This window comes from Ambystoma mexicanum, chromosome 1q, assembly GCF_040938575.1.
Source record: "Ambystoma mexicanum isolate Mex_15411 chromosome 1q, UKY_AmexF1_1, whole genome shotgun sequence".
NCBI classification, from domain to species: domain Eukaryota; kingdom Metazoa; phylum Chordata; class Amphibia; order Caudata; family Ambystomatidae; genus Ambystoma; species Ambystoma mexicanum.
In genome coordinates this window covers 1,531,861,754-1,532,005,932 of record NC_090922.1, presented here as the reverse complement: position 1 = coordinate 1,532,005,932, position 144,179 = coordinate 1,531,861,754, and the positions used below count along the sequence as shown (strand labels likewise).

At 48.2% G+C, this 144,179-nt stretch overlaps 1 protein-coding gene across 1 annotated transcript; it reads right to left on the bottom strand.

Moving 5' to 3' along the window:
* Positions 1 to 61,974: 61,974 nt before the first annotated feature.
* On the bottom strand, positions 61,975 to 133,154 carry PIF1 (PIF1 5'-to-3' DNA helicase). The gene is made up of 13 exons (XM_069642461.1): positions 132,961 to 133,154; positions 122,778 to 123,346; positions 120,956 to 121,085; positions 120,741 to 120,866; positions 118,962 to 119,115; positions 96,642 to 96,756; positions 96,034 to 96,140; positions 94,845 to 94,984; positions 85,790 to 85,896; positions 75,809 to 75,896; positions 66,578 to 66,723; positions 65,470 to 65,661; positions 61,975 to 62,147 (listed from the first exon to the last, which is right to left on the bottom strand). Exons 2-13 carry the CDS (start codon positions 123,327 to 123,329, stop codon positions 62,097 to 62,099), a joined length of 1,908 nt encoding a protein of 635 aa, XP_069498562.1. The 5' UTR covers positions 123,330 to 123,346; positions 132,961 to 133,154; the 3' UTR covers positions 61,975 to 62,096.
* Positions 133,155 to 144,179: the final 11,025 nt, after the last annotated feature.

The following is a 144,179-nucleotide window of genomic DNA, read 5'->3' as shown; positions in this document are numbered from 1 at the left end:
CTCTGTGACAACCTGGGCATCACGAATCAGGCCCTAGCATGGTAGACCTCCCTTCTCTCCAATCGACCTTCCCAGGTCCAACTTGAGTCCTTTCTGTCTCCCACCTTTCTCTCTACATGTGGTGTTCAAAGGGTTCTATCCTCTCACCATGGCTCTTGAACCACTACTTGGTTCCTCTGGCCTACCTCATCTCTACCTTCTGTTATAACTTTCAGTATTATGCAGATAACACTCTGCTCTCCTTCAGGATAACCTCACCCTCCTCTGATCTCTCGCTTATTCCTGACCATCTATAATCGATTTAGGAATGGTGTGCCTCCAACAGTCTCTGCCTTAATGCCAGACTGAGATCCTTCTCATTGGGACCCCTGTTCCTGCTTTCCCTCTTTCACTATGGTTGCCCACCCTGGGCCCTCTACCCGCACCTTCCTGTGAGGAGAAGAACCTTGGTGTCCTCTTCTACTCCCCCCTCTCCTCCTCTCCTCACATCTCTGACATCTCTAAGAAGTCACACTACCAGCTACACCTCCTCAGGGGTATTCATCCTTTTCTCACTTCCCCCAGAAGCTCACTGTCTCCAGAGCACTGGTTCTCTGTAGGCTACTCTTCGCCCCTTTGCAACTAATCCAGAACAGGACTGCGAGACTTGTCCTTGGCCTCAAGCCCAAGAATCATATCTCTCTAGCCCTGAAATCTCTCCACTGGCTCTCAGTGGCTGCAAGGATTAATCTCAAGACCCTTTGCATCGTCCACAAGGCTTTCTGGGGCCAGGGACCACCCTACATCCAACTCTCTCTCCCTAAGCATCTTCCTTCTTGGGCCCTCCGCTCATCTACCTACAACTCTCTGAGGATCAGCCGCTTCTCCAGGCAGAGAGTGGGGGCTAGATATCTGTCCTCGGCTAGGGCTTCCCTCTGGAACAGCCTCCCTGCCACTCTCAAACTTGAGCAGGACCACCTAAAGTTCCGGAAGCAACTCAAGACCTTCCTTTTCGCTTCTGCTGAACCTCACAGTCACCATGCTCTGGTACGACCAGTAGCCCATTGCACTGCCTCCGGGCCTCCTACCCACTTAGGGAATGTATCTGCAACCCTACAGTCCCCTGCCTCCCTGCACTTACTTGAGCCACCACCCTGGCAGCACTTACCGCATCTTGCCATTGTAATCCCCCCCATGGCACTTCTCATCTTCCCTCCCCCTCGCACTTGCGCATTCTGAATGACACAAGGCCTAGTAAGATAGTTTGTTTTGTCCTCTGTCTACCCTACCTTGTCTTGTCTCGCCTAGAAATGATTTATATCATATCATACTAAGCCAGCAGTGATCCCAATCATAAAGGTGAAACTGGCACTGCCCAAAAAGGTATCTACCCTTTTCTTCATTTGGTAGTGCAGGCCGAAGGCAGGCTATATATCTTATGGAGGGGGTGAGCTGATAACAGTAACAAGCCAAACCACTTTAGTAAAATGGTTCCAAAATATAAAAAATGCCCAATTAAGGTTCTATACAAATATAGGGACATTTATAAACACAACCAATGCAACAAACTAACCAAAACAAGAACCAGAGAATTCAGGACTTTCTATGCCAGGGTACTCTGGGTTGATAAACGGGTGTTCAGGCAATAGGCTTGACAAGAATGTCAATAGTTGTATTGTATTCATTATTTATATAGCACCCTTTCCCCGTTGTATGGCCTCAATGTGCATTGTGGTTGGAACGCCCTCTGTGACCGCAGTCCATGGGCATCATTGCGAGGTCGGCGGTATCCCGGCGGTGCTACCTGCGGGTTGCTGCCGACCCCGAACCTCTGTTTCCGGCGCATGACTTCACGGTGCCACTGGGGCATTACAAGTCCTGGCGGTGCAGGAATTCAGGCGTCAGATTTGGTAAGTCCCCATTCCCGTGGAGTTCATAGGACTCCACAGGAAAGGGGACTCGGAAGCACCGGCACCGTTGCCAACAGTGCCGGTCGTTCCGTGGCAACTCTGCCTTCAGGGGCCATTGCACTCGGCAGAGGCGCAAGGGCCCCTGAAGGCAGACTTGTAGTGTGGAGGTTTGGATCCAAGAGTGCTGGTAAGCTTACCAGCACCCTTGTTTCCAAACTGCCACACTCGTAATGAGGCCCCGTGTGTGAGAGGTTCTAGGAGTTTAAATTAGAAAATGCTTTTGTGCATTTTGGTATCTGCAGAAATGATCACCAATAACATTTTGAATGGAGAAATAACCACATTTCTTGCCAGGATAGGGCTTAGGTGGGCTGGCAAGAGGCCCGGAGGTCAGTCACGTGGGTGGGCGCTGTTGGTAATTTAGGATAGAGTGCTGTTGCTTAAAATCCGATGTTTGCCCAGCTAGACCGAATTTTGTTTTTCGTTGGTTGTCGCTGTATACTAGTGACAGAGGTTTTGAGGTACGTCAGGAGTTTCAGTGTGGACGGCTATGTGTGCTGCTAAACAGGAATGGCATAGCCATAGCTGCATTCTATGGTGCATGGATGGGTGGCCATGTCTGTGGCCTGTGTCCACAGAACGTTGTGGGAGGTATACGTACTGTATGGTTGGATGGAATTCAGCTACAGTGTTCGTTTTCTTGGTCCAATGTGGTTGGCTAGTCTCGCTATTCGTGGTCTCCCTGGAATTAAGTTTTGAGCAGTGGGAGAGGGGCCTGGAGGGAGGAGGGAGTGGGGGAGGAGAGCAGGATGATAGGGGATGACCAGAGGACGATAGGGGAGAATGATAATTTATCACTGTGTGCCTCTGCGAACGCTGCCGGAATCCCTGGGGTATTGATAGGTAGGAGTGTTGTTGTGTATGGGGAAGATGATAGTTTGTAACGGTGTGCCTCTGCGAACGCTGCCGGCCTTCGTGCTGTATTGGTGGATTGGAATGTTGTTTTTGGGTCAGCAATAGAGTTTAGATAGGGGGAGGGTTTCAAGAGGACGGAGGGAAGAGTCAGGTTTTGAGGGCCTTTTTGAATGCCAGGTGATTGTCAATATTGTAAATGTGTAGGGGTAGGGAATTCCAGATGATCGGTGCTCGGACGGAGAAAGCGGGACCACTAGGAGAGATGATGTTCTAGGTCTGAGACTCCTTGATGGGTGGTAGCAAGTGATTTTGTCCGGTGTTGTGGATGGCCCGGAGGGTGATGCAAATGGCTTTAAAGGTAGTGCATAAAACAATAGGGAGCTAATGGAGGACTCTTACTATAGTGCTGATGTGTTCTCTGGGAGGTAGGTTAATGAGCAGACGGGCTGCAGCGTTTTGGATTCTTTGCCGTTCCCTTAGTTGAAACGCTGGTGCACCAAGGTAAAGGCAGTTTGTGCAGTTCAAGCGGCAGAGGATGATGGAGTTGATGGTGGAGAAACGGTGAGGGTAGGGTAGGTGAGGTAAGAGAAGATACATCTGAGGATCCGTAGATGGAAAAAACAGTCTTGGATACAGAATTGATGTGTTGGGAGAGGGATAAGTCTGTGTCCAGTGTGCATCCAAGATTTTTTTTTACAGAGGTGGATGTTGCCGGTATGGGGGTAGGGCAAGGGACTTCGGCCATGAAATTGGTTGGGATAGGAGCGCTGTTTTCCCAAAGACTAGGTTTTCGGTTTTCCTAGGATTGAGGATGAGGTGGTTGGTCGTCATCCAGTAGTCAATATCTAAGAGGCATGATGACCGATCTGGTTGGTTGGAGCCAGGTGATTTGGGGATGCTATGGATGTTCTGTGTGTCGTCTGCATAGTTGTAGCGGGTAAGATTGTGGGAGCGGATGAGTGCGGGCAGAGGGTTTAGATAGATGTTGTAGATCACAGGGGACAGGGATGCTCCTTGTCGGACCCCTTTTGTTACTGGTCGTGAGGTGGAGGTGAACGGGTGAAGGAGCTTGATTTGTGATCGATTAGAGATGAAAGAGGAGATCAAAGAGAGGGCATTGTCTTTGATTCCTAGTGTTTGTAGCCTGTCCAGTAGGATGGTGTGATCAATAGTATCGGAGGTGACAGAGAGCTCAAGGAGAATAAGTACACACCAATGAGTACAGCACAGCCTTCTGCATCAGCTGTTCTTTTTAGGTCATCCAGACAGACACTAGGGCGGATTCTGTTCCTCTGAGTGGTCTGAAGCCAGATTGTGCAGGTGTCATGATGACTACCCCTGGGCATCTGGACCCAGCCCAGCAGCCTCGGGAGCAGGCATCCAGACATTTATTGAGACCCCAGCAGCCCCGGCTGGGGGCTATCTGGGTTCAGTCCTGGCGCCTTAGGCGCCAGGCTCATATTAGACATCAGTCCTGGCGCCATAGGCGTCAGGCTCATAGACTTTACTCACCTCATGCAGACCATGCTGCAAATGAATCCAAGCCAACGTGAGGCCTGGATGGGACTATTTTATTACAGGGACTATTTTTTACTCGGGTGTGGTTCTGGGGAACATCTTACCTGGGACAACTTTGCAGGCTATTTAAACCACGCCCGAACAGCAGCCCATGCTTCGCGTTATTCTGCACTTCAGCAGCGTGACGCTCACCGTGCCTGCAGCATCCAGTCCTCAGCCACGCCCGCCTCGAACCTGGACACCAACCTAGAAGAAAGAGAAATAAGAACAAGGACTTACCTTTTAATCTTCATCTGTTCCCGAATTCGCCGCACTTCAGAATTGGAAAAGACAAGTCGGAAATAAAAGCATTGCATCGCTAGCAGGTGCGCCGCGCCATACTTACCAGTCTGCATCTCCCCAGTTCAGCGCTGCAGCCATCACTTCATCACGGCATCCGTGGAACCTGGAAAGGACAAAGAGAACAAGGTGAGCCGGGTGCCAACAAAGACAATCAAAGCAACCATATTATACTCACCAGAGTTACCGCTCCCCTAGGCATCTTTCATCGGCGTTCCACCTCTTTAACGCCGCACCTGTGGGAGGAAGGAACACTTATTAAAGACATTTATTTCGCTTTCACCAGACAACGCTGGGTAATACAGACTCTTACCCACGCGCAACCTGTACTACTTCAGGTAAACTCTTCTCGGATTAAGCTGCAATAGAAAAGGGATAAAAACGATTGAATAACAGACAATTGAACTATATAGACATTATACTTACGGCTCCTTGCCATTTACCACGGAGTCCAACACGTCTGGACCTCGCCCAAACTCTTCAAACCAGTGAAGCAACTGGGATTTTACGCGCCCCTGCGCTCGATGCAGGATGGAGAGCTCATCATTACAAACAATAAGGTGAGACAGCAAAAGGGGAATATCGGGGTGCTTAGAGGAAACGAATTAAACAAGTGTTTCCTTGCATCCACTGGGTGGCTAATTCCCCTCCTCCTGCTTTTAGGAAACTACTTTTACGAGTCAAGCAGACGAAGCTAGGAAGGCCGGTCCAGTCAGCCGTCTCTGCACTACGAATAACGCTGGTGGAGACCTTAGCAGTACAGTTCCGATCGACGCCCCCGTGGGAATCAGGTGAGCGTTACAGCAGGTTTCAGGAGGTTGTTGGCTTCAGTGAAAAGGCCAAGCTGTTTGTAAACTGCGTGGTCCATGAGATGGGCCATGAAGCGTGTGTTAGAGATTGGCCGGTAGTTCTGGGGGAGGAGTGGGTCCTGTGTAGGTTTTTTGAGGAGGGGTTTGATGTAGGATGTTTTTAGGGCTTCCGGGAAGGTTCCTGATGTTGAGGATTGAGCGTGCGGTACTGCCTGCATAGGTTGATGCTTGGATGTTTTTGAGGAGGTTGGGTGGGCAGGGATCCTCAGGAGAGCCTCAGGGGCAGCTTTGTGCTAGGAGCGAGAGGAACTCCAGATGTGTGATGGGAGAGAAAGAAATTAATGTTTGTATTGAAGGGGGGCTTTGATGTGGGTCGGGCTGTGGGTAGCTATGGGGCGGGGCATGTGTTTCAATTTAGAGATGATGGCGGAGTGTCTGGCAATAGCAACATTGTGGAAGTGTACAGATAAGGTGTCACATAGGGATTGGGTGATGGGTGGGGGGCTAGAGCAGGCTGGGGAGTTGAATTCAGAGATTAATCTATGCAGTTCCTTGCTCAGGTTGCTAGCATTAAAGATTATGTTCCCATAGAATGCTTTCCTGTTATTCCTGATTTCCAGTCTGTATGCTCTGGTTAGTCTTGCTAGGGCCGTTTTGTTCTGGGCCGTAGGGGTGCTTCTCCAGGTCCATTCTGCTTGAGGGTTTTTAGTGATTTGAGGTTGGCGGTGAACCACCTGGGTGTGGGTCCTGGTCCCTGAGAAGCCCGTTTTGTTGGAGTGAGGGGTGTAAGGGTGTTTCAGAGCCAGAGGTCCAAGATTTTGAAATGGGGTGGTCCTTCCTGGAGGGAAAGTGTAGGGAGAGAGGAGAGCTGGGAGTTGGCTAGATCTGGAGTGATAACGACTTTATTCCATAATGGAGTGAGAGGTGTTGGAGTTAGTGGTGATCATGCGTGTCCTTGGGCCGCTATGGTCAGTAGTGCAGAGAAGAAAATTGCTGAGTGTTCAGTCCATGGTAAGGGGTTGGGGGAAGTGTTGATATGTTTGTAGTGCTGAAGATCGCATCGAGTGTGTGACCTCCCCTGTGAGTGGGTGTAGAGATTTGTTGTGTCAGGTGGAGTGCTTCTAGGTTGTCTGTGAGAGATCAGGTCATAGGGTTTGAGGGTGAGTCAAACTAGATTTTGAAATCCCTTGTGATGGTTAGTGTTGGATGGAGGGTGAGGTTGGTTGTCAGAGGTTCACAGAGCGTGTCTGAAATTTTTGTTGTAGCCAGGGGGTCTGTAGATGAGTAGGAAGCTGTGCCAGGTGGAGGGTGAGAGTTGGAGTTTTACCAGAAGGGATTTGTTGCCTGTGGTGTTGGTTGAGGTGTCCTTAATTATTAGTGGGAATTGGTGCTTGTGTAGTATTGTACGTCGTCCATCCCTTTGCGATCTGTTCTGGGTACTAAGGTTGTAACCGGGTGGGAAGGCCTTGTGTGCAATGGGCTCGTAATCGTCAGCAAACCAGGTCTCTGTGATGAAAAGGATGTCTAGATTTTCTTCTGTGATGAGGTCAAAGTTATTCTTGGAGACTGACCTGGCATTGATAAAGGTGCAAGAGAGATGGTGGGATATCATTGCAAGAGCTAGACGGGTGGCGTTGGGAGTGGTAGGAGGAGCTGGAGTGAAGGGGGTGGCCGGCGGTTAGTGAAGGGTGTGACCAGGAGGGAGTATTAGGGGAGAGGGGATGATTGCAGTGCGTAGGGGCAAAGGGGTTGGTGGTGGACGGTGAGGGGAGGAGGAATAGTGGTGTGGGTGTGGGCCAACAAGGATGGGAGAAGACTGGTTAGGGCTAGCACCGGATTTGGTGCTTGTGAGGAGGTTTGGGCTCCATAGCGTGGTGGCATGGTTTGGGATCTGGGCTGGAGAACGGTGATGCTAGGAGGGCCTTGAGTTGGCCTTGGTCTGGTCCTTTCCTTGACTTTCTGGCAGCCCATGGAGTGCGGGAGAGAGTGAAGGGGGCTGTTGAATTTGGGGTTTTGCCCAAGCTGCTCTTGCTGCGCTGACAGATGGGAAGCAGGAGTTGGGGGTGCTATATTGTTTGAGGGAAGTATAGAGGCTGTAGGTGAGTAGTTAGCGACAGGGTGAGGTGGATGTGTTGTTTTACCTGGGTTGTCGAGTGGTCCGTTATGTTCCAGGGGACAATGTTTTCTGCTACTCCTTTCCATTATGTGGCTGTTGATTGAGCGGAACAAGATCTACGCGGACGGCGTAGCAGGTCGGGGAGAAGAGGGTTCGACCAGCAAGGAGGGCCTAGGGGAGATGTGTGTGTTAAGGGGAGTAGTAAGGGGCCGCGAGACAAGGAGGAGTGTTGGGATGATGGGCTGTGCGTTGGTGGTTGCTGGGTTAGGGTGCGGTGAGTCTCATCAGGCCTACCGGTGTACCAGCATGCGGCTCTGGTTTGGCCAGTGCGTTACATGGTGTCTAACCTGTTGGAAGGGTACATCAGATTTTGTGTCTGAGTAGGGGGGGGCATGTTCAACTGGGGTACAACACTCAGTGTGGACTTAACTGACCTTGGGCACCTGGTCAGGGGAGTAGGGGCGCGTTTAAGGACAGCTGGATAGAGGGGGGTGCCTAACGGGGTACTACATTGGAAATTAACACATAGTAGCACCTAGATTTTGGGACGTCGAGGGAGACTCCTAAATGGGGACACAACAGAGGACAGTAAAATAAAGTGGCACCTAGAATTGAGACACCTGGACAGCTGGACCAACGCTCAAATGGGTATACATCAGTAAACAGTTGAATACAGTAGTACCTGGATTTGGGCTACCTGAATAGTGGGAGAAAGGCCTAAATGGGGGTTGCAACATTAGGCAGTTAAATAAGTACCACCTAGATTTGTAGATTGAAAAAAAGAGTGGCACCTAGATTTGGGACACCTGGATAGTGCGAAAAAAGCCTAACTCGGCGTCTCACAGAAGACAGGTGCCTCTGGACCTTCTAAAGGCCCGTGGGTATCTCTGGCACCCTCAGCTCTCTTGGCCTTTCTGGGTTACCAGCCTCTCAGATCTCGCAGGCCTCCTAGCACTCAAAGCCCTTGAGCTTTCTCTGGCCTCTCCGTTCTCGCAGGCCTCCTGGCACTGAAAGCCCTTGAGCTTTCTCTGTCCTCTTAGTTCTCACAGGCCTCCTAGCAGTGGCCTCTCAGTTCTCGCAGGCCTCCTGGCACTGAAAGCCCTTGAGCTTTCTCTGATCTCTTAGTTCTCACAGGCCTCCTAGCACTGCCCTCTCAGTTCATGCAGACCTGCTAGCACTCAATGCTCTTGAACTGTCCTTGGCCTCACGGTTCCTTCGTATTTTCAGCTCTCTAAGTAGCTCCTCTCTCCCCCCCCCTGCTCTAGCTCCTCCTGCATCCCTCCTCCCTGAATGCCCCCTTTGTAGGGCCTGCCACAGATCCAGAGACCTGATTGGCTGGGGCAGTAAGGTGCTCCTTTATGTTAATTCTATAGTCACTGTGTTTGTAGTTCTAGTTTGGGGAAGAAAGTCTTTTAAAGGGCTGGTGGTTAATTTTTGAGACCATATATAGAGCAACAAGGTAGAATTATCCACAACAGCGCTTCCAAACAGTCACTTTACTACCACATTAATGTACCACCACTCCAACACGAGCACTTCCATGTCAAAAACGCACTTGTGGGCGCTTTTTGGAAAGATGTTCTTAGATGAAATCATAAAGTTCAAGTGACTAATTGAGAAATCCTCTTGAGGAAAGTTTGAGACGAAAGATAGACTACTGAAACATGTTGAGGCATAATACTAGTAATGTGATATACTAGACACGCATTGAGATCTTTATTGATTACACTTCATCTCTACAAGTCAAATAAATCATAAAGGTGAAGTAAACTGATGCCATTATTACATCAGGAATGAACTGCTGCTATTAAAGTGCTAGCTTTATTTCTATGTCACTAGCACTTTGATTTTATAAATGTTTGATTTTTACTGTGTTTCCTATGGATTATGAATGCAATCTATATGTTTTGTAATTATTAAGTGACTGTTTGGAAGCGCTGTTGTGGATAATTCTAAATTGTTGCTCTATATATGGTCTCTTCAACGACCCCAAATCAAAAGGTAGACAAATTACTACTCATACGGTAGTTTTTTGGGGTTTCCCCCTTTCTATATTTGTGGTACATTTTTGAGCCACATCATGTGCTGTTAGAGTTTTTGTTTGTGGTCAACCCGTTGTTCCCTGGTTTTCCGCTTTTTTGCAATGTAAGAGTCAGTGCTGGGTGTATTCGGATTGCTGGGGTCTCATTTCTTTCCAGTCCCTGTGAATTTCATGTTTTGTCCCATGGATGGTTGGATTTTCTGGATAAGTTTGTTGTGTGTAGGATCTGCTACTGGATGGGATGGTCATGTTTTCCAAATGTGGTTTCCTGCTGAGGGATGAGGAGGTACTTTAAGTGAATGAGGAGTCAGTAGAGATGTAGCTCTCCTGGTGGTTCCTAGGGTGTCTTCCCTTTTGTCACCAGTAAACAGGGAATTGGGTTGTATTGATGTTAATGGTGTTTGCCCCTACTGGGTGGGAAAGTTGCATAGATGAGTTTCTCCTTGCAGTCTGACTTGGTGTTGGGAGGTCCTCACCGGGATGTCTTGACTCTTGACCCCAGGTAACGGAGAGGGTAGCCCATTAAAATGAATGGAGTTTTTAGGGTCTTCTAACTTTAAACCTTCTCTAAGCCCCATGTTCTCATAATGAGAGGGTAACACGTGCCACAGCACAGGGTTAGACTGCTGACTGGCACACAGTATGCTAGTTTTGCTACAATCACCTGCCAGCACTTTCAGTAGAATACTAAATCAAGTAGCGGTTCAGCCAAAGCCGAGGAGATATGAGGCAAAGTGGAGGCAGTGTTGAGTGACCCGAGAGATTGGCAGAAGAAGGGTTCTGCCTCATTCTGTCAGCCTCAAAAGCAGATGCGTGTGTGTTAGTGCAGAGTGGGGCTGCCCTTCCGTAGACACATTCACTTTTCGACTGTTCAATAACATATAATAACACCTGCAACATCTGCTTCTTTCAACAGAAAATAGAAATGTTACAAAAACCAAGAGTCTGGAAGGAAACACAAGAGGATTGGATGCACAGAGGAAGAAGAGAAACCCTGCAGAACATGGGCAGCACCATCCACTGACCCTATAAAGAAATGGATATTTACTCAGGAAATCAGATGCACATCTATTGGAATACATGAAAATAATAAAACATTTGGCTGTCGTGTTTGTGGAATTTGCTTTACTAACAGTTCCAATGTAATCATGCATAAGAGATCCCCCCAGAGTGAGGGACCCAGAAAGTGTTCTGAGTGTGAGAAAAGCTTCAGTTTATCCTCGCACCTCAAAATGCATCTTAGGATTCATACTGGGGAGAGGCCCTATAGGTGCTCAGAGTGCAGGAAAACCTTCAGTGAGTCCTCACATCTGAGAAGGCATCAGAGGATCCATACTGGCGAGAAGCCCTACAAGTGCACAGAGTGTGGGAAAAGCTTCAGTCTGTCCTCATCACTGAAAGGTCATCAGCTGATCCATACTGGGAGGAAACCCTATAAGTGTTCTGAGTGTGAGAAAAGCTTCAGTTTATCCTCAAATCTAAAAAGACATCAGATGATCCATACTGGCGAGAGGCCATATAAGTGCACAGAGTGCAAGAAAAGCTTCATTCAGTCCTCCGCACTGAAAGGTCATTGGAGGATCCACACTGGCGAGAGGCCCTACAAGTGCACAGAGTGCGGCAAAAGCTTCAGTTGGTCTTCACTTCTGAGAAACCATCAGAGGATCCATACTCGAGGGGAGCCCTACAACTGCACAGAGTGTGGGAAAAGCTTCAGTTGGTCCTCTCTTCTGAGAAGCCATGAGAGGGTCCATACTGGGGAGAGACCATACAAGTGCACAGTGTGTACAAAAAGCTACACTCAACGTTCATGTCTGATAAACCATCAGCGGATCCATACTGGGGTGAGGCCCTATGAGTGCACAGAGTGCAAGAAAAGCTTCAGTGATTCCTCACAACTAAAAAGGCATCAGAAGATCCATACTGGAGAGAGGCCCTACAAGTGCACAGAGTGCTGTGAAAGCTTCACTGAATGCGCACTTCTGATAAACCACCAGCGGATCCATACTGGGGTAGTTGCCCATAAGTGCACAGAGTGCAAGAAAATATTTAGTTGCTCCTCATCACTTAGATGCCATAAGAAAATTCACACCGGGGTGAAGCCCTATGAGTGCACTGAGTGCAAGAAAAGTTTCAGTCAGTCTCATGATCTGACACACCACCAAAGGGTCCATACTGGGGAGAAGCCCTATGAGTGCACCGAGTGCAAGACATGTTTCAGTACGTCCTCAGCTCTGAGAAGGCATCAGAGGATCCATACTGGTGAGAGGCCCTACAAGTGCACAGAGTGCAAGAAGAGCTTCAGCCTCTCCTCACATCTCAGAAGTCACCAGAGGATCCATACTGGTGAGAAGCCCTACAATTGTAGAGAGTGCGGGAAAAGCTTCCGTGTGTCCTCATATCTGCGAAGCCATCAGAGGATCCATACTGGGACGAAACGCTACAAGTGTACAGGAAAAGATTCAGTGGGTCCTAAAATCTGAGATGGCATCAGGTGTGCTATACTGAGCAAAGGTCCTATAAGTGTATAGAGTGCAAGAAAAGCTTCAATTATTACTGCGTGCTGAGGAGATATCAGAGGATCCATGGTGGGGGAAAGCCCTATAGATGTACAGAGTGCAAAGAGTGCAAGGAAAGGTTCAGTCAATCGTCACTTATGAGAACGCATTGTATGATCCATATTGAAGAGAATTCCTACCAGTCGTAGTTAGCAAGTGAATTTGGATATCAACATTAGGTTCAGCGATTGCTTAGTTCGAGAAGCCATGGGAGGTCCGACACTGTAGAGGAGCCTTATAAGCGCATAGACTGCCATCTTTAATGTCTACTCAACATTTAAGTGCAATCAGAATATCTGTACTGGGGAGAAAACCTACAAGTGCACGGATTGAATGAAAAGCTTCAGTCAATCTACACATCTGCAAAACAATCAATGGATCCACAGTGTAGAAAAAGAATTTTAATGCGCAAAGTGCAAGAAAAGCTTCAGCTCTGACAATCCATTTGACGATCCATAATGGTGAGAAGCGCTATAAGAGTTTGTAGTGCAAGAAAAGCTTCATCGATTCCTCAGCACCGAGAAGCCATCACAGGATCAATGCTGGAGAGGAGCCCTATAAGTGCACAGAATCCAAGCAAAGCTTCAGTCTCATGTATGAGAAGACATCTCATGGGCTATACTGGGGAGAATTCCTTTCAGCAGTAGTGAACACGTGAAATTAGATTTATACATTAACCTAAACATTTCCATTGTATACATGTCACTTAAAAATAATCATAAAGTAAGCTTTAACGACACATTAAATGTCATTCAGCAATTACTTTAGCAATCTAAATTGGATCATTGAAAAAAGCTGATTTGAGAGCAGATGGTTCAATCCATCATTTGTGACATACTCATGTGTATTATAATGGCCCTGCTGATTATTCACCTGTGGCAGAATACTGGGAGGAGACTTTAGGCTGGAATTCTGTGAGTACTCTCCAGGCTTCACACACGTATTGATATTGTGCGACAAGATGATTATCGAGTGAAAAATCTGCTTGTTTATACCTCCATCCGCATAACACGGAGCATGGACATGCAGGTTTGTGTACGCCCAGCAACTGTGTCATTCTGACACACACTGATCTTAGACTCGTCGCCAGAGCTATTGGCCCTGATGGACTCATTGGGCCTCATGCATTGGCATTTGTAGCTGTTTCTGGCAGAAGCTGCTCCTTGTAGTATTGTAAATTTTTGGAATTAATACAACTGGTGTTTTTCAAAAAACTATGAGTGTTTGGCGTATTAATTGGAGTTCAAATTTAAGCACAAAAGAATAAAAGCAAGAGGTTAGAATACCTGGAAGCTAATGTTTATCTAGGCTCTGAACTAGATTAAGGGAGTGCAAACCCGCACCAAAGATTTGTTGGCCTTGGTCCACATTGCTACTCCCCAAGCTTCATCACACAGCACACATATGGCATTCACACAGTACCAAACATTAGGAGAGAAGGAATTGCTCTACTATCTGTGAAGGATGGGATGTCCAGGGCACATCAGGAAGATGTGAAGCAAGTCCTCATATCCCCCTGGATCACTAACAGGAACTTTTAGTGTTCCATCAGGAAGAAGTGAAGCAAGTCCTCATATCCCCCTGGATCACTAACAGGAACTTTTAGTGTTCCACCACGAAGAAGTGATGCAAGTCCTCATATCCCCCTGGATCACTAACAGGAACTTTTAGTGTTCCACCACAAAGAAGTGATGCAAGTCCTCATATCCCCTTGGATCACTAACAGGAACTTTTAGTGTTCCACCACGAAGAAGTGATGCAAGTCCTCATATCCCCCTGGATCACTAACAGGAACTTTTAGTGTTCCATCAGGAAGAAGTGAAGCAAGTCCTCATATCCCCCGGGATCACTAACAGGAACTTTTAGTGTTCCATCAGGAAGAAGTGAAGCAAGTCCTCATATCCCCCGGGATCACTAACAGGAACTTTTAGTGTTCCATCAGGAAGAAGTGAAGCAAGTCCTCATATCCCCCTGGATCACTCACAGGAACTTTTAGTGTTCCATCAGGAAGAAGTGAGGCAAGTCCTCATATCCCCCTGGATCACTAACAGGAACTTTTAGTGTTCCAATCAGTAGCCCTGTCTTTGTTGTCGGTTATCTAGTGATCTCTTTCGGTATCGAGAAGACTTTGGTCTCTAGTGTTTTTTAACCGTTATCTAACAGCGCAGCAAAGGTGACTCTCTCTGCTAATCTGTGTTCTTTTGCATATACCATGTTTTGTACTAATTACTTTTCTATGTTTTCATGTTGGTTGTGGCTTTTTGTTCTACTAGAACTCGACTTTGTTTTTTTCATATGCATAAGTATGTGGGTGTAGGTCATAGGTGGTGGCGCGTAGTGTTGGGGAGTGGGGTATGGAGGCAGGTATAGGGGGCAACCACTCTAAATAAAAAATAATACTAGTCGATTTCTGGTCAAACAAAAGTCCACGACCAAATGGTAAACTGTGTATCAGCTGCCTGATTAAACCCTGAATGATTTACTTTCAAGAGGTCCTAGGATTTCCTCACAATATTATCAATGTTTCAGTTTGTGCCCTGATGCCTTTCCAAGTAATAAAGTGTCAGACTATTCTGCACCCATGAAACTAACCACGTGTAGTTCTAGCCAAAGAGCGCAGCATGGGGGGGGGCATCTTGTACCCCGAAGGTTCTCATGACCCTATTGGCAAGAGGGTCTTTGATAGCTATATTGGCATGTCCCGAAATGTTAATACTACACCCCAATACAGATGTCATCTTTGTATGAAACACTTTCAGGCACTGTTTTATCATACATGCTCCGTATCTGGAGGAGAATTGGCCCAACCCACTTATACCCAAAAACAGAAAAACATTCTCTATGGTAGCTGCCCAGACACTATTTTCATATGAGTTTTCACTTCAAATACATATACATGTAAACCTAGAAAATGGTAAAATTCATTAAAAAGTAGTATCCACTACTCACCTGGGTTAGCGTGTGCTGAAATTGAGTTGGAACTGCATTGGACAGTAGTTTTTCAAAGTACTATGGGGTGACGCGTTTTGGTATACTGTGATTGCTCGTACATATCTTCATAGAAGTGCATACTGCATACGCAGAATCGATTGCCTCTTATGTCATCCAAGACATCCTTGGCTCTGCTTTCAATTTCAGACACTGGAAATCCACATTTCGAGAGCCAATTTCTTATTAAATTTAAATCCTTCCGAAAAACATGAAGGAATATACTAACACTTTTAGCATGGCTGGTATTACTGCCCTTATGATCTGTTAAAGAAATAACCAAAATTATTAGTATTAAAAAAAGTATCAGTGCACAAACCAAATTTCTCATCCCTCTGATCATAAAATAAATTGACTGTACAGAAAATGGCATTGAAAGCACATTCAAAACATGCATTACTAAAAATTACATGTAAAAACAATACTCTGTAATGTTATGTCCTAATTACAGAGGTAAAAATGAGTATACCGGTTGATAATGGTGTAGACCTTTTAAATAAAACAAAGTGAGGGTATACATTGCAGTATAGAGCAATAGAAAGTGTCCGAGTGGAGATCGTTGACAATACAGAAAACAACACTAAAAGTTGACTAACCTTTGCTTGGAACAACAGATGAGCCGCTCCCGCGAGCAAGGTAAGAAGTGGGAGATGCCAATATCCGTTGTGGATTTCACAGATGTTCTCTTGGTAACTTGTAAAGTGTTTATAAAGGCTTACAAAAGTGGGTGTGTATGTATGTGAATGTCTGACGTGTTCGTTCACACCCATCAGACCTCTATGAAAATGTTTGACCTCCTGAATCCTGCCAGTGCAAACCCCTTGAGAGCGCATGCCCACAGGTGCGAACTGTCATTGATAGCAGAAGGGGGATGGATGTGGATAGGGCGAGCGCAGGAGGCCCGGAACAATGCTCAAAGGACACAGGGATATGTTAATTACAGGGGCATGGTCTTTAAATGGGAGTCTGCAGACAGCAGGTTCGGGGTGGCTATGTGGACAATGGTTGCAGTGCGGAAGATGCCTTTGCGGTGTACATGGTGTTTGGCACATTGAGCCTTCCCATTCTCCCAGCCCACTTGCGAGCGCACGGTCACAGGTGCGAACTACCATTAATACTGGAGGTGGGGGTGGATGAGGCAAGCGCGATAGGCCAATACATGTGTTACGGCACTCCAATATCTTAAGATACTCATATGTTTGGACATGTAGTGGACTTAAAAAACATTATTCACAACTGTTCTGCATGAATTATTTTTTACTTTTTTATTTTGTTTGGTAAAGTTATGTCTTGTACCTGCACACATGTTTGTATATATTACTGTATATATTTCTTTTTGCCTATGTGTTCGTTATACTCATGCCAAATATTGTAATAAGCTTAAGATTTCTTGTACACTGCTGGGGTTTGGTGCGCATTACCAAATAAATAAACAAACAAACAAAGTCGATGTCAATGTCAATACAAATTATACTGCTGCGGTCGAGGTACTAGGTGCATAGACCCACGATACTCTCTGCTGCCACTGGGGAATTCATCATGAAAGGCTTGAACCACATAGGCACATATTACTCTTCTGATGCGAAATCCCAGTCTTCCATGTAAACGTGCAATATGCCACAAGCCTGTACCACCTGTGTGAGAGATATAGACAGTTTACTGGAATTAACCCAATAATTACATTTTTTTTATTTGCACTACCTTGTAAAATGTACTGTTTTGCTTTATTAAGTACCTTTTCATACAACGTATTGACAGTACTTGTGATTTAAAGTATGGATCAGTTACAAATGTGAATGCACATTACAGAAAGAAAAGTTTGGGAAATATTTAAAACTAAAAAATAGTAATTGTTTGGAGGATTAAACTACAGTGGAACACTATGGCTTAATTTCAAAATGAGTAAATTATTCAATTTACAGAAATATTCTTGCGTCAGTGATCCATCTAAACTTATATTGATCTAGGGGAACAACATATTATGTTATCCTTCTCTATTATGAAACAGATAAGATATATAGGGCCTCATTACGAGTCCGGCGGTAACCGTGCCGGAAATTCCGGCAGGTTACCGCCGGACTCGTATTACCATTCCACCTCCTTGATTGCTGGAATCACCGGGGCATTACAACCCCGGTGACCCGGTAATTCCAAGGCAGAATTATGTTAATCCCCATTCCCATGGAGTCCCATAGGAGCTCCATGGGAATGGGGAAGTGGAAACACCGGCACCATGCTGTAATGGTGCCGGTGTTTCCATATACACCTGCAGTGGGGTGGTGTTAAAGCCACCAGATCAGACCTGGCGGAAGTGACACCTCCCGCCTGCAGAACTCGAGATCAGCCGGTCCGGAAAGAACGTGGTGGCGCATTTACCACCACCGTTCTTTCCAGACAGGCTGACTCGTAATGAGGCCCATAGAGTGAACTTACTCATTACTTGAATTATGAGGGCGAACTGTAGCTCGAAGTTCATGCATAAGGACCATTATCATTCATGGCACGGATCTTGTAAGGCAGATGGCCGTGAAGTCATGCAGATCGGTAACACATAGTTGTGTTGTGTCTTTTTCGGCAATGTAGGGCAAGCAGCCAGAGCTTTCTCTGCAGCAGCAGTTCTCCACCGGAGTAGGCAAAATCTCTCAATGAAAGCAGGTTCACCAGGTGGAAACGTCTACCATGTGACTGGGTTCAGGCTTCAAGGATCTCCTCTTCTGACTATTCGTGCTTGTACATGTGGGGCTGAATTGTTCCCAACATTGAATGGTAAAAAAAGACAAGCAATGAAACAGCAAATGTCAAAAAAACACCGTAAAAAAGTAAGATTAGTAGTCTCAAACTGTAAACATTCCCATGGACATTCCCATGGACACATTTTTTATATATCGTTTGGAACAGACCGCTGAACAGAATACAAGATATGAAAATCAACTACTTGGTTAGTTGATTTTAGGACGTATAAGTGCCTGTTCTCAGTGTGTCCTTGGCAGAGAACTGAACAGAGCAGAAATAAGTCTGGGAGGCTCGAAATGAAAAACTAGCACAAAGGAAAAAGAAACTCCAACGATGTGTGATCACATTGGCTTTGTTTATACTTGTCAAGGAACGAGACGTCCTGCCATTTCCATGGAGACACGTCAATAGATTGCGCACAGAGGACGTAAGAATAGCACAAGATGGTGGTACCCGAGCCGTCGTTTTTGCATATGTTAAAGTGGGAAAAAATTGGATAAGTTGCATTGGAAATTTATTGAAGCATGATCGATGTATGCTATGAAATACATTCCTGATTCATTAGGCCAATAACATTTCTGACGGAACTACCCATTCAACCATTATTTTTAGGTATCAAACTTAGATAGAGGCATGAAGCACTGATTGGTGGGCTGGTACCTTTTAGGTAGTTTGGAATCTCGCAAAAGGTTTTAGACTGCCTTTCATTCAGACTACAAAAAGAGAAGGTCACAGCAGTTAGAGCTCCAGTAACGCTACAGAAGAAGACCTAGGGAAGACCCACAAGTTGTAACGAGAGTAAGCATTGAACAAGCAGGAGGTTTGCGACAAGCACAGCAGCTAAAATTAGAAGTATTTTTTCAAAGTAGAACTCTGTAGAGAATTTGTTGAAACAAAGACAAGTTGGGAAGCCAGATGTATTCATAATTTGCATTGTAAAGATGGTTGTAATTCAGTTGAAAAAGAAGTCTCAAGGTCACACAAACTTAAGTAGAAGTTGACTTCTCCGGATGAAAGTAGTTTTAAATATGCGTGTGTGCTAACTATTGTAAGGTTGTCCCTAATTATATGGGTATCCCTAATTATAAGGGTCTCCCTTAATTACACTCACCAATGGAAATTACACTCCTCTAGGGAAGTAAGGACAAGAGTCTATCTTGCAAGGATAACAATTTTATTCTTTATAGAAATGAGGATGGGAGCAAAGAACTCTGCTGACTGAACAGTCTTCTGTCCCTCTTCCGTTCCTTTCTCCTCCCAAACTGGAGCCACACAGGGCTTTATATACTGCTGGCTTGCTGCGGTTGTCACTGGAAAAGGGCATGGCTCCATCCCAAACCATCCTGCTTCCATACAAGGGATGCTGCAAAGTCTTCCTTTCTTCATTGTCAGTGATTTGTGTCAGGGCATGCTACTTTACATATTGCTACCTTACATAGAAACACACTACAGCCCTGCAGACTTTTACAAACCTTGAGGCCTAGCCCCAGTGTAAAACTAACATTTCTCCAACTCATTTTCATTCATTCTATCCATACTCCACTCATCCTACTCATGTGTTTATGTGGTCCTGGAATTTCTTTTAAACCTTGTTTTCATAATTCTGCATGTGAGCATGTACAATTGAATTTTAGCATGCATGGGCTCTTGACAGACAGCTGGTCACTTTGCGTGCTCTTGCTAGCACGAACACGACTTCAATGCCTGTAGTCCATTTTTAGCAAAGGCTGCATTCTTTCCGGGAAGGGAGGGGGATTTTTTTGACTCATACCGTACTAAGATTTTAGAACTGCATAGAATTTGACATTTAGAAATGTATTCAGCTAATAGTTAATTCCACCTTATATTTAAATAATAACTGCCTTCTTTTAGTGTCTGCCCATGTCTGTGTCGGGAGAATAGCTCAACGGCAACGTGCTCACCTTGGAAGCAAGATAACATGGAGCAACACGGATTCGATCCCGGGTCTGCGCTTAGAAACCTCTGGGTATTAAGCGCGTTATAAATAACCCATCATATCATATCATATATGATATTTTTATGAGAGAGCTCTCCCAGTGCCCCTCCTCCCCCTGGTCCCTTGCAGTGCCTAGAAGCAGTCAAAAGATGTCTTGCATAATTCTAAAGCGTTTGGGGGTGCAGGAAGGCACTAGCTCCTTGACAACATTCCCTCTTTTGTTACTTCTACAGTAACCAACTCATCCCCACCCAACATCTTTATAACCCCAGAATTATTACTTTGAGTTTCGCTGTTTATTGTATGACAAGGTGCTTTAGTATGGCAATTCCCCTAATTGATACCATCATCTTTGCACTATTAGGAACTATATTGACACAACATCGGTGCACTGCCTCGATGACGTGGAATAGTGACCCATTCTCTGCCTCCTCCGGGGGTACAAAAGTCCAGCAGCTGCTTCTCACATTTTCACACACTCCTCCTTCTATGGCTGTTTGCAAATCCAGCATATAGCGGTTCTGCATCATCATGAGTCACAATGCACAAAGCTCTAATTTTATGGCATTGAACCCATTCTCTATGTTGTTGGGCAGCTGGACTAGCTCCCACCGGATAATCTGCACCCACTTGGTGTTAGCAGCTGCTTGTACTCCTAAAATGTCGATACTCATCAGGTATTCCTCTGAGCAGTGCGGAAGAGACCTTTGAGGCAAAGTTTGATCTCTTCTTTCTTCCCCGCTGTTGAAATCGTCCTTTTTCTGGCAGCATACCAAATTCATGTGTGATCTGCATGTTTCTTTCTGCTTCTTTAGGTGCTCGAGTGGCTTTTGGCACCTCGACAGGCATTTCTTCTCCCTTCAGGTGTTCTTCCGGGATTACTAGTAGCACTGAGTGCAGGGTGGCCAGTGAACATTTGCCCCTCCAGGAGGGCGGGAGGTGCAAGTAGGCTTTTCGGCCACAAACCCAGTAGTAATCCAACACTGCTGCTGTACCTTTCGTCATATTATGGATCACAAGAGTGGGTTACACTGTGTGTTTGTGGCAACAGGAATTTGTTTCATTGCTAAAACAAAGTTCACAGTCTATAGGCCTCATTACGAGGTTCGCAGAACGGGTTAACAGGCTCCACTAATGGAGGCAGACCCGTTAAACCTGTCCTGCGAAATTACGAGGTCCCCTCGCGGGACCCGGTAAGGACGCCTGACAAAACCAGGCGCCTTACCGGGTCCTGCGAGGGGAAGAGGGAGCAAACAACGGGCCGCTCTTAATCGGCCTGTTAGCTCCATCTCCCATTCCCATTGAGCCCTATGGGGGGTCAGATGGGAATGGGGAAGGCCCGGGCCCGGGTTCCCAGAGGGAGGAATTACCGGGCCCTCCGTACTCGGAATGGCCCGGTAATTCCCCATTCTGGGAACCCGGTAAAGGAGCCCGGTTTGGCGGCAGCCATGGAGCTAACAGCTCCATGGCTGCCGCCAAACTCGTAATGAGGCCCTATGTCTCTGTGTATTAGCACTGGCTTCTCCATTGTTGCAATCCATGTCAGCCTTGTGATGTATTGGGACCATATTTGCGCACACATTGTCTCTACTTGGGCTATTGTTTCTTTGCTGCACTCGATCAGTCCATCTGCCGGGCACGTCAATGTGGTGCCCTGCCATTTGTTATTGACATGGGAGTTACCTCCCAAGGAAAAATATGGTACTTGTAGACACTGGCGGTATTTCATATTGCCATTGCATAACGCTGGGTCTAGATCAATGCTCCTGAAATGCACGCTGTGTGCCTGGAATGGGTCCTTTATTCTACATAGTGCAAGATGTACCAGGCATTGTGCCTATGTAACTGGGACTGGATGTGGAAGTAAAACCGTAGGAGCCCCTGATGCATGCGGGATAAGTGCACACATGTAACAGCTTTAATTTATCTCATTTCTTCCTGTAGTTCTAGCTATTGGATGTTTCGGAGTACTCTATATCAGAAATGGCGTCAAAGCCCAACCCCTTATATAAATCATACGTCATTCGTACTTCCCGTTTTATTCGTCTAAGAAAACTTGTAGGGGTGGCCGGCAAAAAGTGAGACATTTTGTGATTCTTTTTCATCATAGACTTAGGGCCTCATTCTGAGATTGGAGGTAGCCGTGGCGCTATTTGTGTCATGGCTGCCTCCAATACTGGGTTCGCCACCGGTGTAGGCCAACCCTGGCGGGACCGGTAAATCCCCATTGATCAAACCATTCCCCATTCCCATTTGAGCCCCCATAGGGCTCAATGGGAATGGGGAGGGCGCTAATAACGGGCTCGCGACTTGCAAGTCCATTATCACCACCCTGGTCCCTTAGCGGGACCCGTAAAGGACGTGTGGTCAGACCACAAGTTCGTTAGGGTCCCTGCCAAGGGACCCTGGAATAGGGCGGTAAGGGATTACAGGCACCGGTCTCCTTACTGGTGCCCCATACAGCCCAGGTCGTAATGACCCCCATAGTCATACTAGTATTATTTTTCTACTGTCCATCCCCCCTTTATATGGTCACCCCATATAATAGACATACCTTCATACACTCCAACAACCACAGCCAGTGTTATACAAAACAATATACTACTAAAAAGATATGATGCATAATTCCTAGAACAAATGACATTTATTTTAACCTTATCCCTACATAACAGAGAGGTTTTAACGCGTCGGTCAGGCATTGTTGCTTATCCCTGGAGAGGTGAAAAAAGGTAATCAAGAGAGAGGCAAAGAGAGAAAGAAAGAGCAGAATAGGGAGAGAGAGTAGGGGTGTGGGGGGAGGGAGACCCTTTTCCCACCACGGCCGACTGGGTTCTGGACCTTCAAAATTGGAAAAATCAAAAGATAAAGAATACAAAATGAAAAAAGAACTAAAAAAGAAAAATCAGGCGTGTGCCACTGCACAGCAACCTAGCATGGATCCTTTATTTATGTCCTTACTCTGGTGTTGAGCTTTGCCTTGTCTCAGGTGCTCTTCAGACGTCCGAGAGATGCACCCAATATCTTAACTCCTTTACACAGACGGCGCGAGGAGTACAGAACACCACCTCATACAGACCTTGAAACCTGGGGCTGATCAGCGTCCCAGGTAATAATGTTCCAGATGTAATATGGGCAATTCGGTGTATGGAACTGTGGTTTCCGTCTACAGGGGTGGTCACCATTTCTCCCATCCTTTACCGCACACCACTACCACCCCTGTGTCCCTCCGTCTCGTCTCCTGGTCAATTGTTGATGACCCACCAACATATAGTATGTCTCTTTCCATCAATACATGAGCCGTTCATCAGAGTTGGAAAATAAATAAAACTCCTGTGTATAATCCGGAGATGCTAAAACAGGGGCCATGCAAATAGCTTCTTTTAAGTCTTCAAATTGTCTAGTCATTTCTTCAGTCCATTCCAATTTACCATTTTGTATCAGCTGTCCTTCCCTGAGACTTTGTAACAGCGGCCTTCTGTAGGCTGCATAGTCTGGGATCTATGCCCTACTATAATTACATAATCCCAAAAATGTCCTAGGGGTGGTGCGTACTGCCTCCGCCCAATCCGGCAATATCTTTTTCCCATTGGCAGAACTAAGTTGTTCCAAGTATAGTATCTCCTTTTGGCAGTATTGTAGCTTCTTTTTGTCTGCCTTGTACCCTTTGTGAGCCAGCACTTGCAATAATGCAACAGAATCCCTCCTGCACTGTTGCTCATTTTCACTACATACCAGCAGATCATCCACATACTGGACGATTGTGCTAGGCACCTGAATATTTCCCAAGTCGGCGTGCAGTACTCTATTGAAAATACTTGGACTATCACAGTACCGTTGAGGCAATCTTGTGTGCTCAAAGCACAGTTGACCATGAGTAAATGCATTGAGATACCATGAATCAGGGTGAAGTGGGATTGAGAAGAACGCATTCTTCGAATCCACCACTGTGAAGTATGTTGCTGTCTTGGGATTGCTACATAGGATTGTTGCCAGATTTGGGACTACTGGAAACTCTTCCTGCACCACCTCATTAAGAGGACGTAGATCCTGGATCATCCTCCAACTACCCCCTGTTGCTTTCTTGACGGTGTATATGGCCATATTACATGTGGGCGTGGATGGCACAATGATCCCTTGCTCTAATAGAGCCAGAATACTGCCTTTTATCCCTTCTTCTGCTTCCCTTGACACAGGTACTGCCGCACCCTCGGGAGTACTGCTCCTGACTTCAATGTATTCTGTACTGGGGTCAGATCTCTCAGTAACCCAACATCATGTGGATTAAAAGTCCATAATTGTGCTGGTACATATCGCATGTCCTCCTAAAAAATAAAGACTGGGTCACCACTGCCATCGAGGGGCACTGTACCTCCCTATACTGCACCATGATATCACAGGGGATGCAGATTTTCAGAATAATATCCCCATTTTGCTCTCTGTCCTCAAATAACTCCTCATCAGACATTTCCTTCAACTATACTGTTGGGTCTAAACATAGTACTGTACACCACTCGCACCCATCCTGGTCTGTTCCAATCAGGACTCCTTATCTGACACTACTAGTCCTTGCAAATCTAATGACAATATAGTCCCTGCTACCATCTCGGGTGGCACCATGGGTCAGAAACTAAAATCTGTGGGCACTCGCCAACATTTTGTCGCAATTTGAGGCACTGCTTTTGCTAATACCTTCATACCATAGACAAACATGTCCGGGACCACAGGACCCCCACAGACTACTGACTCCCTAACCATTGCATTGATTATTACCATTGCTCGAGCTACACACATTCCTGGAGTGGAACACGCTACCCCTTGATCTGTGAATGACATAGTTACATTTAGTTTACTGAGCAGACCCCTACCCAACAAGTTAACAGGGGAACTCGCTGAATATATCAAGGGGGCTCGTACTACCTTTCCTCCCACTTTTATATTCAGCTCCTCGATGTATGGAACCGTAAAAATAGCCCCAGAGATATGATATGAAATATGGCATTTATAACGCGCCTATACACAAGTGTTTCAAGGCACGATGAGGCAAGGGAGGGGAAACAAAGGGAAGACAGAGACAGCAATCCTATGAGGCCAGTTGACATTGTGATCGCGCAAGTGCAGGGGAGGGCGGAAAGGGGAAAAGTGTACAGGAAAAGGGGAGGGGCAGTGCAGTACATAGGATAACAGTAAAATAAATAAACACAAAAAATAATAAATGAAAAGTGTAGCCAGCTGTTGGCAAGTGCAACGGTAAGTGCATACTTCAGGTGTCAAGTGCTGATAGGGGTTGTAGGGATACAGCAACAATACCCGAATGCAACGGTTGCCAGGGGGTCAGTGCATGTGTGCAACTGGTGAGGAGGGGACCTGGGCCCAAGATCAGAGGGTAGCCAGAGCAGTTTCAGATTCAGCCAGGAGATCCGCAGGGGAGAGGAGGAGAGAAAGCAGAAGCAATGATGTTCTCTTCAAGTTTCAGAGAGGCAGGAAAGCTGTTCCAGAGGGAGGCCCTAGCAGAAGAAAGATCTACCACCAACTCGCTGCTTGGAGAAGCGACTAACCGTGAGGGAGAAGGAAGATATTTAGGAAGAGAGATTTGGAGGTATTCAGGCCCCGGTCTTGAACTAAATCCTCGTCACCACTGGGAGCCAGTGCAGAGATTTCAGTCCTGGAGAGATATGATCCCTGGCTCGAGCCCAAGGCAAGTCTTGCAGTCCTGTTTTGCATGATTTGCAGAGGGCAGAGAGTAGAGGCAGGCAGATTTAGAAAGAGGCTCTTGCAGTAGTCCAAACTAGAGAGAACCAGAGCTCTGGAGACAGTGAGTTTCTGGGGGAAGGGGAGGAAAGGGTGAATACCTCTGAGGAGGTGCAGCTGGTAGTGTGACTTCTTAGAGATGTCAGAGATGTGAGGAAAGATGGAAAGTGTGGAGTCGAAGATGATCCCTAGATTTTTAGCCTCACAGGTGGGAGCAGGAAGAGGGCCAAGAGAGGCTGACCGGAAAGTGACAGGGAAGGAGGGAGCAGGTTTGCCGATGAGAATCTTGGTCTTACTGGCATTAAGGCAGAGATTGTTGGCAACACCACTCCTGGTTGGCAGACAGTCAGAGATGAGAGAAGGAGAAGAGGCGGCAGAAGGGAGCCTGAAAATGAGTTGAGTGTCATCCACATAGCACTGAAGGTTGGGGCAGAGAGTGGCGATGCAGTGGGTAAGAAGTGCCAGGTATTGGTTGAACAGCAGAGAATCCGTGCATGTCAAGAGTTTTACCTGATAATGGAAAGTTCCCCTCCATAATGCATAATTTAGTTGCACCTGCATCTACCATAAATATAAATTGCTTGTTTCCTATTTCCGCCTCCAATAAGGGCACCTCTTCAGGGTGTGGGTTGTCAATAGGATTGGACACGCGAGTGCTCTGTGGACTATCCTAATCAGAATATGTATTTGTCCCAAGGAATGAAAAAAGGCCACCCCGCCATTGTAACTCCTTGGAACAGGCACCTGTTACCCCTGCCATCCTGTTAAACTGTGTTTCCTCCCCCTGCTGTGGTTGTTTCCCACGTTGCCCTTGGTATGGTATGGTAATGTTTTATTTATAAAACACCTATCCTATACGCAGGCAAGTGTTTCAAAGCGCTCAAGTAGGGTGGGAGCATAGGGGGAAAAAACAACAGTCGCTCAGAGCACTTGAGTTTCTGAAGCTATAATGGTCTGCCAGGCAGATTAAGTGAATATGGTACATTTAACAGTTTAGATACAGCAAATAGTCCTGACAGCGATTCTGCAGATTTTTTCAAGTACACATTAAGGAGTGAGACAGGAAGAACAGACAGAACGATCGTCAGGCAGAGCTGTTACACAGACCGTGCAAGTACAAGCATGGCTAGGGAGGGGCAGGGGACCAAGTGCACCAGTCGGTAGAGACTGGGGAAGTGCGGAGAGAGAAGCTCTCAAGGATTTGTTGCAAGTGCAGTGAGTGGGTGGGGTGCAGGGCCGTGAGGCAAGTGCAGGAGGACTGGCAGGTGTGCCTGTGACCTGTGAGACTCTGAGGTACACCAGGCGGCCAGTCAGTAAGCTGTATGGAAAGGAGGGAGAGAAAGGAAGAGCAGAGAGCTAGGTTAGCAGGGTAGGGTGAGAGAGAAGGAAGAGGAGAAGAGGAAGGTCTTGAGGAGTTTCCAGACCTTTAGAATATCAGGTTTAAGACGGAGGGTGGCAGGGGGGCTGTTCCAGAGGGAAGTGCCTGCTGAGGAAAGAGATCTCCCTCCAAATCTCTTCTTGGAGAACCTACTCACTCGCTGGAGGTAGATGAGCAGAGGGCTCGGGAGGGACAGTATTTAGGAAGGCAACGTTGAAGGTAAGTGGGCCCTAAACCCTAGAAAGCCTTGTGGACAATGTAGAGGGTCTTGAATTTTATCCTTGCAGCCACAGGGAGCCAGTGGAGGGATTTCAGTGCTGGAGAGATGCAGCCCCTGGGCTTGAGGCCAAGGATAAATCTTGCAGTTCTGTTCTGGATGAGTTGCAGAGGGTGCGCGGCCGAAGTAGGGGGGTTGAGGAAGAGGCTGTTGCAGAAGTCCAGCCTAGAGAGAACCAGGGCTCTGGAGACAGTGAGCCACTGGGGGAAAGTGAGAAAAGGTAGTGTGCCGCTGAGGAAGTGTAGTTGATTGATAGACTTTTTTGAGATGTCAGATATGTGAGAGGAGGAGAGAGTGGAGTCAAAGATGAGCCCAAGGTTTTTGGCCTCACAGGTGGGGGTGGGTGCGGGGCCAAGGGAGGCAGGCCAGGGTGAGGGGGGGGGGCGGGAGCAGGAGTCCCAATGTAAACAATCTCAGTTTTACTGGCATTGAGACAAATGTTGTTTGCAGTACACCATGACTGAAAAGCGGACAGTCAGTTATGAAGGAGGAGGAGGTGACTGAGGGTAGCCTGAAGGATAGTTGCATGTCATGCACGTAACACTGGAAATCAGAGGTGAAAGTGGCAATCACACGTGCCAGGGTGGCCATGTAGACGTTGAAGAAACAAGGGGATAGGTTAGAACCCTGGGGAACGCCGCAGGTTGAGAGGGTGATAGTCGAGAGAAAGGCACCAAGTTCGACCTGGGATGGGCGGTTGAAGAGAAAAGAGGTTAACCAAACCAGAGCCTGACCTGTGATTCCCAGGATGTCACGAAGCGGTGAGATCAGTATGTTATGGTTAACTGTGACAAAGGCGGAGGAGAGATCAAGGAGAATGAGGACAGGAAATGTTGATGTCAAGATTTGAGAGCAGGTCTTCAAGAGTGTTCAGAAGAGCGGTTTCCGTGCCTCTGGATGCTCTAAAGCCAGACCAATGGTCGTGTTAACAACTAATTGATTACGTGTGGCGGTTTAGCTGAGAGATAGCCAGCTTCTCCAAGAGTTTACCCAGGAAATGAGTGATCGAGATTGGGCAGTAGTTTGACGGAATAGAGGGGGTCAGCACAGAGTTTCTTGAGCACAGGGTGCACAAGGGAGTGCTTGAGAGCAGTTGGGAAAACTCCAGTGGAAAAGGAGAGGTTGCAAAAGCCAGCCAAGGCTGTTGCGAGGGAGTCAATGCTGTCCTTGATGGTTTTGGAAGGGCAAGGATCCACTTGCTTGGATGAGGCCTTCATAGACTGGACTTGTCTGGCGCCCTCATCAGATGTGACGGGAGAGAGAGAGAGAGGAGAGAGTGGATGTGGATGTGGGGCCTAGCGAGGCACAGGTGCTGATGTGTGCAGTGGTGTGGCGAGGGAAGGGAGGAGAGGAGGTCTTGGGTTTTTGTGGTGAAATGTGCTGCCTGGGCCGAGCATAGGTGCTGGGTGAGAGTGACAGATGAGGAAGCTGCTACAGGATTGGCCAGTTCTTTGCAGACTTTGAAAGGTTCCGCCATGTTGTTTGATGCCAGAGAGATGCAGGCTTGAATAAAGACTCTTATTGGAGCGGATGGAGAGTCGATATTGCCTTTGGAGGAGGCTACAGGCCAATTTGTCAGATGGTCCACCCGATGAATTGCATTTCCACTCAGCTGCCCTACACTTGCTTTTAAGGGCAGCCAGGTCGGAGTTGTACCAAGAGTTGCACTTTTTGGAAGGCTTCGGTCAGACCCTCATGACAGGGACAAGGATATCACACGTGTTGGAGATAGAGAGATTAAGGATAGTGAGGGCTGTGTCAGGGTGGGAGTCAGCCGCAGGAGCGGGAGGAGAGTAGATGGATGCAAAGGCAGCCACTGTCACTTTTTTCATAGGTCTGGTGACCTTGAAGCTGAGTGGCTGTGCCGGGTGAGTTGCTGCCAGAGGGGAGGAGACCTTAAGGTGAGTTGATAGAAGAGAGTGGTCAGTCCAAGAGAGAGAGGTAGTGAGAGGAATAGAGAGAGGGATGTCAGTGGAGATGAGAGCCTCCAACGTGTGTCCTGCAGTGTGAGTGGAGCCAGAGGGTAGAATAGAGAGGGAGAGAGAGAGTCATATAGGTTATGGAAAGCTCCTGACAAATCAGTGGAGTCTAGATGGATGTTGAGGTCACCCAGCAGGAGGAGTTAAGAGGAGGAGGAGAATAGAGCGGAGGCTAGGTTGGCCCATTCCGAAAGGAAGAGAGTGAGCTGCCCAGGAGGCCGATAGAAGGTGGCCATGAGGAGAGAAACATTAGAAGAGAGTGAGAGCCTGCAGACTAGGCACTCGAAGGAGGAGTAGAGATAATAGACACAGTGATCCATCTAGGGAAGATCAGTGCTACTCTGCCACTAGCCTTCTTTAGCCTGGGCGCAGAAAGGATTTTGTAGACTTCAGGGAGGAGAGTGTCAAAGCTGTTACAGAGCTGCCCTTGAACCACGTCTCATTGATGGCAGGCGCATCTAAGATCCATGAGTTCGAGGAAGTTGCAGATATCGGTTGAGTGTTTTACAGCAGAGCGATTGTTAAGGGTGGCAAAGTATAGCAGCTTGCCATCCTTAAAGGTCTTCTGCGGAGAACAGTGGAACCCCCCCCAAACCCCAAGGGTGGCCAAAGGGATAGTAGAGGATGGAGGGGGAGTCAAGGCCAACAAGGGAGCCGGCACTGTAGGGCAAGACCCGTCAGCCCCACATGGGAACTGATTTTAACCCCTGCACAGAAATTGCTGCTGTCCCATTCCTTGAGGCCCCTTGAAATCCCTGCTCTGGAGGTGATGGCCCATAATTAAATTCCATTCCAGGCCTGTTCCTGCATTCCCTTGCGAAATTCCCCCATCTCCTGCAATACCAGCATTGTGATGTTTCCAGTCCTCCTCTCTGGGGCCCTATCTCCCCCCCCCCCCAAAGCCTCCTGCGCTTGCTCCCCAAAATCCTCCTCTTCCCCTTGGTACTCCTTCATACTGCCACTGTGGGTTGGGGTACTGTCCATCCCCACCCCATTGTCCCTGTCCTTCACCCCATAGTGTCGCAATTGTGGCATTTACAATTGGTTGAGTGTATCCTGTCCTTTCCCCCTGAACCAGTGCCGTCACTGGTGCTTGGACAACAACCTTATTTAGTTTCTTTTCCACTAGTTTTGCCTCGTCCGTTTGCCGCTTCTGGGCTGTCTCCCCCTGCCACTCCTTGATTCTCTTTCAATGGTGGTCTATTATACTTTGTATCTCTGTGTCACGACCCTCAAACCTGATCCCCACTGACAAGCCCTTTGGCCAGGTGGAATCACTAACAAGGCCTGGCATCCACTCCTCAGCTCCTCTTGGGGCTAGTCCTGGCGCCTTTGGCGCCAGGCTCATCAGTATGGAAAGACATCTACTTGAGGAACTACTTTATTTAGGCTTTCAGCCAACATGGAGGCATCCACATAGCTTGATTCCTAGAACCAAGCTATGCGGTCTAGAGTTTTGGGTGTGGTAGCCTAGGGACTACTTTACCTGGACTATTTTACAGTGGCTATTTAAACCACACCCGAATAAGACACCACGCTTCGCGTTACTTTGCTTCTAGCAACGTGACACTCACCGTGTCCAGCTTTCTCACGAGCCTGGTGAATTCCGGACCTTCAGAAAAACCAAGAACATCGTTAGCAGCAGAATCTTACCTGCATTCATCATCCTTCACTGCTCGCAGCTCCTGGGCAGCTCTGTTGGTGGAGTTCACCGCCCGGATTGAAGGACCTGAGAAAAGGAGAAAGACTTCATTAAAGGAGGTAGTGGAGACATTACAACCACAAAGCGCTTAAAGACTTACCTGGTTGGTTGCTTTTCGGCCGGCATAGCTCCGGAACTCCATCTGCGCTGGGAACTCACCGCGACCTACGAAAAGAGATAAGTACAGGTCACTGAGGAGAAGACATTGCTGCGCTACGCAAAGCGCCTCCTTACTGCATCATAGCGCTATAGCGCGCCATCATCTCCCGGTGAGAACCAGCATATCCAGTTCTCGAGGCGGACACTGCGCGCTCCTAGGGAGATAAAAAGATACATTTAGAACAGAGAAAAGGCATGCAAGAATTACGATACCATCAATCACAATATGACATACCTGAAAGAGACTACAAGGGCAGCATTCAGTGAAGTGACTGGACCGCCAGCACCCACAAAAGACAACAAGCCCCTGCCCAGTGAGCAGGACGGAGAGCTCACCCATTCCGACAACCAGGTGAGAAGAGAACCTGGAGGGGCTGGAAACACAAGGGAGGTGGGGGAAACTTATCTTGATCGCCCAGTCCTAATATAGTCTTCATTTCCAGGCAGAATCCCATCGACACCGAGACCACACCAGGGAATCATTGGGAAGGGCATCATGACCAACTGGCTGGGTGGCATCCCCGTGGATACCAGGTGAGCGTAACACTCTGTCCACCCTTTGGCTTCAACTCCCACAATTGTATGTAGTGCCTTCTGGACCTCTTCTGGTAATCCCCTCTTTATCATAAAGTAGAAAGATTGTACCGTATGGTCCCATTGCCCTCCTGTCTCAACTCTCCACATTTCCTGTAGCTTAAGAATAAACCCAACTGGGTCCTCATCATCACCCATTTTACATTACATTAAAGGATGTATTTGTATTTGTTTATTTGTATCGCGCACCAAACCCTGAGGTAACTGGGGGCTTGAGAAACGTGTATGCAATATACAATGGTGCAGGCATAATTCAAATAATAATAATAACGATGAGGACCCTGGTTACAGGTGGGTCAGTGAGTGAGAAGGAAGGCATAGAGTCAAATACGAATATGAAGTACGCAAGAAGAATTAATTCTTAGATGCAAATTCTTAAATACACAAAGGTAAATATGCAAGGTAACGGTCTACTGAAGAGGAGACCTACTGCTCAGCCAATTGTTTATGTTGGCTTTGAAGGTGAGGAATGAGGGTTTCTGTCTGAGAGGGATGGGAACGGAGTTCCATCGTTTGGCAGCCTGTACTGGGAAGCTGGCTCCTCCATCTGTTTTCAGATTGTATCTAGGTACTATCGGGTTGTGTGAGTGGGCTGACCTGGTAATATGAGTGGGAAGGTGTTTGCAAAACTTATCAGCCAATAATTTGGGGCAGAATTTGTTAGACATTTGTACGTGATGGCTAGGGTGCGTAACGTGATTCTGTCACGGATGGGTAGCCAGTTGACATTCTGTCTGTGAAGGGAGATGTGGCAAGATCTGGGGAGGCTGAGTGCTGCTCTCAGGGAGTTATTCTGAAGTACCTGGAGCTTGTTTAGGTTTTGTTCAGAAGAGCCCAGGAAAAGGGTGTTACAATAATCGAGTTTGGAGAATGCAAGTGCTCTAGCCAGCGTTAGGCAGCTGCTTGATGACAGGTAGGCTTTACACCTGTAGATCAGTTTGTTAGTGTAGGCCCTGGAGGACACTAGGCTGTTTACCTGTTTTTTGAGGGAGAGAGTTGAATCAAGGTAGACTCCCAGTGTTCTCTGGAAACCCTAATAGTGTTGCCATCAATGAAGGAGGAATATATAGTGTCGAGTTTGTTCAGGTGTTCCCGAGTTCCCACGATCATCAGCTTTGTCTTATCGTCATTGAGACATAGACCATTGGTTGCCATCCAGGCCTGGATTTCGAGGTAGATATAGTATTTAAAAGTTTGAAATCATGGTCATAGCAGCCAGTGAGGGCGATGAGGACTTGGGTGTCATCTGCATAGTTGGTGTAGATGACACCTAAGTTATCCAGACGTTTGATGAGTAGCTTTGTAAATATATTGTACAGTGTGGGCAACACACAAGAACCTTGAGGGACGCCACATAGAATTGGTGTGGGGTCAGCTGGGGCTGATGGGGAGAAGACTCTGGTAGTCCTGTTAGATAAGAAAGATTTGATCCAGTCGGAGGCATTTGTGGAGAAAGCTGCTGTTGTGATCAGATGTTTGGTAAGGATCTGTTGGTCTATGAGGTCGAAGGCTGAGGAAAGGTCTAGGAGTAGGAGGATTGAAAGTTTACCCTTATTCTTTGCCTCGCCCATTTGGATCTTTAGGTCTAGAAGGGCAGTCTCAGTTCCGTGTCTGGGTCTGAAACCTGATTGTCTGAGACCAAGATATATGATATGGCATTTATAACGCGCGTATACACAAGTGTTTCAAGGCGCGAAAAGGAGTTTGTTATCCTCTAGGTGCTTCTGTATTTGCATATAAGCCACCCGATCCAGAATTTTTAGGAGGAAAGGGACAGTGGTGATGGGCCTGTAGTTCGTGGGAACATTTTTTAGGAGAGGAATAACCCATGCTTCCTTAAGGTTGTTGGGAACTTGATTGGTGGCGAAGGAGGAATTTATTAGTGCAGTGCTGAAAGGGGCAAGGTTTTTGGCACCTTCTTTGGTCAGAGTGGCTGGGCAAATGTCGCCTTGGCAGTGAGAGGGTTTCAGGCTTTTATAATGTCCTCTACTTCCTTCGGGGTGACTTGAGAGAATCTGAAGGGGGTGCATGTGATTGGGGTTTTCTTAGGGTCCATGGCATGCTGGGCATTACATGAGGGGCTTGCCTTCTTGGCGTTATTCTTATTTTGGAGCAGGGTGATCTGATCAGCAAGGGCTTGCTGAATTTTGCTGCACCACTCAGCATCTTTGATGCAGTCTTGTGAATGTGGTGCAGGGGATTCAAGCTCTTTTAGGATACTGAAGAGTTCCTTGGTACTGACTTTTGCATTCTGGATTCTGGAGTTGTAGGTATCTTTTTTGGCAGAGAGGATAGCCTCTTTATAGATAGTAGAAGCTGATGAAAATTCAGTTTTGTTATTGATGGACGGGGATTTGCGCCAGGTGGATTTGGCTGCTCTTTTTATGTTTGCGACTTTTTTAGTTCCAGGGTAAACCATTTGTTGAGCCTGGGGTTTGTCTTTTTTGAGTTTGAGAGGGGCTGCAATATCCAAAGCAGATTTGAGAGTGTTGTTGTATAAGTCAACCAAATTAGATGGGTCACAGGTGCTGAAATTGTTCTCGTTGAGGATGTTGCTAATGAGAGGCTGGATGCTGTCTATGGTTATGTTGTGACAGTTCCTGGATAGAGAACGAGGTACTAGAGAGGTTTTGGTGGTGGATGGCCCCAGGATGGAGAATAAGATGAGATGGTGATATGACCAGGCTACAGGTTCATTTTAGGTGATGGATATGGAACAATTTAAGTCTGAGATCCAGTCCAGCGTTCTACCTTTGGAGTGGGTGGGTGTAGTGATTCTGTGTAAGAATCCCAAGTTGGAGATGGTGTTATCCACTGCTAGGGCGTGAGGATTGTTAGGGTCTAGGAGGCCAAGGTTCATGTCTCTTAGGAGGATAGTTTGTGATCCTAATTTAGTGTGAGTGGAGAGGAGGTTGAGGATATCCTCCTCAAAGGAGAGAGGTGGGCCAGGAGGCCAGTATATAAGGTGTAAGCGTGTGGTTTGGGTAGGTGAGAGGGTTAGTTTCACTGAGAGACGTTCTGCAGACGTGAAGCTAACAGATGGGATGGCTCTGAGGCCTAGCTGGATTTTGGCAATGAAGGCTATTCCTCCGCCTTTACCGACAGTTCTGTCTGCCCTGCTGATGTTATAGTTTTCAGGCAGGGCAAGGGAGAGTGAGGGTCCAGCTGCCTGGTGTAGCCAGGTTTCTGTGACTGCCAAGAAATCAAGGCCATTTGCAACAATTAGGTTGTCGATCTCTGAGGCATGGGCTACCCGGGATCGAGCATTGATAAGGGCTGCTTTAATAATCGGTGGTTGTATCGGAATGCTAGAAGATTCCAGAGTCAAGATAGAGGGAGTAGGGTTTATAGTGTGCAGGTTGGGGTTCTGGTGTTGGGATTTGTGTTGCGATTTTTTTAACGGTACAGTGTCATTGTGTTTGAGGAATCGGGAGCCTAGTCTTTGGTTCCTGGCGTGGACAGAGAGGGATGAGTGGTGTTGCAGCTGTGGCAAAGCTATGTAGCCATTCGAGGGGGCTTAGTGACTTACTCGAGGCAATGTTTGAGGACATGCTGGTTGGTATGAGAAGAGATGTAGGCGGAAAGGGTGATGGGTGGCGGAAAGGGGTAGCTGCGTGCATTAAGTGGAGCAGTGAGGCTAGGGCCAGGGTGGCTCTGTGGAATGAGGACAAGGTGAGTTATCTGCAGGCAGGGTAGTGTACATTAGGGAGATGATCCAAGCAAACACACACTGGTTCGGGATTAGCTAGAGTGCACACAGTGGGCAGGTTCAAAATTTAGCTAAGATGCACACAGTAGGCAGGGTCAAAATTTGCCCAGAGGCAAAAATGCACACAGTTGGCAGATTCAAAATTAGCTAAAATGCACACAGTAGGCAGGTTCAGATTTTAGCTAAGAGACACACAGTAGGCAGGTTCGAGAATAGCCCAGAAGCTAAAAATGCACACAGTAAGCAGGTTCAAAATGTGCTCAAATGCGCACAGTAAGCAGGTTCAAAATGAGCTAAAATGCACACAGTAAGCAGGTTCAAAATTAGCTAAAATGCACACAGTAGGCAGGTTCGAGACTAGCCCAGAAGCTAAAAATGTACACAGTAGGCAGGTTCAAAATGAGCTAAGATGCACACAGTAGGCAGGTTCAAATTTTAGCTAAAATGCACACATTAGGCAGGTTCAGAATTTGGCTAAAATGGTCAGAATAGGCAGGCTCATAGTTTAGCTAGGATGCACACAGTACGCAAGTTCAAAATTAGCTAGGATGCACACAATAAGCAGATTCAAAAATAGCTAGGATGCACACAGTAGGCAGATTCAAAATTAGCTAGGATGCACACAGTAGGCAGGTTCAGAGTTTAGCTAGGATGCACACAATAGGCAGGTTCAAAAATAGCTAGGATGCACACAGTAGGCAGGTTCAAAACAAGCTAGGATGCACACAGTAGGCAGATTCAAAATTAGCTAGGATGCACACAGTAGGCAGGTTCAGAGTTTAGCTAGGATGCACACAATAGGCAGGTTCAAAAATAGCTAGGATGCACACAGTAGTCAACATTAACTGGGAAGCATAGAGTAGACAGGTTCGAAATTAGCTAAAATGCATAGAATGGGATGGTTCAGTATTAGCTAGAATAGGTACAAGGCTATGATTTAGAGTATGCATAGGTATCTGGGTGCGAGGGTGAGCACATTGGTGAGCACAATGACTAGCTATACACCAAATAATATTGATATCAAGATCACAATATAGGTACGATCATAGGGCTATGATTAATGTATGGGCACAGTATAACAACACTCAGGCATTTACTGTGGCAATGGTGAGCGATGCATTAAGGTACACCTTGTGTTGTGCTGATTTCAGCAGCGGGCAGCGTGCGGTCGGACAATCAGGCGCGAGTAGCGTTAGTGTGTCTTGTGGCAGGTTGGTGAGGGTGCAGGGGAAGTGTACTGCGCGTGCAGAGGTCGGGCGTGGGGTTATAAGGCCCCAATCAGACGATCGCTTGCATTGAGAGTATGTATGAGTCTTCATCATTGCGGCATAGTGTCACGGTGGGTGGGAGGAGGACTGGGTTTGTAGCAGGCAACGTTAAGTTAGGGCTTTATAGTGAAGAAATGAACACACGTTCTGGGGCACAGTATGCAGGTAGTAGGGGGTAGATCTTACCAGTTTGGGGGCAGCGTGCAGTGCTCAATGCCCATATGGCCCCCAGACAGGCTCACAACAGGTATGTGCCTTGGTCTGGGTGCCTTTGTGTGGGCCGGCTAGAGCCTGCCGGCTCACAATTGGTTATTGAAATAGGGCTGGTAGTCAATGGGGGAAGGCAATGGGGCCTGGTGTTACACTACACAGCCAGGAAAGCCAGGAAAGTTTTCGAACTCATAGGTGGCCATTTTGGAGGGGCTTCCTGCCTCTTGGTTACAAATGGAGATTTGCACAGATTGATGCAAAATCAAATCTATTTAGCAGGAACTGGGGATAAGTGGGCCATCCAAGCAGAAGCGTGCTAATATGGAAGTGATCCACTGAAATGTGGAATTAATTACCAATGACGGGCGGCATGCTCCGTGGTGCTGCAGAAATTAGGCAGGCAGTCTGGCATCAATCTGGGTGCACATCGGAGCACTTATGGTCGAGACACCGCTCCTGCAGTGGGGTCGGGGGGCTCTAGCTCCTCCTAGGGTCAGGGCAATGTATGTTCGGGGTATCTGGGCACATCCTTCGTAGGGCGTCCCTCACCCTTACCCTTAACTCATTAAAGGCTGCTCCATCATGTTCATTATCTGCAAGACTTAGACCAACCCTTGCCCATATGTCCCCAGCCTGGTCCCCAACTATGGCGACCAGTAAACTCTTAAGGTCTCCTAGGGCTTAAGCTACCTCGGCTGTTTTTTTTCAAATTCATAAATCCATTTACTGGCTCCGGCTATAAACTGGGGGAGAGCTTTAATCAAATTATTTTTGTCCATTTGAGGCCATGGCACATACTGCGTTATCCCTCCTCCTTTATGTATAAGAGGTATATGCATGTCTGTTTTGTTTTCTACCCCTTTAGTATTCTTCTGATCTTGAATTACCATGATTAAATATGATTAAATCTGCTCTATTTCTTGGTCTGTCCCTCCTCACTGCCTCTTGTGGTGGGGACGGGTTTCTCGCCACCTCCTCTCCTTGATCTCCTTCTTGCCCTGCCTCTTCATTATTTCTACCACCTTGATCTTCCCCTCCATTATCCTTTGCTTGTTCAACACAAACATTTCCTATTGCCCCAGGGTTGAATCTAACCCAAAAATCTCCCGATTTCCAATCCCCTGTTTTATGCACTGGTACCCTTAACTCTGGTGATACTTCTTCAGGTTCTTGTAACCTGACTAACCTTTCCTGCAACACTATTAACTCATTATTTATATCTGCTTGTGAACCCCCTGGGTACACTGATGCTACGGGCCTATCAGCGCTTGTGGATGGGTTATATGGAGTTAGAGGTGCAAAAGCTCTTGAGTTTCCCCCCCTAGTTACTCATCCTGATAATCCTGTTTTTGACACTCTCTCTACCACTGGAGGCTTATAGACTGGGTTTGTATACCCTACTGCAGGTTTAGGTATTAAGGGGTATATCCCCTTACATTGGATCTCTTTTTCATCTTCTTGATCTTCCATATCCTCTAATAATCGCCAGAGATATAGAATCTCTTCTTTTTTGGAATTTGTTCCCCTTATATGTTGCTGCTAAAAAGCTGGACATTATTTCTAGCATGTTTCTGTTATGGGAGCCCTGCTCTAGCAAGGAGCAGGACACCCCCTCCTTTGTTTCCACTACCCATTGTTTATGATACTAATATATCCTATCACAATACAGTGCCAGGACCCTGTGCATGTGTTTTATTGGGTTTTCTTCCCCCATAATATTGCACACGTGCCTCATGCTTCACTTACCTTACTGCTATGCTGTGCACGCTGCTGCTTCTTACACAAAAATATAGATCAACCCACTCTTTCTCCCACCCCATTTATTCTTTTCCACTTTGATTTGACCCATACACACACCGCGACTCATCCACCTTCCTTCCTTTTTACCACAAAAACAGCAAGAGAAAATATACAAAAAGAAATTCTAAACTCCAGGCCCATTCCTTATATCACCTTCCCAGCTTTTTTTTTTTAATATGCTGAGAATCTCATTGATTTTAGCATCATAAAAGAACGCGTGGTACTACCTACTCAACCTATTACGGCTGAGGATCCCTTACCTCTCAGTGTTTATACGCCGAGCCTCACTGTTTCCATTATAAAAAGTAGAAAAACAAAAATACCTGACAATTCCAATACATAACCCACCTCTTATCCAATCTACTCCTTAACACATCACCTGAAATCCTATCCAATCTATACTTAACACATCACCAAACATCCTATTCAATCTTTTCAATAACATATCACCAAATGTCCTATTCGATCTATTCCTTAACACATTACCAAAAGTCCTATTCAATATATTCCATTGACCTCGTACTTCATCCACATCACCATACTATCATACATATATGTACCCTTGTTATCACTTGCAAGAGTATACTCACATGTGCGTGTTCACTCGAATTTCCTACGTTTACGAAGTCCCAATGCTGGCCTGTCTTTCTTTCTGGAGCCACGCCCCGCTTTAGTGAGCCGAGAGGATTTCTATTAAAATGGCTCCTACTAGAACCGCTCAGGATACATGTTTTTTTTATTTAAGGGACTGGTCGCTATAGATGGGCGTAGCTCTTTCCTTGTGACTGGCCTGGGGCTTCGCAAAGTATTGGGACGAAACTGAGATCACGTCCGGGTCACCACTATACGGGTGACCCTATTTATAAGGGTATCCCTAATTATAAGGGTGTCCCTTAATTACACTCACACCAGAGTAAATTACACCCCTCTAGGGAAGTAAGGCCAAGAGTCTATCTTGCAAGGATAACAAGTTTATTCTGTACAGAAATGAAGATTGGAGCAAAGAACTCTGCTGCCTGAACAGTCTTCTGTCCCTCTTCCGTTCCTTTCTCCTCCCAAACTGGAGCCACATAGGGCTTTATATACTGCTGGCTTGCTGCAGTTGTCACTGGAAAAGGGCATGGCTCCATCCCAAACCATCCTGCTTCCATACAAGGGATGCTGCAAAGTCTTCCTTTCTTCATTGTTAGTGATTTGTGTCAGGGCATGCTACTTTACATATTGCTACCTTACATAGACATACACTGCAGCCCTGAAGACGTTTACAAACCTTGAGGCCTAGCCCCAGGAAAAACTAACATTTCTCCAACTAATTTTCATACATTCTATCCATACTCCACTCATCGTACTCATGTTTTTACGTGGTCCTGCAATTTCTTTTAAACCTTGCTTTCATAATTCTGAATGTTGTGCATTGAGCATGTAAAATCCCATTTTAGTGTGCATGACCTCTTGACAGACAGCTGGTCACTTTGTGTGCTCTTGCTAGCACAAACACCATGAAGCCTGTAGTCCAATTTTAGCACAGGCTCTTTCTTTCCAGGAAGGGAGGGGGATTTTTTTGTCTCATACTGTGCTAAGATTTTAGAACTGCATAGGATTTGACATTTATAAATGTATTCAGCTAATCGTTAATTGCAGCTTATATTTAAATAATAACTGCCTTCTTTTAGTGCCTGCCCATGTCAGTGTATACGATTATATTTGTATGAGAGCGCTTTAGCAGAGCCCCTCCTCCCCCTGGTCCCTTAAAGTGACTAGAAGCAGTCAAAAGAAGTCTTGCCTAATTATAAATCATGTGGGAGTGCAGGAAGGCACTAGCTCCTTCACAACACTATATTAAACTGCAGTGTGCAAGGCAACCATTGTGTTAACTATATTAAACAAAAGGCGCACAAGAGGATCTGTATTAATAAATTAATCCATGCGCTCGTTAAGTCTGCGGTGCGTTACTAAATTCACCGTTCTGAGCGGTGTTTGTCTCTCAAACGCCTCAAAGGCCTTTCACAGGACCTTCAGACCTACACACGCGTTACCTGCTAGATGTCAGAATCCTTATCTGAGGTAACAAGGACTTTCGATGTGGGCTCTTTGTAAAGGCACCGTCGAGTGTCTTAAACAAGTTCACTTTCTGCATGAAAGTAACACTGTGCGTTTTCTTCAGCAAGAGTCAGAGGGGCTATTTAGTACTTGGAGTGCTTATGTGCAAGTTACCCAGTATTGGGGTGTATTGGATTGTTCATTTTGAGGTTAAGAAAAACTTTCAGTCAGCCTTTTTAAGATGACAAAAAGAAAGCATTCAAGACATTAAAACATCAAAGAAGGTAAGAACTAATTACTGTTACACAAAATCTAAGCTATAGACTTTAGTTTTCCAAGAGCCAATTGAACAGCAGCAGAGAGTGTCCCGATCCATGCCCCTGACCTATTCAGGTATAACAGCCCCCTGGCAGCAGTGGGGCTAAAAACCTTCACACCGTCCCAAGGGTCTTAAAACTCCATCAGAAACATACATGGAGTCATTCCTGGCACCTTTGGTGCCAGGCTCATTATCAGGAATAAAGCAATACCAGTTTTGGACCTTAATCCAACATGGAGGCCTATTACACAGCTCAGTTCTTTAGAACCAAGCCATGCGGTGTAGCGTTTTGGGTGTGGCTGGGCCTGGAACTACTTGGCCTGGAACTACTTTACCTAGGCTATTTAAACCACACCCTAACAGCAGAACACGCTTTGCGTTATTCTGCACTCCTGCAGTGTAACGCTCACTGTGTCCAGCTCCTGTTCATCTGCTTCTCCGGTGGCCCGATCATGAATCCCTAGATCCGGATTCAATTAATAACCTGGAAGAACAAGAACAGCATTAGCGAGCAAGAACACTTACCTGTGAAGGAGCCGGCCTTGAATCCATCCTGCGCTTCGCTTACCTCGCCCATCTCCGGAGATCGCCGCAACCTGAAAAGGCAAAGAAACAAGGACAGTATTAATAACAATTCTTACCTAGGCAAGCAGCGCGTCCTGGCAGCACCCTGCGCTTCTCTTACCTCGCCCATCTCTATGTTTCACCAAAACCTGCAAGGGAGAAGTAACAAGGTCAGCATTAATAAAGCACTTACCTGGGCAAGCAGTCATTCAATCGCTCATCACTCAGGAACATCACCGCAACCTGTACAAAGAAGAGAAGAGAACACAGGTTAGCAATTAACACCAATAAACAGCGCAGCGCTCCGCGCATCAATAACTCACTGTGGTCTTCAATACCGGTGCAGCAACTCTGAGATCGCAACCATCCCTGTGTAAACCAGAGTGACATTGGGCCTCATTACGGCTTTGGCGGTATGCTGCTATTGGCGGCATGGCTGCCTCCAAAACCGGGTCCGGGTTCCCTGAATAGTGAATTACTGGGCCATTCTGAGTTTGGAGGGCCCAGTATTTCCTCCCTCAGGGAACCCGGACCCAGACCTTCCCCATTCCCATTGGAGCCCCCATAGGGCACAATGGGAATGGGTGCAGGGAGCTAACAATGGACTGAATACGACCGACCCGTTGTTAGCTCCCTGGTCCCCTCGTGGGACCCGGTAACGACGCCTGGTTTTACCAGGCGTCCTTACAGGGTCCCGTGAGGGGTCCTCGTAATCAGGCAGAATGGGTTTAACGGGTCCGCATCCATTAGCGGCACCCGTTAACCCATTCCGCCAAAGTTGTAATGAGGCCCATTGTTAGGGAACAGCGTAGTGGAGCAAGACGCCGAGAAGACAGAGAAAACGGAGGGAAAGAAAGACAGAATAAAGAAAGAAAAGACATTATAACTCACCTGGAAGACAGCAAGCAGAGTCGGAGTCACAGCCGGCCTGGACCCAACATAAGGGCACATGGACCAGTGAAGCAACTAGGTCCACGGAATGCCTGCACCAACCACGCGCCCCTGCACAGAGATGCAGGACGGAGAGTTCAACGCACAAAAGCCTAAGGTGAGCAATAACCCCAAGGGAGGGTATTTGGACCAGAGGGAGGTGGGAGTCCACCCATCACAGAACCAGTATCTCAACCCTCCATTCTCCTGTTATAAGCGCTACCCAATGTCTGGCACATTACCATGCAGAGAGGGGTCCGGGATAGCGCTTAGACCTCCATCCAGTATCGTGTGGTGCCCCCGTGGTTACCAGGTGAGCGTAACAGAACACGAAGACTCAATTAAAACATCCAACTGGGTGTCATGGAAACATCAGAGACTGACCAACTAGCCAAGTTACTGGGAGAATTACAGGCCACGGTGCACTCCGCCCGGCAAGAAACCAACACCCTTAAGAGGGAGTTGATTGTCACCAACGACCGCACCGATTAATTAGCCAGACAATTGCTCCTAACACAGTCTGGGCAGGCTCCGTTGCCAAGTTTTCCGTCGGTTCCAGCCACATCCGTCAATCCAGTGCTGGTGGTCCTCCCTGGGGCAGTTCCTTTGGCCCCACCGGAACGTTTGACGGGGAACCCATGAAAATATGCAGTATTCATGAACCAGTGCCGCCTCCATTTTCTTTGTAGACCCGGAGCCTTTCCTAACGATCAGTCGCGGGTTGCCTTCATTCCATCATATCTGAGTGGCAGTGCCGCGGATTGGTCCATACCGTTAGTAAGCCAGGATGACCCAACTCCTGTGGGATATCAGGGGGTTTCAACAGGAGATGGAGCAGCTGTTCGCTCGACATACCCAGGGCCAAGCTCTGGATAACAAACTTCTGTCCCTCCACCAAGGCAGCCAAGATTTGATAACATATATCGCCAGTTTTAACAGACTTGTCGTTGAAACTGGGTGGCCTGAGGAGAAACGAACAACGTTATTCCATCGAGGATTACGGGGGGGAATTGAAAGACGTCCTAGCTCAGATGGTAAACCCGCCAAAAGACTGTGCAGAGTTCATCAACCTAGTGGTGCAGCTAGACCACATGTTGCAAGATCGAAGGACAGAGCGAGGCCAGAACGGAGAATCGGACTGTGTCTTACGCTAAAAGGAGAACAGTCCGCGTTCATCAGAAAACACTTTGGAACCCATGCCAATTGGGGGTGTACAGAGCCCATTAACCAAGGCCGAAAGAGACAAAAGGAGACAACAGCAATTTTGCCTGTACTGTGGGAAATCAGGTCACTTCCTCAGAGAATGTCCCCCTAGGAAAACAGTTGGAGCTACAGAGAAAGAAGGAGGAGTACAAGAGTCGGAAAACTTCCAGGCCCGGCAAGCATCAAGGTCTGTTTGTCGAGGGAAGGAAAAGAGCCACAGACCTCACACCTTGCCCTGCCTGTGATTTTGATTAGTCACCAACAACCATCTCGGATGCATGCTGTGCAGCCATACATAGACAGCAGAGCTCTTGGTAACTACATAGACCAAGGCCTGGCAACAAGGATGGTGCTTCCCCTCTGTCAGAAAACGACAACTGAGAAGGTCACCACTGTCGACGGCACAGAGATAACTTCTGGTCCTGTAACTCAACGCACAGCAGAATTGACCCCTCTGTGTGAAGACGGACATGGGGAAGCCATTGCCTTCGACCTTATCAAGGCCCCTCAGTTCCAGGTGATTCTAGGGATGCAGTGGTTGGTGGCTCACAATCCAAACATCGACTGGCGAGTGAAGAAATTAGCCTTCTCCAAAGAGTGTGCTCATGCGTGCTACCAAGTGGAAATGCCATTGTCTGACCCAGAGACACCTGTCCAAGATAAAGAGGCGTTGGTAATAGGTGAACAAGTACACTACCAAGCGAATACCATGATTTCCAAGATGTTTTCCAAAAAGAACAGGCTAATACCTTACCCCCTCACAGGCCACATGACTGTCAGATCGACCTCGTACCTGGTGCCAAAATCCTGTGTAGTCGAATGTATGCACTCATCAAACCTGAAAATCTCCCCTTGAAATCATATCTGGACCAATACCTGGCAAACGGTTTTATCCGCCCGTCCAAATCCCCGGCAGCCTCGCCCCTATTCTTTGTACCCAAGAAGGAGGGGACTTGAGAATGTGCATCGACTACGTGCACTAAACCAGGTAACAGTTAAAAACCCCCAGAACTGCTGGACCAAGTCAAAGATGGCCAAATTTATACCAAATCGGACCTCATGGGGGGGCATACCATCTTGTACGTGTAAAGAAAGGAGACGAATGGAAGACCGCCTTTCGTACTAAGTATGGGCTGTACGAATATCAGGTGATGCCCTTTCGGCTTTGCAACCCTCCTGCCGCATTCCAGTACTTCATGAACGATGTACTACAGGAATTGATCAACATGTGTGCCCTAGTTTAAATAGACAACATCTTAGTGTACTCTTCTAAACAGGACCATGTCAGGCATGTTCGCTCCGTCCTTGCAAAACTCTGACAGCACCAGCCATACGCCAAAGTTGAAAAATGCTCCTTCCATGTCACTGAAGTCGAGTTCCTTGGTTTTGCCCTCAATCCCAGAGGCATCAGGATGGATATGCACAAAGTAGACTCCATCCTTAGCTGGCCATTACCGTCTTCAGCCAAAGGTGTCCAAAGTATGCTCGGCTTTGCAAACCTTTATCGCCGATTCATCCCGGGTTTCTCCCAGATTGTGCACTCAATCACTTCTTTATTACGAAAAAAACAACAAACTGTTCCAATGGACAGAAGAGGCAGAGAAGGCCTTCCAGGAACTCAAGAAAAGATTTACCTCAGCCCTGGTGCTACGACACCCCTGCCCAGATCTCCCATATGTAGTGGAAATAGATGCCACCAGCATGGCAATGGGGTTTGTTCTTTCCCAAAGGGATCCCGAAACAGGCCAGTTACATCCCGTGGGCTTTTGATCACAAAAAAGTACTACACCTGAACTTAACTATGCAATAACAGACAAGGAACTCCTAATGATCAAGGCCGCCTTTAAGGCTTGGCGGCATTACCTTCTAGGCGCCAGACATACCTTCACAGTAATCACCGACCATCGCAACCTACATTACCTCAAGACGGCAAAGGCTCAATCATCCCGTTAACTCCGATGGGCTTTATTCTTTGCAGAATATGATTACATAATCACGTACCGACCTGGAGTCCTGAACGGTAAAGCCATATTCAACCCCAGACTTGGTGGCCATTATTCCAGGCGACAAACTACTAGGACTTGCAACAACGTTATCTCTGGATGAACTCCAAAAGGAAATTTGGCTCCTAATGAACACCGAGGCTGTACAAGACTGGACCACTCAAGTTGAACATTACACAACAAAGAACCAACTCCCGTATTTCAGAGGGCGTTTATATCTCCCGAATAAGGCACTAGGTGAACAAGTCATTTCTGGTTATCACGTACCCCTGATAGAAGGACATCCAGGAATTGCCAAGACCCTAGCCAAGGTGAAAAGAAATTATTTGTGGCCGACCTGGCGAAAGGACATTACGCAGTTTATTCTGTCATGTGGCATTTGTGCACAGAATAAATCCCAGAAACAAAAACCTGCGGGCCTTCTTCAACCCCTGGAAATTCCACCTGCACCTTGGCACACACTCTCCCTCGATTTCATCACAGATCTGCCTCTGTGTCAAGGGTTCAACACTATCCTAGTGGTTGTTGACCTATTCTCTAAAATGGCCCATTTCATTCCACTTAGGGTCTACCAAACGCATCCAGTCTGGAAAATGTGTTTTTAGAACAAATCGTACGATTAAATGGTTTCCCCTCCATCCTGATTTCTGACCGGGGGAGTCGGTTTGTGTCTGACTTCTGGAGGAAGAGTTGTGCAATTTCCCAAATCGATATTCGTCTGTCCACTAGTCACCATCCCCAAACTGATGGCCAAATGGAGCAAATTAATCCGACACTAGAGCAATAACTACGGTGCTTGTTGCATCAAGTGGAAGAAAGCTGGAATGGTGCGTTGTGGCTAGCCGAATATGCCTACAATAACTCGCTACACACCAGTACTGGACAGAGTCCATTCCATACCGTATATCGAAGGCACCAACGTACTTCCAAATTAGATACCCCCTGACCTTGGAAATGCCCACGGTGAAGACTTTACATACGAATATCACTCAAGCCTTCAAAAAGGCAGCAGAACACTTTATCCAAGCCAAAGAAAGACAGAAAAGATTCTCTGATCAACACCGAAGAAAAGCCCCAGACTACCAAGTCGGAGATGAAGTCTGGTTGGCGTCTCGGCACGTGCCCATAAGTGGAACTCGAACATTTTGTCCCAGATATCTAGGGCCCTATACCATCAAGGATATTATAAATCCAGTGGCAGTAAAACTAGCTTTACCACCAAATATGCAGATCCATCCCGTATTCCACGTGTCACTCTTAAAACCTGTTCAGCCTGGAACTCGGGTCAAAACAACACCAAATCCGGTACTGGTTAACGGAGAACCTGAATTTGAAGTCAAGGACATCCTAGATTCTAAACTCACCAGGTCCAAGTTATATTACTTAGTGGACTGGAAGGGATACGACCCTCAGGACAGGACATGGGAGCCTAGCAAGCACATCCATGCGCCACGGTAACACGATTTCATCAGAACCATCCGACCAAACCGGGGCCAGATGGAGGAAATACCTTGAGAAAGGCCTTAGGGGGGAGTGCTGTCACGATTCATGCCCCTGACCCCCTCAGGTATAGCAGCCCCCTGGCAGCAGTGGGACTAAAGCCCTTCACACCAGCCCCAAGAGCCTTAAAACTACATCAGAAACATACATGGAGTCAGGCTCATTATCAGGACTACAAAGGTCACTTCATTTGGTGAACGCACAATTTGCTTCAAGCCTTTCCAAATGAACCCATTTTCTTTTTAGTCATGAATTTAGAAATTAGAGGCAGAAATAGTTTCTCATACTGTTTCAAATACTTGGGATACATCTTGACAGCCCCCTTTCCAGGACCATTACACGTCTCAGGGTTTTAGACACTACTTGTGTTATCTTCAGTTCTCTCATGGACTTCTTGGCCCACCATGCTATCCGCTTGGGTGATTTAGACCTTTACTGTGCCCGCTAGCCTCTTGGCTTACACCCTGCTGCGATGTTGCCCCTCTCTTGGGCTGAACCCCATATCTTGGGGTTTTATGCATTGCTTTCAGGGTTCGGGGACTAGCACATTTGTAGACTACGCCTCCCTTGGATAGCATTCTGTTTTACATTTCCCTGGTTTAGTTGCAGTGCTTGACCGCCTATCTCCCTTTCTCAGGCCCAAACCACATACCCGTTAGGCGGAGATATTTTCTCCAGTGAGGGTTGGTGGTGCCTGAAATGGCAGACTCTGTCGCGACAGGCCGCTTTCTGGCATTCTCCAGTGACATACTTCTTGGTGGCTCGCTGGATACTCTTTTGATAGCATTCTCCATTGGACATACTTCTCATCAAAACACTGGTGCTGTCTCTCCGGCGGTATCCTTCTGTTGGGTTCACCAGTGCTCTTTTTCTGGCTTTCTCTAGCACATCTGTCTCCCCATCTTTGGATTTCTCCGACAGCAGCCTTCTCATTGGCATGTCTGTGTCCCTTACTCTCGCTTCCGATCTCCAGGTGGCCGCGCAGCAGATATCCGGAAGCGGCATCCCGTAAAGAAAAGCAGTAGGCGTGGCCACTGCTCTGGAGGAATGCACTCGGGGTCTACCCGAGATTGGTTTGCCCGCTTGCTGATAGCAGAAAGATGCAGGCTGCAATCCATTTGACAATAGAAGACTTGGAGACATCCTTGCCAGGCCCTGTAGGTCCGAATGCGACAAACAGTTGATCCGTTAAGCAGAGTCACTTTGTACGGGCCACATAGTACTTGAGGGCACGCACCACACCCAGTGTGTGCAGGGTGTGCTCTGCCATAGAGGAGGGAGAGCCGAAAAAACACTGGTAACACCACCTGTTGGTTAAGATGAAAGGTTGTAGGTACCTTAAGTTTGAACCTTGGGTTAGTTTGCAATACAGTCTTGTTCTTGTGGGATGTCAAATAAGGTGGTTGAGGTGATCACCAAAAAAGCGATCTTCCATGACAGGTATGTGATGGATGCCTGGGCTCAAAAGGGAGTCTCATAAGCCTTGTGAGCTGTAGGTTGAGTTCCCAGGTTGGCGCGAGCAGCGGACTGGAAGAAATGAATGAAACAGACCTCATATCAACTTTCACTAGCCGTTGGGACCAGAGGGAAGACTTTCGAGGACCAGCAGTATCTGGAGATTGCGGCCAGGTGCACCTTAATGGAGGAGTGTGTCAACCCTGAATCCGCCAGAAACAAGAGATACGGTAGCAGTTCCTCTGGTTTGATGGTCCATGGACGTATGTGATGCTTTCTAAACCACACCTGGAAACACTTCCACTTGCTCTTGCAGCATTTCAGAGTGGCAGGGGCCCTTGCTTTAGCCAGCACCTCCTGGCAAGACTGCGGGAGGGGAGAGGGTCCCAAATTCATCGAACACAGGAGCCAAGCCGTCAGATTGAGAGAGGCTGGTTCATGGTGCAGAACCCTCCCTTGGTTCCTTGACAAGAGTGACTGGTGCGGAGGTAGCCTGATTTGAGCAGTCACCGACAGAGCCGGGAGCTCCGAGTACCAATACTGTCTCGGCCACACAGGGGCCACTAATATCAGTTTGCACAGATACGGTTTGAAAGTGTGCACAACTCGTGGCACCAGAGGAATTGGGGGAAAAGCATACAGGAATGTGCCCTCCGATGGGAATGCAAAGGAGTCTCCCAGGCTGTCCGGATCGGCGAAGCCGGCTAGCAAATGTTTTGCAGCAGCCGTTGTCGCATGTGGCAAACTGATCGATCTCTGGGGTGCCCCGCTCCTGGAACAACCGGTGTAGTTGGTCTTCGTGCAACTCACATTGGTGACAAGAGTACAACTCCCTGCTGAGGGAGTCTGCCGGGGTGTTATGGATCCCTGGGAGCTCGAGGGAAATTGGTAACATGTTCTGTTGCAGTACCCAATGCCAGAGCCACCTTCCATCCGTGGAGGGGGAGGAAAATTCCAGTGCCTAGAATATTGCTTGTAGCTCCGGCAGGTTGATGTGCTGGGTCTTCTCCAATTCAGACTACAAACCTCTGGTGTGTTTGTCATAGCAGTGGGCTCCCCAACCTTCCAGGGAAGCATCTTTGGTTACGGTGATCTGATGGTCCCGAAGCCTGAAAGGGGCTCCTTGCAGGATGTGTTCTCTCACTGATCACCAGAGTAAGTCCTTCCTGAATGCTGGTGTCAGCGTGATGCAGTCCTCCTCTGAGCCTGAAGCTTGTACCCATCTGGCATCCAGGAATTCATGCACTGGCCTCATGCGTAATCTGCAATTGGTGACAAGTGGGATGCATGAAGACTGTATCCCTAGCAGAGACTAGTAGTTGCAGACGACCTTGTTTTGCTGAGGCAATCCACGTTCTGCAGAAGGGCCGTTATTCTCTCCTCCAGGGGTCTGGCTCTGCAAGCACTGGTGTCTAGCAGTGCTCCGAGAACAGTGCCGTCCGAGAGGGGGTTAGCTGAGACTTCAGAAAGTTGGAGAATCTCAGTTGCTGAAGACATTGGATCGTGACTGCAGTGTTGGATTCTGCCAGCGCGTAGGAGGGAGCTCTTATTAACCAGTCATCCAAGTATGGGTAGACGTGTAGCCTTTCCGCCGCAGATGAGCCTCCACTGGTGCAAGGCATTTGGTGAAAACCCGAGGGGCTGATCGGAGGACTCCCAAAATGAATGTGCAGTAAATAAATCTAAAGATGGCCGACAGGGGCAGAGTTAAGGGAGTTGTTCCCTATTGGCTGTGGGTAGTATGACCCAAAACAACGACGATAGAGCACTAAAGTGACAGGTTTTCAGTTTAGTTTAAACTGCTCTGTTTTACCAAGGATTCCCAGCCTGACGACGGGTAATATTTACAGCATGTGAATCTCTGAAAGTTCCGATGCTGGAGAAACCGTTCTTTCCCGAGGGGTGTGTTTTTGTAGTTTTTTTTGCAGGTGTGGCTGAAGCATATGCATTTTTTTGTAGAACCCGAATTAAACATTACCTTTATTTTGAGCTGAGCTAATGTGCCGTTTCAATCACTACTGAATCACATTCACACCACTGTGGAGTATAGCCGGGCATTGGCCCACGTTACCGCCAAAGGTCAAAGAGGAATATATATGGATTGGTCCAGTTTTACTTTTATGATTGGGATCACAGTTGTTTGTAGAAGTGTGAGGGCTGAGTAGGCGGTTTATTCACTACTCACCTCCCCACTACTGCAGGGCCAAGCCATTTCGTTAGTGTGGCTCTCGAAACAGCTCTCACTACTGAAAGTGTCACTCTTTGTCAGGTCCCATTCTTTCACAGTCCAGGGTCGGGGGAGTCGATGTGCCCCAATATTGGTCTACGTTTGTGAATTCCCAAGTGTGGCCTGATCCTTGATCCACAGGATAATGTGCAGTGCATCAAAACAGTTCATCACAGGCAGCAGCTCAGTCCTTGAGACTTAGTACCAGGATTGCACTGAGGTGCTGTTGAAGCACTAGCAGGTGCCATTAGATCCTAAGGACCATTGGTGCTTGCTCAGTTGGAGGGCCAAGCTAGGAAAAAAAAGTGTGCTCTCCCTCCCCTGAAACCCGTGTGAGGATTATAATACGGAGGAGACGCGTCAGGATTTCTCCTTGTGGAATGGGCATGGTGAGTGATGGTGAAATACTGAAGTCAGAAATCAGATAACCCCTTAGGGGTCTATTGATGAGCCCTGGGGAAATGATAGCTGAAGCCAACTTTCCCTGCAACTTTAGCTACCTTACAGTACATACATGTCAAACTGTTAAGTTTTTTGCATGGTAGGTAACCCATTTTGTGGTTACCAAACTGGAGGTATGTAGGTTTAATAGTGATTTATACATATCAGTAGTGTGTTGAAGCTTATGCGGTCTTGTGTTTATTAGTAAATGTTGATACTTGCCCGTGTGGTCAACTGTTGCATAGCAATACTTCATACCTGTACTTCAGACAAAGCCTACCTCCTCCCACGCTTGCCTGTTCAGTCACTCAGGCACATTTCCATGTCAGCTACCTTCAATGAAAATGGTGCTCATTTTGGTGAAGGATTCTGAGAAGCCAGCCTAAAAGGTGCAGATCTAACAAGCAAAGTTCCTAGAAAAGGAGTATATAAAACTGATTGGGTCTCGTCCTTTTTTTGATTGTACGTGGTTTATCTCCACTCTTATACACCATAAAATACATTGCATACATGATAATCATAACTTTCTTAACACCTTGAAATACATTCTAATGAAAAGAAAAATAAGGTTTCATACACAATTACTAATTTCATTTCCCATACCCTATTAAAAAATGAGTCAACAATTTATAATCTTCGCTTTATTTAAAATTGAACCTCACTAATTAAAAGGGAGAAGGGGCTACCCTTCTATTGTGCCAAAAATATTGAAAACAATTTCATACAAACATCTAGTAAAATAATCCTCCCTAGTGTTCTGCAGCGATGGACATAAAATCATGTTTTAGTGTTTCCAGTGGATTCCCACAAAAGCAACATATTGCACTTCCCCTTTGTCATCTAGTATATAGAACATCCCCATTCTATATCAGGTGAAATCGGACTCTCGTAAAGGTTCCCCTATAGTTCCCCTATAGCGACTGTCCGGACACTGTTTGAAATCATTCATAAGCCATCCCCTTTTTTAACACTCACTTATATGACCTGTATTTTCTCCTAGCAACACAAGTCAGGATCCAATCAAGGTCCAGCATTTTCCCCTTTACCTGGTCCAGGTGGGTCAACAGGAGCTCCAAAGACACTTCATAATTTTCCATGAGGTGTTAACAATTCTCTCGGAACAGGCAGACGGGCTCCCCCCTCGGACTCACCATCTGCCCTCCCATGAGTGCATACAACACATTTGCTTCGCTTACAGTTTCCAATTAAATAACAAGGTCTTTCATTGCACCAGGGAGACTAAGGAGTTCAAACCTAGTTCAAACCGAAGCATGGTGATGTGCACCCAAGTTGGTAGCAACAGTGCTTTCCTCCAAATTATTCCCTCAAACTTCGACCATACAAGTTGCTTCTAAACCATATAGTAACAAAGGGATCACTTTGTATCTGAAAAACTGCACCAAGGGCTGCAAGGTGAAACAGAGGTATTTATCCCCAAAAATAGAACATCTGGGCCGCGTATTGTCTGCCTTTAGCCCATAATGCCATTTTAGCAATCCTATACTCTATTGGCGTAATGATTCAGAATCAAGTATTTCACCGTGGAACAGACAATACAGATGAGCCCATTGCCCACTTCAAATGAACAGGTTTGCGTTTCCTTCCCTTAAAAGATACTGGATTTCTTGGATACACCCACAGGCTATTCATTTTTTACATATTCGTAATGCGCGTCGGTTGTCTCTGCAGACCTATCAGTGCCTTGTCTAGAAGCAAAAGGTAATCGGCGTAAGCCACCCAAAAACAACTTCCCCACTTACCCTCAGAGGTACAAACAATGCTTCCTTCAAGAACTCACCCAAATCTGCGAAGCATAGATTGAAGAGGCAGGGGGCCTTTACGCACCGCTGCCCCAAACCATGATTTATTCCTATGGGTTTAGAGACCTCTCTATTGTAATTTAACCTCACCTTTACCAGAGTGTCGCTCTGTAGCTGAATCAGAATATCCAAGATATGTGGAGGGAGGCCCAATTTCAGAGGTTTTGCATAGAGCCTTCCTCTATCCACTTTGTCAAACACTAGGCTCCAATCCACACTCGCTACGTATATAGGGCCCTTCCCCTCCACACTAGTCCGATCTTGAATAGGTAGGCTGCTGGCATCCGTTCCAGTGGCCCTCCTAAGGCCAGCCTGGAACTTAGACAATCGCCCTGTGTTGCTACTCCAATCTTCTATACTTAAGACGCAGCTAGCGAAGATTTTACTTTCAACATAATGTAGAGCGAACGGCCGATAGCTGAAGGCTTAAGACTACTCCCCTTCTTAAAAATTGGGGCAATTCTGTGTGCCATGAAGGAGGAATAGTTTTGTTATTTAGTAAATTTTGAAATTGAATGTGCAACATCAGGGCCCATACTTCAGGGTCCCATTTCAGGAACAAGTTGTACAAGCCGTTGGGGCAGGGGGCACGTGAATTCAACCCAGATGTTATAATGGCACTAAATGTTCAATGGAAATATCCACATCCTAATAATAGCTACAAACCCTGGTGATAGTCGGAGTTCACCCTTTGTACAACTCTGAATTATTTGTTCCAAGCCTCTTCTGGAACATGATTCATCTTTTCCAAGCCACCCTTCCCATTTCTTTTGATATTCCAGAGGTTTTTACTGGCTTTATGCAAAACTGACTTTAGCATTGATTCCCCCATCTCTTTATATCAAGAGGTACCTGTGACTTAACCCAGTTTTTATAGGCTTGCTTTTCTTTTCTTATTAACATCTTTTCTTTCTTACAGGATAGGCGGAGGCGTACTTCCCTAATTTTTCTACACATCTCATTTTTCCTTACTTGAACCTCCTTTGCATAAACATGCCGACGGTTTGAGCGAGGACAAGTTTCCCAGTTCAAAATAGACTTGGAAACCTTGTCCGTGATAACAATGGGAAAGGTCTCTACTCGCAAATCCTTGCTTTTGTTGAACAGTGAGGTGACTTGCATAAGTCCCTGGTCGGCCTGTTAATATTATCAAGACTGGTTCCAACTAACTGTACTCTTGGTGATTTAAAGCTATATTTGTACGGCTTGTTATTTTGGGTAAGATCTTTATATTAAGGTTTAAGACCACTAAACCATGGTCACCATCAAAAAAGATTTCATTCCAAGAGCAAACCTTCTGTAACTACCATGTAGTCCATCCAGGAGTGAAGCTCATGTCTATGCCATGTGGGCTTTGGGGGTACATCTCCTGTGGCATGACCATTAAGGATGTGTAAGCCCCACCCTTCCCAAAACTCTCCATTGTGTCCCATGTTATATTTGAAGTAGTGCATATTTACTTGTGAAGTGCAAATGATTATCCAGGACCATAATGAACGTCAAACATTTAAAGTCCACCACCATTATAATGTTGGAATCTGGCAATTCTACTTTCTATTCTACTAGAATCTTCTCTAAAGTCCCTGCAATGAGGACTAATACACGTTGACCAGAAGGTTTCCATACAGAATTAAAGTGCAACTCTAGATCCACCCCTATAGTCACCCAAAATCAATGTTCCCTTATGGCCACCCCTTGCTTAATACCAATACATAAACCTCGAGAGGGACGTCCTCCATTTAATCTGGACACACCCTGTTGTTAGGCGAGATGACTAACCCAAACCAGATCTTACATTGCACTGGTTTCTGGGGAGGCACACAATTGAATAAGCATTTAGTTTCCATCAAGCTCAATTCATTGGTCAACTTGCCAAAGGCCCCAACATTCCATGTTGCTAAACTAAGCGTGTATGTGTTCAATTCTCCTTCCAGTTCTGATATTAGCAAAATGTGTGCTCCCCTGTTACCCAATGTCACCAATTCGTGGTCTGCCAGAGAACTGAGATGACGGCGGGCCACTCAATTTTTTCAGAATCAGATTTGACCCCGCCCTATCCACCCGTGGGCGTGCAAGCACTTTTTCCATTGCTTCTCATCACCTCCAACTGTTTTACTGCTGTGGAATCTACTGGAGTAAGTTCTGTAGATGAACCTTGTAAAGTGGGATAACTGGTGTGTTGAACTATAGTGTTACCCTGACACCTTACATCATCATGAAATATAGAGTACATGCGTAATTAAACTAAGGTCTTTCAATTCATTCATACAAGTCTGATCCAATTTGGCAGTTGTTTTAACACCAACTAATTTGTTCATGTTGGTTGAATCAGGCAGTAGTCTTCCCAGCAATCGGGTTTGTGACAGGATGTGGAGAGATGCGATACAGTTGACTTCAATGGATATCTACCCCATTTTGGGCAGGCACCAGTACGTAGAGCCTCCTCATTGTGGAATAACACCCCATTCAATGATCGGAGCATGCAAAGATGCTTAAATCCACACCTGAGCCCCCCACCCCAAGTTATTCATTAATCCAGCAACCATTTTGGCTTCCTTACAAAGAGGACCCACATTGGCCTTACCATTATCAAGACAATAAAGAGATTGTTGCGACTGACCACCTTCATTATTTGTGCCCCTCATCTGACTTTGCAGACCGGTACACAAGGTATGGTTTCAGCAGGAATTGAGGAAAAATACCAAAACCTGGCTAGCTACAAACATCTGAATGTTACCATGTCGTACACCTCTGTACTGTACCCGATGCTTGCACCTTTTGTTACCTGTGATAATGTTATACTGGGTTTGTAACCGCTGTTCTTCTACTCCCATGTACCTATGCCTGTAACATGCAACCTCCATATTGTTCCATTATGCTTGTAACTTATTAATGTATGCAACTCTCAACCTCATTCAATGCTCCCAGATCCCTACGGGTTTGGTGCACTTTAAAAATCAAACAAACCAAGGGTCTACAACAAGCCCTTAAGTATCCTTCTTTAACAAGGCGATTTCAGGTGGTTAATCACAGCTCAACAGTCACGGAGCACATCAGCGTGTATCACTACCTCCTTCCCTTATAACAGAGATAAGTACCATGGCTCACAGGGTACAAAACCCAACCGTCACTGCAGTATCTTTTCCCGAGAGTCTCCCTCACTCACCAAAGTGGCCTTTCCTTATGGCCAGGGTGTCTCAGCATTGCCAAGTACTTCTAAAAGTAAAATTCACTATACCGAGTTGGAAATCCTTAGTGCGATGACCATTCCTCCTGCAATACCACGGCCTCTCACAGACCACTACAGACCACTTGCACACACTTCTGCGCCAGAAGTGACTTTTTATACTTTCTGCTGCTGCATTCTGCTGGCCAGAGATTAAAGGAACAGTAGTCCAAGTGAGTTCCAAATAAATTCACTGCACGGTAGATCGCTCAAACCCAGGGGGAGCCGCTGCCGCCACAGACCACTTGCACACACTTCCACACTGGTCCTTTAATCTGAATCAAATCTAAGTGTCCCATACCTTTTGAGCAAGCTTGGGGGCTGGTCAAGCAGTCCTCCCTGCAGGAATACAAAGCAGCGCTTAGACGTTGGGAATACACTTCTAGAAATGACAGATCCTTGGTGTATTCAAGGAATCTTTCAAGTCACAACGAAGAACCTTCATCCCCCAAACCCACTAAACAAGAATTTACAAAGCTTTCCAGATGGGAATACAGATGCAAGTTTCCTGGCAATCCCATACGCCAATTTATCCTTGTTGACGAAGATTCCCCACAACTTAGAATCTCTAAAAAGTGGAAGGATTCCAATAGGGCGGAAAGATTTAGAATTTCAGTCCAGAATGACTCTCCATTTTCCCATGATCAGTAAACCAAGCTTTTCTTGCTAGGTGTACCATTCTTTTAATAGTCCAGCCTATGGTGTTGCCACAAGCAATACATGTTTTATCCTCGAGAGTTGAGGCATAGCTTGAATCTCTGAACAGAGCTCTGGATTGATTGCTGGCACGTGCAACGTATGGCGACAGCCAGTTTCGTTACCCACTAGAGTTGCCATCTTGCTTGAAAGGACTTGCTGGTCCTGCCACTGATGGCAGAAAGCGGATGGATTATAGTGGACCGAAATCCACATTCAAACCTTCAGGCATGTAGCACAGGGAGAAGGTAGTCTAAATTATCTTGTTGGCAAGGATGGGGAGATGCACACGGAGCAGTAGAGTTCTCAGACTGTGGGTGCATAGTCTTAAAAACTTCATTGTCCACCATCTGGGTTTCAAGGGCAGTGGCTCTTCAAGTAATCTGGTTCGTTGGTATGGAGGGCTCTGAAGAGAAGCAGGATATGCTGCAAAAGGGTGACCTAATAGTAGCACTAATGTGGCAGATTGTGCGTATCCAGATTATTGAAACAGCCTGGGTGGGGTAAGGGCAGGCTGGAGGGCGGTGTCCTGGAGAGCAGGAGGCAAGCAGAATGAACGGGTAGAGACCGATGACAAGGGCAGCTTCACCATCCGTGCGAGGCAAGTGTTCATACAGTGCTACAAACGCAATAGTTGGGAAAAGGATTGGAGCCTTCTCTGGAGACTGGTTGTGAATAGTCTACGATTTCTTCCGGGTATGTTCTTTAAAAGATAACTCGGTATCTATGTAGAGCCCCAAACACTCGGAGGAAAGAATCGGGAGGAGCAGTGAAGGTGCATAGCTCAGGGTTATTGTTTTCATTACAGCCCAAAATGTGCCTTCATTTTTGTTAGAGATCATTTGTACCACGCACTATCACCACCAGAGTGGTCCTCTGGCAGAGTGTGGGGAGGAGGGTGGGTTAGTAGAGCATAGCGGAAAGAGGTAGAATGAGACTTGCGAGGTAGACAGTTGTGATATTCTGTTGGCACCGTTCGCTGAGCTTGGGTGCGATTTACAGCTTGTTACACTCCAATGTGCTGTTGTGTAGGGCTGGGTTTGGTTGGTTGCAGTGTGGTGAAGTACGTGCAGACTGTTGTGCAGAAAGGGGGTTGCGGTTTTTGTTTGAAAAAGTGTATGTAGAGCTTGAAGTTTCCCTTGATCATTGCATTTACTTGTGGTACTAGTTGTCCATCAGCACGTTAAGGTTTTTGATGGTTGTCAATGGCATCTGCTGTTCGTAGTTCTGTGGGCAATGGGATATAGTGGTTGTTTTCCTGGTTTTTGGTTATAGCCATTATTTCAGTTTTGCCTGGGTTGCGTTTGAGGCAGTTTGTGTTCATCCACTCGGTTCTTGTAGACTGTTTTCCAGTGTTGCTCATCTTGTTGGGAGCCTATTTTTTAGATTTGTGTCATCTGCGTAGTTGTAGCATGTAAAGCTGTGCCGTTCTATGGGGTCAGGTAGATATTGAAGAGCAGTGGGGATAGGCACAATCCTTGGCGTGGATTTAAAAAGTTTTAACCCAGACGGGTTCCGTTCTATCATTTAGGAATGATTTAATCCATAGATGGGCTAAATCAGCGACCCCCATTCCTAGTCTCTTGAGGAGAATGTCATGGCTGACTGTCGAATGCTGCAGATAGGTCCAGTAGTATCAGAGCACACTTGTGTCAGAGTTTGCATAGGTCTTTAGATCATCCCAGATTGAGACAAGTGCCGTCTCTGCCGTCTCAGTCCCCCCTCTTCAGCCTAAAGCCGGTTGAAAAACGCCAGCTACTAGACTAGGCACAATGTGCTCCTTTGTTAGTCCGTAGACCTTGGTTTCAAGTAGTTTTGCTAGGTAGGGAATATTTGAGATGGGTATGTAGTTGGAAAGTTCTTCTACGTTTCCCGTTGTGTCCTTGAAGAGTGGCTTGATGTATGCCCATTTTGAATGATTGCAGTAATTTCCCTGTTGCAAGTGATAGTTATAGGTTTCTGTAACATTCCAACAGTGTGCACTGTGTGAGGGCTTGATATGTCTGGAGGGCACGGGTCCATGGGGGAGCCTGCTGTGTTGCTATTTTTACCCACTTGAGAAAGGTCAGATATTTAGCGGGGGGGGGGGGGGGGTTTTGGAGTTTCTGACAATCCATGGTTGAGGTGTAGGTTGTATGATTTGGTGGAGGACACTGAATTTGTTTTAAATGGTCTGAGGTTGTTGCATATTTTCAGTGAGGGTACCAGTGAGGGTACCAGAGTGTTATTGAAGGCAAGTGGGTTCCTCATTTCGTTTGATGTTGAACAGTTCATTTTTGGGTGTTGGTGGCTTTGGCGATTCGGTTGTCATATTTATTTTTGGCCTTTTCAATTTCCTTTTTGTATGATCGATGTCAATGGTATTGCGATTTCTTTTTGCTCTATCATTTTTTGTCTCCATTCTAGTTCCCGCTTTTTTTTTTTTCTCTTCTTTTCCTGGTGCTGAGCGTGGATGCGAAAATTGAACCATTTTACCACTGCTCTCTTGCACAATGGGGTGGAAGGTTTTTCCTGGGCAATGTCGATTGTTTCAGTAACCATTTATGAAGTTGGTTTTTTTGTCGTTGAGGTCGTCTTACCAAAGTTTAGTTGTTGGTGGTTGGAGTTCCAAGTTGTTCGATCAGATTACTGCCTTTGATGGTTTTCCAGTTTTTTTTTTTTTCATGACAGTCAGAGGTTTTTTGGGCTGGCCGTTGCTTTGGTGGGTAGCCTGATCACAAAAGAAATGATGAGGTGGTCGCTCCAGAGTATTTGTATTGGTGGTGATAAGGTATTTGTTGAAGATTGCGTCAAGCATGTTTGTAGTTTCATCGTTTCCCTTTGCTGGACTAGCGATTGTGAGTACGCATTTTCTTATTCATGCCAGATGTTGACGGCTTCAAGGATTCTCAGGCGTTTCATGTTCGATGGAAAGAATTTTGCATCGTATGTCGGTGGTCTGTAGACCAGAATGAAGTTTGTTTAGGCGTTCAGTCAGTGATGGATTTGCAGTGTTATGTTTGGCAGCTCGTTTGCTTTCATTTTCAGTTGCTCCTTGTACGCTTTTGCAAATCCTCCTCCTCTTTTCTGTTTATGAGCACTTGAAGTCGGAGAGGCAGCTGTGTAGTGTGATTTTGTAGTTTTGAACTAGCCATGTTTCTGTGACGAATAGGTCATAGATCTCTGTGGCACGTTTGGACACTGATCTTGCGTCGATTAGGTTGCAGCGGATTGCTTCAGTGTATTTTGATATCCGCTTTTTTGCCACGTTGGTGTGCTTCCATGTTACTCTCCGGAAGTGACTGCTGTTCAGTGCGATCTGTTTCGTCGTCCAGTAGGTCTGCTATATTAATTATTGGGTACCTGATTCTTCCGGTTCCTCTTCTACATTTTGTTGTAGTCGATTGAGGTGTCCTCGTGTTTTATGGTGCAAGGGCGTCGATTTCTTTCTTCCTCGTTCTTGGTGTTTCTTCTATTTCTGCATGGTTCCAGTATGTTTTTGGTGAGCCTGGAGAGTAGTGTTGAGATGTTCTGGTGGGGGACGGACGGGGGGAAGGGGGCGGCTAAGTTGCAAGGTCAGTGTTCGGTATAGAGATTTTCCCCTTAGGGTGTTCGTTCTGTTGCCCACCATGTGTGTGGTGGTGTTTTCTGTATTCTGTTCTGTCTGCTGGATGAGATGTGGTGTGGTTCCATTTGGTTTATTCCTTTTCTCATTTTTGTTTGTCGTCCTGTTCTGTGTCGAGGCATGTTGTGGTCCTTTGGGGTAGCTTGGTTTACACGTTTGAGTTTAGGTCGCTGGGGCAGTAGCCCGCCTGCAGCACCATGCATGGTTCAGATTGTGGCAGTTCTTATCTTCCTTGCGTTGAGACTATTGGTGTAGTGTCAGGTAGCTCGATACATGGGGTGGTAATCCGGAAAGGGTGGGAGGCTGCTGGTGGGGGATTCCCTGGGGTGTCCTTACCCTACAGTTAGTGTCTTGGGGTGTAGAGGGTTCTCCGGGTTGGAGGGCTTCTAGGGTTATTGTAGTGGTGCCTAGCCATCTTGCAAGGGGGGGGGGGGTCATCAGAGGGGCTTCCTCTGTTGCGAGACAGCATCCTAATGTTTTGCTGTCTTGCATTAAGGTGGACCCAAAGTGGAGAGGGTTCTGGTTTAAGAAGTTGCAGTGAGGGCACTTCACTTGGTGGCTTGTTGGTTGGTATGGGAGGGAAGGGTTGGGGAGGGAGCTTTGCCCGCATTTAAAAATGGGTTGGGACAGAATCAATCTTCTCTGGTTAGCTGGTAGTGGGTCTGGTGTCCGAGTGAAATAGTTGGGAGTCCCACTGAAGTTTGAGTGTCCTGGTTAGTTGGAGAAGGGTTAAGTTTGAAACTACAGGATTCGGCAAGGCACACCTGGATTTCAGTTTCCTGGATAGTGGGGAAAGGGCCTAGGTTGCAAAGTACAGCATTCAACATAAACACACCTAGATTTGCTTTTCCGGTGAGTGACTAACGTGCAACTATGGCTGGATTGGAGTGGTGTGCAATAGTTTTGAAACCGACAGGTCTGTCCAAATTTATTTTTTCACCTTTTAGCAAAATGAAATCTAGACACTATCTACTCGGTCGGGAGGATAGATCAGGGGCAATGTTTTGCTTGGAATAAACACAATTCCACTGAATTGAGCAACAGGTTCAAATCCCGGTCCCACTCTATCAGGTATGAAACATGTAATAAAATTAATTATTCAAGAAAGACATATCCAAATGGTGAAAACGGAGTAAGAGTATCCACGCCGTGCATTTTACCAAGCATTAACTATGTATTGCTTCCAAGGAAGGGTGCAGCCAAACCACTCCATCGAATTCTCATGAGACTTTTCACATGACAAAAATTAACCAAACTGGTTTAAAAAAAGTACACATTTATTTTAAATATATAAACAACTGTACAGTATTATACAAGGCCCCATTAAGTGCAGGACAGGGATCAGTGCAATTCTAGCTTGGAATGGTCCCGGCAGTGGTGGTTACCGATGGTTTTCCTTGTCCCCTTCTTCAAGGTACTGTTGAATGGACGTCTGAAAAGAGGAAAAATAAAACAAATAAGGCCACCGTGGGTTTACAGAGTACAAAGTGGGCTAGTGCTAATTTAGATGCTTTTCTCCGTCTCCCACATCACCATCTCATCGTCGGAAAGAGGCAATCAACCCACCACAAACACTAAATGCCAGCAGAAATTCATGAACAGTCATCTTGGAGGCCCCTAAAGTGAAAATCTATCAGAAGCTCCCATTGGTTTAGTGACTAATGCATATGGCTCCATGTGATAATGGGGGATGGCACCGGCAAACATGGGGTTGATTTTCCTTTCGCACATTAAATCAAGGGCTTTTGCCAGCAAGTTTAAAATCTGCTGCCATATGCCTTCATGCCGAAGTCACCCAACGTCTGACTCCCTACCAAAAAGGAAGGAAACCTGTACGATGGGCACTGGAATGCCTGAATTCGGAGGATGAATGCATGGCAAGGAATCCCCAGGCCCCAATGTGTTGGGTGATGCTGGAGGATCACCTCTAAAAGAGGTGAACAGATGAATGCACAGTCAGAGCCTCACTGAAGGTCAGCATGGTCTCAAGTTGTCCAGATCAGAAGGGACATCCTCTACTATGGGTCCCCAGAGTTTGTTCGCTAAAGCAGTGGGTCATTTAGAGTCGAATACCTTCCCAAGCATTCCAAGCTGTCCCAAATTCAGATGGGCATAAGAAGACCCCTCAACCACGCTCTGAAGATTTATTGCAGTCACCCCCTGTATCTCATGCCAAGAATCCCGGGAAACGTACCATCTGCTCCAAACGGGTCCAGCTAACCATCCCTCATCCTGCGACTAGGAACTATTTTCTGATAATATTCGTATGCACCCTCAGCCCTGGTGCGACTTTTAATACTCCGTCTCCCCAGCCATGTTTCACGCCCATCTGCTTCAGACTAACGCAGTGCATTACTCGGTATGAATGTTCTGCCCTTTCCCTGCTCTTGAGGCTATAGTGCCCCCAACTCCCCCACCAAGACCATTCAGTGCAAGAAGACACTGCACCATCCCTCAGGCCTCCAATGAACTCCTGTGTTTATGGAAACGTGCACGTAGAGTTGGACTGCACCATATGAGGACAGGCCGATTTAAAACTGGAAAAGGTACTCCAATTAGTCGGCCGAAATGGACAGATACAGAGGAAATTTCATAGAACGGAACAGAGTACTTAAACAAAGCATCCTCTGCAGGACAGGATACTTCAGACGAGGCCTCCCGGGCTGGAGAGAAAAGATGCGGTGTGACGAATCAGGAGAATCTGTCCCTTGTTGCCAGGGGAAGGGGGGCACTCACCCTTTGAGGCTAGGAGGTGAGCGTGCTAAGCAAAACTCTCCCTCAAGGTTTCGGCAAGCGGGACCTCACTAGGGGGTGATCACACCAGAGGACAAGGACTCCCATTCCCATGTAGAACCCCCTGTAAAGGAAATCTCTGCAAACATGGGAATTCTGAAAGAGGAGGTTTTATTGAACCATGGGACTCAAAAACAATCTGAATGTATTCACCAACATTTGGCTCAAGGCAAGGCTGGTGCTATCGGTAGAACATTTCAAATTAAAAAAGAATTGTAGATTTGATAGAATCTCTGCTTTTCAAAAATTATGAACAGCCGAAAAGGTCTGTCAAATCTATCATTCAGTGCCATTATGGTGAACAAGGGGAGACGGGGTGTCCACCGCACCCTTTTTCACTAGGGCATCGTACGTGAAGGTAACCGGCATTGCAGAGGGATGGAGGGGGTTGGCGGCACACAGTGAGGTGGTCCTCCAACAGTTAAGTAGGGGGACGGGTGGGGAGTAATTTGCCAGAAAGGTCAGCGGAAAATTATTTGTTTGAATAACTTTTCTCCCTCAAGACATTTCGTATTCGATAAATTAATGGACATCCAAGGCTAGTTACTAGGAGAACTTGACACCGGATCATACCCCAAACACGCCCCTTCTTGGTTATGGGACAAGAATAAGAGCGTAATCAGCCTTGAAAGGAGAAGGAATATGTGGAGGCAAACCTCAGACGTGTGTACATCAGTTGTAGGCGCAGCTGCGCTTCAGTGGAGCCAGCCCTCCGTGGAGAAGGCGATGCAGGAGACCATCTGTAAAAGGACAGGACAGAGCAAACCCGTTCCCAGCTATTCGTGACCACGCAGAGGACACGATGGGCCCGGAGCCAAAGAAACGCCAAACCATGACGGTGAGGGATGAAGAAGTCTTTCACTCACTGCCCCGAAATCAATGAGCAAAGCCAAGTGAGTTACAACAATCCAGAGAGCAACACCATGAATGAGTCATAGCCGCCTCACCGGGCAAGCCCCACTTCCTGGAAGGTACATGGTTTTTTTGTGGTTATGGTGGTGGGGGGCACAAAAGCCACAGAGCAAGGGGAAACGGAAAGAATTGACCAAGTCTCCCATCAATGGCACAAAGGCATCAGAGGAAGGAAAAAACCTTAAGCATAAGGATTGTGAGGGCAGGATACCAAAGTAGAATTACTGCGCCAAACAGCGTACAGATATGACGCAGAACTAAGGGAAGAGTATCTGATACGGGGTTACCAACACCCCTTGGGAATAAGTAGAACTGTGAAAGCAGAACAGCACAAAGATGAATATGGAAGAAAATGAAAGAACCCAGAGAGAACCAGTTTGAATACAAGGAAGAGAGGCCAAGCGATGAAAAGGGATCAAGGAGATATCCCTCCATCTACACCAAACCAGTTCTTATCAGAAACTTGTGACCTTGTTTGTTATTTTTGGAGCCTTTTTGTGAACTTTGACACGGAGAGAAGAGGCTACCGAAGAAGCGATAGCCAGCAGACCAGGAGAGGGCCAATAAACCGCTCTGAAGGCTGGACCCGTTTTCTTCAGTGTTAGGGCGAGATAGAAGATATTCCAACTTATTGACGAGCACTGTTAGTATTAGTGTTGTAGAAAGGCAATCATTTTAGCAATAGATACCGACAGTTGTTTTTTTATCTTTTTATTTTAATAAACAGTTTTAAATACAATGTCTTTTTGTCAGCGTCCTCCTTCTGGCTCGTCAGTCTGGAGACACTACTACTCAGATGGGGCTAATCAGGGTAGAGATCAAACTTGAGATGAGTCCTCCCCAGCTGGAAATAAAGGACGGTCTCATCTCATGTATGGAGTGGAAAAGATTTGGCGTGGTTAAGGGTAATAAGCACACTGTGGTCATTGCCTCCTGGCCAGTGTCAGTATGGTGCAGCATTGCAGATCAGAGACACCTGGTGCTTGCAGCTCTTACACATCTTCAAACCCAAAGTATTCAGAAGACTGAACACACACACACACACTTACCTGTGCAAGAGCCCTCTCCTTCCGAAGCCGAGAATAGAACTGCAGGACCTGGGGATTTGCCCTCACCGCATGGGAATCAAAATCCATCACCCTTAGTCCTTCAAGGCTGCGAGCTCTGGACAGTGCTACGTAGGCCTGACCACTCTCAAATACTCGAGCCAGAGAAATCTCCACACAGTCCAGCGACATACCCTAGGAGAAGAATACGAACGTCAGTTCCATGGTAACAGCACGTCACTACACACCAAAGATGCAAGACGTCTGAACAGGGAGTCCCAGCTGTATCCGCAGAGGCCCAAAACTAAATCCGGGTGTGGAGGGGGAGTTAAGGCATGGGAAAACCTCCAGACCCGGCATTGTGCCATCAAACCCACTCTAATCTCAGGAATGCGAGCTTGAGGGGCAAGAGAATGGAAGCAGAGTACTAAGAATTGAAGACAAAGGGCATGCAACCAAACTGCTCCAAAGCTCCACCCATCCGCTAACCACCCCCGTAGGGCCCATGCCCACCCAATCACAATGGCTTCTTTCTCCCACCAGTTCCTTTCCAATGTACAGACTTGAATAGGGTGGGCATATTGGTACTGGGTAGTACATAATGGGTGTCCTAGGCACCAAGCAGTGAAGTAAACAAAAGCTGTAAATACTGCAGGGACAAGAATGAAAACCGAAACCATGGCGGTGAGAAGGAAATGGGAGAAACAAAAAGCATTCAACCCTGGTCTGGTGAAGTGGACACAGAACATTGGGTTATGTTACTTACTAGCCAAGCTATGGAAAGACAATGGGGGAGGGATGAGGGTGGGGGGGGGGGGTTTGGGTTCAGTAGTGTACTACATTTCTCACATTCAAGAGAATGGTCACCTTGAAGACCCTGCTGAGGCGGGGATCCAGGAAAGGGAGGCTGCACCCATGTACGGGGGTGGGGTGGAGGAAGGGAAGGAATGTATTAGGAGATGGATCACCCTCACTTAGCCCAATTTAATTCAGTGGCACAGCCACCATGTGAGTGGACATTTACACCTTGGAGGGAGCGTGGCCACACATCAAGCTGAACCCCTCCCCTCCCCCCAACCACCAATCAGACCTCAGGGTGCCGTCCCAATACCTGGCTCTTGTGAATGGAGATAGCCCACGCCAACTTCAGGGGGAGCTGCTGACGAGTTAGATAAATTCCACCGTGTCCTTTGAACACCCATCGTTCCACCCTGATGACCTCTGTGACCCCACAGAGAAACCGGACTTTGGGCAAACCTGCAGAGGAGACATAATGCAAAGAATAGATCCATGAACCTCCGACTCATCACCCCCCCCCCCCCCCCCCCGTTAGATAAGAATTAGTGCAGCACACCTGGTGTGGGATACACAAGACATCTCTTGGTATTAGGTAACCCACCTTTTAATATAGGCCTGTACTACACAAGTTGGCAGTGTGACTGAGCAGCCAGGCTCATCTTAAGAGGGGTAACGTGAGCTGTACAATGAAATCAGTGAATACAGGTATCCAAGTAAGCCCTTACACACGTTAAGGTAGAATACTGTATCTATACACAATGATTCTAGTAGTCTTCAAACAGCAACAATTAGTTGTAACATGAATCCCAAGTTAGGATTCAATTAGAAAAAGTCAATAAAGCAGGTGAGTAATGCATTCATATGTTACACATGTTCCAGCACCCAAGGTGAGGTCAGTATAGCATTTATATACTGGCATAACCTTTGCTTTGTGCAGCGGTTTGGATTAAGGCGCTATAAAAAATACACACAGTACAAAGTAGTGATCAATGAACATGTTGCACATCAATTCTGCTAGCTAGCATCAGGAACAGGGGAGGAGGGGAGTTCAAGGAGACACGAAAAATTCAGTAAACAGTGATAGATCGAGGCAAGCGCGTTCCAATGAAGAGGGGCAAGAAGCTGAAAGAATCTGAAGCGGGGCAAAGAACGTTCAACCTAAAAAGAGAAGAGCGGAGAGGACCAGAGGGAGTGTAGAAACAAGAGTACAGTGAGATAGTCGGGAGCAAGCCCATAAAGAGATTTAAAGATGAAGCAGAGAAAATGAAATTTAAGTCGGGAGAAAAAAGTAGCCAGCCAAGCAAGACAAGTTATGTTTCTTGCCAATTAAAGCGCTCTATATATCATTGGTATGACCTCAAAGTGCTGGTAGGTTGAACGCCCTCGGGAACTAGTTCTGGTCAGTAGAGAGTGTCACGGGGTGCGTAGGTGCACCGGATGTGTGCAGCAGATGTAATTGCCTGGTGGTAGCTGCATCCTAGAGTTAGGTGTGGTGCTGGAGCAGTTGGACGTGTGCAGACTGGTGGGTGGACACCTAGACTGGGTTCTGATGGAGTTATGCCTGAAGCACGCATATGTGAACAACTAGGCCGGAATGTGCTCTGCTAGCTGCGTTTTATTAGGGTAATGAGGGGTTCATGGGGTCATATTCATACGTGAACAGCTAGGCCGAATTAATCAGGGGTATAGCTGTGTTCTAGTTGAATGGTCCCCCCGAGACCAGGCATGTGTACAGGGTGGCAGGGTACAGAGCGACATGGAGCTATAGAAACAGGGGGCCGGGTTTACAGCAAGAAGGGGGGGGGTGGAAATACAGATATATAGCAACAGCATGGGAAACAAGAGGGTAGAGTACTCAATGACATCCACTTCGTCCATTCCAAGTGATGGACAAATAGAGTCACGATAGGAAAATACAGAGTAGACGAACAGAGGAGTGATAGATAAGGGGCAAGGGAGGCCAGAGAGTGTGACAGAACAGTAGAAATGTTTTTTTTTTTAAAAAAGCAGAAATAGTTTTGTAGCATGGAGGATAAGAAAGGAACAAACTCTGAATATTATAGAGATGAAGCGACAGGAATGAGACGTGGGAGAAATGTGGTGAGCAAAAGAAACCTGCAGTATTGACTTAAGGAAGGAAAGGTTAGGGTTAGATCAGAACAGACTGATTAAGTAATAAAAACAGTGAGATTCTCCCAAAGGGATGCAAGCAGTCTTATTCCAGCATTAAATAAAAACCTGTAAGGGAACAAGCACTGCCAAAGCCAATAGGTTCAGAAGGAGGCCTTTAGGCAGCCAGGACAGCCAAAGTCAAAGTTATGACACTCTATAGTTCTGAGTGTTCAAAATAGAAATCACAGCAACTCAAGATGAGTCCCCTTTAGAAAGCGCAGGCTGTAAGGCCAGTGCAGGTTAGTGGAGGTCAATTTAGTGTAGGGTTAAATCGCACTCCAAAAAAGTAGGAAGCACCCCAAATGGCAAAAGGATGATGTACCCAAAGCCCCCCAGTACCTTAGTTGTTCCAGCTGGATGCAATACTGCAGACCCTCATTCCAGGACCTTGGGCGTGGTGACGAAAGCTAGGACGCCTGGCAGGCTCCTGCAGCAGCACTCAAGAGAGGGACTTGGCTGCATTGGATTTCCGTCCATTCAGCGGCTTCGCGGTTTTGTCTTTTTTTCGTCAGCGCCAAAAAAGAAGGAAAAGCTCTGGTTGGGATGTCCTTTTTCCCTCAGTCCTGGACCCTGGACTCTGGTGAGAGGAGAGGGGGGTGTGGGCAGAGGGGGTTGGACTTCACAGTCTTGCATCTTTAGGGTCCTCTGGATGCCCATTAAAATCTGGCCGGATTCGGAAGACAATGCACACAGATGGTCGAGGTACCCCAGGTATTGGGCTTCTGCAGCCTTGGAAAGTCGCAGCAAGTCAGGGGTTATGCCATAATAGAGATAGTCTTTAGGCTAGTTGGTCCATGCAGCCTAAAGGAGGGAGTCTTCCTTTATGGGTCTTCCCCATCGATTCGAAAACGGGGTCAGCACAGCTGCAGGGCTTCACCTGACATTTTGCGGTCCAGGGGGGTTGCTGCTGGCGTCTTCACGGCTTCTTCGGATGTTGTCCTCCAGTGGTCGACTCTCCTAGTCCCAATAACCTCGGTTTTTCACAAGTTCCCATTCCTCCACAGCACTAGGCCATCAATCACCCAGCAGGGTGGCTGTCCTCCTGGACATCTAACCAATAGAAACTGGTTTCACTCAGGCACACCAAGATAAGGACAGGGAAGTTTCAGGACCCTACCTCAGTGCCTGCCATTCCAGACACACTGGAGCCTGGGTGGGCTTCAGGGTTGAAGCCCGCCAAAGACAAAACACATGACTCAAACAACAAATCTAGCTGAATTATTCAATTGTTTTTCAACCCCAGCTGTGTATGGTACTATACTAACGGTCCCATTAGGCGTATGCCTTTTAACCCCCCCCCCTGTAAAGGACTTTCAAATCTAGCTGTTTTCGCACCACACAGGACACCCGAAATCTAGGCATTTAGCCATACTGTGAGAATGTGCTGCAAAACATAACCCACCAACCAAAAAGCTCAACGTTTCTGCATACTTAACTCAAAAAAAAAAAAAAAAAAAAAAACCACCACCTCTTGCACCGCATGCACTTCACCACACCACAACACAACACATAAAACGCCCCAACAGCACACGAGGACTGACATCGCTCCGATACTTGCACCAAAGCTCAGCACACAGTGTATACCGAGATGAAGCTGCCAACAGAACACTTTCTGTCACTATCCTACTCCCTCTTCACCCTACTAACCCATCCCGCCTTCTCCTTTGCAGATCCGCCAGAGCGCCTGGGGACCAACTCCGTTGGCGACGGTGCGCGGTACAAATACCTTTAACGGACTAAATACCAAGAAGAAACTGAGAAGAAATGGCTAACAAAGATGATTTTGGGAAAACGGTAAGCCTTGAGTGCAGCACTGCAGCTGAGGTATCAGCCTGCAGATACATGTTATTGGGTAGTAAAAAAAAAAAAAGAAACTGCCACCAGCCATTCAAGTGATTTAGTGTAACAAAATGTTACATGAGAAGTGGGATAAATGAGTTACTATGTAAAACCCCCAGCACCCCACATACGGGTGGTGTGTGCTGGACCCATAAAATAAAAAGGTAAAACAGGGGTCATCTGCCTATTCTTGGGAACAGTAGTTCATCCAAGAAAAAGTAGTTAAACATTAAGAGAAGGCCAAGGGACTTCTTACTGGCACTGCACAGAAGGTGTTGTGTCACAAAGCAAAACGCAGATGCCTATGGAGTTTACCAGACTCCATAAAACAGTAAGAAACAGACAATTATAGTCAGGAAAACACATGAGGGATGAGAAAAAAAAAAAAACAAAAAAAAAAAATCACAAGTATCACTAAGTAGTTAAAACTAAAAAGTCTTGAGACCAGCAAAAGAGGTTAAAGGGAATTGGTACAGAAATGAAGATTCTCCTTAACAATCAGTACTACCGAGACCAAACAAAACCAATAAGGAGAAAAGGACAATTCTTAGATTCCTTAGCTGCTCGCAGACAAGGGTATCCAGTCTCTAAATCAGATATTTCTATACATTGCATGAACTCTGCCATTCTCATTAAAAGAAAACATCACCATGCACGCACATAGCGCACTCTACCCGAGGCACTGGCCTATTCTAAAAAAAACATTACAAAAAAATAAAGAAGTACTTTAGAACCAATTTACAAAGCAGCTACATGGAGTTCCATTCACACTCACACAACACTACTGTGGATAATCAGAGATCAGATTCCTGGTAGGCAGAATTGCATGCAGTACCCTCTGGGGCCACCACATACAATTAGGACTACGTGTGTAAACCTTTGGTATAAGCCTGCACTACACAGTTTGTGGTGGCATCTATCTGAGCAGCCAGGCTTCTCTCAAGAGGGAATGTGAGCAGTAAAAGGTCTTACAATCACAGTGGTTTAAGTAGACACTCAAGGTTTCTTGGTAAAACACTTATTAATTTATTACACAGTCATTTAGAAAACATTCACTAGAAGGTGGCAACTTAATATGATACACAAACACTTCACTACCAAACCGATATGTTTGAGTAAATCAGGCTCCCCTGAAATAGGAGCAAAATAGCATTTCAGTCATTTAAATTGGAGTATAAAGGCACAAATTAATAGAATAGATCGCAAATATCTTCTTAAGCAGTGCAAATAGTTTCAGTTCACTAGGGGGACTCGATTAGTTCAATAGGCCTAGGCCAGACAATGGGCTAGTGTCTTGGATAGGAAAGAGCAGTTCTTGTAGTAAACAGTAAAATATTTGCCAAAGTTCTCAGAAGTAGTTTGTATGAAAATAATCATATGTTGGGTCTCAAGCTGATTAGGCTTGCAAGTTGGGAAAGTTTTCACCGCGAGAGGCAAGTTCTCTCAATTGGGTTGGCACAGTACCTTAAAGAAAAGATGCAGCTGACGACGTTGGTTCCTGCCGGTCTCGCTTTTCCGGAGTCTCAGTCGTGGGGATAAAAGGGAGAATATAAGGGGACTCCGGCACTGCACAGGGACTGGTCAAACAAGCTGGCACAAAGGAAGATCTTCGTTCCGAGTAGCTGTCGTCAAGCACACAAGCTGGTGTCCTTTCCCCTGGTTAAGCCTAACCAGCTCAGAGTATGGTATCTAGGTGGCTTACGAGTTGATTGATCCCACCAACCAACTCAAAGGAAGAAGCCGTCCTTGAAGGGGCTTCTCCGTCGAGATGAACTTGGCAATTCGGACTTGCAGCAGGGCCTTCACCGTGCAAACCAACGGTCCAGGAGTTGCAGCAGCCGTCCTCTTCCAGCTAGTCTTTGGTTCTTTCGTTCCATTGGTTGACTCTGCTTTCCAGTCCAAGAGACTCGCCTTTTAAACAGTTTTCTCCCTTTCATTCCAGCCTAGCTGTCACTCACCCAGCAGGGTGGCTGTCCTTTCCGGACAGTCAGCCAATCACGCCAGAGTGCATTTGGGTCTCCTAAGCGACTAAGCACAGGAGTTTCGGGCACCTCCCTCACTTTCTGCCCACCCCAGACACTCAGACGCCAGAGGCGGTCTTCAATCCTGAAGCCTGCCAAAAGGCATAAAAACAAAGGGACCAAACCTGGTTTGGCACGCAGAGACAAACACTAGGACTTTTCCAAAACGAAATGGTGAAAAAAGACCACCGGGACCTGTTTAAACAAAGGGGCTTAAGGTGCCATCTTGAAAAACATGGCTTCTGTGATTTTTAGCTACCGATGTTCGCGGTCAGCAAAAATCATGGTAGTTCGTTGTAAAACCACTGCCACCAGCAAATTCGATAGGAAAGGGTAGCATTTGACTGCTACGTGAGTTTCTAGACACAGGGTATACTAGGTAACCCCTTCAGCACTCTACAGGAAGATCGAAGATAGTGAGTGTGTACTGGGTCTAGGAAGAGACGTGCTGGGTCTAGAAGAGACTAGTAAAGTCAATTTAACTTTACATTCTCTGGGAAACAGTATTTTATCCCAGAGAAGGTATTTAAACCTTAGGAAGTCTAAAAGACATCCCTGTGTCACTGCACTGAAGGTGCTGTGTAACACATGAAGATGATGCCATGGAGTTCTCTAAAACTCCCTAATCAAAGAACAATAGAGAAAAACACACATCAAAATACAAGAGTGGGAGAAAAAAGGCTCACTCTTTCCAGGTAAAAAAATAAATAAAAATCAAGTCCTCAAAATGCAGCAAAGTTGCTGGGGGTCTCTAAGGTGAAGGGAATTAGCACATTTATGAGAATTCAACCCAACAATTCCCAAGTGGGTCAAGTGGTCGTGAGGCATATTTGTTGCTGTAGCTTCTAACAACCCACTTCCTTCTCTAGGTACTGCTTGCTGGTCTACGCAAAGCACCTGATTTGAAGCAGATCCACAAGCCTCAGAAGACAAATACCTGTAATCCTCCAATGCTTGCATCACATGCACCCGCCCATCCCCCCCCTCTTGGAGTTGATGGTGCATGGACAACTTACACCTTTCTGCACCTTCCTGTACACAGGCTTCATGCTCCCTCGTGTCAGAAACCAAACAAGCCAAGTTCATCAACGCGTGAAGGACCATGGGGTGCAGTGCACGCCACACTAGGGATAGTCTTAAATACACCCAGTCAGTGTCCCTTTTTGACTTTCGAAAAATAAGCCATGCAATACTCTGCACCAACCACTAGATGTCAGCCTATATAACCCATGCTATGCAGATACAAGCATCAGACAGACGATTACAAGTATGGAATATTTGCCATATTGTAGGAGGTATGGGTGTAACGCATGGATTTTAAAATGCATAGTAAATCAGTGGCACAAGCTAAAATTACTGTCTAGCATAAAAACTTAATGGACTCAATCCATAGACTAAGTGTTCAGGTAAACACCTGCCAAAGTCACTGGAGTTTGTGGAGCTAGTTCAAGTTTCCCATACAATTAAAATAGACATTTCATAAGGAGAGAACTACAGGCAAAGCCAGCAAAGCCTGTTCTACCAATAAGCTTCAACCACTCAAGGCATCGGTCACCTGGCCCCAAGGAATGGAAATGCAACTGGAAACCTCGACTAATAAAAAGCCTGTGAATGCTCATGAACGGGGCTCACGCCCATGAACCAGAGGTTTCACACTACAACATCCACCTGTCATATCCAGCAGAGGCAACAGTGAGCGATCATTGGAGTCCTAGTCCAAAACATCCATCGAATTGCAGGTTTCAAATCCATGCACGAAAAATATTTCCACTTCTGTCCGTGCAGTACATCATCGTTCTTGCAACATGAACTGTTCCACACGATTGACCTTTGCAGGAACCACAACCTTTACCATTTGACCCTCGAGGACTAGCTTTTGTTTGGTTATACGGGCAGTAAGTGGTGTAGTGTCGAATATTTGTTCGGGTGGTCCCAGTTTCCTAGTGTTTTCTTGCATTGCAGTGGTGGTGGTCTCTGGTTTTCTCTTCTGCTTGGTGAGTTGAAGAACCATGTTTAATAGTTTCCAGAATTGTAGGTGATCTGTTCAGATTTCCCTTGCCAGCAAGTTCTAGTTTTCACCGCTATGCAGAGAACGCTGAGCCCCCCCCATGCCCCCCAACCCCAATTAATTTTCCATGGCAGTGGATTGCTCAGTGCTATTAGTTTGACTGGTAACAAATGCAGTGTTCCTAGCGCTGGGGTGATGAGCATCTTCAGTCCAAGGAGTAGTCTTGCCGCTGCATTATGTATTGGTTGTAGCTTCCTCATGTGGTATTCGAGGTAGATGCGGTTTGCGTAGTCTATTCTTGACAGGACAGCGAGCATTGTGTGTGAAGGTAAACATCTTGATCATGTGTCGATTGAATCATTTCTGCGTTGATTTGTGGTTCTAGTGTTGGTTCTTTAGCCATAAGGATGTAAAGATGTCTGACCGTTTCCAGACTCCGTGGACTGATGGTTCAACACGTCGTTGGGTGCAATCAGGATTGCAGTTTTGTCCGGAGTTTAAGGCTGTTGCTGCTCATCCATTGGTTTAGTGCAGTGAGGCAGTGAGTTTTCTTCGCGGGCATGATTTTATAGATTTCAGTGTCATCTGCGTAATTGTAGCAGGTGAGGCTATGTTTGATTAACCTAATCATCAGGGTGTGGGGGCGGCGAGGTCATTAAATGTTGAGGGACAGTGATGCGCCATGCAAGATCATACATGTTGTTTTCCGAGGTACCAACTTGAATAGCACTATCCAGCATGTTTTGGTCTGGAATGATTTTAGCCAGAGGAGAGTTGTATTGCCAATAGAAAAAAAATTAGTCTTGATGATGCAAGTAATTCATGGCAGACTCGCGTAAAGTCATAATTCTACTAATACAAAGGTTTACTTTACAAAGGGCACTGTTTTCAGAACCGATTAAGGTACTAGAGTATCTCCGCATGGTAAGTGCTCATTCAATACTGTGTGAATCAGGTGTGTAGGAGTAGGATGGTCATGAATGGACAGTATTAGACGTGAACTCCAAACAGTCTTTGCACTTGAATCAATGCTCTACTTGAGATGGAGGGAAGAAAAAATAAATAAATAAAAAGAAACTCATCCAACAAGGAATGGATAACTACATAATGGAAATCCCATGTGAAGAAGGAACAAAAAGTAAAGTAGTACTAAGAGAAGTGTGTAACCTGATTAAGGAAGTCACAAGAAACTATAAAAATCAAGACTTGAGCAGCAAACTTGCGAGAAGCAAGAGCCCAGATGTGCGCCATTATCCTGTCTTTAAGATAGTGGTAGGGTAAATTTGCATCAGTTGGACAGTGGCTGGATCTCATTCATTCACGTGCGAGCACCTTTGTTCGGTAGGGACCAGCGCATAGACGGAGAGCAAGGTAGGCATCGTTCTTTTCATTAGTTCATCTAATAATGTTATACACGAGTGTGTCCTGACCCACCACAATAAGAGGACCGATAGCATAAGGCACAAGCGTATATGTGGTTTCCTCAAAAGTGAGCAAGACCCACCTTTGGCTTCAGCTTGAAAGCCAACCACCACGCCTCGCGCTCCATTCACCAGGCCACGGCTCACATCCAGGTTCTTCGCCAGCATCACCTGAAACCGAAACCAAGAACAACTTCAGGAAATGTCAGAGAATAAGGGTGAGCAACAGGTATTGTGATGCAGCCCCCACATTAGTACGCAATTGCAATGGCGACAACAGAACAGCACGGTGTGAATTCTAGGCCCCGTCATGTTTTACTTCGACCCCTATTTATTTGGATCACTGGCCTATTCTTGGTGGAAAGAAGGCCTTCTCCTGAAGTCCTCGTGCCACTGCCAGCCTCTAACCCCCCCGCCCCCCCCTTGCCCTCCCCCAAAGGTAGACAGTCATGAGTCACCCATAACAAAGTGTCCAATCCCACCAATCACAGGCACTAGGGAGAATGTTAATTTCTTTGCTAATTCCCCCTTGAACCTTTGAGATGCCCAGCTCTTTTGCCGGCCTTAAGACTAACTCTCGAGTGAGTGGGACCTTTTATCACTCGCTCGCGTTTTTCCCCAGATTTGCATTTTATGTTTTCACTGGTTTTGGAGCCTGAGACTCCATAGGCATCTGCTTTTTGATTAGTGATACACAGCACTTTCAGTGCAGTGTCACTGAGAGGTCCTTTGGATTTCTCTTCAGGTTCAAATACCTTTTCTTGGATGAACTACAGTTCAATAATAGTAAAGTGAAATTTACTTTATTTACCTTTTCTCTTTGTAGGTCCAGCACCCCATCTTATGTGGCGTGCTGGTGGGTTACTTAGTAGCCCCTTATCCTACTTTCACATGTAACATTTTTATGTTATCTTCCCCATTTTAAATGGCTGGTAGCAGTGGTTTATTTTTTACCACCATTGTGCTTTTCTACCTCAGGCTGAACCCTCACCACTGTAATATAGCACACTTGGGGGTCCATTTTGTCAAAATGGCCCGTCTTTTTTTGCAGTTTTCTGTTTGTGAGGTCTCTCTTTGCTTTTACTCTGTGCGGCGAGACAGATGAGCCCTTTGTATGTTTTGGCTTTGGCGGGCTTAAGCCCTGAATTCTGCCCCTGGCTCCAGTGTGCCTGGAAGGGCAGGAAGTGAGGGATGATCCCCGAAACTCCCATCCTTTGTCTCTAGGTGTGGTGGCACAAAACCGGTCCCGTTTGGCCAGCTGGCTGTCCTGAAAGGACAGCCACCTGCTGTGTGATTGACAGCCTAGGCTGTGAATGAATGGGAAACTTGCTTAAAAGGCAGATTATTTTTGGACAGGAGGTACAGTCGACCACTGGAAGAAACATCCGATGCATAAATCATGACGAGAAGCCTGCTGCAACCTCCTGGATCTCAAAGGCCCAGTGACGCCCTGCTGCGGTGCTGACTTTTTCGTAACGACAGATAAGCTCCAGATGGAACGACTTCTCCCCTTGGGTTAGTGGGACCAACTAACCCGGAGACGAACTCCACTTTGCTGCAATCTCAGACTTGCTGTGCTTCTCCGTTGCTGCAGAAGCCCAATGCCAAGGGTTGCGTGTCCATAACCGAGTGCAACGTCTGCCGCGGAATGAATCCAGCCAAAAGCTCTAGGAGCCTCCCAAGGACACTACAGAAGCAGGAAATCCCTCACCAGAGTCCAGGACTGAGGGAGCAAGGAAAATCAAACTGGAGATATTCGTTCTGCATCAGTGCCGTTTGTGAAGCGCTGAAACCGTGAAGTGCCGCTGAATCGAAGAGAGCCCGTAGCTGCAGACGACCTTCTCAAGTACTGCCGCAGGAGCATTCCAGACGTCCTCCCTCTTGTCCCCATGACTGAGGCTCAGGAACCAGGGTCTGCTTGGCTGTAGCAAGACAGAATACAGCTAGACCATTTTCTTCTAAAATTGTGCCTTAAATTGTGATTTCTCACTCGAGAATTGCACTTAGCTTTAAGGGTTGATTTCAACTCCCCTTTGAACCGGCTCAACAGCTTGTGTGCCTACAGTGATTTTCTGAACTGACTTTGTGAAGACTTTTATCCAAGAAGTGCATCAGCACTATAGACTTGGCCAAGTGACTTTGGCTGTCCTCGCTCCCTAAAGGCACTCTTCTAAATCCATTGACTTTAGCATTGCTTGTCCCTCCATAAGCTGCAATTCCTTGAACACTTTTACTGCTGGGAAAGGCTTCCCTAGATTTCATTGGAGGATTCCAACCGTCATTTTTTAAAGAAAGTATGTTCTAACCCTTCTATTTTTTTTCTTAACCCTTCCTTTCTGAAAATCGGAGTCTACCAAGTATGTTGGTGTTATATATAAATGCAGATACTATCTTTGTAATTGAAGTCACTTCAGGGGGTAGGAGAAATGTATTAGCATATCCAAAGAGTATTCATCAACTTTGACTGTTGAAGTTATTCCAAAGTTTGCTTGACTGTTACAAACAATTGCCTTTTTAAAAAAATGCTTTACTAAAACTTGTGTAAATAAATATACATTTATAACTGAAACCTTAATTGACTGCTTTCATCTATACAGCTCACATTGACCCCTCTTGATAGGTCTGGCTGCTCAGTCACACTACCAACTTGTGTAATACAGGCCTCTACCAATAGGTTGGGTTACAGAGGACAAGGAACAAGTTACTTACCTGTAACTGTTGTTCTCCAGCATGGGTCTGGCATGGATTTACATGCTCATGAATATTCCCCGTCGTCAGGCTGGGAATCCTCGGTAAAGAAAAATCAGTATCAGTTTCATTTCTGAACTGACTTTCGTAGTAGTAACCAATCACTGAGCTCTGAGTCATACTGATCTCTGAGTCATACTGACCACAGCCAATAACTGCCCTCTGCCTAAGCCCCGCCTCTGGCAGCCATCTTCAGATTTGGTAGCACGTGAAGTGGCAGTATGACCAAGTGAAGAGCTGCAGAGGGGTAGGCGGGAGGGTTCGCATGTGAATCCATGCCGGAGAACAACAGTTACAGGTAAGTAACTTGTTCCTTTTCCAGCATGGGGTCTGGCATGGATTCACATGCTCATGAATAAAAGAATACATAGCAGTACACACATGCACAACCACGGGAGGTGGCAACAGGCTCAACATTAAGCAATACAACAACTCAACATTAAGCATCTCTTACCTCCTCACCAGGCTCACCTTAGGCGAACAGGTTGCGCAGCACTGCTGGGCCGACCCTGAACTCCTCCCTGGAATCCCGGTCGACGCAGTAGAATTTCGTGAAGGTGTGCGTCGACCTCCACGTAGCAGCCCTGCAGATGTCCAGCAGGGGCACACCAGATAGGAACGCCGTGGTAGCTGCGATCGCTCTGGTGGAATGGGCTCTCAGACGGCCGGGCAGCGGTCGGTTTGCCAACCGATGACAGTACATGATACAGCCGGAGAGCCATCTGGAAATGGAAGCCTTTGAGAGAGCCTTCCCCTGATTGACAGGTCCAAAGTTCACAAAAAGTTGTGACGTCTTCCGAAAACTCGTCGTGCGGTCCACGTAGAACTTCAGCGCTCTAGCCACATCCAGCGAGTGCAAAGTCCTTTCAGCCGGCGACAGGAAGAAAACAGGCAACACCAAGGGTTCGTTGAGGTGGAAGTCCAACGGCACCTTGGGCATGAAGGAGGGGTGCGTCCTGAGCACTACCCTCGTGTCATGAAAAGTCAAGTACAGGGGCTTGCAGGAAAGGGCCTGGGTCTCTCCCACTCGTCATGCGGAGGTGATGGCCACAAGAAACGCTATTTTCCACGACAAGAATTTCAATGAAGCTGAGTGCATAGGCTCGAACGGAGGTCCCATGAGCTTGGTCAGCACCACATTGAGCTCCCATGCCGGGGCCGGAGCCTTTACCGGCGGGAACAATCTGAAAAGTCCCTTCATGAATTCTTTCACCAGACGATGAGACCACAAAGACATCCGTCCCGTGGTTCTGGTGTATCGGGAGATCGCGCAAGATGAATCTTGATGGAAGCGTGCGCTAGTCCAGCCTTGGCCAGCGTCAGGTCAGTAGGTATGGCAGTTCTTGCGGAGCCGTAATCCGTAGAGGGTTAATCTTCTGTGCGTAGCACCGGACAGAACCTCTTCCATTTGTGCCCGTAGCATTTAAGAGTTGAGGACGCCCTGGCCTTTGCAAGAAGCTCTCTGCAGTCGGCCGGTAGGTTGTAACCTCCAAACTCTAGCGCTGCAGGAGCCAGGCCTGCAAGTTCAGCGACTTCGGGTCGTGATGGAGGATGGCGCCTCCTTCCCTGGAGAGAAGATCCGCGTCCACTGGCAGCTTGATCGACGGGGACAAGTCCAGAAGGTCCGGGAACCATATCTGCCTCGGCCACGCAGGTGCGACAAGGATCATCCTGCACCGTGAGCTCTTGAGCTGGTTGATGAGCCGGATCAGCAACCGCAAAGGAGGGAACGCGTATAGAAACAGGCCCTCCCAGGGGAACGAGACCATGCTCCTCGGCTGGGGAAACCTGCTGGCGAACCTCCGGCACTTGGAGTTCGTCGCCGTCGCGAACAGATCTATCTGGGGTGTGCCCCACCGTCGGAAGAGGCGGTCCACTAGATCCTGTCGTAGTTCCCACTCGTGGCACGAGGGCAGCTCTCTGCTGAGCGAGTCGGCGATGGTGTTTTTTATTCCTGCCAGATGAAACAGCACCAGAAACATCCCTTGAGCGACGGCCCAATGCCACAGATCCTGCGCCTCCTTGGACAGGGCTGGGGATCTGGTACCGCCCTGCTTCCTGATGTAGAACATGGTGGTGGTGTTGTCGGTGAAGATCCTCACCACCTTGCCCTTGAGGGACGGAAGAAAGAACCGGAGGGGCCAAAACACTGCACAGAGCTCCAGGACGCTGATATGGAGGGATTTCTCAGTCGGAAGCCAAAGGCCTCTTGCGTGCAGATTTTCGGTGTGCACTCCCCACCCTTCCAGGGAGGCATCCGTGGTCACTGCCTTCTGGTGGCCCGGGGTCTGGAAGTCCATGCCCGCCGTCAGATGCGCGCGGGTGCCCCACCACCGGATCGCTCGTCGGAAACTCTCGTCGAGTGTGATCCTGTCCTCGAAGGTGCCCGTCGTCTGGATCCAGCGAGCGTCCAGGAACTCCTGCAACGGGCACATCCGAAGCCTGCACAGGCGGATGAGATAAATGCAAGAAGACATCATTCCTAGGAGGGATTTGATAGACCTCACCTTGGCCGCGTCTGCAACCAGCATCCGGTGCACCTTGCCCAAGATGGCCCTCGTCCTTTCCTCAGACAGCGAGGCCAGAAGCGCCACTGTGTCGAGTTTCGCTCCCAGAAACAGTGCGTCTTGCGTGGGCACCAGGTGGGACTTGGCGTAGTTTATGGAGAATCCCAGGTCCGTGAGTAGTTGGACGGTCCTGGCCGTGTGCTCCGCGGCGAGCTCCCTTGTCTTTGCTCGGATGAGCCAGTCGTCCAGGTAGGGGTAGACGTGGATCCCCTCCAGGCGCAGCCGCGCCGCCACCGGTGCGAGGCACTTGGTGAACACCCTGGGTGCCGACCTCAATCCGAAGGGGAGGGCTCTGAACTGGTAGTGCTGCCCTTGGACCACGAATCTGAGAAACTTTTGGTGTCCCTTTAGGATGGGGATATGGAAGTAAGCATCCTCCAAATCCAACGACGACAGGAAATCGCCCTCCTCCAGCTGACCCAGGACGTGTTGGAGGGTGACCATCCGGAACTTCTGTGCCTTGATGAATTTGTTCAGTCGTCGTAGGTCCAGGATGGGACGCCAACCCCTGTCTTCTGCACGAGGAAGTATCTTGAGTAAACTCCGGAGCCCCAAAGCCTCTTTGGGACGAGCTCGATGGCGCCTTTCTTGAGCATCGCCTTTACCTCCAAGACAAGTTGAGGGACGTGATGTTCCTTCCTGGCCACAGGGGGGGGGGGGGGGGGGGGGGGGGGGGGGAACGCACAGGCACTTCTTTAGAAACTCGAGCGCGTGACCCTGGGCCAGGGCGTCCAGCACCCAACTGTCGGTGGAGATGGACTCCCAAACGCTGACGAAGTTCGCCAGCCGGCCTCCCACCGGGGTGCTTCGGTGGGGGCCCGACCCCACGGCCGGTTCAGTCCTGCTTCGACGAGGCTTTGCGACCTTGTCCTCCCTGGCAACGACGGCGGGGTCCGTCCGACTTGCCTCGTCCCCTGTAGGCTTCCTGTGACGACAAACGGGCCGCTTGACGGTAGGTGGAATATCCGCCACCGGAACCTTTGGAGGCCCCCTGCTTGCCTCCGGTGCTCCGAAAGGGCGGCCGTCGTTGCTGGAGAACACCAAGAGCCCGGGCCGTCTCCGTGTCCGCCTTGATGGCTTGCAGGGAATCGTCCACTGTTTTCCCAAACAGGTTGTTCCCGTCGAACGGCATGTCCAAAACTCTGGTCTGCACGTCCTGCCGGAAGTCCGTTGCCTTCAGCCATCCACGCCGTCTAAGGCACACGCATTTGCCCAATTGGCGAAAACCAGCATTAGCGATGTCCGTCGCTACCGTAATGGCATGGTCCGACACCACTTCTCCTTCCTGCAAGATCTCTAGGGCCTCTGCTCTCTTGTCGTCCGGTAGGAAGTCCAGCAGGGGGGGGGGGGGCGATCTTGTACCACAACTCCCTGTCGTAGCGTGCTACGTTAGCCAAGACGTTGGCAGCCTTAATTGCCGTCGATGAGATGACCCTGCGTCCCATCGTGCCCAATTTCTTTCCCTCGCCGTCTGGGGGGGGGTAATGGGGGGGGTTTGGAGGGAGTTGACGTGGAGGCCGATGCCCCCCAGCTTTCTTCCGGGCCGCCGTGGAGACGACCGAGTCCGGGTTCGGCTGTGCCCGAAGGCACAAGGGGGCCGTGTCCGGGACCCGGTACTTCTTCTCGTACCAATCCCTTCTCGCAGGCGTTGTGGATGGGTTCTTGAGGAGGGCAAGACCCTCATCCCAGATATCGTCCAGTAGAGGTACAGCGAGGACCGTCTTCCTCTTGGCCTCGCGCCGTTGATAAAGGAAGCCTTCCTTCTTCTCTTCCGGGCAGAGCTGGAAAAGCTCGGATGCCCTGGCGATCATGGCATGAAACGATCCAATCTCGTCGGGCGGGGAAGCCCGGGGAGGAGGTGACGACGGAAGATCCTCGCTGTAAACTTCGTCGTCTGTACCCGTCGCGGCCATGTTTGAGGGCTGAGAAGGGCACGATGGTTGAAAAGGAGGTGGAGGATGAATCCTTCAACTCTTAGGAGGAGGGCTCCCAGAAGGGCCTGGCTCCGGGTCCCCCGTCGGGAGCGGTTCCTCCGTTGGTGGTAACGGCAATCTCGCCCTCATCTCCGAGCATAAGGACTGTATAGCCAAGAAAATGGCCGCCGAGTTGTCTTGCGGCACTGGTTGAGGGGGTTCCGACGGGCAGACAGGAACCTCGTTGGTACCCTCGACGTTCGTCGTCTCCCTCGTCGGGGTCCCTCCCGACGGGCTGGCCTTCCTCCACGCCAATGCCGTGGCTTAAGACTTCGATCAGCTCCTCTTCAGAGGTTGAGGCCGAATCCACGATGGCCTCCTGCCCCCCCTTTTTCTTCTCCGTCGGAGGTTTCACAGGCAGGGCAGACCCTGAACAGCTTTCCGGGCGTTGAGCTTCCCTTCTCCTGGGCCATGTCCGAGATGGGCCTGAGAAACTTCTGGAGTCCTCCAAAAGCGTGGCTCGACGAAATCTTCACCCTTGAGGGGCGTAGAAGAATCCAACATGGGTCCCCGTTGATCGGATATAGAAACGGTGGAGCTTGAGGCTCTTTTGACCGAAAAAAAGAGAGAATTTTCCTATGAAAAAGCGCGAAAACGCACTAAAGCTCGAGAGCAATAGCACGAGGATCCCAACACTTGAATGTGCGGTAAAAATCTGAAGATGGCTGCCAGAGGCGGGGCTTAGGGAGAGGGCAGTCATTGGCAGTGGTCAGTATGACTCAGAGATCAGTGATTGGTTACTACTAGGAAAGTCAGATCAGAAACGAAACTGATACTGATTTTTCTTTACCGAGGATTCCCAGCCTGACGACGGGGAATATTCATGAGCATGTGAATCCATGGCAGACCCCATGCTGGAGAAGGGTTGTGTAGTCTCGCACAGTGACTGCGCAAACAGGCACCCCATATTTGCTCTAGGCTGATTACATCATCCTGCATTGGCCTTTAGATGATGGTGGCAGTCACGTTTCATTTAAGCTTCACCAAGCGTGCAAGCCATTTTACCATATTTGTACCCCAATAGCTACCATTCTGTTAACTATTGGGTCTCCAATGTATTAATTCCTTCCCTCAGCCATTTCGTATTTTAGGACATTCCTTGTTCAGGGCAACCACAAGGTAGGCCTAAAATGGCAGTTCAGAATGGGGGCTCTGTGAGTCCATAGGTCAGCCTACATAATGGTTCTAACCAGTTTTGAGGCCTGGGATCTCTTACTCGCATCCTGGTGGGGTGGTCTAGACTGTGTGGCAGTTCCAATGGCAAGCCAGAATGGTTGGACGGCTCCTTCCTCCCTAGCCTACTCTTGCAATTGGTGAGCTGGCATTTGCCAGCCACTTTTTTCAGTGGCATTGCCCAGTCCCTGCTTGCTTCCGTGGAAGTGGGTGGTCTGCTGACCCGTTGGAGGGGTTTCCCAGTTGTCCCATTGATTCTGCCGTTTTAAGCCCTCATCTGGCCATATTGGATGGATGTACGTTTGGGCATATCCCGCTTGGTGGGCACAACACTAGACTTCAACCAACAAAACCCTGACTCGACTAGGTATCGGATCTTCGCAGAGTCCCTCACTAGTATTTTTCACTTGTAGGGGTTGGGGCAAGTTTGACTCAGGGTCCAAGTACCTGGGCACTAGTTTACATAAGTCACGGCAATAAAACAAAGATGGCTGAACCCTTCTAGGTTGCTTCACCTTGCTGGAGTAGTTTGAAAAAAATGTTGCCACATGTACTTCCTCTGGGTCCTGGGGTGAGGGTGGTCAATTATTAGGATGCTCACCCTCACTGCTCCATCAGGTGCGGGGGTGGGGAGATGGAAATTCTCCGAGTCTCTAAAAAGTTACCCATTGAAAAACATTTGGGGTCTGTGAGACTTCTGGTTCTTCAACTGAGTCTCATTTGGTCTCCTCTGGAGGGGTTTGCCACAAAGTCTGCATCGGCTGAATAAAAGAGAGGTCCTTTAATTCCCGCCCCTCCCCCATTTAGGTATTTTGCATACTGACTTGTCTCATGTACTTCAAGGGACACTTCTACTTACCCTAGTCCATCTAAAGTGACTTGAAAGTGCTTACATGTCCGGGGATATTTTTCCTGTACCCCACAAGGGGGTTCAGGGATTGTGAGGCCAAGAACTGGACTCGACTCATGGCAGTAGATTTCATATTATAATAATAATTTAGCATTTATATAGCGCTACAAACCCTCAGGTATCTGAGCGCTGCTTATTATTACCCACGGTGTGTGGTGCTCCTTTATCGACCTCGGAAGGATGAAAGGCTGAGTTTGGCCCTGCCGGGATTCGAACCTGCGTCAGCAGGCTCTGCACCGATAGCACAGCGAGTAGAGCGCTCGCTTTGACATCGGACCGGCATGAATTGAAGTCATTATTTTTTAAGGCAATCTCTACTTTTTGCTTTGAAGACATGTTTACACTGTAGATAATTTTCATGACCAACTATTCATATAGTGCATTTCACTGATAATGGTGGAGGCCTGGGGCTGAGCGCAAGAACAACTTCAATCCTCCAGCTCGGTTATTAAAGGTTAGTGGTTGGACAGCCCAGAAGGTTGAACAAAATCTGCCATAAGAGCAACTCATCTCAACTAAATGCTCACGGCCAAGAAGACATGAAAAATGCCAAAGGACAATGTTTGGATCCTAGATTTAAAACGGTTTAGACTGAAGCTCAACTCCAGCGGCACCATTTGTCCATTTTACCACCACACAAGGAAGATGTGTACTCACAGCAACCCTAATAAGTACCATGCGCTTCTCATTTACCTGAGCACCTTCCTTGAGCTGGATTAGCCGTCCAACTGGGCACTGGGCGTTGATGGTTTTCACCAGCATTGGGTCACTGTCCAAGGCCTCAAATGTGTGCATTTCTCCTGGTGTGAAAAATGGAAGGTTAAGGTTATTGCAAGGTCAGCATGTGGCACAGACGCCATTGCACAATCCAGATCATTCCTATAATCAGACAAACCATGGGCCAAAAGGGTTCCAGAAAACTCACGGTAGAGCTCAAAGTATCGAGAAACTATCAATAAACTTTACATCCTGCTCACCTTAATCATGTTCCCAAATTGCATCATACAAGACAATATTCCATGCCTTGGTACCCACTATGTAGCCTGCAAAAATGGCCTGGCCAAACTTGCCTGCCCCAGACATCATCCTATCACCTGCCCCACACCATTTCTGCCTTCTGGACCACCGTTTCCCCCTAATTCCAATTTCTCTCCCACCACCAGGCTTAACAGCCACTCACCTGACACCATAACGAGCACCAATCCCAGATTACCCGAGTACACTTACCTCCACTCCAATTCTGCCAACAGCCGCTCCCTCCCTGTCACTGGGGCGACTAGATGTCACCGTCTACGATCTTGCACACCGTCTCATTTATGACTCCACACCCAGTCGTAATCATGGCATCTTCACTCAAACACCTTTTGCATCTAAACAGCAAGTAGGCACACGTGCCACTAACCCTAACATTACAGAGCGTAACATCAGACTCACCATGAACATCAGCTCACCAGCTAAATCCATACGCACGTGCAAAACGTCCCACGCCATCAGGACTATGACCCCAGTTGACAACTATCCTAACCTTATCCAGAAAAGTACCAAAACAACTCCCATAAAAGGGGACTACTAAACCCAAGCGCCGGAAATTGCAGATGTTATCATATCCAATAACACTTCCTCGCGGTTACAGAAACATGGCTGCATGATGCAGCCGGCCCGTTTCTATCCTTAGCCATCCCTGACAACTATTCCATCTTCAGAGCCGACAGACCCAACGCTCGAGGAGGAGGAATAGCCATCATCTTCAAATCTACCGTAGACATGAGATTCGCCACCTCATCTCCTCCGGCATCTTGTGAACGCCTCACATTTAAGTTCCAAATCTCTCCTAAAAATACCATCACCAACCACATAATATACAGGCCACCAGGCCCTTCCGGATTTTTTGAAGAAGATATTACAACATTAGTAGCTGAAAATACTAAACCCATGGCACAAAACATCATCCTTGTTGACTTCAATCTCGGTTAGAACGATACTAAAGACCTACCAGCCAACCCTCTATCAGAGCAAGGTTTCTTACAAATAAGTACCCAACCCACTCACACGAAAGATAGGACTCTCGACTGGGTAGCAGACCTCAACTGCAGTATTACCCTAAAGGACTCCTCACCAATCGTGTGGACTGATCATCTCTTATCCTTAGAAATTAATGCTTATAACTCAGAGCCTAAGAAACTCCCCATCGCACCTCCATGTCTGACAAGGAATAAACGTAACATTACTGCTGAGGCCATAATACCTCTGGTAACCCCCACACTCAATTCCATACCCACCACCACCACCAATGACCCGAATCTGCTGGTTTCCACCTACAATGAGGCCATGTGCAAAGCCATAGATACCATTGCCCCAATAAAATTGCGCAAAGGTAAACCGAGAGCGCATCTGAACTCCTGGTTCACCCCTGAACTTAAACGCATACGCACAGACAAAAGAAGACTTGAGGCACTCTGGAAAACCAGCCCTTCCTCAGAAGATAAAGTCAACCTAATCAACTTTACTGCCAAGTACAAAAAAGAAAGAATCCAGACTAAGAAAAAATCCTTCGATCTTAGAATAAACCAGACAGGTTCCAGCACGAAAGAACTCTAACATCTTAAAGGAACTGGAAAACCCCAATCCACCTATTGACACCTGCACCAAGGACAAACCCTGGTGCGCCAGAATTCAAAATGCTCCCTCTAACAAAATCATAGGGCTCCAGTCCAAAATAGCCAATAACGACTCCAACTTGCCACCAGCAATCTTTCCAGTCCAACCATGCTACCATCCGTATACCCTCACTCAGGTTTCTCATTCAACCAGGTATCCATACCTGAGGTACAAAAAAAAAAAATCATAGCTTCACTGAAACCATCAAATTGCAAAGGTGATCGCTGCCCTGCACAAATCAAAAATATGAAGCTAGAGATCTATCCGTTTATCACCAAACTCATAAATTCTTCATTCGCCAGCAACACTGTCCCAAACAACCTGAAACAATCCTGGGTTCTCCCGTTACTTAAAATAAATAAATAAATAATAATAAAAAAAAAACACTATATCCATCTATACCCACGAATTATAGACCGATCACCACAGTCAGTTCCTTACTGAACATTTTAGACAGAGTTGCATATTTGCAAATCCAGGATTATCGAGACAAACCAAATTCTAGGGACTCGCCAATCCGGCTTTAGACCTCCGCATGGAACGGAAACGGCCCTTGTTGACCTTAAGAGCCAAATTGACGACCTTAAAGACAAAAGGTAAAGTTGCCATCCTACAACTGTTATACTTCTCAGCAGCCTTTGATCTGGTGGACCACAAAATCTTGTGACCACTTCTCATCGGCAGCACACTTCTCAAATCTGCTGTCACGTGGATTGATTCCTTCCTCGCAAACAGAACTATGTGTGTTCTCTCCCACAGCGGCAGATGACCCAATTCCCATCACATGCTCATGTGTATCGGCCACTTTGTCGAAAAGGGGCTTTGTAAAAATATTGTACAAACTGGACCGTCTAGGTGTCACCTACACCAACTACGCAGATGACACCCAGATACTCCTAACACTATCAGGGATCTACGACTCTGAAGTCTACACCATCATTCAGGCATGGATGGCCACGCATGGCCTTTGCCTGAATGATGATAAGACTGAGCTTCTCCTAGTTGGCTCACCTAACAACCTGCTCAAACTCAGTCCCAACTATAGCAGCATCCCTATTGATGGGAACATCCAAATTGCCAAAAACTTAAAAACCCTTGGCTTCTACCTCGATTCCAACACCAATCTCACCAAACAAGTAAACATGACTGCCTCCGCTACTGCCTACACGGGGAAGCCGATTAGAGCTTGCAGACCATTTCTCTCTTCGAACAGTTGCCTTATACTGGCTAGAGCTCTTATGCAGTCCAACCTGGACTATTGCAACGGCCTCTATTTAGGTGCCAACAAATCAATAAACTACAGGTTCTTCAAAATAATGCACTTAGAGCCGCACTAAACATCCCTAGAAGAGAGCATATCTCCACCACAAGAATGTTATGCAAATGGCTCTATACAAAACAAAATTGGCTTAAAAACCCTTTGCCTCACATACAAAGCTCTGAACCATCTAGCCCCACCATATCTCATGGACAAATTCACGCAGAAACCAGCTACCAGAATCACCAGATCCACCAACACTTCCTGCTTGACAGTGCCCAGGTACTGCCTTAAAAGAGCTGGCGGCTCTAGCTTCACAGTTCTAGCCCCACAATTGTGGAACACGCTCACACAGGACATCAAAACCTGCCCAACACTTCAAATATTCAGAAGACACATCATTACCTGGTTATTGAACAAAAACTAATCTGACTTCACCTTGCAGTCACGTCCTCAACTATACTTATTTTCCATATATCTGTTCTTCTCTTACCCTACCTCCCTCGCCAATTTAATTTGTCCTACAGCAATGTGAATGCATTATTGGTATTACTGTGTAACTGTATCTTGTAACCATCACTGTAACCTATGCGCCCAGATACCCCTGGGTCAGGTGCGCTCTATGAATAAAATAGACAAACATTTTGGGAGCAAAGTACCAGAAATTACCTGGGCAATATTGACCAGGGGCGGATCAGTCAGTAGTCTGCGCATACTTTATCATGGTGGGGGTTTGAAAGGTCGCTCTTACAGCAGTTATAGTTTTTCAAGAATAAGGGGGGGGTTTGGGGGGGGCTATGGGCCTATGGTCCTACTCAGGGCTTAGTTTTCTTTGGAAGAATTCAGGACAGAAAACAAACACTACAAAGAAGCCGCCCATACTTACGGCCAGGTACAAGATCCAGTAATGACACAAAAACATTCTTAATCTAGAGAAATACATCTTTACAAGACCCTGCATCCAACAAAAAAGCTAATCAAGGACACCCTCCAAGGTCCCAAACTAGGTACCTTGTTAAGGAGCTTTTGATGGCTTATCTTAGACAATTTTCTTTCCATCTGGTCCTTAACTTCATATGTTCAATTTTTCTATAGTTCAACTTTACCGCCCTTCATGCAACATATCTTTACTTTTTACGCTTCTTTTTTGACAATCTTAGCCTCATCCTGCGCCCCTCCCCTTAAAGTCACTGCCAGACGAGTTACAGAGTAGGAGCCGCCCACCTGCAAGCCACTTTTTTCTGCTGCATTAGGATATGAGCAGGCGCAGGATACTGTAACCACAGGCTCCCGGTTAACGTCTACTTAGGAGGGTACCCAGAAGGAGGCTGGTGCCTTTTGCACTACAACCCCTGAAAACCGGTTTATTTTGAATAGTTGATTTGATCCTGCTTTGATGGTTATTTTTTGTATCTTGTGGCGTTCTTTTGTGTTGTGTTTTATGTGCACCCTGATGCATGCGGGCTGTGGCACGAAACACACATTGGTTGCAGACAAACTCCTGCAAAAAGCTTCTGCAACCTTGCACGGCATGGCAGATCCCCCAGATTAACATCTGGCTCAAGGGAGGCCGAGAGTTTGTGCAGCCAGCCCAAGACACCCAGCGGCCTTTGCGTTGAATTCCAACTTGCCAGAGTAAATATCTGGTACAGCCAGTTGAGGGGCTGTGTCCAGTCCACAGGCAGACCCATCGCCTCAACAGTTGGACCGGACTCATATGGACCCAAGAGGTTTCAGTTTATAGCACCCAAAATGCACACCAAACGGGGCACTCTTTGCATGCAGCCAACTTTGCTTAACTGGGGCCCAAAACCTACGACTAGTGGCCTTCATGGGTGAAGAACAAACACGTTACTTACCTGTAACTGTTGTTCTCCAGCATGTGTGGCATGGATCATGAATATTCCCAGTTGTCAGGCTGGGAACTCAGTAAATAAATAATCAGTTTCATTTCTGAACTGTCTTTCTCCTAACAACCAATCACTGGACACTGGGTCATACTGCCCCCAGCCAATGACTGCTGTCTACCTAAACCCCTCCTCTAGCAGCCATCTTCAGATTTGGTAGCATGTAAAATGGCAGTATGACCAAGAAGAGCCGTAGAGGGGTAGGCGGGAGGGTTTGAATGTGAATCCATGCTGGAGAACAGTTCATTCATCATTTCGCATTTGTACACCGTTAGGAACCATCAGGTATCTGAGCGCTGCTTATTATTACCCACGGTGTGTGGTGCTCATTTACCAACCTCGGAAGGATGAAAGGCTGAGTTTGGCCCTGCCGGGATTCGAACCTGCGTTAGCAGGCTCTGCACAGATGTCAAAGTGAGTGCTCTACTCGCTGTGCCACTTGACCGGCTTGGGGTCAAGTGGTTACAGGTAACTAACTTTTTCCTTCTCCAGCATGGGTTCACATGCTCATGTATAAAGACTACATAGCAGCACACACATGCACAACCACGGGAGGTGGCAAGTCTCAACAGAAGCATCTCTTACCTCCTCACCAGGCTCACCTTCAAGCAAACAGGTTGGCAGAATTGCTTGGCCGACTCTGGACTCCTCCCTGGAAATCCTGTCGACACAGTAGAATTTCGTGAAGATGTGCATTGGCCTCCATGTAGCAGCCCTGCAGATGTCCAGCAGGGGCACACCAGACAGGAACGCCGTTATCAGCGATCGCTCTGGTAGAGTGGGCTCTCGGACAGCCAAGCAGCGGTCGGTTAGCTAACCAGTGACAATGGGTGAAGCAGCCGGAGAGCCACCTGGAAATGGAAGCCTTGGAGAGGGCCTTCCCATGGTTCACAGGGCCAAAGTTCACAAAAAGCTACGACGTCTTCCGGAAACTCTTTGCGCGGTCCACATAGAACTTCAGCGCTCTATCCACATCCAGTGAGTGCAAAGTCCTCTCAGCCGGCGACAAAGAAGAATACAGGTAAAACCAAGGGCTCGATTAGATGAAAGTCAGACGGCACCTTTGGCATGAAGGAAGGGTGCGTCCGTGGCACAACCTTCATCTTGTGGAATGTCAAATAAGGTGGTTTACAGGAGAGGGCCAGATTCTCTCCCACTTGTCGTGTGGAAGTGATGGCCACAAGTAAAGCCGTTTTCCACGACAAATATTTCAGTGACACCAAATGCATAATGTACAGGCCGAATGCATAGGCTCGAGCTGCACCACATTGCCGGGGCCGGTGCCTTCACCGCCGGGAACGAGCAAAATAGACAAACTCCTTGACCAATCGATTGCGACCATAAGGATGATCATCCACGAGATCTGGTGTAACGGGAGATAGCCGCCAGATGGACTTTGATGGAAGCATGGGTCAGTCCGGCCTTGGCCAACGACAACAAATACGGGATTACCTGCGGAGCAGTGACTCATATAGTGTTAAGGAGAATTCTCATAAATGTGCTAATTCCCTTCGCCTTAGAGACCCCCAGCAACTTTGCTGGATTTTGAGGACTTGATTTTTTTTACCTGGAGAGGAGTGTGAGCTTTCCCCGCTCCTCCCTCCCCCCCCACTCATGTATTTTGATAGATGTTCTACTCTTGTGTTCTTTGATTATGGAGTTTTAGACAACTCCATAGGCATCATCTTTTCATTTGCATCACAGCACCTGCAGTGACACAGGGAAGCCCTTTATGCTGTCCCAGGGTTTAAAAACCTTCTCCGGGATAAGCTACTGTTTCCCAGAGAAAGTAAGGTGCAATTGACTTTACTAGTCTTTCCAAATTCCTAGACCCAGCACACACTATCTTACAATGGAGTGCTGGAAGGGTTCCTTAGTATCCCCTGTGTCTAGAAACACATGTAGCAGTCAAATGCTACCCTTTCCTCTCAAAATAGCTGGTGGCAGTGGTTTTACAACAAACTACCATGATTTTTCCTGACCGCAAACACTGGTAGTGTTCAATCGCAGGAGCCATGTTTTTCAAGATGGCGTCTGAGCCCCCTTTGTTTAAACAGGTCCCGGTCTGCTTTTTTTCACCATTTCCTTTTGGAAAGGTCCTTCTAAAGTTTATCTCTGTGCGCCAAACCAGATTAGGCCCCTTTGTTCCTACGCCTTTGGCGGGCTTCAGGACTGAACACCGCCTCTGGGGCCCTGGTGTCCGAGGTGGGCAGGTGCCCAAAACTCCCTGTGCTTAGTCTCCTAGGAGACCCAAATGCACTCTGGCATGATTGGCTGACTGTCCGGCAAGGACAGCCACCCTGCTGGGTGAGTGGCAGCTAGGCTGAAATGAAAACTGGATAAAAGGCGAGTCTCTTGGCTTGGAAGGCAGAGTTGACCACTTGAACGAAACAACTGAAGACAAGCTGGAAGAGGACGGCGCTGCAACTCCTGGACTGTTTGTTTGCCTGGTGAAGCCCTGCTGCAGGTCCGAATCGCCAAGTTAATCGACAGAGAAGCCCTGCAAGGACGACTTCTCCCTTTGAGTTGTTGGGACCAATCAACTGGACACTAAGCCACCTAGATACCATTCTTGGAGCTGGTTGTAGAGTGCTGCAGGAAACCAAATAAACATGCAGAGGGACACCAGTTTGTGTGCTTGACTACAGCTACCGGAATTGAAGATTTGACATTTGCCAGCTTTTTGACCAGTCCCAGTGAAGGAGTCCCCCGGTGTCCTCCCTCATGTCCCCACGACAGAGGCCCAGGAACAGCGAGATATGCAAGAACAGACGTCTTCAGCTGCATCTTTTTCATCGTAAGGTACTGTGACAACCCGACTGAGAGAACTTACCTCTCACTGCAAAAATGCTTGAAACTTGGCAACTTGGAGGCCTAGTCAGCTTGTGACCCAACATCTGAACCTTTCTTTTACGAACTACTTCTGAGAACTTTGGCAAAGACTTTTCCATTTAACTACCAGAACTGCTTTATCCTATACAATACTTTAGCCCATTGACTTTGGCCTAACCTATTGCATTGAATGGAATTGACTCTGGTGAACTATTTGCACTGTTTAAGAGCAACTAATCTTTTTATTGACTTATGCCTTTTTTGCACCTACTTCAAACACTCTGAATGCCATTTTGCTCCTCCTTCAAAGTAGTTTAAATGCCTCAAACTGATAGTGTGAAGTATTGAAGTATATTTTTGTGTGCTATAGATTGCCTTCTAGTGAATGTTTTATAACTGACTGCGATAAATTAAGCGTTTTACCAAGAAACCTTGAGTGTAAGAATGTATTTGAATACTGATTAACTCAGTATGTGCTGCCACCAGCAGGCAGACAAAGGATAGGGTGGATCCATGGAGCCTTTCATATTTTATTGGGCTGGCCATGGCAGGAGGAAGGTGCTGCTGCCATCATGTACTCCTGGCCATCACATTCCGACTGAACATGACAGGAGACTGCACCTGTAGGCTGTGTCCACCTAGAGTACACGTGACCATGTGTTTGTTGTACAGTGAGCACATGAAAATGTGTGTGGATTGGCCCCACACATTTTCCAAGGTTGATCTCCCATCATTCAATTTCTTAATAAAATATCAAGTCCAGGCGAGTGCACACCCGCCATGCGAATGGTCGAAACCGCCCCCCGCAAAGATTGAATATTTTCACTAACAAGGCCCGATTCTAGTTTGAGTAGAAAGACAAACGTAGTATGCCTGTACCCACACCCCGGCTATCCTCACCTTGCACACCCCATGGCCTCCATTTCCTCCCCCCTGCCTTTCCATAGTGTCCCTTATTCCAAACCACTGACACTTTTTGGCAACATTAGGACCTGCTGTAGGAAATAATGAAAAATAAACAAAATACAAATCTACTATGCAGAGTTGGTGACAACAGTGAAAACGATACCACTGTTCTCACTCCAACACCTACCCGACAGCTGTTCTAACCGGCTTTCATTGGTCAGCTCCACGTCATCCTTGTGGGTGCAGAGCCGCGTGGCCAAGATGCCATCACGCTCTATACGGTTGACAACAGTTCGTGTGAGCTGATCCGTCACTTCAGTGGTGCACCTAGGAGCAAGAGGCAGGCATTAGAATGAGAAAATCTGCAGAAGCAAACTTTACACTGGGGACACGGGCAGTGGGCATGGCCTTACTCCACGGATCAGAGCAACACATTTCATTCATCCAAGCAGAGTGTGAGGAGGCGCATCAGGGGCAATACAAAGTGATGGGTCCAATCCAAGCAATGATTCACCACAGAGAACAAATAAGAAAGCCACAGAACAGTACCTGCAAACCTTGTGTCGCAACACTGAGCCAGTGGGAAGCAGGCAGCAGAATGAATATACCCAGAGATTGGCCAGTTGCAGCCCCAGGCCTGTCGACCTGAGAATGCCACATGTTCTCATCAAACGAATGAACTTGCATCTCATGAAGAACACTGAGCAACTTCGATGAAGCCAGACAGGGGCCACCAAATAAGAGGCACCCACCAAGAAACAAAAGAATTTATGGAGAAAGGATTATGAAGGTTCCCTAAATTTGGTGGACAACAACAAAACTCGCTTCTGCGAGGATCTTCAACTTTAAAGGGCTAAAGGGGAAAGACCCTCAAATATTGCAGCCAGAAATGGATATCCACCCCCCCCACCCACCCACCCACCCACCGCCCCAAACATAAAGCAAATCATTTGCTAGTGGTCATCCCTTCACATGCACGCTTTAGTAGCAGGAAAGCATATACAAAGCTTCAGGCACATGTTAACTGTTAGAGTAACTGTAACCACAGCAGCGCATTTTTTTGAACCATTGGGTGGCACAGAGATGGTCACATTCGATGAGCTGCCAAATCGCCACCTGGCTGTCAATGGCAGAGACGCCGTTCAGTTTTTGGTGATGATCTCAGCCAACAGTATGTCAGAATGGATGTGGGAATCACCAGACCAGGACCTTTGAACTGGGGTAAAAAGGGCACTTCCAGGTCTGCATCTCTACTACAAGGTGAGCTCTAGATGACCGAGGCATCTCGCCCAAGGGAGAGGGAGGGGGGGAGGGAGGAGGGGGGGTGATAAGCCGCCTATGGCCCAGAGCACAGTATGTCACTCAGTCACACCCACCTGCCCAGACGGACCGCCTGCAGAAGGGAGATGAAGGTTTTGTCAGTTTGCCTCCGGACCTCCGTCAGCTCCATGTTCAGATGGATGCATTTCTGCCAGCTCTTTGCCTGTGGAAACGGAAAACCAAAACAAATTCAGAGGACCTGAATGCAAACACACTGCATGCAGACTATCACTCTCCCAGAGAAACCAGGTAACATACAGTTTACAGAACGTAATGTGTGCTGGCAAAGATGTTAACATGGAGATGTGCCCCTTTACACTGAAAAAAAAGGCAGCCTTGACAAAGGACCAATTGGATTCAACTGCATTTGGCACAGAAAGAGTAAGTATTAAAGGGTGCCAGGGATGTTAAATATTGGCATACCGTGCACCAACTACTCGTTCTTCTGGAATGGTAAAGGGACAATTCTCAAACAACTTGCAATAGATAATAACCTAGCTGGTGTGGTTATCCTCACAACCAGTTATTTCAAGATCACACCCAGCACAAGAGCCAAGAGGCCACAAAAGATGAACACCCCATGCAACATGCACGTGCAAGGGCTTGGGAATTCAGCGTGCAAGGGCTTGGGAATTCAGCGTGCAGGCCCATCGACTACTCTTACTTGAAAGCAGAACTTGGTTTGTTCAGATGCTTTGGTGACCGGCGGCAACTGAAGGAAGTCCCCACAAATAATCAGCTGGATGCCCCCGAATGGCTCGTCCCTCCTGCGCACAACTCTGTAGAAGAACAGGAACAGTGATTGGTAGACTTCACGGCCGGTCGTAACTTAAATCAAGGACCAAAGACGACAGAGAAAGCACACCCCTGGCAGGAAGAGCTCCTCCACAGACAAAAAAAAAATAATAGGAATCAGGAGAGAAATATCTGGACTGTAGTTCTTGCTCGTAACTGGGTGTTACAACCCATCACATAATGATTAGGGTGTGGCGGGGGTCTCAGCATTCTGCACTCCAAGTTCCATGTTCAAATCCATCCCCACTAGGGGGTCACAGTTGTATGGCACGGCACAAACTATTAACAATAGAACACCTCCTTCTCCGGGAGGTAGTGCATTTGCAGGTGTGGGTGCACGGCACGGAGGCAAGTGGTTGAGCTCCTATTACAGGGCCATTACCTTCAGCTCAAGCCAACCTTCCCTTGTTCCATTCCAGGCCATCCTTCAACTCCACAGCATCCACCCAGACGCTGATGCACTGTAGTACCCAAAACCTATGATTGCATTTTGGCACCTGCCCAGGCTCCCTCACAGACACGGTCACTCACAGCACACACTACTCCTCACATGCTTCTGTACATCCTAGTTACTTAGTAGCCCCACCTACTCATGTAACATTTTTAATGTTACCCTCCCTTCTTTAAAGGGCTGTTGACAGTGGTTTAATTTTCTTAACTTGTACTTGTTCTACCGCAGGCTGAATCCTCAGCTGCAGTACAGCACCCATGGGTGACCATTGTGTCAAAATGGCCCATCTTTTTTCACCATTTTCTGTTTGAGGTCTTTCTTGGGTTTTACGCTACGCGCCAAACCAGGTTTGACTCCTTGGTTTGTTTTTTCCTTTGGCGGGCTTCAGTACTGACTGAAACCCACCTCTGGCTCCAGTGTGTCTGGAAGAGCAGGAAGTGAGGTAAGTACCCAAAACTCCCCTGTCCTTTGTCTTTAGGAATGCATGAATGCACCCAGTCCCGAATGGCTGGCTGTCCTTGCAGAACAGTCACCCTGGCTGTCCTTGCAGAACAGTCACCCTGCTGTGCGAGTGACAACTAGGCTGTGCATGAATGAGAAACCGCTTAAAAAGAGGGTTTTGGGACTGAAGACAAGAGTCGACCACTGGGAAGGACAACCTGACGAAGAAACTGAACGAAGCTTCATCCTCGTGCACTATTGAACTGCTCAGTTAAGCCCTGCTTCTGTGCTGAAACTCCTTTTTCTAATCGACAAGAAGCTATGGAAGGGAAGACTTCTTCCCTTGGGTTAGTGGGACCAACTAACCCCGAGACAAACTCCATGGGACTATCTTGCCCCAACTGGCTGTACTTCTTTGCTGCTGCAGGAACTGAGTGCAAGGGCTTGAGATATCCATAGCCAAGTGAAACGTCTGTGATGCAGCCAGAACCTCCATGAGTCTCCCCAAGACCCTCCAGAAGCAGGACAATCAGAGCTCTAGTCCCCTCACCAGAGTGCAGGACTCGGAGTGTAGGAAGCCCAATAGTATCCAAGATCTGCGGTTTACCGAGTGCTGAAACTGCGAAGTGCTGCTGATCCGAAGAGCGCATGTAGCTGCCGCCGAAGTCCCTGGGCGTCCTCCCTTGTCCCCACCACTGAGGCCCGGGAACACAGGATCTGCATCAATGCAACCAGACAGAAGCCATCTGTACCCTCTTCTTCCAAACAAAGGTACTGTTCTGACTTGGGGTACTTACCTCAAGTGTCTGTAGCTTGCTCTTCTCAGTTCAGACTTGCAATAGCTGCTTTTCTAGAGTGGATCTCAGCTCTAACTTTCACAAGTGTAACAGCTTGTGACCCTACAGTGATTTCTTCAAAATGCCTAACTTTGTGCAAGACTTTTACTTTCTAAGAAGGGCCTCAGCTCCATAGACTTTGCTCCAATTGACTTGGATGTCCTGGTTTCCTGCTGACTATTCTATTTAATTTGAATCTGATTCTTACTGTCCCTCATAGGTGATGCATTGGTTTCTAACCAATGTTGCTGGGAAAGGTTTTTATCTAGACTTCACTGGAAGCATTAAATGCATTCACATGCTCCAAGAACCCGTTTAACCGTTCCCTTCCATTAACCTTTCCTTTCTACAAACCTCAGAATTTACAAAGTGTAAAAGTGATATATAAATGCCATTACCGTCTTAGTTAGTGAAGTCATCTCAGGGTATAGGAAGTGTGCCCGAAGCAGAGTACTAGCTTTGTGATAATTGTGAACACATATTTTAAAGTATATTTGATCGTTACCTATATTGCCCTTTTTATAGAATGCTGATTTAAAAACTACTAATAAATAATTATTTTAACAAAAGAAACCTTGAATAGAAGTGTTATTTGGCTGCTTGTATTTGTGGATTTCATTGCTAAAGCTCTACAGGTCACATTTACCCCTCTTGAGATAAGTCTGGCTGCTCACTCACTCTACCAACTTGTGTAGTACAGGCCTATACCAAAAGGTGGGTTACCTAATACCAAGAGGACAAGGGTTGTGTCGTCTCCCACAAGGTTACTACATCAGTTCTTGCCCAACAGGTACTCAGCCCTTCTCCATGGCCTCTGCTCACTCATGCTCCGTGATGGTTCACACAATCGTGTTCCTCAACCCTATCACATTCACAATCATCCTGTTCAGCTGGAACCACACAACTCCCCCTTGACAATAACATTGTTTCTCAGCACTCACGTCCCTGGCTGAACGTAGCCATCTCATTGTTCTCCTGGAGACTGCCGCCAGCCCTTTTTTTCAGAAGTATGCCCACAGGTGGCTTTTGATCTGTATACACCATAAAAGGCCTACCCTACAGAAACGTTTTAAAACTTTACTGCCCACACCACAAAAGGCTTCCTTCGGAATCATGGCATATGCAACTTCTGCCCCTTTCAAAAGAAAAAGCCTTCATGCTCTCAGCCCCATTTGGTTTCTGCAAAAGATCCGCTCCCAACCCATAATCGCTCGCGTACATCACACAAGTCGCATGTGTCAAAATTCCGTCAATGCCAGGGCATTTGCAAGGGCTTCCATAAGTCTCCAAATTCTTGTTGGCAAACCGTGTTCGACTCCAACCCACAACATTTTGCCCAATTCTCTAATGGCATTGCACCAGAACCTCAAATACTACTCCACAAACTACATGGAATGACATAACTCCATGCTCATCTTTAAGGGAAATTAACCCACATTCACTGAATTGTGACCCAAACAGTCACTGGATCGAACCCTGAAGCAACACTTCTCCTTCCTATGGGTGAGGCCGGCTTGTGTCAATACTTTGAATACTCTAACCTCAGATCATGCGCCGCTTCATTCCCTGTGATTAAGGCATCATCTTGACAATAAACGACCCCCTTAATTTCTTTCAGACTATGCATCACCCTCTGGAAGGAAGCTGCAGCTGCAGCATTAAATACATTCTCCCAAATCTTAGAGTGCCCTGAAATGCGAGTAACGTGGTGGAGTTTGGATGAAGTTCAACTTGATTTTACACTGAGGCCAAGTCAAATGTGCTGGACACATTTGCCCACTACAATTCTCCCACGTTTGTAAGGGGAGAATGCATATACCACCACCTCTCCATTGTGCCCCAGAGATCAACAATGCCACCTCGCTATTGCTTTTTTTTTTATCCACAACCACCAGGGAAACCCACCCTGAAGCTTCTACTTCCCCAATCACACCACCCTTCAGCACCTCACAGATCTCACTTTTTCACTTCAGGAAATGGGAATATTTAATATTGGACCTGCGCGACAATTGGCAAAGCATCCTTTTTTTGCCCATATCTTGCGGTGAGGCGATATCCTTGATCTTCCCGGTAAACACCACGATCAGTGTTAAAGTCATCACCCACACCACCACAAGGAGTTAACCATTTCACTTGGTTTATGCCAACCTAAAAGCTCCCCTTCCTTCTCTGAGACAGGCATGGGCTACAGTCCCCGCCCTCCCTTACATCCCAGGTGAGCCTCAAACACTCGAATATCTCAATATGAACTCCCCATAGGCATTCGCTCACATGGGGTGATTTAGCTGCACCCCATTAAACTTCTCCATCCACACTCCATTCTCACCAGTATCTACTAGCAAGGGAACTTCAGTCCTGTTCACAACGTTATTGCATGGGGCCACTCGCCATTCCTTGGCTTGGATACAACTCCATCCTACATATCATCCGTTTAGTCCTATTCGGGGGTGGGAGGGGTGGTACCACTCTGACCTTTCAGTGCTAGAAATGGTCACAGCAAGTGCCCCTTCTTACTACACCTCTGGCACTCTACTTGATCCCTGGGCACTTTGGGGATTTGACAAATGAGAAGGTGGTACAACACCTAAAGCATCTCTTGAAAGCTGAAGTGCTTCCCTCAGTGGGACCTCCTTGTGTCCAAATGGACTTTCTCGCAGACAGTTGTCCCCTTGTCTTTGCTATCTGTTCCTGCACCAACTTTAACAGATCGCCACCCCCCCCCCCACCTCACACCCCCCCCATCCCCAACCATGTGTTCCATTTTCTTGGCCAAGTCAAGTGCCTCCTCTCTGCTGGAATCCCTTTGTCCAAATCTCTTCTCTAATTTATTCTGCCAGACTGTGAAAGGAAGCGCCCCCAATTCAGCACGATCCTCCCCGCAATGAGAGACAATAAGGGACTCTCCCGTAGTGGGAATAAGACCAAGACAGAGTGCGGGTGAGCGTAAGTGGGAGTTTATCCAAGGATAAGGCATGCAAAGAACTCTGCAACCTACGAGAGCGCTCTGCCTGACAATAGCAAAGACAGGCGTATTTCTAATACAAAAAACGTCATCAACACCTAAACACTATAGGGGGCACAAGTCAATTGGGATTGGGTGGTGTCGACTAACTATAGGTGTTGCTGGCGCGGGGTTGGTCTTGGCGGGACGACGTCACTGGTCAGCCTCGTGGGTTGGGTTGGGCCTGGCAGGCCGGCTTGAGGTCATCCATGCGGTGTTGATGTGCTGGGGCAGCCTGTGACAATAACGAATACCTTTCCTGTCTCATTTGCCCTAGGCCATGCACACTACAGTTATTCAGAAAATGACATTTACGTTCATTAATAAATCGCTTCACCAGCTTATCTTATAAAATAAACACAACACATGAGGAATGCACCTCGTGAGAGGTCTGGTGGTTGTCGGTTGGGGTGAGATTTACCTGTGTCTTATTGACCGGTATTTTAGGTCACGGGACGGGGCTCTGGGACCTGGGCCGAGTGATACATGTCTGTCTGCTGCGTTAGAAGTTATTATATAGATGGGTCTCTGTGTCTTGTCCCAATGATGGGGGTCGTCCTTACACGGGGTCAGGATTCTTGGGGGGGTTCGTGGGGATTTATGAGAGGGTGCTGGTAGATCAGTGGGTTCATCCGTGGGTTTATTACCGTGCTGTAAATAACACAGGTGGCGGGCTGTGGCCTTGGTTGCGGCGCCGGGGCCTCTGACTCTCTGAAGTAACGCCAGCTTGGTTGGGGGAGGTGAGGGAGCGCAGCACAAGTCTTAGCTTTTTTATCTGGCAGGCTTGGTGGGGTGGGAGAGGGAATGACCTTGCATATACTCACAAAGGTATTTTCCTCGTGCGTTGCTGATCAGTGAATGCAGAAGTTTTATACTGTTCTGCCTTATTTTAACGTTATTCAGACACACATATATATATATATATATTTCATTTTCGTTACACATTTCTTTAATACAGTCGGTTCCAGTACCTTTTCATTACCTAACATTATGTTCACTACATTGTGTGCGTATTGTATGTACATTAGACGTTATACGAGGGATATCTAGGTTATGGCCTACAGAGATTGATGCTCGCCGCTTTGGGTGATTCAAAACATATATGAGTTCAAGTTTCTACATACTATTGAAAAACACTTTTACAAATAGAGGTTACACGTTTGGTCAACATCTTTCTCCGTGGTTATAGCAGCATTAGTCCAGACCTGGAGGGATATCATATAACGTTACATTTTTATGGTTCGTTCACATTTTAAACAGAGGTAGTTCATTAATACCAATACTTGAACTATTTTCTACCTTCTTCAGATAGTGATGCTTCAGCTTTTTTCCCCGTTGCCCCGGCCTTGCGGTCCGGGTCATACGGGGTGCAATATCACATTGTTACTAATATAATGTTGCCGTGTTGGCATCTCGGGTTTAGCTCATCTCCGACTTTCTCATGGGAACGCGCTCGCAGCGGATCTGCCAGGGCTGCTGAGGCGGCAGAGATGCATGAAAGGCCCTCCAAAGGTGGGGGCCTCGTTACAGTGTGCTGAACTCACACCATGTTTGCTGTGCAAGATGGCGTCTAGGCCTAACTTAAGTTTCGGTAAATGCAAAGACAGGGTGCGTGTGGGCAATGTCGTCGGCGGGTGAACCCCCCTCCACCTGGGCCCGGGTGGCATGAGGGTGCTCCCACCGAGCCATGGTCCTCACCTGGGGAGGGAGCTGTAGGTGAGGAGGGCCTCGTGGCCATTCCTCCCCTACATTTCCCCCCTTTCGTTACTTAAAGTAACGAATTTCTTTAGCTCTTCTAATCTTCTACATTCTTGTTCTTCTAACACTGCACCATCCCATGCAGGGGTTCCTTTTATAGGCATCCATGCTCTGCACACCCCCCTTAAGCTCTCACCTCTCCTAGCATACTCGTCTGGTGTACATGTCAAATATATACAGTCGCCGGTCTCTTCCAGATCTACCCAGACCTCCTCATACCATTCCAGTTCTACGTCTCGTGGTTCTTTAATCGTGGTGTGCCATAGCTTATCTACTATGTACTTGTCACGGCACATAGGCACTAACTGGTACCTGGGGGTGTTGTCTGTTCCTGTCTGCACATGTACTTCTTGTGTTGCTTTAATTGTACCACCGGAGTTGCCCATTGTCACCATCATCATTGCACCGTTAGGGACTGCATTAGCACAACATCGGAGGCCCACCTGGCACAGGCAGAACATCACAAGGATGATCACCACTATTGGTATCAGGAACTTCATTGTCACTCCAAGCCATGAGGGAACCCAAGAGAAGATATTGTCGAACCACGAGCTATCCTCAGCTCCACCTTCCATTTTCATCTTCTCGCCCAGGTTATGTACTGCTTCAATAACGTGGGACAGGGACCCATTTTCTGCGTCTTCGGAAGGTACGAACGTGCAGCATGCACTTCCTATTTTTCGGCAAACACCTCCATCGATTGCTGTTAACAGGTCTAGAACATACCTGTTTTGCATGGTCATTAATCGCAGAGCTCGTAGTTCCACCTTTATTATGTTAAACCCTTCTTCAGTGTCATTGGCCAACTGGATCAGTTCCCACCGTGTGATCTGGAGCCATTTTGCATTTGCTCTTGCTTGGACACTTGATACTAGTGAAGCAAAGAATGTTTCCACGGAGCTGAACAGGCGATACTTGTCTGGGATCTGTGCCAATAAATCAGATGATGCTTGTGATATGTAGTTCGAGGCTCGCTTGTTCCTTGAGAGCTCTTCTCCTTTCCCTCCGGAGGACAGGACATAAAGGTGCGCTTGTGTAGTTGGAGACGCTGCATTCTGGTTCAAGCCTTCGTTCATCGTGTTACTTCTGTCAATATGGCTTTCGGGAATCACCATTAGTGTTGAATGCAAAGTGGCCATTGAGCAGCTACCACTCCATGATTGGGGAAGGTGCAGGTACGCCTTGTTCCCGCATACCCAGTAGGTGTCCATTAGTGCTGCTGTTCCTTTTTTCATATCTGGGATGGTGAGAGTTTTGTTACAGTTCTTGTTCGTTCCTATTGCCATTTTTCCTTCTCCCTTGAAACATAGTTCGTTTTGTATTTCACTTTGTAGCTTAAAGGGTTTTTCCATCGCTGTTACCCATGTTAATTTAGGGATGTGTTCTTTCCATATTGGCAAGCACGTTCTTTCCATCCACCGCAACTTTTCCGGTTGAACACCCTTCAGTGCTTCTGCCTTGCACAGCACTTCTTCGTCTTTCCATTTGCTTTCGGAAAACAGTGTCCCTTGTATTGCAAAGAAAGGTTCTTTAAGGCAGATCACTCCAGACGCTTGCGAATAGCACGTTTTGTTGTTCTGTACCATTCTGAAAGAGACATCGTGTGCTTGGAAAGTGTTCTTTATTCTACACAGCGTGAGATGAAGGAGACATTGGGCATCCACAATGGGCAATTCTCGTGGCAACAATACTTTAGGTGTGCCTGATGCATGGGGGATAAGTGAGCAGACATAACAGCTCTCATTGGTTGTTTGTTTAGCTGTTGTGCTCATATCTGCATACCATTTATTTGCTTGGTGAGGGTGTCGTGGGTCTTCCATTTTGTCTAACCCTAGCCCATAATACTCATCATACCCTTTTCCACCAGTCTCTCTTCTCCGCCTACTTTTCTCCCTTCTTCTGTACCTTCTCGTTATAGGAGGTGAAGAACCAGGCCCCCCTTCCTCCCTCCCACCCCCCTTTTCTAATTCTTCATATAGGGACTTGTGTTCTGTCATCATAATCACTTTTCCATCCTCATTAATAAACAAGAGATCGTTGTTTGAAATTGGGGCGGGAGGGATCGTGTGGTTGTTGTATGTTCCAGGTTGGGACATTGTGTCATTATCTACATTTTTGGTTCTCCATTGTGAGAGGACAGCAGTGGGTGGTGTAGTATAGTATCCCCACACAAAGTGTGATCCATCCCAGATCAAGAAATCACCTTCTTTGATACCTACAGTCGGAATTGTTTTCGTTCCAGGAGCAAGGGTGGTGTTGTTCCCCCCTCCCCCCTCGTTCATCTCGGTAGAGATGAACGCTATAATCCAGTGTAACACCAGACAAAACATTGAGATGAAGAACACGATAGCACACATTGATAAACCACATTCAAATGAATATGTTAATCTAGCCACTAACATTTCTCTAAATCTAACATATCTATTAGTTGCAGGCTGCCCATTCGATGCCATGATAAATCCTGTTTGAGACACAAAAGTTCATTAAATACAAACATGTAAGCATTTCCACATTGTAACGTTTCGGTGATAAAATATAGGGTTGGGTGAGGAAGGGGGTTTGTTGACAGACAAGGTAGCTTTCAGTCAATATTATTCGTACCTTACTATATATATATATAAATAATAAAAAACATGACATTTTAAAAACAACAATAATAAAAAACATCTTAAAGAGTACAGGAAGGGAAAAAAGAACCCCACGCAAAACTTTCAAAAATTGTAAAAAGAAAATTTACATATACATGTGTACATGTTTTAGTCCAGGACATTTGTTGCGCGCTAATTGTGTTCACTGTTCATCTCATGAAGCACACAAAATTCCAATCATTCATTCCGCACAACTTCATCGTCCGCTGTTGCCTGTGCCTCATCCTGCACCTCACTCTCCGCAGCGCTGTAAGCTTTACGTACATCTGTCAAATGCACCCAATATCGCAGGCCCTTAACCTTTACTGCTGTAGGCGTGCAAAACACTACCTCATAGGGGCCATGGAAGCGTGGTGCGTTCCACCTCCGCACAAAACTTCTAACATATATAAGGTCACCAGGCATTAGCTGTAGTGGTTTTTCAGGCAAACCGTTTGGTTCAGTCGCGTTCCCCTCCTCTCTTGTCGAGGGGGGGGCTAGTTGCTTTGAAATTACGCGCGCTGCCCGTGTCAATTTTCGCAGGTATTCTGTGAACTCCTCCCCCAATATAGCTGCGCTTCTGTGTGCATCAGAACGCTCACGGAGAGGCGAATGCGCTGTGTGCATTCTTCTTCCCGTGACGATCTCGTGCGGGGACAAATGGTGATCCTTACTTGGCTGGTTTCGTAGTTCAAACAAGGCCAAAGGCAGGCAGTACATCCAAGTCTTTTTAAGGGAAAAACAAAGTTTTGATAATCTGCTTTTTAACAGGCCGTTTATCTTTTCTACGACGCCATTACTTTGAGGATGATAAATCGAACATAATTTGTGCTTTATTCCCAATAATGTAGTCACTTCTTTAAAGAGTTCATTAACAAAATGCGTCCCGTTATCTGAGCGAATAACGTCGCAAATTCCCCAGCGCGGAAACACTTCCCGCACTAGGAACTTCGCGGCGCCCTTCGCGTCAGGGCGGGCACAAGGGCCTGCCTCCACCCACCTCGAAAATGGACATACAACCACAATCATGTATCGAGCCCCGTTACACCTTTCTCCCATGTCTACATAATCAATGTGGAGCTCTCTGAATGGGCCACTTGGTTTTGGTATCGTACCCCTTAGTGTACGCAATGTCATACCTGAGTTGTAAATTTGACATGTCGTGCATTCTAGAGCTAACCTTGTGACGTGTTCCTGGAGGCAAGGTGTAAACCAATCTTCTTGTATCTCTGCCATTATGTGTTTCTTTGTGTTGTGTGCAGGAAAGTGTAGTTGTTGAAATGCTATTTCTAACAGCGTGATTGGCATTACCACTTTTCCTGAACTCTCTTGTCGCCACAATAAATCAGTCGGTGATTTGCTGCATCCTCTCTTAGTCCACAGCAATTTTTCCTCTGCACTAGCTCCCTCTTGCAGCTCTATTATCTCCTGTGTGGACATCATGTTGTATCCTGTGGGGACTTCTTGGCTTGCTGTGTGGTGCAACATGTACTCTCCTATTTCACCTTTTTGTAGATATGAAGCTGCTTTGGCAGCGGCGTCTGCTGCCGCGTTCCCCAAAGATATAAAATCTGTATTTGCGGTATGAGCTTGACATTTTACGATGGCCACTGCCGTGGGGTCTTGCAGGGCCTCAATCAGTTCTTTCAATAATTCTGCATGCTGGACTGGCGTTCCGTCTGCTCGCCGAAACCCTCTCCGCCCCCACCGGGCCAACCCGCCGTGAACTGTTGTTGTCATGTATGCTGAGTCTGTATATATGGTCACTGCGCACCCCTTGGCGGCATGCAATGCTTCTATTAGCGCTATTAGTTCTGCTGCTTGCGCTGAATAGTGCGATGGGAGGCGGTGTTGTACTAGTATCTCATATTCATCTTCCTCTAATCGTACCACTGCCATACCCACATGCTTTTCTCCTGTCTCCATGTCGATTGATGCTGACCCGTCCACAAAATACACCTCACCCTCGGTCAGGGCATTTTCAAAAATCACTGTATCCTTACTTTCGTCACCTGTGTACGTGGCGCAGTTGTGGTTTTGCATGTCCTCTATGGTGCATGCCTCTGTGATGAATGTGGCTGGGTTCACTGTTTTACATCTTACTATATGGATGTTAGCGCTGGACAGTATTATCTCATATGCTGTGGCGCGTTGTGTTGTCAATGTGCTCTTTGTTCGCTCTAATATTGCAAAAAGTGAGTGTTCCACAAACAGTATCACCGGGCAGCCCATTACTATCGTGGCACTTTTTTCAATTGCGAACGCGGCTGCAGCTAGGGATTGCTCGCAGGCGAAATGACCTTGCATTACTGCGTCTAGGGTGCCGCTGTAGTAAGCTAGTGGTTTGTGCCCTAAGGATGTTTTCTGTGTCAGTACTGCTGTCATCAATGTTCCTTTGCAGTGTGAAAATAAGAAGAATTCGCGCCCATAATCTGGGTTTGCTAGTACTGGAGCGCTTGATATCAGCTCTTTTAGTGAGTTAAATGCTGTGTTCATCACCTCTGTCCATTCTATGTGTTTGTGTTCTTGTTGTGCTTCTTTCAGTGCCTGTAGCAGGGGCCTTGTGTACGCCGCATAGTCCAATATCCATGCTCGGCAATAGTTACACATACCCAGAAATTTCTGCATCTCTTTTACTGTTTTGGGCTCCCCAATTGTTCTAATCGCCTGTGCCCTGTCTGGTATAATTCGCTTGCCATCCTTTGATATCAACTGACCCAAGTATAGGACCTCCGTCAGACAGTATTGTAACTTCCCCTTGTCCACCTTGTACCCCTTATTTGCCAATAATGTCAAGAGTGTTATCGAGTCCTGTCTGCATTCTTCCTCAGCCTGTGCACAAACCAATAAATCATCAACGTACTGAATCACTGTGCTCTCTACAGACAAATTCCCCAGATCTTCATGTAGTACCCTGTTAAATATGCTTGGGCTCTCGCAATATCCTTGTGGTAGTCTGCAGTGTTCGAACCTCCTTCCTCCCAATGTAAATGCTGTCAAGTACCTGCTCTCTTCTGCCAAGGGAATCGAAAAGAATGCATTTTTTAAGTCAATTACTGTGAAGTGTGATGCTATTTTTGGAATGTTGCACAGTATTGTCGCCGGGTTCGGGACTAAAGGGAACTCCTTCATTACCACATCGTTCAATGGGCGTAAATCTTGTATCATCCTCCATGAACCCCCCTTCGCTTTTTTGATTGGGTAAATGCATGTGTTGCATGGGGAGTTTGAGGGCACTATTATACCCTGTGCTAGCAGTGCTTCTATTGTCTCTCTGATCCCTTCTTCTGCTTCTCGCGACAGTGGATATTGTTTCACCCGGGGTAGTATTGCTCCTTGTTTTACTTTTATCACCACAGGCTGAACTTCATGTAGCAACCCTACATCGTGGGGGCCATTAGTCCATAAGTTAGCGGGTACTGAACTCATGTCTTCATCAAAAAATGTATGCGGTGCTCCTACTACCGCCATTAGTTCAACTTTAGTTTGTCTGGCTGTAACTACGATGTCGCAGGGCATTGCCAGTTCCATCACTACTTCACCATCTCCCTCAGTGTCAGAAAATAGCTCCTCGTCCGAGAGCTCTCTCAGGGGGATATTTGCATTTGTACACAATACTGTCCGCCACTCACACCCTTCCATGTCAATACCAATCACGCATATTCTGTTTGCTGATACATGTATTGCATGCAAATCCAATGATAGTACTTCCCCAAGAGCAGTGTCAGGGCTTGCTATGGGACGAAAAAGGAATTCTGCTGGTATTCTCCACTCCACCCTTTTTAGTTCTGGTACTATGAGAGCCAATGTTCTCATGCCTTCAACAAACATCTCCTCATTTCTTGGTACCCCTCTGATCTCTTTTATTATTGTGTGGCCGTGTATTACTGCTAATATACGGAGGGGGCATATGCCTGGCGTTGAACATACGATGCCGCTCCCTGTGAATGATATGGTCATGTTTAGTTTGCTCAAGAGATCTCTCCCCAGTAAGTTGATGGGAGAGTTTTCATAGTACAGTAAGGGTGCTTTCACTGTTTTACCCCCCACTGTCACATCCAATACCTCTGTGTAAGGAACTTCAATTACAGCCCCAGAGAACCCCTGCGTCTCTAACGTTCTATTAGATAACGGGAACCGGCCCTCTCTAATGCATGATTTCTCCGCTCCCGAATCCACCATGAATATGAATTGCTTGTCTCCTATCTGCGCTCCTATCAATGGTTCCTCTGATGCATTGTGGGTCGTAGACAGTACTGGACACGCAAGTGCTCTCTGTGGGCTGTCCTATGCGGGGTGTCTCATTGCCCCCCCTTGATCGAAAATGTTCCCCGAAACTACTGACACTCCACTGTAAGGTGCGGGGGCTGGTGCCCCATTAGCTCCTGTGGCGAAAGTATTACCAGGCGTGTAGTGCACATTGTCATTATTCTGTGGGCTGGTTTGTGTTCGGTATTGATGTCCGTGTAGTTGTGCGTTACTCCTTTGTACTACATTGTCTGGTTGCTGGTATTGTCCCATGGGGAGGCCGTAGGGGCTTCCTGGATGGGGGTGTCCGTACTGTTCTATCTCTTGGAAACCGTTGTTTTGTCTGCTCCTACATTCCCTTGAGTAATGCCCCCATCTCCCACAATTCCAACAGCTCCCCTGTGGACCTCTGGGACCCTGCCACCCATTTCCTCCCATTCCTCCATACCCTTGTCCTCCTCTTCGCCCCCTGTACCCACCTCTTCCTCCTCTTGGGGCCCACTCTTGCCACGTTGGACCTCCGTTCTGCTCCTGCTCTGTCCACTGTCGTTGCCCTTGTCCTGCCCAATTCGCTGCTATTCTTCCTTGTATTGCTATTTGCCCCTCCTCTCCTTCCTCTCCCTCCCGTATGAGTGGGAGTCCCGCTACCGCTGCTGCGACCTTCACCAATTTTGATTGCACCAACTTCGCCTCGTCCGCCAACCTTTTCTGTGCTACTTCCCTCTCTCTTTCTTTGATCCGTTTACAATGGTGTACTATTATGCTTTGGATCTCCGGCCAGCCTTTTGCCTCAACACCTGCTATTTTATCTAGTGCCTTTTGCACTTCCTTTGGGAGCCCTCTTTTAATGATGAAGTAAAATAGAGACGTGGATTGGTGCCAGGGCGTACCCGTTTCCGCTCTCCACATCTCCTGCACCCGGAGAATGTAATCCATAGCGTCCTCCCCATCATTCATGGTACATTGCATTACTGACTGCAGATCAGGGGTATCTGGGAAGGTTTCCCGCAGTGCGTCCCACACCCTTGCTCGCACGGTGTTAAAAGAAGCCCCATCATGGCGATCACACTCCAAAGTTACAGCTGGAAAACCCGCTTTAGCCCACACTCTGTCTGCCTGATCCCCTACTGCGGACACTAGTAGGCTTTTCACATCGCCTACTGCCAGCGGTATACCCGCGGTATGTTTCTCAAATGCATATATCCACTTGCTTGCCCCTCCTGACAGCTGTGGTAGTAATTTCATTAAGTTAGCCTTGTCCATCTGAGCCCACGGTATATAGTTCGGCCTCCCACCTCCCCTGTGGAGTAATGGTAGTTGTAATTTCCCTTTTGCCGTTGCAGCTTCCTTTTCCTTAGTCACTGCTGACTCTAATGACGCCATCTTCCCCACCCTATTTCTTAGTCGTCCTATCCATTCATCCTCTATAGTCCCCAGTGAACATGCCCCATCTAGCTCCTCGCCTTCTCCTCCTACTGCCATGCTCAATCTATCACTCTCATCCCCCCCTCCTCTGACATCACATAACAAATCCTCTCTGATCCCTCTCTCTCGCGAGACATCACCAATGCTTCCTTCTGCTGTCCCTACTTCTATTATCCTGGTCGGTTCTTCCTCAATTCTGAACAGTATTTCCCCCTTTTTCCATCCTTCCTCAATTTGTCTACTTTCGCTCGACGCTCTAGACGTGCGTCCAGATTGTGTGGGGGCGCACGCTGTGCGTTCACATATGTCTTTTATTCTTGAGAGCTCATCTCGTGCCACTGTAAGCCTCGACTCTAAGTCACTCGTTAACTTCTCTATGTCCACTCTCTGTGTGCCTCCCTGGGTGCGCTCTCTGGTGTTTTCGTATGGTGGGGGTGCAGTTGGTCTTTGTGGCGTGCTGGTTGAAGGGGGAGGCACATAAATCGGGTCGCTATATCCTGCTGCAGGGGCTGGTTTAGGTAATATTGGGTACAACATAACCACTTCCGCAGGCTGTTCTGTACTTAACTGTTCCTTTTCCTCTCGCGGGATCATTAGTGGATTGTCTGTGGTGGAGGGTAAATCAATATTTGGAGCTGGAGCTTTGGGTGGGGGTACTTCCTCAAACAATCTCCAAAGATCTAATATCTCCTTCCTGTTCTGCCATTGTTTTCCCTTATACTTGAGGCGAATACATGTACATACCATATCAAGAACGCTTTTGTCAAAAGACCCTCCTTCTGGCCAAATCTGGGGCAACCCCTCCCCTTTCAATTCTGTTAACCATTGATCATGATATTTATTTATGCGTTCAGCATATCCCGGCAAGCTCTTGCAAATGTGTGACAAGGGAGTTTCAGCCCCCATCCTTTAAATCGCTAGCGCTACCACGTTCGCTTTCGTTACCTTTTATTAGCTGTAAATATGCGTATGTATTCCTTTATGGCACAGACAAGAGCGGACCTCTTAAAATTATCACCCACCGTTATTCACTGCACAAATCTCTTCTCACTCACCATATCTCATCTCCTTCCCATTCCCAGGCACTCTTATGTGATCTCACTTGTAATTGATCAAGTACTGGTTATGGCCACACTCTCTGACACCACCTCGCGGCCACCCGTTCGTCTCTCACACTCGTACGGTGCGCGCACCCTTCACAATGCTTTCCACTCACACTCTTTGTCTTTCTCCTCCCTTTCCTCCCTAACCAGCTGTCCCTGTTTTCCTGCTAAGGTTACTGTGTTCACGTCTGTACGTGCCACTACTGAGTCCCCGCTTTTTAAGATGTTCTAACTTCTTTATACCCTTCTCATTTTCGCCCCCTACCCCGTGGAAATGGAAAAAGAAGAAATAGAGAGAGAGAGCACAATCACTAAAAAATATTCCCGGTGTCTCCTTTTGCTAGACACCAATAACTTATTTCTCACTTCTTCATATATTCCCAGTACTAGTCTAGATAGCACTATGCGGCGCCGCCTTCCACCCCCTCTCGGAGCTAGGTTTCCGTCACTTCTACCACGTCACTTATTTCTTACTCCTAATGGCCATATGCAAAAGAAAGAATAAAGAAAATTTCAAGACCCGTCTGTAGTAGACCCCCGATATTCTTCTCCTCTACCTGTCCCCGTTCTGTTATTCCCAATTCCCTTTCTTTTCCCCTTGACGATCACTCGCACTCGGTACTCACGTGCCCGTCTTGAACCGATACTCTCCGAAACTGGGTCCGTCCAGGCGGCGTCACCGGTAACTCAACGGTCAGCCCCTGGCTCCGGCGAGCGGCACTCAAAGGGGATTTTTTTCCAATCGGGATCCCGTACCCTTTCTCATTGAGTGCGCACTTCTTATTGTGCCGGTCGCCGTTGGCGGGCGGCCTCCCGGAGACGGCTCACCGTGCGTATCCCTTCTCGACCGGAGATTCTCGTGCCACAAGGGGGTCGTTTAAGAAGGAGTTAGGAAAAATAGTTTGGAGATATCACGCTATCGGGGTCACCACTGAAAGGAAGCGCCCCCAATTCAGCACGATCCTCCCCGCAATGAGAGACAATAAGGGACTCTCCCGTAGTGGGAATAAGACCAAGACAGAGTGCGGGTGAGCGTAAGTGGGAGTTTATCCAAGGATAAGGCATGCAAAGAACTCTGCAACCTACGAGAGCGCTCTGCCTGACAATAGCAAAGACAGGCGTATTTCTAATACAAAAAACGTCATCAACACCTAAACACTATAGGGGGCACAAGTCAATTGGGATTGGGTGGTGTCGACTAACTATAGGTGTTGCTGGCGCGGGGTTGGTCTTGGCGGGACGACGTCACTGGTCAGCCTCGTGGGTTGGGTTGGGCCTGGCAGGCCGGCTTGAGGTCATCCATGCGGTGTTGATGTGCTGGGGCAGCCTGTGACAATAACGAATACCTTTCCTGTCTCATTTGCCCTAGGCCATGCACACTACAGTTATTCAGAAAATGACATTTACGTTCATTAATAAATCGCTTCACCAGCTTATCTTATAAAATAAACACAACACATGAGGAATGCACCTCGTGAGAGGTCTGGTGGTTGTCGGTTGGGGTGAGATTTACCTGTGTCTTATTGACCGGTATTTTAGGTCACGGGACGGGGCTCTGGGACCTGGGCCGAGTGATACATGTCTGTCTGCTGCGTTAGAAGTTATTATATAGATGGGTCTCTGTGTCTTGTCCCAATGATGGGGGTCGTCCTTACACGGGGTCAGGATTCTTGGGGGGGTTCGTGGGGATTTATGAGAGGGTGCTGGTAGATCAGTGGGTTCATCCGTGGGTTTATTACCGTGCTGTAAATAACACAGGTGGCGGGCTGTGGCCTTGGTTGCGGCGCCGGGGCCTCTGACTCTCTGAAGTAACGCCAGCTTGGTTGGGGGAGGTGAGGGAGCGCAGCACAAGTCTTAGCTTTTTTATCTGGCAGGCTTGGTGGGGTGGGAGAGGGAATGACCTTGCATATACTCACAAAGGTATTTTCCTCGTGCGTTGCTGATCAGTGAATGCAGAAGTTTTATACTGTTCTGCCTTATTTTAACGTTATTCAGACACACATATATATATATATATATTTCATTTTCGTTACACATTTCTTTAATACAGTCGGTTCCAGTACCTTTTCATTACCTAACATTATGTTCACTACATTGTGTGCGTATTGTATGTACATTAGACGTTATACGAGGGATATCTAGGTTATGGCCTACAGAGATTGATGCTCGCCGCTTTGGGTGATTCAAAACATATATGAGTTCAAGTTTCTACATACTATTGAAAAACACTTTTACAAATAGAGGTTACACGTTTGGTCAACATCTTTCTCCGTGGTTATAGCAGCATTAGTCCAGACCTGGAGGGATATCATATAACGTTACATTTTTATGGTTCGTTCACATTTTAAACAGAGGTAGTTCATTAATACCAATACTTGAACTATTTTCTACCTTCTTCAGATAGTGATGCTTCAGCTTTTTTCCCCGTTGCCCCGGCCTTGCGGTCCGGGTCATACGGGGTGCAATATCACATTGTTACTAATATAATGTTGCCGTGTTGGCATCTCGGGTTTAGCTCATCTCCGACTTTCTCATGGGAACGCGCTCGCAGCGGATCTGCCAGGGCTGCTGAGGCGGCAGAGATGCATGAAAGGCCCTCCAAAGGTGGGGGCCTCGTTACAGTGTGCTGAACTCACACCATGTTTGCTGTGCAAGATGGCGTCTAGGCCTAACTTAAGTTTCGGTAAATGCAAAGACAGGGTGCGTGTGGGCAATGTCGTCGGCGGGTGAACCCCCCTCCACCTGGGCCCGGGTGGCATGAGGGTGCTCCCACCGAGCCATGGTCCTCACCTGGGGAGGGAGCTGTAGGTGAGGAGGGCCTCGTGGCCATTCCTCCCCTACAACTGTCAACATGAACTGATAGCTCATATGTTCATTGCAAGTCACACCAGATCTCAGAAACCTGTAATACAATCTTCAATGATTCCCAAAGCCTTGTTCACGAATGTATCTTTCCACAATACTGGGCTTCTTTTCAAAGCAGAGATCCATTTTGCGTAAAATTATTTCATACGGGAGTAGTGTCAATGCTGGCTTGACCCTTCAGGTTGCTGGAGGCCTTTTAGAGTAGTGCATCCATCAAAACCTAAGCTGTGCATTAAAAGCGCACGTTTCCTATACACAATAAACCATGGGACATGGATGGCAAGCACATAGTCTTGGACAAGTGTCCCACCTCACCATGGGCTGTCCAGGATTGGGGAGAAACCGAAGTGGTAAATGTGCCATTGGACAGGAATATCTTCCTTTGCTTCTTTAGTTATTTATTCTGCCTTCTCGTGGGTCTCTGCACGGGATTGGAATCTATTATCCAGTCTAGATCTCTCGTTTCCTCCATGTATTTATTCCTTGAGCCATCTGATGCCGTTCTGCCCAGCACAGTCAACTGACTACTAGCAGGTGGCCGTCCTAGTTATGGTCACTGGACTGGGATACAACAGAACAGAGTGTGCCCGACCCAAAGATGGCCATCACTACGTTGCTTGGAATGGGTTTATGACCCCGACATCACCTATATCAGTTCGCTGCTGGGTGCTGTCAACGTAGTGCCCTCACGATACAGCTTTCTACAGCACGCTTGCCTTACCATGGATGAACGTCCAACTCAGTGATGCTGGTTAGTCTATCCCCACCCCCTCCCCAAATGCCTTGCCTGGACTCACTGGTGCCTCTGCGATGGCGAACGCGGAACGGGGTTGCCAAGTCAACTCACTGCCTGGTAGCTGCTTACCTCAGCCTCCCCTAGGGCACAGCATGGAACTGGTAGTCAGCTGCTTCTTCGACATTGGCACAAGCAGCACGGGTTAGGGGTCCTGCTCGCTGGTCGACACCAATACATGGAAGTCCACACGTTGCTTCATGTAAGAACTCCATTTTCAGTGATTATCCTAGGTGCATAGGTCACCTACTGCTAACGAAAATTACTCTCCCTCCAACTGTCCGCCTCCCCCTGGAGAACCTTCCTAGGATTTGAACTTCTGCACTCCAGGTTCCATGATGGAAACCCTCCCACAGTAGGTAGCAGTTCTATGGCCATAGCACATGTCGCAGTCCATAACAGGGTGTGGCCTACATTGTTCCCTCACCCCTTTATCCAATGTGCCAAACAAGGTCTTTACAGGAAGAGTGTGAATGAACTACCAAAGATAAACCTGCAGGTGATTGGAGAGTGCACAGAAGCAGGCTCAGTGCCAACACAGCAAGAAGCGATGAATGCACGCTCTTATGTAGGACAAATGTCAATACGGGGAAGGCTACTGCAATCCATGAATGAAGCAGACCCATCATGGTCGAGCAACATCTACAGATCAGAAAGAAAGGAGCTCAAGACCCACCTCCTTAAGGAATGGCTAGTTCCACGCACCCTGCAATCCCCACTCTACCAGAGACTGATCCTCCCCTGGTTGCTAGTTACCTTGCTGCCAAATTGCCTGCCCCATTTGCTCCCCGGTCCTGCTAGCTCTACTTCTCACCATGTAACCCAGATCACAAACCTGGTACTGGACCGTCTTCCAAAACAATTTCAGAGGGAACAGAGGTACTTCCCCCCCCCTCCCCTTCTGACCCCCCCTCCCCCCCTCGACTCCATGGATCGCTCCGGCATTTATTTTGTATTTGTAACACGCCGAAGCCCGCACACATCAGGACGAGAACAGAGACACAGACAGACAACAAAATATACGGGACGTCAGATTCATTTTCGCGATGGACTAGTCCTTTATAGTTTTCAGTTTCTTCCTGAAGGTCAGGTAATTGGATAGTAATCTTTAGTTCATTTCATTTAGTTGCCACTTTCGTAGCAAAGGAACGGCCAAGTCAATTTGCTTTTTTTGCGCGTGTGATTTTAACCAGTCCTTAAGCATCAGATCTCAAGGCCTGACCTGGTTCATTTCGGATTATTAGTTATTTCAGATATGCAGGGGCAGAACCATAAAAGGCAATGGTGAACGATGGTCAGTGCTTTAAAGGCGATGTGGTCATCTAAGGCTATCCAGTGGAGAGTCTTTCTATCCTCAGTGATGTGCTCTCCTCGTTTTCATTGTAATGGTTCTTACCGCATTATTCTGACATTGCGCACTACAAACTTGTTGGCTCCAACCAGAACGGCATCATAATCTAATCTAGAAAGGATCGTGGCTCTGGCAATGATGGTACAATTGGTTTCACTCAGTACCTGTCTGGTGCGCCCTAATAGTCCCTGGTAGTACTGACAGTTTTTAAGTACGCTATATGAGCCTCTGCCCCCAAAGGGATGCCTGCAGGTAGACACCCAATATTTTAACATTGTCAGAAACCAGAATACGTGTGTCTTTGATGCTAAAGGAAGCACAGTCTGAGTCGTCTTTGGCCCTAGCCTGGGATGATCCAAACATCATAAGCTCCGTCTTGCTTCCGTTTAAACAGAGCCAGTTTGGCTTCATCCAAGCCTCGATTGAGTTGTAGATGTTAGCAACCTTGGTGTTATCTGAATTATTGCACCCACTCAGTTCAAATACTAGCTGGGTGTCATCAGCAAAGTTGGTGAAAAATACTCCTAGGTTGGTAAAGAGAGTGCATAGACACCGTAGGTACAGATTAAACAGGAGAGAGGGGCGGGTCGTGGGGATAGGGGGAGACAGACTAGCCCCCTGTGGTACACCGCAGTTAATGAGGCAAGGCAAAAAAAACTGATCGCCACAATGGATTTTGGAGCTACGCTCCGCACGAAAAGAGGACACCCTGTGTGATAAACAAGGAGCCCAACCACGATGGATACTGGTGAACATGGTGAGCACTCGCCAATCCTTACACAAGGTTAGCTTCAAGATAAAGTCCTGTATTCTTGGATGTTGCAGGAAACTGGCATGAACGTGCATGATTTATTTCAGGGCCAACCTCACAGACCTATCTGAAGTAGATTCTGTAAGCTTCACCAGCACACACTGCAGTGGCAGTGTTGCAAACCACCTTTTATCACAACACAGATATGGTTTAGTCACTCGAAAGTAGGATGACCTTGAGTGCCCACCCACTCTTGGTCACATGACTGACTTAGCCTTGCTGTTTGGCAGAGTCTTCAAAGGGCCCACCCCCAAAGTTGCGTTGAACCCCTGTTGCCAAGTGCGCTGCTTAAGTGATGGTTTAGATCAGTCAAAAAGAGAGAAGACGTCTGCTACAGTTCTGCCTTGCCCTGGGAGCAGTAGTAAAGCGCGCGCACACACAGGACAAGCGTTATGGAAGCTAAAGCACTACGATGGAGCAAGCTTTGCCACAAGCATACATGAAGCACAGTAATCAAAAGGAGCGGCGACCCCTCTCACCTGGCGACAGCCTCCAGCTTATCGAAGAATTCACCCTCCACCATGGAGACTTCGTCGATGATCAGGTGGTGGCAGCTGACCCAGTGCTGACGCACTCCGGGTCTCTGGGCCAGCTCAATGCACTGCTCGAGGGAGCCCTTCCCAGAACCAATTCCTTGAGGGGGTGAAAGAAAAAAACAGTCAAGCTGCAATGTCATCCAGGAGGTTAGGTGGGTCCCCCCTCCCCCCCACGTCCCCATTAAAAATAAATAAATCACAAATCATTTTCGCACTAGACAGACACTCTTTAAAGGACCCTAGAAATGGAGCACACCTTTATGGACCATTCTTTGACAAATCTTTTCCCACTCCTCGGTAGTCCCAAAGGTCCCCCCCCACCACCCTTCTCTACTAGCATTACCTTCCCACTCGAGTACGCAAACCCTGCAGGGTCCCTGGGCTGCAGCTCAGACATCTACCTGCATTTCGCGGTTAGCGGTGTGCAAGATACCCCCTAAATCAGATTGGGGCCCTTGCACAAGTTACACACAACCCACATCTAGCAATTCGCAAAGGGATCCTCCCCGACAGACCCCCAAAATGTTCCACAGACGATATAAATTCTACCAAACACACCGCATAACTCTCCCATCCCAGTCTTCAACCTCACCTTCCAACTATCTTCTCCACGCCCCAACAAATCCTTGCCCATCCCTTGGCTACCACAGAACAAATCAGCGACCACCTGCACTCCCCATGATGGGGACTTTTAGCCAAACTTCTCCGGCTGTACTAACACCACCCAACTTAACCCACCACACACAGTCTCATGATGCTGCCAACAAAACTCACTAATAGAACGCTCCTGCAACCAACCGCACCAAATAAGAGATACCAGCGTGCCGGATGTCAGCATCGCTAAACGCAAACACTTGAACACAATGTAGGAGCAACAAACCAGTCTCAACATCACTCAATTAACAGAACACCACTGGTCGTTCAGATACAAAAGGCTACTCTCCAACAGTGCAAACCTCAAACATAAACCAGGCGGCCAAGCCCTAATGTACCAAATCGTCAACATGAACCAATGGCATGGTGGAAGTCTTCAGCTACTGTACTCAATACATGCTAACTACGCACATCTCCCAATGGGACCAGACTTCACAATTGTACACTTTCACTAAGCCAGAGTCACAGTACGCCAACAAGAACCACAAGGAGGTAACCATGACACCCAAGCAGATCTCCATTAGGTGAAAACTACAGACTAAAACCATTACAGTTTCCAATACACAGAAACCGAACACCACTGGAAAGCCCTACCAAACAAGCTATGCATGGTGACACAAGAGCTGTGCAGAAACAATGCACAATACTAGGTCAGATGTGCAGGATAAAAACACTTGTCACCATAACATAGTAGTGCCCATTGATTGCACTTCAATCTGCCATTCGGGAAGCCGGTCTTGTGCATGCCACGGGCCAGGCAGATTATCTTGGAGTGCTAATATTCTGAGTTAGTAAAGCTGGCCTCCCGGTTGTTCTGATGTGGCAGTGGAACTCTACAGTGCAAGGCCATTTAAGCAATCTTCTGGCTTCCGAGTCATCAGACCATTGGTTCTGCTACTCCAGACTAAATGACCAAAATGCACCTGCCGGTCCCAAGTGAGAGTGTCCTTTCAAACTATGGTTTTACTTCCTTAGGCAACAGATCACTAGCTACCCCACTGAGAGAATGCCCCATCTACCACTTGCCCACCTGGATACCTCCTCACCCCACCCCAGCCCCTGCCTTACCTGCAAAGGCATGTAGCGTTGTTCCACCAATGTGACAGGCTGCTACTCCTGTGCTGGCAGTGGCGTAGGTGCTCTTGGGCGGGAGGGACCCCACAATCCTCTTCAGTAGGTACGACTTCCCGGTTCCTTTTAAAACCAGAGTAATAGGGAGTTAGCTTCCAGCAGCAGCCGCCGCCTAGGTCAGTCATTCAGCCTCAATAAGGTGATGTTCTTACCAGCACTGCCCGTGAAGAAAACATTCTTGCCGCTGAGCACAGTGTTCAGTACCAACATCTGCTCATTGGAGAGCCGTGCCCGGGTGGGCATCGTAAGTGTGGGCTTCTTTGGGGGCCGCAGATTTGCTACCTAAACAAGGGTAGGCATAAAGGAAATGTAAAGTCAAAACAAGAAGTAGACTAGGCACTAGAATGAGCAGGTGATGCAAGGTCCGACCACCCACCTCATCTCCTTTCACCCGATGAATTCTTTGGAATATATCCACACCGTAAGCCAGGGCTTGCCAAATGTACTAGCTACTAGCATACGAGCATTGCACAGTAGTTTTTATGAAGGGCAAGTACCATTTGCACAATCACCTCCCCCATCACCAAACTCATAGCACAGTCCACTACCTAACACTTGTGTACGAGCGCGATACAAATAAAATATATCAGACCTATACACAGCTTTTTCAGCATTGTTTTTCTGCTGCTCTGTGGCTGTTCACTTCCCACTAGATGCAGTGGCTCCCTTCACACAATCAAATATAGAGCAATTTATACCATAATAGATATGGAACAATATGAGCTACTGCAGCAGGAAGAGGGCGCAAGATCAGGCCAGGCCAGGCCTCCTGCAACCGCTCTCAAGTGGACTGCAGAAAAACAAGTTGCCTCAGCCAGCGAGCGGTTTGTTATAACGCAGAGGTCTTTCCGGTGGCCTCGCAATCAGGTGCGCGGTTTGTGGTTGTGAAGGAGCTACAGAGTGCACCCACTCCCCGCACTGCAGGGTTACAGCAGAGATCCCTTGTGAACATGGCAAAGATCCACACCAGACAATGGCATCCATCTTGGAAGGATGTCCGAGCTCGGTCAGCACCAGGCTTCATCGCTCTGCTGAATTCTACAGTTAAAGCCCAATAACAGCCAAGTCCCGTGACCTTGCAGTAAACTCTTACTTCAGTCTCTGGGCAACTGTAGATCACCTGCATGGATTTTGCTCTGCCAAGAGAAATATTTAACAGCCATGCCGATATCCCCCATCCCCCCTCCACCCCAGGCATGAGACACTACTCAAAATCAGAGCCCCGATGAGAAACGCCCACCTCCTCCAACCGGACCAGAAGAGACATCCAAAATTCCAAAAGCCACTTCAGGTCCAGTTATCCCTCCTACCCCCTTCCAGCCCCCAAGTCATCCAGCTGATGCCCCTCACCCTCTACACTTTATACCCGTCCCACCTCCTCCCCTTTGAAGTGCAATGCCACAATTGGGAATCGCTGTGGTGCCAAAGTCCCCCAAGGACCCTGATCCCAGGGGGAGCTTTTCGACTGACCCCTATGAAAAGGCATACCTTTCAAAACCCTTCCCCCAAAGATTCGGGGCTTGTGACATTGCAGATCTAGAAGCAGAATTTTTTTCTGAGCGGGTCTCATTCTTGTGGTCAACGTTATCCTCGTGAGGTTTGTGAAAATGCAAGGCTTTCATAACTCTGAAGAGCAGACTTGGTAGTCGTTTTCTCAGTTCCCCTATCAGAACATACTAGACCCTCTAGACCACCCCCACACTCCCAATAGCATAGTCAAAGCACTATATTGCGCTAACCACCCACATCACACCATGCACAGCCACAACAAGGAGTAGCAACTTTTGGTTGGGTGCTGATGTAAATTGGTTCCATGTACAGCGCTTTGGCAACATTGTGATATGAATATCAAATGTATCATATCAGACAGACCTCAGAACTTGCACTCATCACTCGCAAATCCTTGGAATAAATGATAGGAACAACACTGCACTCCACCATGCCCCCCACACTTTCAGGCTGATGGGAACTTACTGCACAGGTCTCGGAGGACGTGGTTCTTGCTCGCTTTTGTTGCCCATTAACACCTCTGTCTCCCAGTACTTTCCCCTTCACAGGCGTTTCGTTGGCCTTGGCTCGCTGCTCGTTTGCCTGCTGGATGTCCTTTGACTGGATTGGACTAATGGTCTCAAAGGTACGCGGAAGGCCAGAGACCAGCCGCATTCGGTCAGTGACTGGTTTGTTGACATTCTGTTCCACTTCGTGCTTCACCATAAGAGTCTTCATGAAGAGCTTCAGCTTGCTTGGGGGGCAGTTGGAAATGAGCACCTGGATGTTCTCGGGTACCAGTAGGATTGTGCCCTTCCCATCCCGCAGGAAGCGGGAGAAGAGCTTAATCTGCCTCAACACAAAGTTTTGGGGCAGCTTCCCATCGTTGACTTGTAGGACAATCTCTCGGAACTCGTTGCGGCCAAGTGTGAGCATGGCACTGCGCATGGCTTTGCGCTTGGTGGACTGCCCGGATGCATTCAGGTGCTCAATGGTGGCACTGCACTGGATCTCTGCAGACAGTTGTGCCCCCAACATCTTTTCCACACCAAGGCCTTTAAGAAGAAAGACAGGCAGTTATAAGGCATGCAGCGGTAACCATCTCCTGCCTAGACAGTCTCACAGGCACATCTCCGAGCCCAGTCAACAGCCACAAATGCACGTCTCTGCACACTATTCCACCAGCCTTCCCATAGACCTTCCCAGCACCACTCCCTGCACACTATTCCACCAGCCTTCCCATAGACCCTCCCAGCACCACTCCAGTCATCCCTGCACACTATTTCACAGCCTTCCCATAGACCCTCCCAGCACCACTCCAGTCATCCCTGCACACTATTTCACCAGCCTTCCCATAGACCCTCCCAGCACCACTCCCTGCACACTATTCCACCAGCCTTCCCATAGACCCTCCAAGCACCACTCCCTGCACACTATTCCACCAGCCTTCCCATAGACCCTCCCAGCACCACTCCCTGCACACTATTCCACCAGCCTTCCCATAGACCCTCCCAGCACCACTCCATTTATCCCTGTACACTATTCCACCAGCCTTCCCATAGACCCTCCCAGCACCACTCCAGTCACCCCGTACACTATTCCACCAGCCTTCCCATAGACCCTCCCAGCACCACTCCCTGCACACTATTCCACCAGCCTTCCCATAGACCCTCCCAGCACCACTCCATTTATCCCTGTACACTATTCCACCAGCCTTCCCATAGACCCTCCCAGCACCATGCCATTCATCCCCGTACACTATTCCACCAGCCTTCCCATAGACCCTCCCAGCACCACTCCCTTCATCCCTGTACAATCAGTTTTTCCAGTGACCGCTCCGCCGCCATCCACTCTCCCACATAAACATCCGTCCTTCTAAACTCCTGCACAGTTGATCAGAAGCAGATGGGAGGAGAGGAAATAGAGGGCTGTTGTGTCCCCGATTCCTGCCAATGCATCGGGCGGGAAACAGGGTAGGAGTAGGCCCGTGTGGGTGGGCCTCGCTGCGCAACTCCGGCAGGAGCAGTAAAGACAAGGACACCTTTCGTGTTGCTGTCTTGCCCCGGAACTGCCTCTGCGGCGCGGGGACGGGGCCTTTATTTGAACGCCTTGCGTCACCGCGTAGCGGGACGCAAGGCGGGTATAACAGAGGGCCAAGAAGAAAATAGGCCTTGTGCAAAGCTTCTTACGTCAACAAAAGAGTTGTTTTCTGAAGCAACCCCCGCCCACCCCATTGCGTCTGTTGTAGCTTACAAATATGGATAGGTTCAGGAAAATAAGTACCAAATAAAACGCACTTCATTAGACGACAGAGCGTCTAAACGTAAATGAGTCTATTGGCGGAACCGAAATCTCCACGACAGGACGATATCGATTCCAATCTCGGCTTACACCATTTTAGTTAGTTGTATACCAATGCCATTTTAAAAATGCAGAATATTTATACTGAACACCAGTGCAGTATTAACATTTTTAGGAAGGGGGGGCGGGGGCAGAGTGAAGGGCAAAGTTACTACCTCTTGGATGCACAGTATACAATTCCCGCCTTCAGCACGTGAAGATGGGCAGGCATTAGGTTAGAAGCGTAGCACTGGGACAACACACTCGCCTTGGAAACAAGGCCACGCCAGCAGCACAAGTTCAATACCCAATATTTCCCACAAACCTATCTCCCAATCCGAGGAGGAAGGGAACGGAGGGGGTACATGCACCTCGTGTGGCACTTCCCACACGAAGCTCAGGGGACATGCAAGGAATATTCCACTTGATCACATTGCTAATGAGTCTGGCTGGGTGCCCCCCAGCAATGGCTCAGCCTGTTGTGCCACCTTTCACTGGAGTATCAGGATGCACAGAAAATACAGATGTTTTGAGCCGATTGACTTTTTCAACCTTTGTGTGGATGATGGGTTCATTTCAGATATGGTTGAGCAAACAAATCTGTATGCTGAACAGTTCTTGAGGGAACGAGGTGCCAATCTGAAACCCCATTCCCGAGCAGACCTTTGGGTTCCAACTACGAGTGTTGAGATAACATTTTGGGGTCTCACTCTGCTCTTGGGACAAATAAGGGAGCCGTCCATCTCACTGTACTGGTCTACTGAAGCTGTATTTGCAAGCCCCTTTTCCCCCCAGCAACAATGAGTAAGATCGCTTCCTAGCACTGGAACGTATGCTGCATTTCAATGACGACTCTGCAGCATGATGTTACCAAATATCTGTATGCCCTATATATGCTATGTACCTGTATCCCCATATATATCTGTATTCCATATATTCACACACACACCTCTATCCATCCTGTCACTATACATATGTATGTCGCTATGTACGTCCCCACTGTCCTGCTCATGTGCCTGGTCTCCGGCACTTATACTGATAACCACCATATCACACCACTACGTTTACTCTCTTCTATACACCATCATTCAACTAGAACACAGCTTTACCCCTCATAATTTGGCCTAGCAGTTCACATACAAACACGACCCCATGAACATCTCATCACCCTAATAAAACACCGCTAGCTGAAGCACATTCCGGCTAGCATAGGCGTTCCTCTGGCCTAACGCAGCAGAACCCAGTCTGGGTGTCCACCCACCAGATTGCACACATCCAACTGATATCTTCAGCACAACAATCGCTAAGAAGCAGCTATCATCTAACAACTACACCAGCTGCACACATATCCGGTGCACCCGCGCACCATACGTCACTCTACTGACTTGAACTACGGCTCCCGAGGGCGTTCAACCCACCAGCGCTTTGAGGTCATACCAACGATATATAAGGTGCTATATAAATGCCAAGTAACAAACATTTCCTCAAAAATGGTTACTAAAATGCTATTAACTGAAATAGAAATATGAAAAATTGGTCACGTTATTATGATGCAAGATATCGGGCTTACGTTGAGCGGACCTCCTTCACATTGTGGATCGAAAGGTTGGAATGGCGAATCATTGAAAATGAAGTGTCAGTGGGGACCATCTCTTATCCGATCTGTAGAATTAGTGTATCCCGATCTAATGTCCATATCATGAGGACTAGTCATGGCTTCCCAACATCCTGGTAAATGACTTTGGGAGATTGGGTGACAGGGACATGGGCCTTCAATGAAAGGAAATGCGGTGGATAGTAGAACTGTACCCTCATGGAGTTTGAGGGGGGTCAGGAGCTTTAAGTAATAAATAAGTCTGATTGCCACCTAATGCTCAGAGTATGATATCACTGCAGGAGGTTTGATTGCAGGCATCAGTAGCTATTGATGGCTATGTGGTAATTCAACAATTTGCGTCATCAACAAACAGCGGTCGCCCTATCGGGAGGCTTACTAGTATCCATCGTGAGCGACATCTTACTGAGGTATGACATTCTCTCAAATAGACATTATGGCTTAGATCAATAAAACGTACCTTACAAGGCGACCGTACCCCAAACCCAATATCACTTGTCATTTTGTACTGGAATCCTTCTGCTTCTATGGTGAACACATTCCTCGTTCTGACTAATCAAGTTATGAAAAGCTTAAATGGGAAGTGCCGTGGGTAAGAATATTAATCGAGGCGACTATAATTCTAATTGAAAAACCGCCTTGATCGATAATGGCCACAGCAGTTGCTTTTGCAGCACTGTTCTTCCGATAAAGAAAAGGATTGGCTTTTTCTGATTATTAGAATTTGCATATTGCTATTGGCAGTGTTAAAGATGGTGTACCAGGCAAACCTATATTGAAAAATGGTAAACTGATCTCCTGTATCCTGGTGTTATCACCATCACGGTTTGGTATGTGCAATACTTTTAAGATTGAGGACACAAATGTAAGGGACCATGACATTTTGATTGATAGCTTTACATTGAAAATCAAGTGAGATTACAACTGACACAATTAACCTAGCAGTTAACCCAGGCATAAATAGGATTGCAATTAGGATCCATAACGCACACGTTTTTAATGCTCAGGAGAGAATCTTCAGAAAAAAAGTCTCTGGCGATCAGGGTGAGGTAGAAAATCTCCCTTGCATCGTGGTTCTTGGTCTTCCCTATTGATACAAGGCCCGCACTCCCCTGTGCCCCCGATAAAAAAAAGTGGGAAGTACCCAGATTATATTCCACAAGATGTTAAGTGCTACCTTCTCCAAAAGCATCTGCTTTAGTCAGAGGGCGAGGGACCGGCTGGTCCTCCAGAGGTTTTGACTGCTGCTCCCACCCGTATATTTCATGAGATTATGGGAGCTGTAGTCCTCAACATGTGGTGAGCCATAGGTTGCAGACCCCAGCAGTAGGATATACCCCTCTACAATTCTAAAGATCTGCCACCAAAAGGGGGTACCCACACAGCCAGGTGAGCGAGGAAACTCACGGGGCACGCTCCTTAACCCTGGGAGGTTCAACACAACCCAAGGTCACAAACAGGATCTGAGTCTGTGACGAAGTAATCCCAGGGAACCAGGAAAAGGGAAACAAAAAATGGGCTTCTGGGACCTTCAACCCAGGACTAGTTCAGATTAGTAAGGGTAAGCAAGCAATGCAAGGACTTCGTAGACGTGATACCATTAGACAATAATGCTTTGTTAATAGTCTGGAGGGCGTACCATGTAGCGGCTACAGTTACCCAGGAGGTGGTCTTCTTGTCTGGCCGTCAGGAGGCAACTCCACGTTTGCAAGTTATCCACTGGTTAGAGCCAGTCATTTAAAATTAAATTAGTTGTTATTCACTGAAGCTTGACACTGTACAAATCATTCCTGCTCTGGCGCCTCTTCATCAAACCTTGCCAAGTACAATACAGGCACAAAGGACATGCACCATTTTTACACAAAAACCCACAAGCCCCACATCCACCACAACAGAGATCCACAAAGAATTCCAGGCACTGGGCCTTACCCATCTGGACACAAGCCAGTGCTCAGAATCAAAGCAGGATTAGAAAGCCAACTCACGCAGACACCAATTCCTCCTTGTTCTGCAAGCACCAACAAATGAACACATCCCCCATCCTCTTCCCTTGCTAACCCACCCACGTGAGCACCTGGAGACCACCAACAGACGAACAGAACCCCCACCCTATTCCTCTTCCCTCAGTAACCCACCCACGTGAGCACCTGGAGACCACCAACAGACGAACACAACCCCCATCCTATACCTCTTCCCTCAGTAACCCACCCACGTGAGCACCTGGAGACCACCAAGAGATGAACACAACCCCCATCCAATTCCCTTGCTAACCCACCCACGTGAGCACCTGGAGACCACCAACAGATGAACACAACCCCCATCCTATTCCCTTGCTAACCCACCCACGTGAGCACCTGGAGACCACCAACAGATGAACACAACCCCCATCCTATTCCCTTGCTAACCCACCCACGTGAGCACCTGGAGACCACCAACAGATGAACACAACCCCCATCCTATTCCTCTTCCCTCGCTAACCCACCCACGTGAGCACCTGGAGACCACCAACAGATGAACACAACCCCCATCCTATTCCTCTTCCCTCAGTAACCCACCCACGTGAGCACCTGGAGACCACCAACAGATGAACACAACCCCCATCCTATACCTCTTCCCACAGTAACCCACCCACGTGAGCACCTGACACAACCCCCATCCTATTCCCTTGCTAACCCACCCACGTGAGCACCTGGAGACCACCAACAGATGAACACAACCCCCATCCTATTCCTCTTCCCTCAGTAACCCACCCACGTGAGCACCTGGAGACCACCAACAGATGAACACAACCCCCATCCTATTCCTCTTCCCTCAGTAACCCACCCACGTGAGCACCTGGAGACCACCAACAGATGAACACAACCCCCATCCTATTCCTCTTCCCTCAGTAACCCACCCACGTGAGCACCTGGAGACCACCAACAGATGAACACAACCCCCATCCTATACCTCTTCCTCGCTAACCCACCCACGTGAGCACCTGGAGACCACCAACAGATGAACACAACCCCCATCCTATTCCTCTTCCCTCAGTAACCCACCCACGTGAGCACCTGGAGACCACCAACAGATGAACACAACCCCCATCCTATACCTCTTTCCTCGCTAACCCACCCACGTGAGCACCTGGAGACCACCAACAGATGAACACAACCCCCATCCTATTCCTCTTCCCTCAGTAACCCACCCACGTGAGCACCTGGAGACCACCAACAGATGAACACAACCCCCATCCTATTCCTCTTCCCTCAGTAACCCACCCACGTGAGCACCTGGAGACCACCAACAGATGAACACAACCCCCATCCTATACCTCTTTCCTCGCTAACCCACCCATGTGAGCACCTGGAGACCACCAACAGATGAACACAACCCCCATCCTATTCCTCTTCCCTCAGTAACCCACCCACGTGAGCACCTGGAGACCACCAACAGATGAACACAACCCCCATCCTATACCTCTTCCCACAGTAACCCACCCACGTGAGCACCTGACACAACCCCCATCCTATTCAACCCCCATCCTATTCCTCTTCCCTCAGTAACCCACCCACGTGAGCACCTGGAGACCACCAACAGATGAACACAACCCCCATCCTATACCTCTTTCCTCGCTAACCCACCCACGTGAGCACCTGGAGACCACCAACAGATGAACACAACCCCCATCCTATTCCTCTTCCCTCAGTAACCCACCCACGTGAGCACCTGGAGACCACCAACAGATGAACACAACCCCCAACCTATTCCTCTTCCCGCAGTAACCCACCCACGTGAGCACCTGGAGACCACCAACAGATGAACACAACCCCCATCCTATTCCTCTTCCCTCAGTAACCCACCCACGTGAGCACCTGGAGACCACCAACAGATGAACACAACCCCCATCCTATTCCTCTTCCCTCAGTAACCCACCCACGTGAGCACCTGGAGACCACCAACAGATGAACACAACCCCCATCCTATTCCTCTTCCCTCAGTAACCCACCCACGTGAGCACCTGGAGACCACCAACAGATGAACACAACCCCCATCCTATTCCTCTTCCCTCAGTAACCCACCCACGTGAGCACCTGGAGACCACCAACAGATGAACACAACCCCCATCCTATACCTCTTCCTCGCTAACCCACCCACGTGAGCACCTGGAGACCACCAACAGATGAACACAACCCCCATCCTATTCCTCTTCCCTCAGTAACCCACCCACGTGAGCACCTGGAGACCACCAACAGATGAACACAACCCCCATCCTATACCTCTTTCCTCGCTAACCCACCCACGTGAGCACCTGGAGACCACCAACAGATGAACACAACCCCCATCCTATTCCTCTTCCCTCAGTAACCCACCCACGTGAGCACCTGGAGACCACCAACAGATGAACACAACCCCCATCCTATTCCTCTTCCCTCAGTAACCCACCCACGTGAGCACCTGGAGACCACCAACAGATGAACACAACCCCCATCCTATACCTCTTTCCTCGCTAACCCACCCACGTGAGCACCTGGAGACCACCAACAGATGAACACAACCCCCATCCTATTCCTCTTCCCTCAGTAACCCACCCACGTGAGCACCTGGAGACCACCAACAGATGAACACAACCCCCATCCTATACCTCTTTCCTCGCTAACCCACCCACGTGAGCACCTGGAGACCACCAATAGATGAACACAACCCCCATCCTATTCCCTTGCTAACCCACCCACGTGAGCACCTGTCGATTCTCTGGTGCTCTTGAAGACAAGAGTGAAGCCAAAATCTATACTACTGCCATAATGACTTGGGCTGCACTGGCGGTAAGCCTACCTGTGCTCAGTCAAGTGGGGAAGGAGTCAGCATCCAAGATGGCAAATCCCTACTTTCATGTGGCGCTCAAACAGAACCCAAAGGGACTGCACTCAGATGTCAAATATAGTTGCCAAAGAGAAATGCAGGAGTGAGAATCAGTGATAACTGAACACATGTGTTAGAAGACTCGATCAGTGGGCGGAGATCGACATTAAAAAGAGTCACGATGACGACTGAACTGCACACAAAAAAGTCAATCCCCATGGCCAAGTCCCCATATGTCACACAGGACAACCTGATAGGTCTTGGGAGTGTTGGCACTTGTGTGCCCAAACAGCCCCAGAATCCACAGCGGAAAGCCAGTACTACCCCAGGGTGGCATGCATGGTATGGGAGCAGCTCAGCAGGTGTCAGGCTCCCTCTACTTTACCAGTGAGGGGCAGCTCATGTGCCAGCCCCCTCCCCCGCACTGCAGCCTCTTGCCCACTGCATCCATTGCTCATCAGGACAGAGAACACACAGAAAGAAGCCACAGACGGAGGTGGGTGGAGTTCATAGACGTATTCCCTAAAGAAACCTCACTCTTCACAAACCAAAGGCTGGGGTCAGAGGCATGTTTCACGGCCCCGTGTCCGGCTCTTTGGTATGGGGTAGTGGACGTGCCTGGGGATTCAGCAAGTGCCGGATTTGGTGCATGTTAAGCAACTGACTGAAAACACCGGGGACATCACACATGGGAATTGGCATCAGTGCTCAGTCTCCCCCAGGCTATGCACCACACAGCTGCATCGCGTGCGTGTTTCTCATGCCTTGTAGCCTGTGTGTGATCAGATATGTGCTCTCATCACACAGCTATGTCCCATACAACCTATTTACCTTGTGGCTACAGCCCCACTGCGTTGAACCCCTTAAACGGTGCACCATCTACACAGGCAGGCTTTCCCAGCTGTGGGCAGGGGGCTCCCAGAAATCTTGAGCCTGCCCCTGCCCCGCGTGCACTGGGGGCCAACAGGGGAGTGCATATGAAGTGGTGCAGCGGTGGTATGGGGCCAGCAGGGGTGCGCATATGCAGTGCTATGGGGCCAGCAGGGGTGCGCATACGCAGTGGTGCAGCGGTGGTATGGGGCCAGCAGGGGTGTGCATATGCAGGGGTGGTATGGGGCCAGCAGGGGTGTGCATATGCAGTGGTGCAGGGGTGGTATGGGGCCAGCAGGGGTGTGCATATGCAGTGGTGGTATGGTGCCAGCAGGGGTGTGCATATGCAGCGGTGGTAGGGGCCAGCAGGGGTGTGCATATGCAGTGGTGGTATGGTGCCAGCTGGGGTGTGCATATGCAGTGGTGGTATGGGGCCAGCAGGGGTGTGCATACGCAGTGGTATGGGGCCAGCAGGAGTGTGCATATGCAGTGGTGGTATGGGGCCAGCAGGGGTGTGCATATGCAGTGCTATGGGGCCAGCAGGGGTGTGCATATGCAGTGGTGGTATGGGGCCAGCAGGGGTGTGCTAATGCAGTGGTGGTATGGGGCCAGCAGGGGTGTGCATATGCAGCGGTGGTATGGGGCCAGCAGGGGTGTGCATATGCAGTGGTGCAGGGGTGGTATGGGGCCAGCTGGGGTGTGCATATGCAGTGGTGGTATGGGGCCAGCAGGGGTGTGCATATGCAGTGGTATGGGGCCAGCAGGGGTGTGCATATGCAGTGGTATGGGGCCAGCAGGGGTGTGCATATGCAGTGGTATCGGGCCAGCAGGGGTGTGCATATGCAGTGGTGGTATGGGGCCAGCAGGGGTGTGCATATGCAGTGGTGCAGGGGTGGTATGGGGCCAGCAGGGGTGTGCATATGCAGTGGTGGTATGGGACCAGCAGGGGTGTGCATATGCAGTGGTGCAGCGGTGTGTGCACCCTGAGGTCGGGAATCTCACCTGTTACTGGTTCCTGCGCTGGATGTTGCCGCTTCGCTGGGTCTGGAGCCCGAGGAACCACCGCCGCTGCCGCCCGTGCCCCCGGTCTGCGGGCACTACTCGGTGAAGCAGACTCCTGGCACACACAGATGCACAAGATGCACTTTCAAAAACGCCGGCTCCAGCAGCAGCCAATCAGGGAGAGGGCATTTAAAGAACCCACCAATGGGGAGACGGGGTCTGTCGGCAACGGTCTCGTGACGTCAGAGCGGGGCAGAAGCGATCGATGTCATTGCGGGGCGGAACTGGGCCAGTGTCGCACAGACCAATAGGAACAAGGAGAGTAAAAGAGTGCGAGAAAGAGAGGAAGGACGGCTGCCGCTTGTGGTCCCCATGGTAACGCGGCGGCGGCGGCCATCTTACTAGGGGCATGACCGGGCCATTGGGGGAGGGGTTGCCAGGTGCGTTTGTTATAAGTGACTTTGCGCTTCTTTTTGCCCACATTCGCTTATGATATTTGGAGGAGGGGGGTGCGGCAATTGTTGTCCGTTTGTTTGAGCAGATGTGCGTGTGTAATTGGCCCTGTTTGCGTTGCAGCCTCGTTGCACCTGCACAGGGTGCCCTGCACTGGGCTGCTGGGCCAGCACGCGCTTCTGCCAGGTGCAGAGCCTGTGCCAGCACAGTGTCTGGGGGCTATCATGCACCAGGAAGTGTGCAGAGGGGCGGCCTGTGCTTGCACTCACACCTGCTTCCACCCACAGAGACGCAGGGGGAGGACAGCACACTGGGGGGGGGACTTGCACAGTGCCCCTTCTGACAACAAGAGCAATAGGCCTAAAGGCCAGACATGACAACCAGGTACACAGACAGACAAGCCCGGAATAGGGTGGAATGTGAAGCAGGGCACAGTAATACCCCCTCCCCCTCCCCCCTGGAACAGCTAGTTGTCCTGTATGGCCTGCAATCACACCTTTGCCTTCCTCCTGGGCCCCTCCCTCCTTTGCATATGCTTAAGCGTTTGGCACTGATGGGACTTCGCATCTGAAAGGCCCCCACAGATCATTACTTCCCAATAGCTGCCCCATCAACCCCAAATGCCAGAATTTATGCAGAAGAGAAAGACCCTTGATGCCATGATGTCAGTCACGCTGACATGCAAGAAAGGGACTTTTCACAATAGCAAGCCAGAGGTTTGGGACAACCATTCTTACACGCTAGTGTAACACGAAAATATATTTCCGGCCTGCATTATTTTGCATTCTCGTACTTCTACTTTTCCATTAATTCAGCGGAAAATAAACCTAAACCAATAATCTTTTCAGCATTTTTTTCTCAGAATTGACATATTACAAGATTGCTTTAATATGACATATGTAGTTTGCAAATAAAATTATCAGAGCGCTCAAGTTACCATCCCATGCGTGAGAGGACCATTCAGACCAGGATTCTGCAATTTAAAGTTTTCCCCCCACTTAGAGTTTAAAAAAACTACAATTCCCAAAATTCCAATCCAAAATAGGACTGGATGGCTTTCTCGCAAATGGTCATGGGAAGCTTTAGAGCTCTGTTCTGTATATCAATATTAATGAGGGCCTTGAAATACGAACATGAAACATGAAAGGTATGTGTTCTAGTGTCCAAACTGTACAGTGGGTTAACATTCCAGCTCCACCGTTTAAACAAACAGTGTGATCCTGGGCAAATGATTCCTTCTAGTAAACAGCACTGGTCTGAACAGAGCCAACATTAATTTCCTCCCCTTTTTCTGCCAGTCACCAAAGTACTGCCACAGCAGGGAATGAGCGAATCTCTTTGTTATGCGCTGTTATGCTAGGTCTTGCATAGTTTATAGTCTTCCATTTTCTCTGTTTCTTGGAATTTCATGATCTGCAGGAAGCGGGGTATGGCACTAATATGTGAGAAGATGTGTCTCTCTGTGGTGTGTAAGTTGTATTTATTTTGTGAGTTGTCTGAAGCAGTAGATAATTTGCACTCAAGGGTCATAACGTAAATTGTTTGATTGTAGTGGATGCCGGACTGGTGTTTGAGGAGTGCAGAGGATTGAGTTTGTGCATCTGTGGTAAGCTATGGTACTATTTTGGGACCTTTAGTGTGGACTGGGCACATGCCTTCCAGTGGTGTACATTACATTATTTATTTATTTATGTACTTTAATTTGTAAAGCGCACTACAGCCCAAGGGCATAGAATATGTCTTAGTTACAGAATTGTAGGCTTAGCTCGTGGTTACGAGCGGAGGCCTAGCTTGGTACAGAATCAGGCAAGTGAATACAGGAAAATACAGGACATTTGTACATAAACTTTCAAAGATGCAGTTAAACATATAGCAGCGTTTTGACTGCTTTTCTAAATTCTGTCTATGGGTCAATGTTTCTAATGTGTGGAGGGAGCAAGTTCCAGTTCGCTGCTGCAATGACAGGAAAGCTGGCTCTTCCTGCTCTGGCCCTGAGGCTTTTGGGGATGGTGATCCTGTTTAGGTAGGCCGTTCTGGTGGGTCTTTCTGAGGAAGGTTTAGCGATCCTTTGTGAGAGGTTACGTGGAGCGGTGTCATGCAGACATTTGTGGGTGAGTGCTAGGGTTTTGAACAAGATGCGTTCCATGACGGGGAGCCAGTGGACAAGTTTTCGAGTTGCAGATATGTGGTTACGTTTGGCAACGCCAGTGGCTGCTTTAAGCGCATTGTTTTGTACTGTCTGAAGTTTTCTAAAATCTTTGGAGGAAGTGTCAGCCAGAAGGCCATTGCAGCAGTCTAGCCTAGACCCAATTACTGCTCTGGCTATGATATTGCGGTTCTGTGTTCTTTGGAATGGTCTAGCTGCCGTGATTAGTTTAGAGCGGTGGGCCGTGGCAGATGCGATGGCGTTCACTTGTCTGTTTATTGAGCGGTTTGAGTCAAGGTTTTCACCGCATGTGAGGCCTTGATGGGGGTGTTGTCAACTGAAAAAGAGTTGTATTTTAAGTCAAGTTTCTTGAGAGGTGCTGCTGACGCTAAGAATATAATGTCTGGCCCTCATTAGGACCCCGGCGCTAAGGGGTTAACGGCGCCGTAAAAGGCGGCAGCGCCGTTAACCCATTAGCGCCTTACTGCGAGGTCCCTTTGCGGGACCCGACCTGAACGGCTGGTCTAGACCAGCCGCTAAAGTAGGGACCCGCAAAGGGAGCTTGGTGCTAAGTACGGTGCCGCTAAGTCTAGCGCCTTCCCCAGTCCCATTGAGCCCTATGGGGAAAAAATGGGAATGGAGAAGGGCCAATGTTCAATGGGGAATTACCGCTCCGCCAACCTTGGAATGGGATGGTACTTCCCCATTGAACATAGGCGGACTTGTTACGATACCGGTACCAACCATGGTGCTAATAGCGCCACGGTTTAGCGCCAGCATCGTAATGAGGGCCTCTGTTTTTTCGCCATAAAGGCACAACCAATTTTCCGCCATCCAAGTTTGGCTCTCAGCATAGATGGAATTAAGAGTTTTGCTGTCAGTTTTGTAGTCGCCCGTAAGGGGATGAGGATCTGTGTGTCATCAGCATAGTTAGTATATGTGATGTCATGTGCCTCCAGGAAGCTAAAGAGGGGCCTCATGAGTAGGTTGTAGAGGGTAGGTGAGATGCAGGATCCTTGAGGGACACCGCACTTAATGAAATTGGGGATAGAACATGCTTGATCAGAGAAAACTTTCATCGCTCTTTCTTGGAGTAATGTAGTGACCTAGGCTGTGGCTGTCGGTGCGAAGTTAGCAGTGGCTGAGAGGTGGTGGCAGAGATTGTCATCGTTCACCAGGTCAAATGCTGCGGACAAGTCTAGGAGGATGGCTAGTTTTTCTGTGGCCCTGAGGTCATCACTCTGGTTTTTGAAGTTTAGAAGTGCGGTTTCGGTCCCATGGCCGGGCCTAAAGCCGGACAGCCTGAGACCCAGAAAATTGGTGGACTCTAGGACTTTGTGTACCTACAGGTAAGCTGCTTTTGTGTAACCTGTGTTGTTTCTGTGGGGGTTTTGTGTTTAGAGAGATGTTGTTTGTTAGGGTGGGATATAGAACGACTTTCAGGTGCTTTCTGTCTTGGTATCTTGCACAACAGAACTCCTAATAACGGGGGGCAACCTTTTTCATTTTGACAAAATCGCAGTTGGGCACATTTATTTGCTTACATCAATGCCTTGTTATGCCATATGTAATTTAGGCTACCTCTTGCTAAATCAGGTCATAAGAGAGCAAAAAAATGTAGGCCTCACAGTTTCTCTTCAGTTTTCCACAACCTCCCTTATGACAGCCCACTGAAGAATGCAAAGCTAAAACCCGGGCTGAACTATTTTTTCCCAAATGGAACAAGGCATGTGAGCAAGCATGGCAGCGCTCAGTTTTACATGGGATAATGGTATAATGTAGATGGATTTGAACCATAAACTAGCAACTGACAAAGCCAACAATACACCACATGCTAAGCACCAGATAAGTGATGGCACAGAGGTTAAACTCACAGGGGAGCCAAAGACCATAGGTCCGATGCACAAGAGGAGCCGAGAACCAGTGGACAACGTCACACCAAAGACCAGACAGTTCACTGATCAGAGGTGAACGACTCACCAGGGAGGCAAAGACCAAAGCTGCGACAGTCAAGAGGAGCAACTCACAAGGGCATAGCTGCCCAGTGCGTCCATTTCATGCATGATGATATGAGCCAGTCCTTGATTTTCACTTGCATGCTGGTCTTTGTAGGCCATATCAATGTCGGGAAGGACATAAATGGCAGTCCAGCATTCAGCGGGAGATGGCCAGACGTTCCCACATTGTCATACATGATGAGGTGCTACCTAGGAACTATGCAAGGGAGCCAATGACCAGAAGGGTGATGACTCAAGAAGCTGAGGACCAAACGAGAGCGACTCACCAACGAGCCAAGGACCATTTGGGTGACGGACCCGACAATCCAATGATATACTTTTAAACAACATGTATCCAAGAAAAGGAAACAAGAGATACTAAGTGTCTGAAAAATGCAATTATAAAAAACATGTTTGTTCTAACACACTATTGCAGTGTTCTCTCTATGTATGTTTATGCTGTTGTGTTACGTTTCTTATTTTTGAGACCTTTCTACAGCGTTTTAGTTGTGCACTTGTTTTTTTCTGCTTATTTGGATGGCAGTCAGCTTGTTTTGGGCTTGTTTTAGAAAGGCATTCAGCTTATGTTTTGCTTCCAACCTGGCAACACCGTCCAAGCTGCAAAAACTGAATGGGCAGAGATCAGGAATGGTGCTTCAACCGGAAACAGGTCTGAAAGAGGATGATGGGAATGAAGAGTAACACATATGGAATACAGCCACCATTCTCCTGGCGCCACAGTAGAGTCGCCGCAAGAGTGGAGAAGATGGAACCCAGACACTGAGCACCATTCATTTGGTTCCAATGACCTAAAAGCAGGGCCCTGGAGGACCCTGAGACATCCCAGCAGTGAGTGGAGTGCAGGGCTAGTGTCTATCAGCACTTGGTGGCACTGGCCCCAGATGGTGCATCACTGGGGGTAGCTCCTCCAGCTGGTGCATCACTGAGGGCAGCTCCTCAGGCTGGAGCATCCCTGAGGGCAGCTCCTCCAGATGGTGCATCACTGGGGGCAGCTCCTCTAGCTGGATCATCACTGAGGGCAGCTCCTCCAGATGGTGCATCACTGGGGGCAGCTCCTCCAGCTGGTGCATCACTGAGGGCAGCTCCTCCAGCTGGTGCATCACTGGGGGCAGCTCCTCCAGCTGGTGCATCCCTGAGGGCAGCTCCTCCAGCTGGTGTATCACTGGGGGCAGCACCTCCAGCTGGTGCATCACTGGGGGAAGATCCTCCAGCTGGTGCATCACTGGGGGCAGGATCCTCCAGCTGGTGCATCATGGTGGCAGCTCCTCCAGCTGGTGCATCACTGGAGGCAGCTCCTCCAGTTGGTGCATCACTGGGGCAGCTCCTCCCACTGGTGCATCACTGGGAGCAGCTCCTCCAGCTGGTGCATCACTGGGGGAAGATCCTCTAGCTGGTGCATTACTGGGGGCAGGATCCTCCAGCTGGTACATCTTTGGGTGTAGCTCCTCCAGCTGGTGCATCACTGGAGTCAGGCACCTCCAGCTGGTGCATCACTGGGGGCAGCTCCTCCAGCTGGTGCATCACTGGGGGAACGTCCTCCAGCCAGGGCATCACTGGGGGCAGCTCCTCCAGCTAGGCATCACTGGGGACAGCTCCTCCAGCTGGTGCATCTCTGGGGGCAGCTCCTCTAGCTGATGCATCACTGAGGGCAGCTCCTCCACCTGATGCATCACTGGGGGCAGCTCCTCCAGCTGGTGCATCACTGGGTACAGCTCCTCCAGCTGGGGCATCACTGGGGGTAGCTCCTTCAGCTGGTGCATCACTGGGGGGAAGATCCTCCAGAAGGTGCATCACCGGGAGTAGCTTCTCCAGCTGGTGCATCACTGGGGGCAGCTCCTCCAGCTAGTGCATCACCGGGGTCGGGCACCTCCAGCTGGTGCATCACTGGGGGCAGCTCCTCCAACTGGTGCATTACTGGGGTTAACTCCTCCAGATGGTGCATCACTGGGGCATCTCCTCCAGCTGGTGCATTAATGTGGGCAGCTCCTCTAGCTGGTGCATCACTGAGGGAACCTCCTCCAGCCAGGGCATCACTGGAGGCAGCTCCTCCAGTTTGTGCATCACTGGGGCAGCTCCTCCCACTGGTGCATCACTGGGGGCAGCTCCTCCAGCTGGTGCATCACTGGGGGAAGATCCTCCAGCTGGTGCATTACTGGGGGCAGGATCCTCCAGCTGGTGCATCTTTGGGTGTAGCTCCTCCAGCTGGTGCATCACTGGAGTCAGGCACCTCCAGCTGGTGCATTACTGGGGGAGCCCCTCTAGCTGGTGCATCACTGGGGCAGCACCTCCAGCTGGTGCATCAATGAGGGCCGGCTCCTCCAGCTGATACATCACTGGAGGCAGCTCCTCCAGCTGGTGCATCACTGGGGGAAGATCCTCCAGCTGGTGCATTACTGGGGGCAGGATCCTGCAGCTGGTGCATCTTTGGGTGTAGCTCCTCCAGCTGGTGCATCACTGGAGTCAGGCACCTCCAGCTGGTGCATCACTGGGGGCAGCTCCTCCAGCTGGTGCATCACTGGGGGAACGTCCTCCAGCCAGGGCATCACTGGGGGCAGCTCCTCCAGCTAGGCATCACTTGGAACAGCTCCTCCAGCTGGTGCATCTCTGGGGGCAGCTCCTCTAGCTGATGCATCACTGAGGGCAGCTCCTCCACCTGATGTATCACTGGGGGCAACTCCTCCAGCTGGTGCATCACTGGGGACAGCTCCTCCAGCTGGGGCATCACTGGGGGTAACTCCTCCAGCTGGTACGTCACTGGGGGCCGGCTCCTCCAGCTGGTGCATCCCTGGGGACAGCTCCTCCACCTGGTGCATCACTGGAGGCAGCTCCTCCAGCTGGTGCATCACTGGGGGCAGCTCCTCCAGCTGGTGCATCACTGGGGCAGCTCCTCTAGCTGGTGCATCACTGGGGGCAGCTCCTCCAGCTGGGGCATCACTGTAGGCAGCTCCTCCAGCTGGTGCATCACCGGGGACAGCTCCTCCAGCTGGTGCATCACTGGGGGAGCTCCTCTAGCTGGTGCATCACTGTGGGTAGCTCCTTCAGCTGGTGCATCACTGAGGGCAGCTCCTCTAGCTGGTGCATCACTGGGGGCAGCTCCTCCAGCTGGGGCATCACTGTAGGCAGCTCCTCCAGCTGGTGCATCACTGGGGGCAGCTCCTCCAGATGGTGCATCACTGGGGGCAGCTCCTCCAGCTGGTGCATCACTGTAGGCAGCTCCTTCAGCTGGTGCATCACTGTGGGTAGCTCCTTCAGCTGGTGCATCACTGAGGGCAGGATCCTCCAGCTGGTGCATCACTGGGGGCAGCTCCTCCAGATGGTGCATCACTGGGGGCAGCTCCTCCAGCTGGTGCATCACTGTAGGCAGCTCCTCCAGCTGATACATCACTGGGAGCAGCTCCTCCAGCTGGTGCATCACTGGGGGCAGCTCCTCCAGCTGGTGCATTACTGGGGGAGCCCCTCTAGCTGGTGCATCACTGGGGCAGCACCTCCAGCTGGTGCATCACTGTGGGTAGCTCCTTCAGCTGGTGCATCACTGAGGGCAGCTCCTCCAGCTGCTGCATCACTGAGGCAGGATCCTCCAGCTGGTACATCACTGGGGGCCGGCTCCTCCAGTCTGTGCATCACTTTGTGTAGCCGTGGGCAGGATCCTCCAGCTGGGGCATCACTGGGGGTAACTCCTCCAGCTGGTACGTCACTGGGGGCCGGCTCCTCCAGCTGGTGCATCCCTGGGGACAGCTCCTCCACCTGGTGCATCACTGGAGGCAGCTCCTCCAGCTGGTGCATCACTGGGGGCAGCTCCTCCAGCTGGTGCATCACTGGGGCAGCTCCTCTAGCTGGTGCATCACTGGGGGCAGCTCCTCCAGCTGGGGCATCACTGTAGGCAGCTCCTCCAGCTGGTGCATCACCGGGGACAGCTCCTCCAGCTGGTGCATCACTGGGGGAGCTCCTCTAGCTGGTGCATCACTGTGGGTAGCTCCTTCAGCTGGTGCATCACTGAGGGCAGCTCCTCTAGCTGGTGCATCACTGGGGGCAGCTCCTCCAGCTGGGGCATCACTGTAGGCAGCTCCTCCAGCTGGTGCATCACTGGGGGCAGCTCCTCCAGATGGTGCATCACTGGGGGCAGCTCCTCCAGCTGGTGCATCACTGTAGGCAGCTCCTTCAGCTGGTGCATCACTGTGGGTAGCTCCTTCAGCTGGTGCATCACTGAGGGCAGGATCCTCCAGCTGGTGCATCACTGGGGGCAGCTCCTCCAGATGGTGCATCACTGGGGGCAGCTCCTCCAGCTGGTGCATCACTGTAGGCAGCTCCTCCAGCTGATACATCACTGGGAGCAGCTCCTCCAGCTGGTGCATCACTGGGGGCAGCTCCTCCAGCTGGTGCATTACTGGGGGAGCCCCTCTAGCTGGTGCATCACTGGGGCAGCACCTCCAGCTGGTGCATCACTGTGGGTAGCTCCTTCAGCTGGTGCATCACTGAGGGCAGCTCCTCCAGCTGCTGCATCACTGAGGCAGGATCCTCCAGCTGGTACATCACTGGGGGCCGGCTCCTCCAGTCTGTGCATCACTTTGTGTAGCCGTGGGCAGGATCCTCCAGCTGGTACATCACTGGGGGCAGCTCCTCCAGCTGGTACAACACTGGGGGCCGGCTCCTCCAGCTGATACATCACTGGGGGTAGCTCCTTCAGCTGGTGCATCGCTGGGGGGAAGATCCTCCAGAAGGTGCATCACCGGGAGTAGCTTCTCCAGCTGGTGCATCACTGGGGCAGCTCCTCCAGCTAGTGCATCACCGGGGTCGAGCACCTCCAGCTGGTGCATCACTGGGGGCAGCTCCTCCAACTGGTGCATTACTGGGGGTAACTCCTCCAGATGGTGCATCACTGGGGGCATCTCCTCCAGCTGGTGGATTACTGTGGGCAGCTCCTCTAGCTGGTGCATCACTGAGGGAACCTCCTCCAGCCAGGGCATCACTGGAGGCAGCTCCTCCAGTTTGTGCATCACTGGGGCAGCTCCTCCCACTGGTGCATCACTGGGGGCAGCTCCTCCAGCTGGTGCATCACTGGGGGAAGATCCTCCAGCTGGTGCATTACTGTGGGCAGGATCCTCCAGCTGGTGCATTTTTGGGTGTAGCTCCTCCAGCTGGTGCATCACTGGAGTCAGGCACCTCCAGCTGGTGCATTACTGGGGGAGCCCCTCTAGCTGGTGCATCACTGGGGCAGCACCTCCAGCTGGTGCATCACTGAGGGCAGGACCCTCCAGCTGGTGCATCCACGGGGGCAGGTTCCTCCAGCTGGTGCATCACTGGGGGAAGATCCTCCAGCTGGTGCATCACTGGGGCAGCTCCTCTAGCTGGTGCATCACTGGGGGCATCTTCTCCAGCTGGTGCATCACTGGGGGAAGCTCATCCAGCTGGTGCATCACTGGGGGCAGCTTCTCCAGCTGGTGCATCACCGGGGGCAGCTCCTCCAGCTGGTGCATCACTGAGGGCAGCTCCTCCAGGTGGTGCATCACTGGGTGCAGCACCTCCAGCTGGTGCATCACTGGGGGAAGATCCTCCAGCTGGTGCATCACTGGGGGCAGGATCCTCCAGCTGGTCCATCACTGGGGGCAGCTCCTCCAGCTGGTGCATCACTGGAGGCAGCTCCACCAGTTGGTGCATCACTGGGGCAGCTCCTCCCACTGGTGCATCACTGGGGGCAGCTCCTCCAGCTGGTGCATCACTGGGGGAAGATCCTCCAGCTGGTGCATTACTGGGGGCAGGATCCTCCAGCTGGTGCATCTTTGTGTGTAGCTCCTCCAGCTGGTGCATCACTGGAGTCAGGCACCTCCAGCTGGTGCATCACTGGGGGCAGCTCCTCCAGCTGGTGCATCACTGGGGGCAGCTCCTCCAGCTAGGCATCACTGGGGACAGCTCCTCCAGCTGGTGCATCTCTGGGGGCAGCTCCTCTAGCTGATGCATCACTGAGGACAGCTCCTCCACCTGGTGCATCACTGGAGGCAGCTCCTCCAGCTGGTGCATCACTGGGGGCAGCTCCTCCAGCTGGTGCATCACTGGGGCAGCTCCTCTAACTGGTGCATCACTGGAGGCAGCTCCTCCAGCTGGGGCATCACTGTAGGCAGCTCCTCCAGCTGGTGCATCACCGGGGACAGCTCCTCCAGCTGGTGCATCACTGGGGGAGCTCCTCTAGCTGGTGCATCACTGGGGCAGCACCTTCAGCTGGTGCATCACTGAGGGCAGGATCCTCCAGCTGGTGCATCACTGGGGGCAGGTTCCTCCAGCTGGTGCATCACTGGGGGAAGATCCTCCAGCTGGTGCATCACTGGGGGCAGCTCCTCCAGCTGGTGCATCACTGTAGGCAGCTCCTCCAGCTGGTGCATCACTGGGGCAGCTACTCCAGCTGGTGTATCTCTGGGGGTAGCTCCTCCAGCTGGTGCATCACTGGGGGCAGCTCCTCCAGCTGGTGCATCACTGGAGGCAGCTCCTCCAGCTGGTGCATTACTGGGGGAGCCCCTCTAGCTGGTGCATCACTGGGGCAGCTCCTCCAGCTGGTGCATCACTGTGGGTAGCTCCTTCAGCTGGTGCATCACTGTGGGTAGCTCCTTCAG

Excerpts from the sequence above, each read along its gene's own strand:
- PIF1 (XM_069642461.1), bottom strand. The coding sequence starts at position 123,329 with ATGTTGGGGGCACAACTGTCTGCAGAGATCCAGTGCAGTGCCACCATT. Across the intron at positions 120,867-120,955 it reads TTTCTTCACGGGCAGTGCTG|GAACCGGGAAGTCGTACCTA; the intron begins GTAAGAACATCA and ends TGGTTTTAAAAG. Across the intron at positions 85,897-94,844 it reads CCGGTTAGAACAGCTGTCGG|GAGAAATGCACACATTTGAG; the intron begins GTAGGTGTTGGA and ends TTTTCACACCAG.